General features: G+C 41.0%; 1 protein-coding gene and 1 long non-coding RNA gene across 2 annotated transcripts; both read left to right on the forward strand.

Moving 5' to 3' along the window:
• The first annotated feature begins 43,212 nt into the window (after positions 1 to 43,212).
• LOC133390728 (uncharacterized) lies at positions 43,213 to 107,891 on the forward strand. Its single transcript, XR_009764461.1, has 3 exons — positions 43,213 to 43,466; positions 103,391 to 103,545; positions 107,412 to 107,891. It is a non-coding gene; the product is annotated as an uncharacterized LOC133390728 (long non-coding RNA).
• A 13,293-nt stretch (positions 107,892 to 121,184) lies between these two features.
• On the forward strand, positions 121,185 to 139,318 carry SLC38A2 (solute carrier family 38 member 2). Its single transcript, XM_061639882.1, has 16 exons — positions 121,185 to 121,681; positions 122,615 to 122,853; positions 123,191 to 123,272; positions 123,388 to 123,503; positions 127,202 to 127,275; positions 127,388 to 127,480; positions 127,626 to 127,707; positions 128,695 to 128,777; positions 129,734 to 129,792; positions 129,933 to 130,103; positions 131,110 to 131,189; positions 131,278 to 131,378; positions 133,108 to 133,232; positions 133,972 to 134,116; positions 134,217 to 134,314; positions 135,129 to 139,318. Exons 2-16 carry the CDS (start codon positions 122,735 to 122,737, stop codon positions 135,225 to 135,227), a joined length of 1,527 nt encoding a protein of 508 aa, XP_061495866.1. The 5' UTR covers positions 121,185 to 121,681; positions 122,615 to 122,734; the 3' UTR covers positions 135,228 to 139,318.
• Positions 139,319 to 144,179: the final 4,861 nt, after the last annotated feature.

Consider the following 144,179-nt stretch of genomic DNA (forward strand, 5'->3'; position numbering starts at 1 on the left):
AGTAAGCCCCACTGAATATATTGGGACTTGCTCTGAGTAAACATACATAGGATTGCACTGTAAATATATTTACAGGTTGTGTACATAATAAACATTTTTGAAAGTCATGCTTATATAAATATTGCTTTGTACTATGTCTCGATAAGTATCTGATTTCACACTACAGTTGTACATTATTATTTCCTCTACAATTTAAGTGTGCCCTCCTTCCTTGGGGTGGTCATGGTCCCCCTCTGTTGTTTTCACCTTAAGGAGCAGATTAGGCTGAGAGATGGTGGGTATCCCATGGTCACCCAGGAAACTTTATAGCTCATTTCCACTTTAAAAAATAAATTAAAACAATTTATATATAGGCAAAGCTTATGAACTAATGCAGATCTACACAATACATTAAAAGCACATCCAACTTTCATTTAAAGCACTTGACTTCCCCCAAAGAACTGGGAAGTGTAGTTTCCCTCTCACAGTTATAGTTCCCACCACCCTTAACAAATACAGATCCCATGATGGGATTCATGTGCTTCAAATGTGTGTTGAATGTACTTTAAATGCATGGTGTGGATATACCCTAGGTATGCTGTGCATTCATTAGTGAATTGAAAAGAACAATTTTAAAATATACTTTTTTAAAACAGGGGAAGGGTTATAGCTCAGTGGTAGGGCACATGCTTTGCATGCAAAAGTCCAAAATTCAAAACTCTGGAAAAGACTATCGCCTGGAATCCAGGAGAGCCAATGCTAGTCCATTCATCAGTATTGAGCTAGACGGTACCAAATGGCCTGAGTCAGTATAAGGCAGATTCCTTTGTGCCTAAAAGAAGAAAGAGACCCAAGCGCCACAGTGACTCCGAAATTTATTTATGCATTTTATTTACAAAATTTATAAAGTGCTTTATTGTAAAAAAAACTTCAATGCATTTTACAGAAGGAATTAAAACAATAAAATTATTGGCAAAAGCAGTTAATGACAGGTATTTAAAAACATTCAAGACAATAAAACCAACAATGAGTTAAAAACAGATTTAAAAACATAATAGCTTCTACATGCCTGGGGAAGCTTGCCTAAACAAATTGTTTTCAGCAGGTGCCGAAAAGAGTACAATGAAGCAGTCTGCTGAATGTCAATAGGCAGGGAGTTCCAAAGCATAGGTGCTGCCACACTAAAGAATTGATTTCTTACAAGAGCAAAACCACCTGTAACATGGAAACCACACCTTGAACTTGGCCTGGTAACAAATCGGCAATCAGTGCAGATTTTAGAGCACAGATATTATGTGCTGACACGGTCTCACATATGGACTCCTGCTGGGCGGGATATACCTACATACATACATAAATGTCAGCAATCGTGCTGCAGCATCCTGCACTAACTAAAGCCCCTGGGTCAAGTTGTGCTACATTAGGATTTCGGTGACCTTGGCTGGGTGGCTGTCAGGATTCTTTTAGTTTTGATTTTTGGTTAGGAACCCTGACTGATTGTGGGATGCTGAGTTTTCTGCCTTCTTGTGGTTGGTGTGATATTGCATTTAGGAAATCATTACTGTCTTTTGTTTTTCTATTTGCACAGAAATATGCAAATTCATTCACCTCTGACCTCACTCCCTTACATCCATAGAAACAACAACAATGGTTCTGTGTGCTCAGCTCCCCCCCTTCAACCCACTGATGATGCACTTTGTTGGTTGCATGACAGTTGTTTCTTGAGCAATAGTGGAAAAGAGAATTCACATACTGGGAAGTATGATTATAATTGCTGTTGTTCCCAAGCGATTGCCTGTGAAGGTAGACTGAACCATGCATGTTTTCTGTCTGTCAATTATTACTCACTGGAATTGGGTTGGCTGTCAACATGAGTTTACAGCTGCCCACAGGATAGGTAGGAAAGGGCAAAGAATCTTCTTACTTACTCTTACACTCACTTACTTACTCTTACTTCTTACTTATTTCTCAAATCTCTCTCTGCAGTGAAGGGTCAAGTCTGTAAAGAAGTTTGGAACAGCCATGTTAAAAGGCAGGCAGAGCATTCGAGGCAGGGGGTTGCCATTCCTGGTTGGATATGGATATCATTGCAGAGGATCCCTAGTCAAGCCTTACCAACAACACAATCCTAACCATAACTACTCAGAGGTAAGTCCTATTGAGTTCTATGGGGCTTAGTAAGTGTGTTTAGAATTGCAAACTTCAAGGGCATCCATCTTTACTCCGGAGTGTTCCCATCTGACATCTTCATAACACTAGGTTCCCTTCTTCCTACAATGGCCTTCTGGCAACTGGCCTGGCTTGAGGGCACTTAAACCCTTCTTGCCAGAAGCAAGTAGGCTAGATTAAATGTTCCCTACCCAGACTCCCTAAGCAGGTGAGAAAGAATGATTCCATCACTTCAGTTGGACCTGGGAACACCCTCTTTTGGCTAAAATGTCTATCTTAATTTCCAATCAGAGATTTTGTTTCTTTGTTGGAATGGTATGCTCCAAGCAACTGTGGTTGATGCTTAATATATCATGCTTTAATGACATCACTAGGCCCATCCCTGAAACCTCAGGGTTTGGGATGCTTCTGACCTGGTAACCCTATGCACACTAGCCACAATCTAATATCTTGTATTTATGCCCCACTGAAATAAAGAGAAGTTCTGCCATTCATGGCTGACTTAAGGGTAGAACTCAGGCACAACCTGGTCTGAGAAAATGACATTTATTTTCAATGCATCTTGCATAGGAAAATGCATGGCAACCATTGTGGCAATTCATTGTTTTCCACTGATACTTTCTTTCCCAGTGTAGTTTGGTACTATAATAGTACAACTAATTCAATAACAAGCATGGATGTTTTAAAATATTCATTAATTTCAGGGGTGGCCTACAGGAAGGTGATGGTTGGGCAGGTCTGACCTCCCTAGTCCTTATTATCTTGGAATCTCCGCTTTTAATCTTTTACTCATGTTATGTTCAGTTCTTAGCCTTTCCCACCCTTATGTTCACAAAAAATAGACATATTTAGAAAATTAACTTTCTAAATATTTTTTAAAAATTATTTAAGGAGATTAGATAGATAGATAGATAGATAGATAGATAGATAGATAGATAGATAGATAGATAGATAGATAGATAGATAGATAGATAGATAGATAGATAGATAGATAGATAGATGTACACAGGCACGCATGCACACGCACGCACACACACCATTAAATAGGCTCCAGCTGGCTCCAGAATGCCTCAGATAATTTATCAAATGTTTGTCTAGCTTCTTGGCCAGGTTGCTGAACAATAAGTGACAGTCTGTGAGGAGCCACGATTTCCTATAACGTGTTGGCTACCTCATATCATCTGTGGTCATCTACCTTCTTGTCAAGAAGGTAGAATTCCATCATGATGTAACTTGCCTCAAATTAGCCCTGAGGAAAAAATACACAGCTTCTCATACTGCCCCCTCATATAATTCCATGGAACTACTAGGCACACACAGATTACCTTCCTGACCCAGGCAACACAGGAAACCTTTAAAAGAATCAGGAATTGACTCATTTCCATGATACTTTGACACCACACTTGTTTTTCTCCCCTTCTGCCCTCTGTTGCCTCATTCCAGAATTCTGGAATGATCAACAGCCAGTGATTTAACGGCTAGGCAGCTCAAACAATGACTAATTCCTACAGAGGAATTGCCATAGTTTCTGCAACATCCTCTGCCAGATCTGAGCCTTCCCATATCAAAGGCAACTAGCCTCAGAGAAGAAAAGCAAGGATCTCCTGTTAAGCATGCTGCCAATTCCCATCCTTTCCCAGGAGAAGCAATGAAGAGGAATGCAGGCTTCATGGGATCTTTCATGAAAGGAGAGTCTCTGTACCTAAACTGTCAGTAGGAAGAACTGAGACAGGCAAAGAGACAGCCACAACATGCCAGTGAAAAGGGCGGGACCCACCATTGTGAAGCTGCATAGGAAGACAGGATACTACGTTATACTATCTAGCTCAGTGTTGTCTACACTGATTGGCAGCACCTCTCCAGGATTCAGGCAGGGGGATTTCCCAGCCCTATCTAGGGATGCTGGGGACTGAAGCGGCATACAAAGTGTGTGCCCTACTGCCAACCCTGGTAACTGTATTGTGTTGTTTTTACAATGTTTTATGTTTTATTGCATTTGTATGCATTGTAGTGCACTGCCTTGATATTTTATACATGTTGGCGATATATAATTTTTTTTATGAAACAAATAAACATCCAAGCATATACAGGCAGGGCCCATGAGAGTATTTGAGCTTCCGACTACAAAGCTTTGTTCTTTGAATCTGTCTTCCATCCAATCTGCTCCCTTAAGCCAAGGAATCGACCCTTCATTCAGTTGCGCCCACAGCTGCCATGCAGTTGGCCTGAAGACATTGCTCCTGTACATGTTTCTCTCCAGACTCTCAGGTCCTTATGCAAATACCTGCACACAAAGACATGTTCAAGCCTAATTGTCACACCTGTCCCAAAGGCTCTTCAGTAAGTAAGCTTTAAATATATTCACTAACAGGCAAAAAAAACCCTCTTGCGGTTTAAGAATGGACCTATAGCCCACAGATACTTCTATCAAAGTTCAAAAAGCAGGGAAAGTAGGCAGCTATAGTGAATGCACCAGGGGAGCAGGAGAACTGACCTTCTCTCTGAGGTATTGAACTGCCCTACAAATTTGTCAAATGCAAACACGATTTGAGTTGGTCTTTCACAGCCTGATCCACTTCCTGTGTAGCTTGGAAGTATTTGGTAACATGTGCCTCTGAGCATATGGTGTGTGGGGGCAACACCTACCATCTCCAAAGATGGAGAATTACATTTTTTGTATGTTTGTTGGTGTTCTTATTTTGCTTCTTTCCTGTGGTGCTACTGTTTCTACAGAGAAACTAACCTAGAAAAGTATATCTAACTCATTATTCATCCTAGAAATGGTGTCAAATTTATTTTTATTAATTCCAAAGTCTTTTTATTGGTCAATGTTTGTGTTTGTGTTTCAAACTGGAGGTTATGTTCTGTCACTATTTTGAGTGCATTAACAGTTGAATCCGAAACTGCACTTTGATGTAAAATCAAACTGATTACAATATGTTGCCACTTAAGCAATGAATCTAGCTGGAAAAAACAAACTTGACCTTCTCAGGATGCATGTTTTCAGCCTGCTACGGTTAAACCACTCCACTTTAGGAAAGGTGGGATGGTCAATTAAAAACATAGAGCACACCTAGAAATTTGCTAGAATATATTTCACCTCCCATTGTTTTATCTTGTGCAAACTGAGACACTCCTCATGTCCATTGGAGTAAATTCTGAAGAACAGTCAGTGAATTATTTCACAATTGTTTTTGGAGGTTTTTTTAGTGTAAATTTTGCAAAGAGTTGCTGTAACGGTTGCGAGGCTCCGGGCCTGAGACTGATCCTGTATCTTTAAGACAAGAGAAAATTCAGCCAAGTGCAGGTTTTCTTGCAACACTGTAATGGGAAAAACCACAAGGTGAAATTCTCCCTTCCCCCTGCACAACTTTTAAAGATACAGAAGACCTCTTGGAGGCTCCAAGTTGTGCAGGGAGAAGGGAGAATTTCACCTTGCGGTTTTTCCCATTACAGTGTTGCAAGAAAACCTGCACTTGGCTGAATTTTCTCTTCTCTTAAAGATACAGAATCATTCTCAGGCCCTGAGCCTGGCAACCCTAGTTGCTATACTTCACATATTCACAGAAACAGAAACAAAAGAAAATGCTTCACTAAAATTGCAAATCAAAACAAACATATTTAAAGGGACTGGGTGAACAATATCAACTATCTTAATACAGTTGCGTACTCCCTGCTAAAACAAGATCAGCATAGCATATGTCTTCTTTCTGTCATTTGGGCTGATTGCAGGTGTTGCCCCCACTCACCATATGCTCAGAGGCACATGTTACCAAATTATTCCAAGCTACACAGGAAGTGGACTGGACTGTGAAAGACCAACCCAAATCGTATTTGCATTTTGACAATTTTGTAGGGCAGTACAATATCTCAGAGAGGAGGTCAGGTCTCCTGCTCCCCTGGTGCATTCACTATAGCTGCCCAATTTCCCTGCTTTTTAAAGTTTGATAGAAATATCTGTTGGCTATAGGTAAATTCTTAAACCACAAAGGGGTTTTTTTTTGCCTATAAGTGAATTTCTCTGCTTTTTAATCTGGGAGGTAAGAAATGGGATCCTGTGTGAGTTTGCTGAGAATGGATTGATCATTTGTAGGTTTATTGAGTTCAATGGGATTTACTTCCCTGCAATCATGTTTAGGATAGCTTAAACTGACCATGGAGGGGGAGGTGGGGGAGGAGACAGAGAAAGTAAGAGGAAGGGAGGGAAAGGAGGAAGGAGGGGGAGAGTATTGGAAGGGGATGGGGAGGGAGGAGAAAAGGAAGGGGGAGGGAGAGGAAAAGGAAGGGTATAGGAGGGAGAAGGAGGGGAGGAAAAGGTTGATGGGGGTTGGGGAGGGCAAGCAGAAGAAGGGCAGGGATAGAGGAAGAGAAAGGGCAGAGGGGAGAAGGGGGAGGGGAGCAGAAAGGAAGGGACGGGGAGAGGACGGCAGGTTTGATCATTTGCATGCTTATTGAATTCCATGGAATTTACCTCCATGCAATCATGCTTAGAATAGGTAAAACTGACCATGGAGGGGGAGGGGGGAAGGAGACAGGAGAGGAAAGGAGGAAGGGAGGTGAAGGAGGAAGGAGGGGGAGAGGATTGGAAGGGGATGGAGAGGGAGGGGCAAAGGAAGGGGAGGGAGGGGCAAAGGAAGAGGATAGGAGGGAGGAGGAGGGGAGGGCAGGTTTGATCATTTGCATGCTTTTTGAGTTCAGTGGGATTTACTCCTGTACAATCATGCTTAAGACTGGTAAAACTGACCTGAGGGAGGGGCAGGGAGGGGGGAGAGCGATGGGAGAGGGAGGGGGAGGGGGAGGGGGAAGGAGATTGGGTTGGTGGACATTGAGCAGAGGAAAATCCCCTTTCCTTTCCAAAAGGAAAACATTGTGAACAGTATTGTTTTTCAGTGTTTCCCCCACCTTTTTATTTGCACTCACATATAGCCTCCCACCCAAATTTAAACCAAAGCTGTCCCTGGCCACATCTACACCAGACCTTTATTTCACTTTAAACAGTCATGGCTTTCCCAAAGATTCCTGGGAAGTGTGGTTTGTAAATGGTGCTGAGAATTGCTAGGAGAAGCCTTATTCCCCACAGAGCTACAATCCCTAGAAGAGGGGCTGACTGTTAAACCACTCTGGCCACTGGAGCTCTGTCAGGGGAATAGGAGTCTCCTAACTCTCAGCACCCTTCACAAACTATACTTCCCAGGATTCTTTGGGGAAAGCCATGACTGTCTAAAGTGAAATACATGTCTGGCATGGGTGTGGCCCCCTGATTAGCCAAGCAGCGGTGAGTCTGGCTTTTAGAACACTGACAGTTGATTCTTACTCAGCATGCCCAACTCTATAATAGATTTCGATGTTCAATTTCTTTAATTAAAAATCAGCCAGGCATTTTTTAAACTTTTAAACTGCAGAAGATGTAGGTCAGAGTATGGGGCAAGGTCAGTAATAGGATTACAGGTACTCTGTGAACATGGCTGATTTTTAATTAATTTCAACAAGTTATGAGACCACTGACAGAAAAAAGTCCAACAGGATTTTTTTCTCTTGTTTTACACTCTGAACTCTCGATTCTCTCTGACTGTTTTGTGTATCACCATGAAAATTTAGAATGTTGTTAAGCAAGCATTTCTGAGTTCAGGACTATAAGTTTTATAACGTTTTTTTTTTTTAATGAATTTATGGGAAGCAGCAGAATGGCATAGAGGGTATTTTCAATTTAATATTGCGGAATGCAAAAAATCCATGCTGGCTATAGTATACAGCCACTCCTGTGGCTGTATATTTCGGGGTTTTCTGAAACTTCCCCCAACCACAAATAAAGAGAAGACATCCTTCTTAAAATAAAAGTCTATGACCTCAGAAACATTGCCTGGGAACACCGTCAGTTTCATTTCCAGGATCCTAAAGAGGATCCTTCTCTCTTGTTCTCCCATGGGTAAAAAACATTGTTCTCTGCCAGATCAAATATACGCAATATTACCAGGTAAAAGTCCTTCTTCAGAATGTGCTAGCTGATGTAATATTCAGTGTCGTCATCCTTTGGTGCTTGCAGCAACTCTGGAAAACTGCCATATCTATCTACACTTTATTCTTCCTGTAACCATTAACTCTGGATTGGCAAAATGCTGTTTGTCTTGGCCAGGTGACTATCACAGGCAGGAAAGTAAATCAGTTAAAATCAGATCTTCAGCAAACAGATAAGCAAATAGTGTGATGAAAGTAAATGGAGCAATTAAATCATAGAATTATTGGACAAGATTCCCCTGAACATCACCCACCTCATTCTCTCTCCCTAATCCGTCCATCATCCACCCATATTATAGCATGCTATAAATTGAAAGCCAGAGGTCCTCAGGTATGCAACACTGAATGTGCTTATAGAACAAATAATGCATTAAGCATATCATATGCAGATGACTCAAGTAAGTAAAGGATTATGACACATACTTAAGAGGAAAGTGTGTGTGTGCGGGGTATCCATAGCCAGATTGTCAGTTTGGAAGACATGGTTCATGTTCATTGTTGTTATCTACAACAATGGAGGAGAACCAGTAACCTTCCAGATGTTGTCAAGCTCCAACTTCCATCAGTCCCAACGAGCATGACCAATACTCTGGTATGAGAACTATAGTCCAGGAGAATCAGGAAGACCACAGGTTATCCTTCAAGTATTGTGGACTACAGCTCTCACCAGCCCCAACCAGCATGGCCAACAGTGAGGTATAATGGGAGTTCTAGTCTAACAATATCTGGCAGGCACCAGGTTGGCTATCCCTGCCTTATACTATTGGTTCATCTAGCTCAGTATTGTCTATACTGCCTGGCAGTGCTTTTCCTGGGTTTTGGACAGGAGTCTTCCCTAGCCCTACTTGGATATGTGAAGGATCGAACTTAGGACCTTTTGCAAGCAAAGTATGTGCTCTACCACTGAGCTATGGCCTTTGTCCAATCTTTTTTTCTTTCTTTTTTAAAGGAGGGGAGCAGAGGATAGAAATCACTGGTGGGACTTGCTGGATTGCTAAAGCCCTAGCAGCTGACCAAGGTTGCAAAGTGCTGATACTGGCCCTGGATGCCCAAGTGGTGGCAATGACCAGGAACACTTTCCATCAGTTTAGACTGGTAGACACTCTCCTGAGTAGAAAGAGCCATTCATGATCTGATAGTTTTCAGCACGAACGATGACAATGCATTCTATGTGGGCCTGCCTTTTAAAAAAATGTTCAGAAACTGTGACTGATCCAGTAAGGACCAGAAGGTAGTTTGACTGGTGCTTGATAAGATCATAAGAAGAGACAGGCTAGATCAGGCCAAAGACCCTGTGGCGTCTCCACCCACCTATCCCTGCCTTCCTACAGCAGATGAGGGGGATATCTGCCTCTATACACAATACAATCTGCCCTTTACACATGTACAGAGGCTGTTCAACACCTCCCAACCTTTATGTGTAATATTTTCACTCACAGCCTGATAATTTCACAGTATCCCACCCTTATCTCTGGGTGATCCTGGATACCACAAACCCACTGTGGATATATTTATTGCTAGATTGTATTTGAGCAAACCTTTCCTTCAAGGGATACCTTTATGGTATAAAGCTGCCATCAGTTTCAGAATCCAAAACCTTTAAAGTATTTACCAAAAGACACTGAAGACTGTGTGTGTTAGATTCAGTTCCATTCAGTAGTATACCACCTCCCTGACTGATAGTTATTTGGTATACAGTAACCAAGCTTAGGCATGAGTATGGAACAAGATAAACAAAATGATGCGTTATTATTACATATTCACTAATAGGCAAAAAACCTTTGTGGTCTAAGAACATACCTATAGCCAACAGATATTTCTATCAAACTTTAAAAAGCAGGGAAATTGGGCAGCTATAGTGAATGCACCAGGGGAGCAGGAGACCTGACCTCCTCTCTGAGATACTGGACTGCCCTACACATTTGTCAAAATGCAAACACATTTTGGGAGGAGGAAGAAGGAAGTGGGGAGGGGAGGAGGAAGGGAGAGGAAAGGGGAAGGAGGGGAAAAGCAGGTCATCATTTGCATGTTTATTGAGTTCAATGGGATTTACTCCTATGCAATCATGGTTAGGATAGGTAAAACTGACTATGGAGGAGGAGGGGGGAAGGGGAAGGAGATGATTGGAGGGGGGCAAAGGAAGGGGGAGGGGAGTGCAGGTTTGATCATTTGCATGCTTATAGAGTCCAATGGTATTGATCCCATGCAATCATGCTTAGGTAAAGCTGACCGTGGGGAGGGGATGGGGGGAGGGGATGGGGGGAGGGGGAAAGGAAGGGGGAGGGGATGGAGCAAGAGGCAGGGGATAGGAGGGAGGAGAAGGGAGGGTAGGTTTGATCAGTTGCATACTTTTTGAGTTCAATGGGATTTATTTCTGTGCAATCATGTTTGAAAATGGAAATGGACTGCATTCAAGTCAATCCTGACATATGGAGACCCTATGAATAGGGTTTTCATGGTAAATGGTATTCAGAGGTGGTTTTACCATTGCCTTCCTCTGAGGCTGAGAGGCAGTGACTGGCCCAAGGGCATGGCTGCGTGGGGATTCGTACCCTGGTCTACCAGGTCGTAGTCCAACACTAACCTGGGGGAGGGGCACAGAGGGTTGGAGGAGCGGGAGGGGAGATTGGGTGGGTGGGCACTGGGCAGAGGGGAAGCCCCTTTCCTTTCCAAAAGGAAAACATTGTGAACAGTATCATTGCTTTTCAGGATTTCCCCCATCTTTTTATTCTACAGCAGGCACATGTAGCCTCCCACCCAAATTTAAACCAAAGCTGTTCCTGGCCACATCCACACCAGACCTTTATTTCACTTTGGACAGTCATGGCTTCTTTCAAAGAATCCTGGGAAGTGTAGTTAGTGAAGGATGCTGAGAATTGCAAGGAGATGCCCTGTTCTCCTCACAGAGCTTCAATCAGAGCAGCTGACTATTAAAATAGTTTGGCCACTGAAGCTCTGTCAGGGGAATAGGAGTCTCCTCTCAGCCCCCTTCACAAATTACACTTCCCAGGCTTCTCTGAGGGAAGCCATGACAGTTTCATGTGATTAGGCAAGCCAAGCAGCTGTGAGTCTGGCTTTTAGAACACTGACAGTTGATTCTTACTGAGCATGCCCGACATTATCATTCAGTTCAATGCAATGTTTCTTAAATTAATTAAAAATTAGTCAGGCATTTTTTTAACTTTTAAACTGCAGAAGATTAAGCTCAGAGTATGGGGCAAGGTCAGTAATAGGATTACAGGTACTCTGTGAACATGGCTGTTTTTAATGAATTTCAACAGATTATAAGAACTCTCAGAGAAAAAAGTCTAAAAGGGGATTTCTCTCTCTCTCTTTAGACTTTGAACTCTCAATTCTTTCTGACTGTTTCGTTTATTGCCATGAAAATTGAGAAGGTTGTTAAGCAAGCGTTTCTGAGTTCAGGACTATCAGTTTTGTAAGGTTTTGTTTTGAAATGAACTTATGGGAAGCATCCGAATGGCATGGGGGTATTTTCAATTTAACATTGCGGAATGTGAAAAATCCGCACTGGCTATAGTATACGGCCACTCCTGCGGCTGTATAATGAGTACTTTAAAGCATTACATATGGAGTTAAGCTCTGTATATATCACTACACTACACTAACTAAATCTCTATATCCCTCAGACCAATCTCCACCCACCACCCCAATTTCTAATCTATCTAAACCCCAGAATAAAACCAAATGACTAACTGACACAAGGTCTGTATATCTATTCACTAATATACAAAAAAAGTTGCCATTTAAGAATTTACCTATAGCCAACAGATACTTCCATCAAACTTTAAAAAGCAGGGAAATTGGGCAGCTATAGTGAATGCACCAGGGGAGCAGGAGACCTGACCTCCTCTCTGAGATATTGTATTCCCCTACCCATTTGTAAAAATGCAGACATAATTTGGGTTCAACTTTAACAGTCCAATCCACTTCCTGCGTAGCTTGGAAGAATTTGGTAACATGTACCTCTGAGCATATGGTGAATGGTGGCAATGCCTGCAATCAGGACTGCATCTCCAAAGATGGAGAATTACATTTTGGTATGTTTGTTTGTGTTTTTCTTACTTTGTTTCTTTCCTGTGTTACTACCGTTTCTCCAGAATCTAACCTAGAAAATTATATTTCACTCATTATTTATCCTAGAAATCTATATCATTTATTTTTCTTAATTCCAAAGCCTTTTTATTGGTTAATGTCATATGATGGTGAAGACAGTCTTTTGTGTTTCATACTGGGGGTTACATTCTATTTCAATTTTGGGTGCATTAATAGTTGAATCTGAAACTTCAGCTTTGATGTCAAATTAGACTGATTACACTATATTGTTATTTAAGCAATGAATCCAGCTGCTGGAAAAAACAAACGTGGCCTGCCCAAGAAGCATGTTTTCAGTCTGCTATGCTTAAATCACTCCACTTAAGGAAGGGTGAACGTGGTCAATTAAAAACATAGAGCACACCTAGAAATTTGCTAGAATATATTTCACCTCCCATTGTTATATCTAGTGCAAAATGAGACACTCCTCATGTCCACTGGAGACCATTCTGCAGAATAGTCAGTGCCATTATTCCATAATTGTTTTGGAGGTTTTTTAGTGTAAATTATGCAAAGTATTGCTGTAGTTCATATATTCACAGAAACAGAAGCAAAAGAAAATAATTTACCATAGAAAACTTCACTAAAATTGCAAAGTAAATCAAACATATTTAAAGTGAAAATCTGAACTATATCAACTGCCTTAATATTGTTGTTTCCTCCCTGCTATAACAAGATCATCATAGCACACGTTTTGTTTCAGTTATTTGGGCTGATTGCAGGTGTTGCCACCACTCACCACGTGGCTGTATAAAAATCAACCCCCCACTCCCTCCTCCCAACCAGATAATCCCACATCAAATCAGAAATATTCATGCCAAAAACTCACTCCCTAACTTTCCATTTTCCCCTCCCCTCTCTGCTTATCAAATAAGGTTCTATCTTAACAAATAAACATCAGCAGAACCTGGATAACATATTTACATAGACTTGTGATGTCACAGGCCCATTTAGTCCACCATCCTCTTCTCACATTGTCTGATCAGATGTCTATGGACAGCTCACAAGCAGGAATTGAGTGCAATAGCACTCTCCCCACTTGAAATTCCCGAGAATGATGTTGGGAGTGCATTACTGTAATATTGTTCCAACATTCCTGGCTTTATATCAGCATCTGGACCTAATTAAAATGGTTGATATTGACCTTTAAATCCATGGTCCAAAGCCTATCAAGAGCTGCCTACTCCCAACTGATTCTCCAAAGGTCATATTCAGAGGCCTTCTCTGGGTGCTCTCACCATCTGAGGTTAAAAGGATGATCCCAAAAGACATGGCCTTCTCACAGGGGTGAGTCATCTAGGATCTTGGGGGGTCTTAGACCCTTTACATTTTTGGGAGCAGGGTCTCTATGTCTTCAGCATCCTATGAGACAATCAGCATGAAGGGGAGTGTGTTAGCCACCGAGAAGAGTCTTCTAACATGCTTCCTTGTCTTTTCCTGCTGATTGGAGCCAATCAGAGTAAAAGGAGGTGAGTCGGCATTTGAGAGGGCTCTTCTCAGCAGCTAACACTCTTCTCTTTCATCCTTATTTGCTCCTAGGGATATCTGTTGTTGTGGGAGAAGGCATTAACAAGGATCTCATTTTCAACCCAGCAGCAAAATAAGGGAGGGCATGGCTGTGACTAACATGAAGGACCCTGCATTTCTGAATTTGCCACCATACTACTTCCGTCTCATAAAACATGCCTAGATTGTGGGTTTTCCTTCTATGCGAAACTGTCAGTTTTTCTATTCAGGCAGCAGATTAAAACTTAGTTCTCTGCTATAGTGTTTTTGTCCTAGTCTTCATCTCTTCTATTCTCTGTAAGCTTCCTATGGATCACTGTGATGGAAAGGTGGCATGTAAATATTTTAAATAAATAAAGGGTGCAGTTGATTTCAGTTAGATTTCTTTCCAAGTAAGCACTCTTACAATTTCAGTGCCATAACAACTCTTTCACATCAGTTAAACTGAGAGATTAATGTTCACATAACTAAGCTTCCCAGAGAACATGTGTTACGGAGTAGCAATATAAAAATAGTAAAGTAAATAAACAAATAAGGCCCATTGCCACAGCTCTACCATTAGATAGAATGAAGCATTTGCATAGGCAGCCAATTTGGCATATCATGAAAGAGCAGCACATTTTTGGATATTGAATTTATTTTTAAATGTAATTTTACTACCACTGTCTCAGTGCCAAAATAACTTGACCAGCTTCAGGTACTATACACCTTGATCTGTGGGGCAAGGGAGCTCCATTTGCTGCTCCACCTCAGACAGAAAATGCCAACCTTGAGTATACACAACTGCCAGATAGATAATAATAATTTGTTCTTCAGCCTGTTGAAGCTACCAAATGCAGTACAGTAGTGTAGTGGCAAATTCAGAAGTGCAGAGCCCCTTCACAGCCATGCCACCTTTTTTTTGCTGGGTTGAGAATGAGATGCTTGTTAATGCCATTCCCAACAACAGATGTCCCTAGGAGCCAATAAGCATGAAAGAAGAGAGTGTTAGCTACTGAGAAGAGTCTTCTCAGTGGCTGACACACCGCCTTTCACTCTGATTGGCTCCAATCAGCAAGAAAGGACAAGGACGCATAGTAGAAGATCCCTTTCATGCTAATTGGCTCACAGGGTGCTAGAGACATAGGGACCCTGCTGGGACCCTGCTCCCCAAACAATAAGGGGTCTAAGACCCACCCCAAGACCCTGGACAACTACATCCCTGATGTCAAAGCCTAACGATCCTGTAGATCTGCCCTGAATTGCAATATGGACTTTGGTCTGAATGCAACAGTACTACTGACCTGGGATTGGAAGTTCAACCTATATTGGAAGGGGTAGCACTCCCTTTGAAACTCCTGCTTGGAAGTTACTTTAAAACCCTACATTTCTTAAGTTGAGGTTGTCTTAAAGACTGACGTCTCCTATATGAACTTCCCACACCTTAAGATCTGCTGTGGGTACAGCATAACCAGAATGGGGAAGCCATCTCAGATTGCCTGAGTGTCATGAAAGCCTGCAAATCAGCAGAGCTTGGAAAAGTTACTTTTTTGAACTACAACTCCCATCAGCCCCAGCCAGCATGGCCACTGGATTGGGCTGATGGGAGTTGTAGTTCAAAAAGTAACTTTTCCAAGCTCTATGTTATTGTTGCCTTTTTATTCACAAAAAAAGGTACTTGTGGAATTTTCTGTCTCAGTTGCCAGAATAGCTTGGCCAGCCTTGACTGCTGTGCATCTTGACAGGGGGGGGGGGGTTGCTGTTCCACCTGGAGCAGCAAAATGCCTTGGGCTGGCCCTCACTCCCAGCAGCAGAGCTATGTTTGGCTGAGACAAGGGAGAGAGCCTTCTCAGTGGTCACATCCAGATTGTGTCATTCCCTCCTTGATGATTTATCATCATCTTCTTCTTCTTCACCATCCCATGAAGACCTTTTTATCCCAGCGAGAATATAAACTTTCAAGCTGCTGGTCTTTTCTCAGATTTTCATCAAACCACATTAGCTTTTTTGCCTGCTGACCCTATTTTCCACTTCAAATTCTGTTTTCACTGTTTTTGTCCTTTCACTGTCTGTTTTATTTGTGTATGCTTTACGGTTCTTTTGCCTGATGTTAGCCACCTTGAGTCTCTCTACTGAGGCAGGATATAAACAAAGGTCTGCTCTTCCACACAGAAACCTGCTTCATCCTTTACCTCTCTATATTTTGCATAGATACAAAAGTAAGCAACCGGGTACTTTTCCACTACAGTTGTTTTACCAATTGCAACTAGAAACCCTGAGTTACTTGATATCTGCATTCCTTTGAGATGACTACAAAAAGCGCCACCCTGGAGGAAAAGAAACATTCACACACCACACTGAAAGCATTGTTCCCTGGACCATTCTGAACAATGCAGCAAACATTGCGTTGTGGCTGGAGTCTTGTGAACAATGAGCTTTTAAAAATGCACATCAGCCTCAGATTCTCACTAGCAGATCCCGGTCTGTAAAATATTGCTGCTTTTTTCTTCCATTTTTTTCTCTCTCTTTTTTTTTAAATATTGAGACCATTAACTCTAGGTCTGTGCAACTTTTTTAAAAAAAAAAATAGGTCAACAGTGCAATCCTATACATGTTTACGCAAAAGCAGTGATAGACAAAATCTCTCCATTTTGGTTTCTCTCCGGAACTAATTTGTGAGTTTTTTAAGTAAAAAAAACTTGTCAGAATTTTAATGCACATTTCTCCTAATATACACATTTCTGAAAGCAATTTTACTTAATATAAGGCAAATACTACAAAAAATGTGCACATAGCTCCGATTCCAGAATAAGATCCTGTCTAGAATCACCCTGACCCTCTCTAGTGCTATTTGCCCAAAGGTGAATGTTCTTCATTAGAGTTCAAATGCAGAAAAGAAGTGAGTATATCCACTCACTCCAATGCATTTTGCATTCACGTTGCAGCCCGATTTATGGAAGCCAACAATTTAACCTTTGAGGGTAAAAATGGCCTTAGACTTGTAGAGCAGGGTGGGAAATATTTTGCAGACAAAGGACACATTCCCATCTGGGCAACTTTCCAGGGGCCCCATGAGAGTGGTGAGAGGGGCCAAAAGGAAAAGTGGGCAGAACAATGCGTGAAAATTCTTCCCATAGGGAAAATTACTCTGGTGGTTTTAGAAATAACTTTCCTGCTCTTCCTCATATATAACAAATTCAGTTTGAAAGTGCCTCCCCTCCAGCCCTCACATGCCATCATGAGATTTATGTCTTTATTTATTTATTTATTATTTGATTTATATCCCACCCTTCCTCCAGCAGCAGCCCAGGGCGCCTCTTGCAATCTCTTGTTCACGATTACCAATGGCAGGGGTGGAGAACCTTTCTTGCCAAACATATACATTGGGGAAGGGCCACAGCTCAGTGGTAGAGCACCTGCTTTGCATGCAGAAGGTCCCACGTTCAATCCCTGGCATCTCTGGAGAGGGCTGGGAAAGACTCCATTCTGAAACCCTCATGAGTCGCTGCCAGTCGGTGTAGACAAAACTGAGCTAGATGGACCGATGGTTTGACTCAATATAAGGCAGTTTCCTATGTTGCAGAAGCCCCTCTCAAAGTGCTGTCTTGCGTCATGCTTTGAAAGGGGCTTTGCAGGCTTAGTGGTGCCTGCGAACACCCTTCTGGCCAAGTCCTGCCCTTACCTGACCATCAGATGTAGGGCCAAATGGGGAGGCCTGCCAGGCTTAGTTAGAGCATGGGCCAGAGATTCCTCACTCTTGACATATGGTGAGAGTCTGCCCTGATTAGGCACATTTTAATATTGTCATGTCCTGTTAATGAAATCCCCCTTAGCAACATTATAACTTCTGCTGTCGAGCATGATGCATTCATTTTTACTAATGGCTACATAGATAAAGTAACATTTGTTGTCTACATGGGGTAGGCTGAGAGAACAACTGAAAGACAGCGTGCTATGATGGAGCTGCTAATGCAGTAGCTTATAGGTGAATTTATGTTTGTGGTGTCTTCTTGCAGAGGAGGTATGCAGATTTGATTATCTGTCTGTCTGTCTGTCTATCTACCTGTATCTATGTATTAAAGCAGTGTTTATTTCAAATATTATGAAACGGCCAATGAGTAAAACTGAATATCAGCTTTCAGATAAAAAGTATGTAAATATATTGGGCTGAATCCAAACTAAATTAGCTGAAAGTTCCCATTGAAAGCATTGGGACTCAAGCCATGACTAATTTTCCCATTGGTTTCAATGGGCACTAAATCCAACTTACTCCAAACTAACACAATGATTTTTATCATTTCAGAAGCTCAGAGCTATCAGATACAAAATATGCAGTATGAAGATGATTCCAGTCATCCAATACTACATTCTTTGGGATACCAAATAATATATAATGTTATGAGATTGAGGGTTGATTTGATTAGGTCCCCTCTCCAACCCTTGATTTGGAGTCCGGTATCTGGGAGCTGGGAGCTGCAGAAGAAGAAACCTGCTCCACTGGTCAAGCCAATAAGTTTGATAAGTTAATCACTATGACCTGGCACATATCTTTATTCACTAGATGGACTAATCTGCATATGTAAGGATGTGGTACAGAGAGATCCCATTGCTATGGGAACTCTTTCAGGAGAAGGAGACCTTCCTCCCCTCCTCACCTGGCTGAGGCAGGAAGTGGTCTGGGTTAGTGTGAGTGTAGGTGAGGCTGGGAAGCTGGAAAGACACACAGAGAGGTTCTCTGCCATGGCTTTCATGTGCCTCCTTGGAAGCCTGATGGGGAAGCAAGATCTGCTGGACTGTTAGTGCTGTGAACCCCTCCATCTTACACTCAGGTTGTATATATGTGTGAATAAACAGTATATCCTAAAAGACACCACAGTCTCCACTGACCTTCATTCCAAGGAGACCAAACCTGGGGTAAGTGCATGAACCCCTGGAAATCTCACACCGCTCTGAGATTGTGGTGCGTGCAAAAATATTGTTGAGTATCTACGAAACAGTCATTAATACACTTAAATATACTTCCAAGTGTGCATGCAACATTACCATGCCAGCTATCAGCGACTTGGATGGAGGTGCTGATTTATTTATTTATTATTTAATTTGTATCTCGCCCTTCCTCCCAGCAGGAGCCCAACATCAGTGCTTGATATTCAGTAGTATTTAATATTTTACATCTTCTTTGACAGCACTTGCTCTTTGAGACGTGGTTTAAATGCATTCCCTTTGCATGCCATCCCATTTGCATGTAACATAAGCACACTGCTAGCACATCCATCCAAGCTGCTGATGGCTGGCATGGTAATGTTGCAGGCAATTGGACCAGCACACTTGTGTGACATAGCCTGTAGTCAGACTATTGCTCCATTCAGCTTAGTATTGTCTATATCGACTGGCAACATGTCTCTGGGGTTTCAGACAGGAGGCCCTCCCAGCCCTACCTGGAGATGTTGGGGGAAACTGGGACCTTCTGCATGCAAAGCAGATGCTCTGCCACTGAGTTACAGCCCTTCCTCAAGGAAGTGTACATTGAAAACAAGGTCTTCACTCTTGACCCACTTCCAGAATAAATCAGGCCTATGCTGAAGGTGGGGGCAGGGGGAGAGTTGTGTGTCTTGGAAATTACCAGCCAAGTTGTTGACTACAAGCCTCTAGTTTAAGAGACTGAGACAAGGTTATGAAGAAGGTGACATTTTCCTGAGCTAGCTAGCACCATAGGGAAAAGACAGACTGTGCTTCTTAGTTTGTCTGCTGCAGGAATTCTGCCAACCAGCCTGTGGCTCCTTTCATTAGGCCAGAGGTAAAGGAGCACACTTTGTTAAAGCTCTAAATAGCAGCACTGTGTGCGTGCCCCTAGATGGCCCTTTATGTGAACCACAGCATATACGCTTCTTGGCTCAGAGGCTGGGTGCATGTCATAAGTTGGCATGCCTTGTCCACGAAGGGCCCTCATGCCTGATCCTTCCCTCCCTTTCTTATTCCTCTGAGAGCTCTGGCACGCTCCTGCTTCTTTTTAGAGGAGGAAGGGGCTCTGTGTTTCTTTTTTTTGCATGTATCCAGAGGGAAGGGCAAATGACTGTACCAGGTTTTACAGGCCAATTACTGAAAAAAGAATTTTAAAAGCAGCGAAAGGGGATAAGCTGAAAGTCCACTACATGTTGAGACAGAGAGTAAAACTCTATTCTGATTGTACTGTAGATGGGGGGTTTCATGTCACATGTGCTATATGCAAGGAACTGATGATAACCACTGTGTTTCTTGTTCATTTGCCCAGAAAATATGAACAGTCCCTATGCAGATCCATCATTAAAGTCATTAAAGGGCACTTCTTACGCTGGCATCCTTCACTATTGTGGTAGGGAATTATCAATGAGATCACATAAGAGGAGTCAATGGTGTGATGGCTCCACATGTTGGCATTGTCCTTCCCAGAACTTGGGTGATACTACCATGGGTGGGGCATGTTGTTGACTTCTCTCTCACATGATCTCATTGTATCTTATGTAATGGGCGCATTAACCACACTTATCTTGTAACTGGATCTAAGGGTGCTTCCAGACTGTTGTTATTTTCAGGTGGGATTCCAGGGTTGGCACTAGGCATGTCTGGACCCTTGTGTCCTTTTTTTCATTTTGTAAATAATCCCTGGTGGCCTGCTCTCTGCAGCCTTCCTGGGTGCTCGTGCTTCAATTAAAGCCCAGGGGAAAGACATTATAAGGTACCTCTTCCCCTGGGGCTGTTTCAGATCAGGAAGCACAAGAAGCCAGGGAGGCTGCAGAGTGCTGGAGAAAGATTTCCCAGAAAGAAAAAAACATAGCCCACTCACAATGCTAAGGTAAACTCAAGACCCCTCACTCAGAGAAATTCAGAAGAAATTGTAAAATGCCTTGAGATTGAGGCAGAAAAATGGAACCCCTTTTCACAGGGAAAGCAAATGTTTTGAGAAACTGGAGGGTCAATTTTGGCCTAGCAGTAGTGTCCCCTCTTCCTCATCCACCTCTTCACCACATTGTTGCCACTTGCTTGCTTTTCTCTCTGGGCCAAATCTGCACCACCTCCAGAGGGACATAAAAGGTTCCTCTCATGGCTTCTTTGCTCAGAGGACAGAGGAACTGCAAGTTCAGTGAGTAGGGGCAGCAGGATCAAAACCTTCCAGGGACTGAGAGGGGACTCTTACCTAGGACATGAGCCACAGCAGGTGCCCAACAGCTCTGATTCCTGATGCCAACCTTGATTGAAATAATAATCATGATGATGATACATTTATATTCCGCCTTTCTTCCAAAGCATTCAAGGTGGTGTACGTGTTTCTCCCCCTCCGCACAACATCCCTGGGAGGTAGGATAGTGACTGGCCAAAGGTCACCCAGTGAACTTCATAGTTGAGTGAGGATTTAAACCCTGGTCTCCCAGTCCTACTCTAACACTCTTACTGCTACACCACACTAGCTCTCTCTTACACCCCACTGTAACAGTGGGGGAACCCACTTTTTAACCACCTTGACTGTAAGTATCATAGAGTGGCTGAAGTGCATTAAGGGAAAATGAATCTCCCTGAAGTGCTCAAATGCAAGTATGCTGCGGCTGAATTTCTCCCTCTCTTCTGCCTACATGATACATTTAATCATTCAGACCCACTGAATATCTTCAGTGGGCTTCCAGAATAGTCATCTCCAAAGAATGTTGATAATGACTAACTCAAGGGGCCTGATAACAATAGTTAAAAATAGCGGGCAATTGCTGTGGGTGTCAAAAATTGTTCTTTCAGCCCATCATGTTCCTGTTCTTCTTTCCCAGAAATTTAACCTTGCCAAACTATTTCAAATGGTGGGGTGAAAAGAGTATCTTTGGAGGAATGTGTGAACCTTGGCATACAGCCATGGATAATGGGCATTTGCAAGAAGGACCAATTTGTGCAATTGCAAATTAAGGTTGATTTTAAACCAAATGGGATTTTATTTTTCCTGCCTGGACTGAACACACAATGTGACAGATGGATGAGCCACACTCTCCTTCAAACAGCTAGACTATGTCCTTTCTGCTATCATTCAAATGTATTTCTTGTGAAATGCATAAATATAAAAGCCCTACAATCATGAATAAACACTATTTTTGAGTATATATATATATGAACACCAAAAAAGTATATATGAATTTAATGTTTGAAATACAGAGGAAGAGGCTTGAGGATCCTTAATAAAATTCCTCCCAGTTGTAGCTAAATTGTGGCCCCCACGAGAGTGGCTGTATACTATAGCCAGTGTGGATTTTTCACATTCCACAATGTTAAATTGAAAATACCTCCCCATGCCATCTAAAGCTTCCCATAAGCTCATTTCAAAACAAAACCTTACAAAATTTATAGTCCTGAATTCAGAAACACTTGCTTAACAACCCTCTCAATTTTCATGGCGATACACAAAACAGTCAGAGAGAATAGAGAGTTCAAAGTCTAAAAAGAGAGGAAAAAACCCGAGAGCCGTTTTGGACTTTTTTCTCTGAGAGTTCTCATAATCTGTTGAAATTCATTAAAAAATCATCCATGTTCACAGAGTACCTGTAATCCTATTACTGACCTTGCCGCATGCTCTGACCTTCATCTTCTGCAGTTTAAAAGTTAAAAAAATGCGTGGCTGATTTTTAATTAATTTAATAAATTTTGGCTTCAACTCAATGATAGTGTCAGGCATGCTCAGTAAGAACCAGCTGTCAGTGTTCTAAAAGCCAGACTCAAAGCTGCTGGGTTTGCCTAATCAGGGGGCCACACCCACACCAGACCTTTATTTCACTTTAGACAGTCATGGCTTCCCCCAAAGAATCCTGGGAAGTGTAATTTGTGAAGGATGCCGACAGGAGACTCCTATTCCACTGACAGACCTCCAGTGGCCAGACTGGTTTCACACTCTGATTGAAGCTCTGTGAGGGGAACACAGCGTCTCCTAGCAAGTCTCAGCACCCTTCACTAACTACACTTCCCAGGATTCTTTGAGAGAATCCATGACTGTCCAAAGTGAAATAAAGGCTGGTGTGGATGTGGCCAGGGACAGCTTTGGTTTAAATTTGGGTGGGAGGCTACATGTGCCTGTTGTAGAATAAAAACATGGGGGAAACCCTGAAAAGCAATGATACTGTTCACAATGTTTTCCTTTTGGAAAGGAAAGTGGCTTCCCGTCTGCCTAGTACCACATCCACAGCCCCGTAACTCACACCATCCAGGACAGAAGGTGGTAGCACATAGCTGGAGTCAATGCTATCAAATGACATCAGTGGGGCTGGCTCAATATCCAGCAAATCCCAAGTCATCTCAGCCCCTCCCATTTTCTTACCCTCAGAACAACATGTTTTGGGGCTTCCTAGGGATACTACCAGCAGGACCCCCATCAGCAGGCAGACACATCTGACCACATAATCATAGAATTATAGAATAATAGAATTGGAAAGGGCCTATAAGGCCATAGATTCCAACCCCATGCTCAGTATAGGAATCCAACTTAAAGCATACTCAACAGGTGGCTGTCCAGATGCATCTTGAATGCCTCCAGTGTTGGAGAGCCCACCACCCCTTAGGTAATTAGTTCCATTGTCATACTACTCTAACAGTTAAAAAGTGTTTCCTGCAATTTGAGCCCATTATTCCGTGTCCTGCACTCTGGAACGATTGAGAAGAGATCCTGGCCCTCCTCTGTGTGACAACCTTTCAGGTACTTGAAGCATGCTATCATATATCCCCTCAGTCTTCTCTTCTCAAGGCTAAACATGCCCAGTTCTTTCAGTCTTTCCTCATGGGGCTTTGTTTCCAGTCCCTTGATCATTCTTGTTGCCCTCTTCTGAACCCAGTTTGTCTGCATCCTTCTTAAAGTACAGTGTCCAGAACCGGACGCAGCACTCAAGATGAGACCTAATCAGTGCCGAATGGAGGGGAACTAGTATTTCATACAATTTGGAAACTATACTTCTGTTAATGCAGTCTAAACCAGCATTTGCCTTTTTTGCAGTCACATCACAGTTTTGGCTGGATATTTGATTAACAACAATTCCAAGATCCTTCTCACATGTAGTGTTGCTGAGCCAAGAACCCCCATCTTATAACTGTGCATTTGGTTTCTTTTTCCTAGGTGCAGAACTTTGCACTTATCCCAGTTAAATTTCATTCTGTAGTGTTCAGCCCAATGCTCCAGCCTATCAAGATCCCTTTGAATTTTGTTTCTCTCTTCCAAGGTATTACCTATACCTCCCAATTTTGTATCATCTGCAAATTTGATAAGCATTCCCTGTACCTCCTCCTCCAAGTCATGAATAAAAGTGTTGAAGAGCCTTGGGCCCAGGACTGAGCCCTGCAGTGGCCCTCTCATTCCCTCCCTCCCGGTTTGAGATGGAATCATTGATAAGCACTCTTTGAGTGCGATTTTATAGCCAACTGTAGATCCACCTGATAGTTGTTCCATCTAGCCCACATTTAGCTAGCTTGCTAATCAGAATATCATGGATCACTTTGTCAATAGCTTTGCTGAAGTGGAGATATATTATGTCCACAGCATTCCCACAGTCTACCAGGGAGATAAGATTAGTCTGGCAGGATTTGGTCTTGATAAATCCATGTTGGATTCTAGTAATCACTGTGCTGTTTTCAAGGTGCTTACAGATTGACCATTTTATAATCTGTTCCAGAATTTTCCCAAGGATTGATGTCAGGTTGACTGGTCTGTAGTTCCCAGGTTCCTTCTTTTTGCTCTTTTTGAAGATAGGAACAACATTAGCCCTCCTGCAGTCATCCAGTACTTCACCCATCCACCACAATTTCACAAAGAACAGACAGTGATTCTGAGAGTTCTTCAGCCTGTTTCTTCAATACTCTAGGATGCAGTTCATCAGGCCCTGGAGATTTGAACTCATTCCTGGACAGTTTATCTATCAATCTCAAGCTGCAATCCTGCCCATTCAACTTCACGTTTGCTGGGAAAGTCATAGACGGCCTTTTGGGAGAAGTCTGAGCCAAAGTAGGAATTGAGTACTTCTGCCTTTTCTTTGTCATCTGTTATCATTTTGCCATCCTCACTGAGTAGCTGTGCCACCATTTCTTTTCTCTGTCTTTTACGATGGATGTACCTGAAGAAAGCTTTTTTGTTGCTTTTAGCATCCCTCGCAGACCTCTTCTCATTCTCATCTTTAGCCTTCCTGACGTCATCCCTGGAATTCCATGCTACCTGTCTTATTCCTTTGTGATCTAGCCTTCCTTCCATTTCCTGTATGTGTCCTTTTTTGTTTTCAGGTCATCTCTAAGCTTTTTGTGAAGCTTCTGCTGTCTTCCTCCCTTTTTCCTTGTTGGAAAGTGTTGGAAGTGTTTGCACTTGTGCCTTTAGAACTTCCTTTTTTGGAAACTCCCACCTGTTTTGGATTCCTTTTCTCATTAGGGATGCTTGCCATGGAACCTTACTTATTATTGTTCTGAGTTTATTAAAATTAGTTTTCCGGAAGTCCAGGATATGCATATGGCTACTGTCAGCTTTTGCTTCCTTTATGATCGAGAACTCAAGTATAACATGTTCACTTTTCCCCAGTGTTCCAGTAACTACCACTTCATCCACCAAGTCATCTCTATTGCTTAGAATTAAGTCAAGGATAGCTGATTCTCTAGTTCCTTCCTCCACTTTCTGCAGGAGAAAGTTGTCTCTAACACAAGTCAGGAATTTATTGGAGGGGCCATGTTTGGCATAATTTATCTCCAACAGATATCAGGATAACTGAAGGCCTTCATTACTACCACATCATGCCTCCTCAAAACATTGGCAATTTGCTTTTCAAAAGTTTCATCCTCGTCTTGTCCTTGATCGTGTGGTTGGTAGTAGATTCCAACCACCATGTTCCTTTTATTCGTTGCCCCATCTATTTTAATCCAGATACTTTCAGTGGGGCTGCCATGCTCATCCCTCCCAATCCAATCCAACCCCCTCCCAGCATGACACAAGGGGGGGATGGATTGCAGCCAATATTGAAATTAAATAATTAATTTATGGCAGCTGTAGACCAATGTTGTCTGGGTGGCTTACAATGAATAAGTTTTTTTTTAAAAAAAGAATCAAACTTTCTAATGGGGTGGACGGCGCCTGAGCGGAAGAATGTGTAACTGGAACAAATGTTCTTATCTGTTAATGTTTTTATTTGCAACTGTTTTTAGAATGCATTTAATTGTTTTCAGAATGCTTTTTTGTTGTTAAATTGTTTTGTTTACCACCCTGGACTACTTTGGAAGTAAAGGCAGGATATAAATCTAATTTATTATTAGATTTATTTAATAATAACAATAACAACAACAACATCTACATAAATATCACCAAAATACCCTCATCATATCCCCAAAGTTAAAACACACATTTAAAAATGGAGAGGCCCAAATTACTTATTTAAAAGGCCTGGATGAACAGAAAGGTCTTCATCTGGCTCAGAAAAGACCACAAAGATGGCGCTAGGCAAGCCTCTTGTGCAAGACTGTTCCCTAACTGGGGTGCCACTACCAAAAAGGCCCTCCCCTACCTCATTTCTGCTTAATGAGGAGCAGCAGAGGCCGCGGGAGCTGGAGGAGGACGAGCAGGAGACCAAAGGCTATGCTAGAACAAGTCCAGAGCAGGAAGTTGCTGCAAGACTCTGATTCAGATGAGGACTCTCCTCCTGGTCCTGCTAAGTCATTTGCAAAAGCAAAGCCAACAGACATCCTGCGAGAGGACTCAGAGCCGCAAGCAAAGAAGATGAAGGTGGAAAGCTGGGAGAGGAGTGTTGGGAAACTCTCCAACAAGGCCAAACTCTCCAGGCTGGTGACTGCCAAGAGGAAGCCGGATTTGAGCGTGGCAAATGGGGCGGACAGTTGGAACATGCCGCCGGGCCCAGGTGCCGGGAGTGCAGACAAGACCTCTGTGGATACCTCTCTGGCTTCCCGCTCAAAGGCAGGCGCCTCTTCCCTCAGCCTCCTGGGAGCATATTCTGACAGCGAGGACAGTAAAAGTGACTGACCACCCCTGGTTCAGGGAGTGAGTAGCCTGCGGCTATTTATTATTATTATTTATATGCTGTATTGTACGTCGCTCAGAGTGGCTGGGTAACCAGCCAGATGAGCGTCTAACAAATTGAATAAATAAATAAATGACGCAGCAACATCAGACACAGGGCCACCATCACATAACAATGCTGTATTACTACTGTGCTGTTCAACAATTACTTTTAGAATGTTACTTCTTGTATATATTTGTATTTTTAAAAGGTGTCTGACCTCCAAGAAATAATGATTATTTTTTTAAAAAGATTGCTCCACACTTTGCCAATATAAGCAACTGATACTTAAAGCAGACACTCTCTAAGAATACATCACATTTTTTAAAGCTATCCCATCTTCCCCACTGACTTTTTTGTAGTTTGATATGTCCCTTCTGCCCTGCTCCTCAGTATGGAGGGAGGGGGCAATGCTTTCAAGATCATAGCTCACAGGGAGGAGAGTTTAAGCCTCATCATGAGGATTCCTAAGATTGTGGTTGGAGAGGGAAGGCTTAAATCTCCCCTTCCCATGGGGTGCCATCTTGAATTACACCCACTCCTGTGCCTGGTGTTCAGTTTTTTTTAAAATGCAACATGATTGCTAATCACATCATTAACACCACATGCAGGTAAGCCTTCGTCGTTCATACAGAATGTGGAATATGGGAAAAGCCATTACACACCAGCTTTTCACATATACCTTGTCACAGCGAAATGCACGTTCTATGTGCCCTGGCCCATTTGGGTACAGCATGAGCATGTCAGTGGTGAACCTGCCTGAGTCTTCAATAGGGATGGAAAGGTCTGTCAGTTTTGTTTCTCTCCGTTTCTCATTTTTCCAATCTTAAATTCAGTTCTACAGTAATTTGTGGATTTTTAAAAAAAAGTCCTCGTGAAAATTCTTCAGCTGCTTAGCGCCTATTTCTCCTTCTAAACATATTTTTGTTTGCAGTTTTGACCAATGTACACATTTTTGCATGCAATTCCTCCTAATATAATGCATGTTGGATGTTATTTTCACTAATATATTCCTTTTTATGAACATTTTCTCCTAATATATGCATTTTTGTAAACCTCATTTGGTTGGAAAACTGCATGACAACATTTGGAAAGTACAGACTATGAAGGATGACTGTGTTTCAGTTTTCATATTGTTTCGGAAGTGAGATTTTGATCAATTCAGCTTTAAATGCAAACCGAATTGAATTTCTCCCCCATCCCTAGTCTTCAATAGTTGGCACATGAATGTTAAGATGCCTATAAGGGCAGCACGCATTGTTAGTGTACTTAAACATAGCAATGTATATGTGAAGCTCTTATATGGGTAAGGGTTTCCCTGCAGTCTATATTCTGTATAAGGGCTCATCCAGAGAGCCTCAGCATTCATCCTGATTTGCTTGTCCAAAGCTTATGTGGAGGTTAGACTATGTCCAGTCCTTATTGGGCATTCAATCTGATTTGTTTATGGGGCAGTTATATGCCAATGAGCATGCATCCTGCATTAATCCTGATTTGCTTACAGGATATTATACAAGTCTTCTCATTAATCTTTCATTCATCCCACATTTTTCAACGCATTTCTCCATCGCTTTCAAAACCACAAAACGCCTGTGTTGTTGTTTTTCTAAAGTGGATTTGCTGTGCTAGGGTGACAGAGTGCGTTAATCCCATTTAATTGTGCAAACCTAGTTCCTATATGTCCTTGAATCCTTCCTGCAAAATTACTGACAGTCCCTGGAGGCACCCTAAATCAGGGTTTTAGAAAACAAACGGGCTTTGACAACTACTCACAACTATAGGTCATTCATTTTCATTCATATGAGGTTGTTGACTGAGTAGCTGATCAGAAGCCCATACGTATGCAACAAGAGGGTCCCAAGTCAACAACTGCATCCTTCCACAAATGAGGCATCTCTCCTGCTTCCACTTCCACCTCTTGAGGGTTTTTGGTAAGGATAGGGATTCCTTTCCCGCTCACAATAGTGGCCCAAAGTTCCTACTAGTAAACACTTCACCAGCCGCTGTGGATGATAGGTGCTGCAGTCCACCAAGTGACGGCACTGCATGATCTTTCCTTTCCATCCAGGTGTGGGTTTCTGCAAGGCTACAGAGATACAGCTGAGCATCCTTTTCCCCAGATCAGGAAAGCAGCAGCTTGAAAGAGAGATGATGCTTTAGCAGTAAAGCAGCTCAGATTGAGAGCTTACAATATATAGGAGCTGGAGGTTCCACTCCTTCTTGGCTCTCAGCCAGACCTTGATCTGGGCAGGTGCCTCCATGCACTTTCCCCTCCTCCTGAGTAGCCTCATGTGCAGCTAACCGGGTACTTCAGCAGTGGCTCTGAAACTCCTGCTTGGCTCACTGACTCCTCTGCTCCTTTGGCCCAGGGAGTAGATGAGAAGAGGTCTGACAGCCATCTGAGAATGCAGGAAGCAAGTGTTTGGACCTCGTCCTGTAGCAGACATATCCAGATTGAAAGGTTCTTGATGGTCATTGGTAAAATGGAGATATGCTAGCAGGTCCTGCTCCTCCTGCTCCTGCTCTGAGGATTCAAGATCTGGGCAGGGCTGAACCCTGACACTGGGCTGATTCACACGGAGGTTTAGTGTGTGTCTGGTGCTACTCACAGCACCTTTTAATCCTCATGGTTCACATGACATTACTGGCAAACAGAAGATAGCACACCGTTTCCCTCCTGTAAATCCGTACTAACTCAATCCTCTTATAATCCGAAAAGGGAAGGAAAAAATGTCTCCATTTCACATCTCTAGTGCTTGCAGATGCTTTGCTCTGAAGCTTTTAGGTGGGTGTGTCAATCGTTCCCCTCTCCACGCCCAATCCCTCCTCCTCTCTTCTTTGGCTGCTGACTCAAATTCTGCAAGCCTCCTGCAAACAGTGCTTTATTTTTCTTTTCCCCCTAACTTGTGCAAAAAAGCATAACACTGTTCAAACAAATATTTGTATTTCAGCTGGATTGTGAAAATACAAATAATTGCACTTCAGGGTTTTTTCTTTTTTTAATGAAACACTCTGGAACATGCTCGGTTGCCATGGTAACCAGAGGAAGTGGAATTTTGACCTTAAGGGAGCATGGTCATTAGGAAGCTGCTTGATTGATCCTTTCCCTTCAGTGTGAAAGGAAAACAGCGGATTGGAAGGTAGGAAGTGTGAACCTTGCAAATCTATCGCAATGGCAAAAGCTTTGTCTTTACTAGGAAGTTCAGCTCCCACGTGAATGAGCCTACTAAGACAGACAGGACCCAATCAGATATTACTATTCCAGAAAGAATATAGCAATAGCAGAAACAAGTATTAGAGGATCTCATGATCAGAAAGTTATTCTTTTTTTAAAAAAAATGTTCAATATTTTAGACATGTTGAATCCTGCTTCAGTTAGTTAGATAGCCTGTTTGTATCCTGTAAAATATGGTGTGGTGTGATTTATATGACAAAGATGGGGAACCTACAAATGCCATCAGCTCCAGATGGCATGGGTGATGGTCAGGGATGGTGGGACTTGTAGTCCAACAACATCTAGAGTGTCAGCTCTTCACTGAGACAGCAGTGTCGGTGGGGGTGCAGGCAGGGCTGGAGATTCCTTGGTAATTGCCAGGCCGTAAGTCCTCAGCCGGCAGCTTGGCTATAAATCTGCCAGGCTAGCAAGGAGGAAGCAAGATAAGGGCAGAGGCCGTTCAAAGCTTACGTGCCAAGCCAGAAATCCAGAAGAGACATCAGTGAAGGTCCGGGTCTAGTTTGCCGAGTGATCAGTCCAAGTCAAGGTTCAGGGGATAGGAAGACACACAGTTGTCACGCCTGATGTTGTAGTCAGCAACAAGCTGAAGCCAAGGTTTGACTTTTAAGGAGCAGGTTTGTCAGCAGGTGTGAGCCATCAGCGTTTTGGCCTTAAGTGGACAGGCCTGCCCCTCTTCTGCCTGACCTTCTGTTGTCTACGTTCTGCAGGTGAGGGGGGAGTATCCTGTTCACTGGCTGCGTCTGGCTGAAGGGCTTCAGCTGTGTCTGGGGTACTCTGCAGCTGAGGGGGAGAAGGAGCTGGGTTCTCAGGAGTTTCCTCCATTTCTCCTCCTGGGTCTGCTGCTTCTGGGTCTGCTGCTGTTACTCCCGAGTCATCCTCGTCTGATGAGTCCTCTGATGGGGCCATGACATAGAGGCCCACAGGTTCCCCTTCCCCTCTTTCCTGGATGCCAATAAAGCTGAATCACCCAGACAGGCCCCAGCAGTACAACAAACATTCACAGAAGGCTGATTTCGTAGAGCTCACTGATGAGTAATCCAAGAACATTGCACTATCATAAATCAAATCAAACACAGAGGAATAGCACACCCTTGTGATTCCAGCTATGGTGAAGTGGCAGAACAGTGATGCCAACAAGAGCCTGGCTAAATATTAACTCTTGGAGAAAAAAAGCTCAGAATATAATCAGGAAGGAAATATATCCAGAGTAAAGACCAAGAAGATCTGGGGTTATAAAGTCTAAAGTGGGCCTAATGCAACATTAGCACCCAACACCTCTGGAGAGCTGTAGGGCCACAGAGCCACCTGCCTGCCTCCTACCCTGTCTGACCATGTACTACTGAGCCCTACTCATTGCTTGCTCATACAATGCTACCTGCCTTTTGACTGCTTAGCTGAGCATTTGAGTTTGGCTTTCTTCATGATCACACCCATTGTTGGACTGCTTCACCATGCTTGATCTCAGCTTCTCCTTAAGACCCTGCATTTCTGGATTGCTCTCTGACTGCTACCAGGCCCAGTAAAATTATTCTGCCACAAAACAATTTGGCTGCAGGTCTGATAGGGAACATATCTGGTCTACTGCTTCTACTGTCCCTCTCTTATGTGGGAGAGAGGGGGGATTGGGGATGCCTTAATTCCAATAGTTATGCCTTAATTCCAATAGTTATGAGCAGGGGAAAATATGGTACTGGGGTGTGATTGGTCAAATAAGGGGAGAGGACAGGAATTGGTTGGAAGTTGGCCAGTCCTACCTCCTCTCACTCTGGTCTGCTGGTCCTACTAGTTAATTCCAGGTTGGTTCAGAACAAAACATTTACCATCCATTATTTGGTGTTATGCTAGTTCCACTCTTACACCCACGGCCATTTCCAAAACACAGCATCAAAAGACTATAACTCAGCCTCATGGCAGTTATGCTAAGGGATACCATAGGGTTCCATGCTGTCCCCAATATTATCCAACATCTATATGGGAGCAGTCATGAAGAGATTTGGAGTGAAGTGTACCCAGTATGCTGCTGGCATCCATCTCTATTTCTCTGCATCATCTGCATCAGGAGAGGCTGTACAGGTTCTAGACTGATGCCTACATATAGTGGTGGGCTGGATGAGAGCCAGTAAACTGAGGCTTAATCCTGATAAGACAGAGGCACTTTGGGAGAGCAATTCCCAAGTTCAGCAATTAGGCAAATATCTCATTCTGGATAGGGTGCAATTCCACTAAAGGAACAGGTGCCTAGTTTGGAGGTGCTCCTGGAACCAGCTACAAGAGCGCTCCACAGTGAGAAGCATCTTTTGCCAACTTGATTAGTACACTAATCCTCCAGGAATTTGTATAATCCTTTTTTTAAAGCCATTCAAAAATCTCTGTCTTGTGTGAGTGAATTCCATAGTTCCACTATGTGGATAAGTACTTTCTTTTGTCTGTTCTGAATCTTTCAACATTCAGTTTCATTGGATGGCTTTTGAGTTCTAGTGTTAGAAATCGACTAATACTGGTGGCCAATATGCTAATGAGCAAAGTTCACCATGTTTGTATTGACATACAAAGTCTTATACAGCTTTGGACCTAAATATTTGGTAGAGGGTCTGTGCTGTATTTTAAGATCTGTGACAAATGGTGTTGTATCAGCCAGAGAGTCAGTATGCAATAACACAGGAGAGAGCATTCTCAGTACAGGCACCCCAGTTGTGAAATTCCCTCCTTTCCCAGATAAGGCTCATGCCAACTCTTAGAAATTTCCTGCGCCTTTGGGTGAACAGTTGGCCACTGCATCTATTATTATGAGGTGTTATTGTTTTACTGATGTTTACAGGAAGGACCATAGCTCAATGGACCATAGCTCAAACATCTGCTTTGCATGGAGAAGGTCCCAGATCAATGCCTACCATTTTGAGGGAGGCCTTTGAGAAACAGCTGCCTGATCACCTGGAAATCCACTGCCAGTCCATGCAGACAATACTGCGCTAGATAGACTGATGGTCTGATTCGGTATAAGGCAGCTCTCTATCTTCCTATATTTATTCTGAAGGTTTTCTTATCTACAATGCTTCAATATATCAGCACTGTAACCCACTCTTGGGTTCTTCTAGCAAGGAAGAGTGCGCTAGAAATATTTAAATAAGTAAATAGAACAGAGCAGCTAAACAGAGAGAGCACACAGAGGGAAGAAGAGATGGGCATTATTTTAAAGCAGGGGTGTGGAACCTGTAGCCTTCTAGACTACAGCTCCATCATCCTTGACCATTGGCCATGCTAGCTGGGAACAATGGGAGTTGGAGTCCAACAAGATCTGGCCACATCCCTCTTCTAGAGGGCCTGACCTGTAAATATATATTTTCTGTTATAAATGATATTACCAAGCTTGGTATTTTATTTAATGCTTCCAACTGTGTTTTAGTTCTGATCGCTTTTTTCCAGGGAAGAAAAAAAGGAACAAAGAGGTTGCTATCCTGTGCAGTTAGTTGCACCTAAATCCACTGATTTTAATGGATTTAGGAATGGCTAACTGCAGATCTGGCTCCACCTGTCCTACCTCATTTCAAGTGCCATAAATGAGTTTTATCAGCAATTGAGAAACTAGGCAAGATCAGAGCTTGTGAAAGCCAAACTTATAGAAAGGCTCAGGCTTGCCTGCAAGTAGTTTATGGAGATAGGCAAGTGGAGAGGGTGGGATAACTAGGAAGAAAGATGTGAGAGATTGTTTGGGCTGCAGAGTACTGTTGATGTATAAATGTCCTGTAATTGTTACATTTTGTAAAGAAAACATCATTGACATTTTCAATAACCAAAGGAAAAATGATACTATCTTCCCAAAATGAGAGCAGTTCTGATAGCAAGAAAAGCAAGAGAAACTTTGCCACGATCAGTTAAGATTAAAATGTGCAAACAGATCAAAACAATAAAAGGTAAAGGTAAAGGTGTCCCCGCACATATAGTGCAAGTCATTTCCAACTCTTAGGGTGACGTCTTGCGACGTTTACTAGGCAGACCGTATATATGGGGTGGGATTGCCAGTTCCTTCCCCGGCCTTTCTTAAACCCCCAGCATATGCCAGGTACTCATTTTACCGACCACAGATGGATGGAAGGCTGAATGGACCCCGACCCCTTTTACCGGAGATTCGGCTTCCTCCTTCCGTTGGAATCGAACTCCAGCCGTGAGCAGAGCTTCGGTTGCGTTACCGCCGCTTACCACTCTGCGCCACGGAGGGTCTTGATCAAAACTCTTTTTTTTTAATCAAAACAATAAACAGAGGGAAACCTACCGTTCAGCCCTAAGGGGATATCATCCGTAGGTCACAATTACCTAGCAGAAGCACATCATGGACACTAGCCATTGTCCCCACTAAACTGCAGCTCTGAAGGAGCCTAAATTTATTGTTTTCATTTGCATCAGATAAACAGACAAAGATCCGAAGAAGCATTATGTGCATGCGGGACAGAGCCATGCACAGAAGCTGTGTAAATACCATACATTTAAAGCACATTTAAAGCATATTGCTTCCCCCAAGGAATCCTGGGAACTGTAATTTATCCCCAACAGAGCTATGATCCCCAGTACCCTTAACCAACTACGGTTCCCAGGAATCTTTGGGGGAAGTCATGTGCTTGAAATGGATGATGTGTGCACAGCCAGGGACTTCAAGAGCAAGTAATGGGCAATACCTTTCCATGAGACCATGGAGAGCAGCTGAATACACAACAGTGAGTTACGTTACTCTGACAACTGCTTGCGTTCCTGTGGTGTTTGTTTATTAACATATTACTGAATACTGCCATGCAGCAGTTTGCTTTTTCTTTTGCTACTATGCATAAATGTGATTCATTCCCCATGTACTTTCCATGCTTGGCAGCATAGTCTTTTAAACAGTAATGGCGTGCTGTGACATGCAGTGTGACGTCGCTATACCAAGTGTATTTTAATTGTGCACTGTACCAAAAAAAGGAGTGGCAGCCCAAGTGATCATTCAGTTCTTCATGACGCTGAGTGAGTTCTTAAGCCTCTTTTCAAAGCATTACTACTATGTCTAACCCAATAGGGAGCCATTGTTTCCTGACGATAAAAAAGGACGCATCGTCTGCTCATACATAAGCAAATTAACCAAACATTTTCTAATTGCCTCACTTTTACTTGGACTAAAGTAAATATCCTGTTCAGGCAGTTTTCAGAAATACATTCTAAGGGATCGAGCAACAATCCCTCTCACTCAATCTTAGCAATGGCTAAGAGAGAGATGTAAACAATGTGGGCATTTCAAACATATCCACATCTGAAGAAAAGTTCATCCAGCATCGCTGCTTTCTACAAAACAACAAAAATGTTGCCACATACAGGGAAAATACTCTCCTGATCCTCCTGATCAGGGACTTTTAAGGCTGAAATTATGCTTCAAAAAAAGCAATCTTGTTTTTGCCCCATGCATGCCAGTAACTTATAGCACACTACACACTCCTGATAATGTTTACTCAGAAGTAAATCTCATTGAGCTCATCTCCGTCATAAGTGTGCCCCAGATTACAGCCTAATAGTACAATCCTGGAGACATTTACCCAGAGCAAGTCCCCCTGAATCTAATGGTACTTACTAGGCAAGTGTGCAACCTTAAACTTTTAAGCTGCCATTGTGTGCACACTTACTTGAGTGTAAGCTCCACTAACACAGTGAATAGTAAACATCCACAGGATTTCACTATTAGGCTGCAATTCTAGGCACGCGTGCTAGGGAGTGATATTCTGATTTTGGGTAACATTCTTAGGAGTGCATAGTCATAAAGGAGATCAGATTTAAATGGCTCAATATCAGGAAAAGGATATAAATTTTTACAATATCTGAAACACCATTTCACTCTGTGAAATACACATGAGCACTGTGACCCAGTGTGGAGGAAGTACCCCACCTTGGGAAGCAAAAGGGTGTGCATTCAATTCCATGGAGAAGAAAGTTCCATGTGCCCAAAGGAATGCACATCTGGAACTGCCCACTGAAATTAACGGAGAAGCCCTAAGGTGCAAAGCTCCGTGTGTGCATAAAATGAAACATGGAGCTCTAGATCATGGCTGACAACTTCTAAAGTTTCAGCTATATATGTTTTAAAAGATCAAAGTCTTTTCTTCAGTATTAGTCACAGTGTTGGTCAAACCATCACAAAAAAAAGATTTAATAGAAGTAGAAAAAGTATTTAAAAGGGGGAGGAAGCCATGTAGGGTGTATAAAATGACTTTTATATCAATCATTAAATACATCTCATTCAATCATTGAGATATGCCAAATAGCAATTCCTGAAAGATTGTACCCTTGGCTTATAATTCTAACCACACTTATTAGAGTGTAGCCCCACTGAACACAAATATTTCTGAGTAAAAACATTTAGGATTGTGCTGTTAGTTATGGAAGAGAATGGGTTAATTAGGAGCCTATGCATTCACCTTAGAAATAAGAATCCTTCTGTTCTGCCTTTACATGTCTGATGCTAAAAGGTGTTTTAGATGTTACAGTAATGAAACATATAATGCAATACTCTCAGTTGTCAGATGTTTGTGAGTCATATTATTTCTGATCTTTTTTTAAAATCCCAGTGGTCTTTCAGTTATGCAATATCAATATTCCAGATTTCTTTTGAAATCTCTGTAGTCAGCTTGAAAATATTAACAGAGGAGGTGCTGCAGCAGTTTATCTGCCAGAAGCAAATGCAATACTTCATAGGCTTAAAAAAATCATTGCTTTATGTCACCGAATTAATGGCTTTTTGTTCTAAACCATTAGAGGCTTTCAACAGTTGTCAGGAGAAAATATTTATATCTATTTTCTTTTTTAAAAAATAGGGCAAATAGAGAGGGTTTTTTGTTTGTTTTTTAACTAAACATATTAGAGGAGCCACTCATCTTTTGGGAGCATTTCAAAGCTATTTTGGTCTATCTCTTTCTTTGTTTAGCCAAATTGAATTACTATCTAATTTCAACTTTTTAAGGGTCTCTCTCTCTCTCTCTCTGTCTTGCATAAAATATTTTGATTCAAGGCAAATTAATGTATGTGTTTTTTAAAATTTAAAATGGAACAGTAATAACTCTAAAGGTCTCTAAACTTTAATGGTAAGCATGATGTAACACTTAATTTATACGCCAAGTTGATCTTGCCTTGTATATATAAAAAGTTGAGTGAGTTCCACTGAGATAATGTCATCAACACCAGTATAAATAGCCTGGGTTGTATGTTGTAATATGATAATGTAAAAGCCCAAAAGAAATAATTCCCAGGCTACATCTGAAGAGGTACTTAATCAACAACTTGACAGACAATAACAGTGTGAATTAAGCAAAGAGGGCTTTAAAGTGTGTTGCTTAATATAGCACTGCTTTAAAGATTTTTAAAAAACCATTTGTGTTTTACTGCCATGTGAATTGATCCAGGATTATGGTTTAGGAGTGTCCATGTGCACTAGGGAGTGGCAGTTCCTCACATCACATAGATAAGCCCAAACCATTTAGGAGGCAATTTAGGAGGGGGAAGGCAATGCCTGCAGGGGAAATTGAAAGGCCCATGTAAGAGTGGAAGTAATCTCATACTTATTGATATTGTTATAAAAAATGTTAACTGGTATATAAATCCTCTAAATAAATGAATCCTTTAAATAAATAAAATAAATACTCCTATGGATCAAAGTATTGGCCCACTTTGGATATACACATCTCAGCTTATTAAGCCTTCTAGGAATGCCACAATTCAACACTTACTGCATTAATTAACCATTATTTCCTGTTAACTCCAAACCAAAACAGACACTTGATACCAGGATAAAACCAGGCCAAACTCTTAAACCACCATTTGCAGGTGATTTAAAATACTGGTAGCAATAGGGCTCATTCACACTCTGGTTTAATGTGAATACAAAGTTTCTTGTATTTCCATGGATTCCCCATTGTCCATATGACGTTCTCCTCCAATCACTGCCTTCCCACACTTTCCCCTGCCTTAGTCAGGATTTTCTCATACCAGGGATACTCTGAAGAGGAGAGAAAGAGAGATTACAGACCATTGCTAAGGAGGGATCAGCGGTTGCTTTGCCCCAGTGTTCCCTATGTGGGTGGTTCTAACTCTGTCTCCTTCCATGCCTCTTCTGTTGGGTTTCCATTGGATCACTTAGCCTCGCCCCTCCCCCTTTGTCCTCTGTTATCTGATCTGAGACAAAAAACACAATTAGATGAGAAGAAAGCAATATCTCAGATGCAGAAAAACAATAAAAGGAGATGAGGGGGGACAGTGTCAGAAGAGGCAGGTTCTCAGAAAATGAATGGCATCAACCAAAATGGAAGTGAAAGGCTTCTGAAGCTTTAAATATATGCTGTGGATCTGCCATTGTGGAGCTCCCACAGGCATAGTGGGGAGGGGAATGGGACTCCTTTCGTCTTGGCTTCTCTCATCTCTGTTTCCCCCCCCCGCCTCATTTTTTGCCAATGTGTGTGATGGTCAGCTCTGTGCTGGGAGGGGAGGAAGAAGGGAGGGGGAGTTTGTAAACAAACTAAACACACTTGTGGAGTCATGTATCCTCACATGATAACAGAAGAAGGGGTGGTGGCTGCAAAGGCAAAGGCAGGCAAATAGCAGAACAAAAAGAAATAAAAGGGCATGCCTACAAGTACGGATGGGGGGAAAGTTTAATCTGAGTATGACGGAAGTGCAAAGTGCCCAGGTTTGAACTATCTGGGGCCAATTCAAATAATGAAAATGTGGATTTTTAGCCATTTTACACAACAGTATGGATGAACCCATAGTTTCCTAGCTCAACCATAATGGGAAATTAACTCAGGAAGTGTTGAATTGTGGTGTGTTGAAAAGGGAAGAGGAAACAGGCAATGACATATGTATGCCAAACCTGGACTATGTCTCTATCGTGGCTGAACTCATTTGATGATTACAAATTAAATCCTATGCCTATTTATTTAGAAGTAAACCTCACTATATTCTATGAAGATTACTTGTGTGGTAGGAGCATGTTGCGCCCCCTTTAGCAACGGGAATAACACAGCCAGACACAGATTTATGGGTGAAGTAAGGCCGCAACTCTATTGATAAGAGCAAGTAAAGCTGGGTTGGCATGGCAGTAGGGCCAGGATTCGCTTCATTCCGGCAGCCCATGCTGAAGGAATGCTGAATCAACCAACAAGCAGTTGGGAACTACCCTTGGGAGTTGGCTCGCTTTAGACCCAAGGCACCTGTGGTCCCACTGACCAACCAGTGGGAGGGGTTGTGAGCTGGATGAGGTGGCGCCCCTCCTGAGCTAGGGGCGTGGCCATTGTGTACCCCCACTGGACTCCTTATGAGAGTCCCCCTTATGATTGATCCTGCCCAATGCCATTTCCACCTAAAGTTGTGACAGAAGTGAGTGAACGCCTAACAATTGCACAGCGAACCACTGAGGGATAGGCGAAAAAACCTGCTCAACCATGGGGCCAGATTCGTTGAGAGGAAAAATTCCTATCCGGCCCTGTCTACCAGCAACCCAGATAAACACAGCTCAGTGACACCCTAAGACCAAGGGAGGGTGCGTAGGAAAGCCGGCACACGAAGAAAGAGGCCGGTTCTCAGGAGACTGGGGCCTCTAAAGGTCCGGGTCTGGCTCCACCCCTTGGCTGCTCTCGCGAGACTGCCCAGGATTGTGGGTGATCTTGTGAGAGCCAGGTCATAAATGGAAGGGTTCTAACTCCTCCCTCCCATCGCTGCCTGGGGTGCGTTCCACCCCACAATTAGCGCCCCGTGCGGAGGCTCAAGGCTTGTCTTCCCAGGATTAGCTTTCTGCTTGACCCTTCCTTTTTTTTTTAAAGGATTTCACTTCAAGGCTGCAATTCTATGCGCATTTAAACTCAATGGGACTTACTTCTGACTAAATATCTATTGGGTTGTCCTGTTAATGAATAGTTTTAACTGGTTGGTTGCAGTTTACTTTCAGTGTTTGTGATTATTTATCTTCCAATAGTCTTTTCTAGGGTGCAAAATGTTTTATCCCATTTGCCCTTCCAACTACATTTTCATTTCAATCATTAATATTGAAAATATCTTGTGATGCATCTTCCCTGACACAAGCTCAACATTCTCTCTATTACTTCACATTGGCTGATTTCAACATTATTTTCTTTATCACCTCTAAGGGGTTGGTCCTGATGAAATCAGAGATGGGGAACTGCAGGCTCAGGAGCCATGCCTATCTTGTCCTCTGAACTCTTCCCAGGCCAAGTTTGTCCTGCAGACCATATGCCTCTACTCCATGCCCTCCTCAAGTGCTTCTGTCTGGAATGTGTCCTTGACCTGTAATAATGCCCCTTTGCTTACCTGGATGGAAGATGTGTGTGTAAGATGAAACCTTATTTTTTGCATAGCCGGAATGTATGCAAGAGTCACATCCACTGCCTCCCACATTTTTGCCTTTGGCCAAACACACCACTGGCATGCCCTCCTAGAAGGTTGCTCACAAGGGAATGCAGCTCTTGGGCTGAGAAAGGTTCCCCACCCTTCCCCTAAGTTTTCACCCCACCCTTTCTGTGCTATACTGTCTTCCATTTCTCCTTAGCAGTATACTCTAACAATGTTGCTTCTCCTTACCTTTGTGGGCTGCTTCAGGGCTCTGTTTGTCCCGTCTTTCCCCCACTACATCTGTGAAGAAATAAGATGGACACATTTCTCCAGGCTCCGCACCTGCTTTTGAGCAATGCAGAACTGCTAGGGGAGTTACACTGACTTTCTTTGAACAATTCTAATGACAGATCTCAAAATGAAATCAAGCTTCATTGAGGAGGGAAGTGGCACAACTATGTGACCGCTGCTGCCTAGCAAAACAAGCTGATTTCTCAAGGTATGTATGCCACACTTGTTTTGTCAAGTTTTTCCACATAGAGCTGGAACCTCAGCAAAAAAGGGTTGGCAGATGGCCATAGAACTTAATGGGCATTCTACATTTTGAAAGACCACGGCTGTGATCAGATAAATGTTTAATTCAGCTTTCTGGCTCTTCTTTTCTGGTTTTCTCACAGAGCTGTCAGTCAACATGACAAAAAGTTCCCACAAAGTTTTTGGTAGATTCTTAGTTTTGTGTCTCCCAGAAAAAAATTGGTTGTGACTATTCATAATGCAATAAACATGCAATTTTATTGCATGTTTTCTGGTTTAAGCTTTCCATGAGTCTGCCCACTGTTTACCATCTGATCAGTTACATTTATAGTGGGTGTGGTTCATGCTGGAAGGCTCTTTCAGCAGGACATAGCTAACCGCACAGACACAATGTGCATGTGCAGGATGGGAAGTGGGGTGGAGGAGAGGTACAGCCAAGGACAAAAGAAGCAAACAGCACTCTGATCCATTACCATCAAGCCATGCGCACTAGTGCGATTGCCTAGAAATGTGATTTTTGCAGGGCGTTCAAATAGAAAAGCCAGCTTAATAAGGCATGGTGTAAATACTTCATTGGAAACTGCTAACAAGAAAATGTGCCAACTCGTACACAACAGCTTGTGTTCCTCTGAACACACCTATGCATTTGCTGAAGACAATAGTATAGACTCCAGCACCCTTACTGGTCATTTCTCAAAAGCCCTTGAAATCCAGTCAGTTTGCATCAACATTTTGCATAGGCAAGATATGTCAGTCATTATGTAAAAAAAACAATGTTTCATTTAAAAGATATACATTCATTTAAAATATTTTAATTCACTAGCATTAAAGGTCAAAACAAATATATACAGCAATCCTATGCACACTTACCTGGGAGTAAGTCCCATTGAAGTCAATTGGTCTTCAGATGTGAGTAGACATGCAAAGGACTGCACTGTTAGCAAAGTTTTATGATGGAGAAATTATATGAAGATTTCAGGAATTCATATATTTTGTGGACTTATGCAGTAATGTGATATTTTGTTGTTGCACTTTTAACTACACATGCTACCATATATTATAATGTACAACTTTAAAATCAATGGCTTCAGTATCACAAGCGGAACTGATTTTACTCACTCTACAGATTTTTTTTCTCATTAACAATCCCATATTGACTCTCAATTTGACCCTTAACATGTGATCTGTGATCCTGCACCTATTAATTAAAAGGGGATAATGCAATTAATAGACACATCTTTGCTCTCTCTCTAACCTACAAAGTATATTCTAAAAGAGTAGCTGTGTTCATCTGTAGCGACAAAAGGCAGAGAAATGCTATGACATCTGACAGATGTGGCAGGCATTATCATGGACAATATAACCTAAATATTTATATTACCTCAAGCATGTATATCATATAAAACCAAACAGAAAACAATTATGTTTTCAGTACTTAAGTAGGATTTAATCTGAGCCATGGGGCCAGCCTCAGAAGCTTTTTAGAACTATGTTTGATCACTGAAGCATGTGCTATGGTAATAATATATAATAATTAATATAATTGCTTTATATGTATTGATGACTGTCCAGTATTTTACCTATTGTTATTAATGTGATTACATCTGTTATTATTGTATTTTATCTCTTTTAATGTACGTCGCCTAGAGTGGCTAATTGCCAGATAGGTGTCAAACAAATTAAATATTATTATTATAATAATTGAATTGCCTCTCAAGTGTGCATTTCTGCAACCATAAGAAACTCCCATATGTGATCTGAGTCCTGATGTTTCTCTTTTTCAAAATTAACTTAGGGAGAGAAAATTGGGAAGTCACTTTTCAAAGATTGCTCTAACATTCAAAGAATCATCCAAAAAGCTAGAAATGCCATTTTAATAGGAGACACTTCCCTATTTAGGGCCAGCCCTGCCATTAGGAAGCTGACTCAGGTGGCAGCTGTTGGAAGTGAGTGGGGGCGATGCCAGGTTGTTAAGAGGAGAGAGTTGTGTCTGCCATATGGCCTGCCCTGCATTCTCTGCACTTGCCTGTTGCCCCACTACCCACGTTGAAGAAAGATTCCGTTTCTAGCCTGGTCAGCTTCTGTACATGGGATGAGAAGGCAACGTGTCCTTCATCTCAAGCAGTAATATGCGTTGGGCCAGCTAACTCATGTTTCAGATCACATGTGCTTGTTTCTCAGGAGAACCTGTCTCTCTGGTTCTATACACTTGAGTCTGTGGTATAGTTCTGCTCTCCTCAGCCTCTCCTTTAAAGCTTGTTCAGTCTCCCCACTCCACCATAATCTGTAAATGGAGGAGTCATGTCCAAGAACTGAGGAAAGGCTGCTGTTCTGTACCCTGATTGCACCTGGATGGCCCATCTCCTGCCACATTGATTGTTTCAGCCCCTGGGCATTCTCCTGCCTACAATGCCAGCTTTCAGTCAAGACCCACCTGGGTCAAAACTCTTTAAAGTGGACTGTTGCCATACAGTCCTTTGTCCCTCAAAGCCCCTGAACATCCTTCAGTGGACCATCTACACTACTGAAAGTGAGGACACCAGAAGACTGTAAGTAGCTATAATAAGACTTGAATGAAATGGTGCTTTTTGTTATTTTCTTGAAGCAGCATTCTGTGTCTTCCATTTATTATCTTCCTTTCTTTGTTATTCTTAATACAATTTAGCTGTTGGGGTCTCAGATGCATTTATGCCAAAACTCTCAGGTTTATTCGAACCGCTCATGTGCCTAGTCACTTTGTTCATGATCTGTGTGTGTGTGAGTGGGGTTTGACAGAAAAAAGCAAACTGCTTTGGTTTCCGGGGAGGAAGAAGTAATCTGGATGCTATCTCTGCTTTCCCTTGTAAGTATGGAAAACACTCCCAGCATACGGGGTGTGGTGATTGCCCACTTATCCTTTGGCACAACTGGCCTACCTAGACTGGCAGGCATGAAAGGGGTCTTTACCCCCTTCTGTTGCAGGGTCTCCTCACAAACAGCAATTTGGTCTTAAAGCTAGGGTTCAGATTGTGGGGAGGCTTACATGATTTCATGCTAAATAAAGTAATAAATCCCTGAACATTGAAATGGGAGAAGGCTACTCTAGAATGTTTGTCCCAGACATCTACTTTGCGAAGTGCAATATTTTTATTTTATTTTGCTATGAAAGCACAATCAGTATTTGAGCCCCTGCTAGGTGTGCTAAAAGTCGTGAGTGACCTGTGTTGGTAGTGCTGATATAATTATGAGGCTGCAAAGAGTAGCCATAGCAAATGTTAATAAAATATACTAGATTTTAAAATACAACAATAATAATAAAACCTCAAATCAGGCCATTTATACTTTGATGGGAGTCTTGTTCCCCCCAATTGCAATCCCCCTCCTTCTCGACCCCATGAAATCTGGCACCCGTGCAAAAAGTCCTGAACCATGCAATCCTATACATGTCTACTCAGAAGTATATTGCACTGATGTCGTTGGGGCTTACTCCCAGGTATTATTTATTTATTGAATTTATATCCAGCCTTCTTCCTGAATGAGCCCAGGGTAGCAGGTATAGGATTGTAGCCTAAGAGAGTCACAGAAGCCAAACCTTCCTAGCTCATCTCGCAGTGAGATTTACAGAAGAGTTATGAATTGTAGCAAAATGTTTTTGGTAGCTTTATTCATTCTGGTTGGTTTTCTATTTTACTTTTGTACTAGGTATAAAGGTAAAACAGGAGAGCTTAGTTTATGCAACCTCCTCTGTGCCACTTACAGCTCTGTTATATTGTTCCTCCTCAGTCACTTTCCCTCTAGTCTTGAACAATCCCAGTCCTTCCACATTCCACTCTAAAGTGACTTCCTATGCTTCAAATCTCTATGTTATGGAGAGGGGGTTGGGATGCTTAATCCGAATTGAAATAGTGGATTATTTCTTGGCTGCCTTCTGTGTCATTAATCTTTGCAATGTTTTTCTACATGATGGCTTGTAGATCTCGATACTACAACCTATTTTTAAACTTGCAAATAAGTAATAAAGGCATAAAGTGTTTCTCCGGGGCGGAAAGAACTTATTATTGTTAAAATTGTTATTGTTATAAACATCTTTTTAAAAAGCTTTAAATATGTCTATAAAAAGTAATTCCAATACAGATACAGACTGGGAAAAGTTCTCTACTTAAAAGGCTTGTTGCTGGAGCCATTGCAGGACCAGTGCATGCCATGCAGTTTATCTAGTTGGCTTGGTAGTGTCAGCATCAGCAATGCAACCTGGAAAAAAAAGTCTGTCTTTCCCCAAATGCTTAAATACCAAATGAAGGCATAGTTCTCAATAAGGTGATAAACCTGTGTCTGTACTCTTCCATACTTCCAGCGGAGGCTTACATGATGAAAAAATTATCTACCATACAAAAAATTATTTACCTAGAAAGCTATGTATTTATTACTATGATTTTTATATCCTGTCTTTCAGGACAGGGAATGGCTAAGCTAGAATCCTCCTTCCTATGAACCCTCTTTGTCTTTGCCTGTAAAACCAACATGAAAGTGGCGACAAGCACACTACGCTCTGCCAAAATACACGCACACAGAAGCCACATTCACACCATACACATACAATATTCCACTATTATTCCACTTTTAGCAGTCCTGGCTTCCCCCAAAGAAACCTGGAACTGCAGTTTGTTAAGGGTGCTAAGAGGTGTTAGAAAACCCCTATTCCCCTCACAGAGCTACAATTCTCAGAGTTCCCGGGGAAGAGGGATTTACTGCTAAACCACTCTGATCCCGATTGCCCACCTGATTGCCCACCCCAATCAGGGTAACCAGCATGAATTAGGGCACTGATCTTCCAGGGTTCGAAATTGTATGGGAAGCCTCCACAAATGTAGGAGGCTCCCATTTCAAATGCCTGCCCTCCAACTTGCAGAGGGTGATGGGGAGAGCAGGTGGGTGGAGCTTAGTGTGCTCATCCAGGTAGGGCTGAGGAAAACTTCTGTCTGAAATCCTGGAGAGCCACCGTCAGTCAACATAGACAATACTGAGGTAGATGGACCAATGATCCGACTCAGCAGAAATGTTCACACATTACATTCACTGAGTATACCATCTGTGTATCTGTGTACACAAATAGTTGAGCTATATATTCTGTTGTTCGCATGTAATGTTCAACGAGTGTATTGTATGTGTACCTGTGTACATTATAGTTGAGCTGCAGAAATTAGCAAGTGAACACTTTTTCATATAAGCTTGTGTATATGTGCAGAGAGACAGCCTGTATCTGTGTTCAGTGAAACATGTGAACTCTTCTATAAGGTAGCTTCCTATGTTCTCTGCTTATGTGGTGCTTTATGCATGAGCAGAACACCTGAAGAGGGTGATAGGTTTCCATGGGTAGGTATTTATTTACTTATTGTATGGACAGGCATTCAATCACCAGCAGTGCAAAGTGATCCACCTCAGTGATAATTAGGCCTGAGAGACAGGTCAACTGCTGTGCAAATTTTGCAAGGATTTAACAGTGGAAGGCTCCCAAGAAATTAAAAGAGGAAGTTAAAGTGCATTCAACAATTACATTTCCACAAGGTCACTGGAAATCTGAGGAATCATTTATTACACCAAAACAGCCTTTCAAAACCTCCTCCCACTTTTAAAGTTATTATTATTTTTGCCATATTGTTGACACTGCTGTACCACATTTTAGTTTGGCAGAGGCGTAATTGTTTGAACACAGGTGTACCATGATGTTGCAAACTTTTCTGTTGAAATCTTTCTGCTTCCCAAGTTGTTTTCCATGCCTTAAGAATGTTTCAAGGTTAGGAGAGTTTTAAGCAATTCAAAACACAACAGTCAGCTGAAAGGGATAGGTTTATTCTTTTTAAAAAAAAAGTCAAAGCTTTGGTTTTCAACTCCATGTTAAAAAGCAGTAATGAAATCATTCTTTGAAAGATTTCTTGTGCAGTGCTGAACAGGATGTGGAGTGCAGCTCTTGAATAGACTTCTACTTCTGAGGGTTTGTGCTTCCTAAAATAGGTACTAAACTTTCAGATGGGAAAGAAAGAAAAAGACACCAATAGCAGGGATTTAACAGGACACAACTTCATTGAAGAAACATGGCATACAAGTATCAGCCAATACCAGCAAAGGTGAGAAAGTCTTCTGAGATAGGTAGAAGGCGATTTGCGAGGATCCTTGCAAGGATTTTACCTGCGGTAGCAAGAAGAGAGATGCCTCGGTAATTTGTGACCATCTTCCATCTGGAAACCTATGTCCTCACTGTGGGAGGCTGTGTGGATCCAGAATTGGCCTCCACAGTCACTTACGGACCCACCGTTAAAGACCTTATCTTGGAAGACAATCTTGCTCGGCCACGAGTGATTGCCAATGACCAATGAATGACCAGGTGAGAAAGTTCTAAGCCCTTCCCAAGAGATCCTCAGGGAGATAGTCAGCTGTACTCCCCCCTCCCAGCCTGACTAAGCTCAAGTCTGAGGTGCATCTGATGGGGTGTAACCTGTTTCCCTTGTGGAGAGAAGTACATGTGAGATAGAGTCCCCTTTTGAGTCATTTAAAAACTCTGCAGGCCATGTCATATCTTCAGAATCCCAGAGAACAGACCCACTCCATGTGACACAATGTAGTGAGAAGCTATCCTCCATGTTAACAGGGATGGACCTCCAAGGCATCTTTCTGCATTAAACATATAGGTGACTTATTCCAAATCCATGTTGGTCATTGTGACAAAGTTGTTGTTGTTAAATGGATTTCTTGCCTGACCTTCAGCATGAGGTCCCAGGGTGGGTTACAGACTTATAACAATATAAAAACAGAAGATTAAAATAAATCACAATCACAAGAATAGAGTGGGTCCTCAAATTTATATCTATCTCAAGTGTCAAAGGCCAGGATAAAAAGGCAATTCCCCAGTATACAATAAAAGCTATACAATAAAGATGTCAGATGCACCTGTGTGGGAGTGGGGAAAACATTTTTTAAAAGGAAAAGGAAATAGAAAAAGTCAAATTGAACCAAACAAGGCCAACTGCCCAAGCTTCACCAGGGAACAGGAGCACCTATAGATGATGGGTGACTGTCAATTTTGGGTCCTTTCAGTTTCGCATTTTTCCAGCTTTGAGTTTAGTTCTCTACATTTCTGCATCAGTTTGCAATTAAAAAAAAGTATTTGTGAAAATTTGTCAGCATTTTAGTGCAAATTTCTCCTAATGTATACATTTTGTATGTAATTTTACTTATTATACATATTTTTCCAACCAATGTCCCCTAATATAATGCAACTGAATGTTTTGTTTTCACAAATATGTGCATTTTTGCACACATTTGGTTGGAGAATTGCATCACCAAAGTTAGAGAAGTGCAAATTTCCAAGGATGGCTGTGTTTCACTTCATATTATTTGGGGAAGTGCAATTTAGGTAGATTTGCCTTTAAATGTGAACTGAACCAAATTTCTCCGCCGTGCTGATACTTTAGGGAATACAAAACAGCAGCAGCAGCAGCTGCACACCAGCCCTCCCTAAGGAGTAGCCTTTGTCCTGCGTAATGTGCATCACTGCCCAACTGAGTTACATTATTTACCTTGTCCCAGCTTACAGTTCATGTGGGAGCAAGACATTATGAAAGCCCAGTTACTGCCGTTTGCTAGCAATCCCAGGACTCCTCAGTTTTGCGAGACCTCAAACTACCCAGGCCCAGAGCCTTATCAAGCAAAGCCAAAGCAGGCCACTTCTTCCTCCAGCTCCCAGCAACATTCCCTGCTTAGACAAATATGTTAGAATAGCATTCATCCCAGCAATAACCTTGCCTTTCATTTTCTTCCTTTAGCAGGGATTTATTTATTATTTTGTAATTCCTTGCACAGATTGCCAATGGTTCACGTCAACATCTTGGTGAACACTGGAGGAAAGGCTGTAGCTCAGTGGCAGAGCATCTGCTTTGCATGTAGAAGGTTCCTGGTTCAATCTCTGGCATCTCCAGGTAGGATTAGGAGATTCCAGTCTGAAACCCTGGAGAGCCATCACCGGTTAGTGTAGATACTACTAAGCACGGAAGACCAATAGTCTGACTCAGTCTAAGTGGCTTCTTATGTTCCTAACTATTAATCAAGGCATATCTAAGCTATTCAGAGTGGGTAGAAGAGGAGTCTTATTGCCAGGTCTCCAGTTTTCACCGAGAGACTCCGGTTTTTGGGGATCCTCTCTGGGTCTCTGGATGTGTCACCCCAATCTCCAGACTCTTAGCTTTCATTTAAAAAAAATTAGATGCGGTTTTTAACTAATACATGCCTTTTATTTATTTATTTATTACATTTATACCCTGCCTTTCTTTTCATGGCAGAACCCCAAGGTGGCTTACATACGGTTCCTAGGCGGTCTCCCATCCAGGCACTGACCAGACTGACCCTGCTTAGTTTTAGCAAGCAGCTGGCCTTATGTGCCTTCAGACCATAGCCTGGGGCATTTTATGCACATTTCCTGCCAATATATGCATTTTTGTACACATTGTTTGGCTGGAGAACTGCATTGCAAAATTCAGAGAAACTGCAAATCTCAAGGGAGGGCTGTGTTTCGGCTTGTGGATTGTTTTGGAAACTGTGAATTAGGTTGGTTTGCATTTAAATGCAAAATAGAGCAAATCCTACCCCCCATCCCTAGCCACAACATGAGTGCCATGAGTCAACATTCTTTTTCTTCCTTTTTGCACTATGCAGCAGCAATCTGCACATACTTTTGGTATTGTTTTTTAAAAAATTAAAAAATGAAGCCGATCCCAATTTGCTTTATCCATGCTAAAGGTAAACACTATTATTTTGCTTGAAAGCTAGGCTTTCTAATAAAAATCCCTATGCCCTAATCCCACATGGAACCGTTGTGACAAGTACAATAACACCAGGAAAACAAAACAAAACAAAACTCTAGAGACAACAGTAACTTCTCTTCACTCTGAAACGGGATAATTAATCAAAATGTTTTTCAAAACCAGATAAAATTTTACTTTAAAATTACATTTTTGGTTTTAAAAATACTTGTAAGCATTTTATACTGATTTGCCTGTGAATGGTTGAAGGCAAAAGTAACAGGAAATCCTGTCAGTAAGATTTATCGCTTGCTTTAAATTAGTATTCATGCCGTCTTTACAAAGCACACATTCATATCTCAGTTTTTCAGCTTTACTGCATAACAATAACAAACATACACAGAGAGAAATGTTAAACAAAGCACTCCTACAACAGCAGACACCCTAACCAAACATTGCAGCTATTAGCAACTATGAAGGATTTTCTCTCTCTCTCACTCTGGCTGCTTTCACACTGCACTTTATTTCATAATTTCAATGATTTCTTACCTGATAATTTGTGCATTTTATTTGATCTTTCATATGACATAAAAGCTAGTTCTGGAAATCTAATGGAATAAAGTGGAAGTTTAGCACTCATTTCCATGATAAATGATTCCAGAAACAATCTGTTTGCAAGCTTGGAAACCTGGAAAAGCATGGGACTTTTGCACTAGCTGCAGCCACACATGTGATAGCCATCCCAGCATGCAATGTGTTCCTACCCTTTAGGCTCATGTCATTTGTTATTTTTCTTTGCTTGACAAAAATTGGACCAGTATTCCAGCATAGGAACAGGTAGCAGCTTCCTCTTCCTCCTTTTCTCCCCTTCCCCCCCCGTGTCTGGACACTAACTCATGCAGTGAATTATGGGAGAATTACAGTGCACATGTGTATAATGGGTGAGGGATGAAAATTACACATTCATTGCAGCAATGTGAAAGACTTGCGCGAAATGCTGGTATATCAGCCAAAAAAGCCACAGTTCCTTAACTCCACGGGTACAGCAGTGTGAAAGAAATTTTACAAATCGGATCAGAAGTGCTACCCTTTTAATCCACAAAACTGATGCAGTAAGCCTCATATGTGAAAGCAATCTCTCTCTCTCTCTCTCTCTCTCTCTCTCTCACACACACACACACACACACACACACACACAAGTATAATCACTACAAATTCTAGGAACATACAGTCAGTGACCTGTTGACTGCATTGCTTAAACCAAAGATGGGGAACCTGTAGTCCTCCAGATGTTGTGCAACTACAACTCCTATGATCCCTGACCATTGAGCATGGTGGAGGGATATAAGTTTCCCATCCCTGGTTTAAAACAGTATCCCCATACTGTAGCTGAATTGTGCTGAAATGGTTGCATTCTATCTATCGCACTCATATTGGTTGTGTTAAATTATCAGTCTTCCTAAATAGGAGAGAATTCCTGTCAAGAGTGGTCTAGCCCTCCTGCTAACCAGCTGATCCATTGACAGACAAGAAGGTTGAAGGTCAGTGCACAAGATTTCATCTGAGTGGTGGTTGCATACTGAACTTTATTTAAAAAAGGCCCCACAGCAGCAGGGCTGAATTCTGGCAAGCAGCTCTGATTCACAGATCATGTTATTGCGGTGGGATAAGAACATAAAATGAATAGCCAGACTCTGAGAATCACAATTTTATTCTGACTGTAGGAGTGTTGCCCATATAATAAACCAGCTGGTAGTTAAACTGTTATTTACCAATGTGTGCACTCTTGTATGGTAAGGCCATTTCAGTTTTCCTAGCAGGAATTTTACTAATATCTCAGCCCACCATCAGGGCTTTCACTGTCATCCAGCTCGCTCCATTACTTGCAACAAGCAAACATGGCATACTAAGGAACCATGATCGCTTTTCATGACCCCAGGGCAGAGCAGTCAGTGAAACATTCAGCAGCCCAGCATGCAGGTCATGGAACAGGAGTTACTATTTCGGTATCTGTTTGAGAAAGGTATGTTGTGGAGATGCATCTGTTTGTGATTTTCACTACAAAAATCAGCAGACGGTTATTCACTCTGCATCAGGGGTGGGGAATATTTTTCAGCCCATGAACCTCATTCACTTCTGGGCAAACTTGGGGGGGGCACATGACAATTGTGGGCAGGGGCAAAGGCAAAAGTGGATGAAGCATCAAATGTAAATTTTCCTTTTGTGCGGTAGGCCAGTTTCTTCACACACCCACACGTCCCTATATCCTACATTAGACATTAGTGTTTAAGGACACATTCTAGCCAGGCAAAAACGATCAGGGTGTGAAGCAAGGCCAGCAAGGAGCATGGCCTGGAGAGAGGGGTTATGGCCCTTGGGCCATATAGAAATGCCTGAGGTCCCCACTCCTGTTCTGCATGGACTAATCCAGATGAAAAGGAGATGTAAGGCCAAAGTACAAGATCGTGAGTTCGTCACCAATATTTACGAAATGTAATTTTTCAGCACTGCCTTAGGAGCAGTAGTTGCAAAGCACAGCATTTAAGGCAATATTAGATCATTTACACATTAATTATAATATAATAATTACATTCACACAATGGAAGAACAGAAGTGGACTCCTCGTTGAAGAGCAAGCATGTCTTGCCAAAACATCAGAATGTTTTAAGGGTGGAATTTTCCATGGCTAATCCCTGTCGTTATCCTTACCTTTAAGGAAACTGCTAGCAGAACTTGCATTACTGTGTAAATAGACCAAAATCCAGGAAGTTTTAAATAATGTCAATAGTTACCTTACTGACTGCATTCAGTTTCATGGGCAGCAAATTTATAGGAAGGCAAAAATACCCAGGCTGGAAATGCTTTAAAAATCCACTGTATGAAAATGCAGGTTTGATAATCAGCAGATTGAACAGGCTATTTCTCCACTGTAGGTAGAGAGATTTTCTCAGCCTTACAATTCAACATCCAGTCCCTTTTGAATGTTTATTTTCAAATATTGATTTTCCCCCTGTTAGTATCTACTTTCTACTTGTCACTCATAATAATATTATTGAACAATTGTGCCAGTACTTTCTATTGTGTTTTGGTAAAATTTCAAGTGCATTTGAGGACACAACGTCCCTTTTATTTTCATCTGAAATACAGCATGATACAAAACATTGCTCTCTGAATTAGCCTTTTGTTTTACAAGTATTATTATTAGGAGGTGCTGAAAGTTAACAACAAAGTATGAACAGGAAACCTTATGATTTCTTCTCTAGAGGGGCTGGCAGATATTTGATCCATTTTAGTCAGAGGAAAACCATGGATGGCTGCAAAAGATGGGGAAATAATACAGTGTACTAGGTTCACACTCAGTATATATTAACTAAAACAATGCTTAATCACCTGTCACTGCTTAGAAGTTCTGATGATTAAGTAGTATATAAATTCTGTTAAATAAATAGAAATTTACTGAGAATTATTTAACAGTTTGGTGGGATAAAATTAAACCCAACCACAGGGGTGTAGTCATCCAGGGTCTTGGGGGGTCTTAAAACCCTTAATTTTGGGGGAGTAGGATCCCAGCAGGGTCCCTATGTCTCCAACATCCTATGAGCCAATCAGTATGAGTGTGCTAGCCACTAACAAGCTTCCTTCTCCTTTCCTGCTGATTGGAGCCAATCAGAAGAAAAGCAGGTGAGACAGCCACTGAGAAGACTCTTTTCAGTAGCTAACTCTCTCCTCTTTCACACTTATTGGCTGCTTGGGAAGTCTGTTGTTGTGAGAGAAGGCATTAACAAGGATCTCATTCTCAACCCAGCAGCAAAAAAGGGTGTTAGTGGCTATGATAATAATGAAGGGACCCTGCACTTCTGAATTTGCCACTGTACTACTGCCCAACCATCTGGATGGGTACTAGAAGCCTAAATGGCATTGCTAATTGTATATACAGCTTTAGTTCTATTTGAGGCTGCATACACCCCATATATTTAAAGCATATTTAAAGCACATGACTTCCCCCAAAGAATCTTTGGAACTCTAGTCTGTTAAGAGTGCTGGGAATTATAGCTCTGTGAGGGATAAACTACAGCTCCTAGGAATCTTTGTGGGTAGTCATGTGCTTTAAAGGTATGGTGTTGACACAGCCTTTGACTTATACTAAGTTACTGTAGGGCTGGCCCTATCATTAAGCACCCCGTGTTGTGAAAGGCTAGCAAATTGTTCACTTTATTATTACTGTATTTTTACTTCCAGAGAGCTGCACCATCTTGGGTGCAAAAAAACCTTGGCCAGCCTTGGGTACAGTGTATATTGACATGGGGAGGGGTACGCCTACTTATCTCCTCCCAAGCCCAAGGTTAAAACTTCACCATGTGTCGTGGCCTTACCCAAGGAGAGGTCTGCATCTGTCCACAATGAGATAGAAGCCCCTATCAATGCGGAGTATGATCAAGTCGCAACTTTCGTTCCACATCTTTTAGAACCGCTAAATACAGTACTGGCAAATGAGTCATTTGTTGTGGAAGAAAATGATCTTTTTGAGTCTTTGGGGGCCCTACCTGTTCAAGCTCAAGAGAATATAATTTTGAGACTGGACTCCCTCAGATCTCGGCTCTTTACTTTATTCCAACCTACCAAAGACTCTAAGTTGGTTATCCAGGTGGAAATCAACCCCGTAGCTGATAAGCATCTTACACTGAACTTTCTGGGTTCTTCTGCCCATGATACAGTGAAGGGAAGTTTCTCTCTCGATCTTGAACAGTTCCAGGAGACTATAGGTCTCCCATTAGGAGCCAGGACAAAATGAGGGCTTATGGTGGCCCTACTTCGCAAAGCCCTCTCATCATTTCCCCTAATGCCTCCAGTTGGGAGAGATCTAAGTTGGATTGAATACTTCAATCCAACTTAGATCTCTCCCAACTTCCATCGGCCATATTGATGGCACTCTTGCTTCCCTTGATAATGCAAAGAATTCCACAATCTGACGTAAAGTTCCCCAGTCATAGCAAAGGAAGGGATCCATGGGGTGAAGGAGGGAATCCAAGGGGTTGCCATTAATGTTGTTGAAGGCAGAGGGAGATACGAAGTTGGGAGACAGCCATGCTATCATGGGAGGGTAAAGTGTAACCGGCTGTTGATAACCCCCAAGCTGTCTTCCCATTCAAACAATCTGGATGCCCTTGGTGACAGTGCCCCTGGGTTAAAACTACTGCTGGTGAATGCCAGGTCGGTGAATGGAAAATCGATGCTCATTCAGGATTTGATCCTCGATGAGCATGCTGACCTGGCTTGTATCACGGAAACCTGGTTGGATGAACCTGGGGGGGTTAATCTCTCCCAGCTTTGTCCTCCTGGTTTCTCAGTACAACACCAGCTGAGACCTGGGGGACGGGGAGGTGGGGTCGCAGTGGTCTATCGTGATACTATCCCCCTGACCAGGTGTCCTCTCCCGCAGTTCTCAGGTTTTGAGTGTGTGTACCTGAAGTTAGGTGGCCTGGACAGAATAGGGATTCTGTTGGTGTACTGTCCACCCCGCTGCTCCACAGTCTCCCTACCTGAGCTAGCCGGGGTAGTCTCGGGTTGGTATTGGAGTCCCCTCGGCTTGTGGTACTGGGTGACTTCAATATCCATGCTGAGACTGCTCTGTTGGGAGTGGCTCAGGACTTCATGGCCTCCATGACAACCATGGGTCTGTCCCAAGTAGTATCTGGCCCCACTCATATTGCTGGTCACACCCTCGACCTTGTTTTCTGTGCTGGTCGGGATGACGGTGATCTGGGTGTGGAAGAACTTGTGGTGGTTCTGTTGTCATGGACAGATTGCTACCTGGTTGGGTTTAGACTCACTGGGACTCAGAGCCTCTGCAGGGGTGGGGGACCGATTAGAATGGTCCGTCCCAAGAGGCTGATGGATCCGGATGGCTTCCTGATGGCTCTTGGAGATTTCCCTGTTGCCTTGGCAGGCGATCCTGTCGAAGCCCTGGTTGATCTTTGGAATAGAGAAATGACCAGGGCGGTGGACACGATCGCTCCCGAGCGTCCCCTCTTTCGGAGTGGAGCCAAACCGGCTCCATGGTTCTCCAAGGAGCTGGTGGTGATGAAACGTGTCAGACGGGGACTAGAGCGACGTTGGCAGAAAACTTGGAGCGAATCTGACCGATCTCGGGCTAGAGCCTACTTGAAGGCCTACTCCAAGGCAGTACAGGCTAAGAAGAAATCTTTCTTTTCGGCCTCCATTGCATCTGCTGGGAGCCGTCCAGCGGAACTGTTTCAAGTGGTTAGGGGGCTTTTAACTACTAGCCCCCATGAAGGTAATTCTGACCACTCAGCAGTCCGCTGTCAAGAATTTGCACGGCACTTTGCGGACAAAGTCGCTCAGATTTGCTGTGATTTGGACGCTAAAATTGATACAGTCTCTGAGGATGTAACTTTGGCACCTGTTTGTCCAATTAAAATGGATTCTTTTCAACTTGTTTTACCCAAGGATGTGGACAAGATCCTTGGAGTGGCGCGCGCCACTACATGTGTATTGGACCCTTGCCCTTCCTGGCTCATTAGAAGTACCAGATGAGGACTGGTCGATTGGATCACGGGAATAGTTAATGCCTCTCTACAACGAGGCAGAATTCCATCATGCTTAAAGGAGGCAGTTATAAGACCACTACTGAAAAAGCCCTCCTTTGATCCCTCGTTATTGGGCAACTACTGGCCAGTCTCCAATATTCCATTTTTAAGTAAGATAATAGAACGTGTGGTGGTCGCCCAACTCCAGAGATTCCTGGATGATACGGATTATCTAGATCCATTTCAATCTGGTTTCAGACCTGGCTATGGGACAGAGACGGCTTTGGTCGCCTTGGTGGATGACCTACGCAGAGAACTGGATGGGGGGAGTGTGTCTCTGCTGGTTCTACAGGACCTCTCAGCGGCTTTCGATACCATCGATCATGGTATCCTTCTGGGCCGCCTTGCCGAGATGGGACTTGGGGGCACTGTTTTACAGTGGCTCCAATCCTTCCTGGAGGATCGAACCCAGAAGGTGGTACTGGGGGACTCCTGTTCGACCCCTTGGCCATTGTCCTATGGGGTCCCTCAGGGTTCTGTTTTGTCCCCCATGTTATTTAACATCTACATGAAACCGCTGGGAGAGGTTGTCCAGGGTTTTGGTGTTCGGTGCCATCAGTATGCTGATCACACTCAACTCTATTTCTCTTTTCCACCTGAAGCCAAGGAAGCCGTACAGACCCTAAACCAGTGTCTGGCATCAGTGATGGACTGGATGAGGGTAAACAAGTTGAGATTAAATCCTGACAAGTCAGAGGGCAGATCTGGGAATAGGGGTTCAACCGGTACTGGATGGGGTCGCACTCCCCCTGAAGTCTCAGGTTCGCAGTTTGGGTGTACTCCTGGACTCAGCTTTGAATTTGGAGGCCCAGATTGCTGCAGTATCCAGGAGCGCATTTGCCCAATTAAAACTGGTGCGCCAGCTGCGCCCGTTCCTGGACCTGCCTGATCTGACTAGGGTGATGCATGCCTTGGTCACATCCCGCTTAGACTATTGTAATGCGCTCTACGTGGGGCTGCCTTTGAAGACTGTTCGGAAACTTAAATTGGTACAAAGAGCTGCAGCCAGAGTACTAACTGGGGCTGGTTACAGGGACCATACAACTCCCCTGTTACAACAGCTCCACTGGCTGCCAATTTGTTTCCGGTCACAATTCAAAGTGCTGGTTTTGACCTACAAAGCCCTATACGGCTCAGGTCCAGACTATTTGACAGATCACATCTCCCTACATGAACCTGCCTGGGACTTGAGATCTTTAGGTGAGGCCCTTCTTGTGTTCCCTACACCTTCGCAAGCGCATCTGACGCGGACACGAGATAGGGCCTTTTCAGTGGTCGCCCCTAGGTTGTGGAACTCTCTCCCGAGTGAGGTACGATCAGCTCCCTCCTTGCCGTCTTTTCGGCGACAAGTAAAGACTGTTTTATTTCAGCAGGCATTTGGGACAGAGAATGACCAGGATTAATGCCTTATAGGCTTGGTGATCATATTATATGATTATTATTTTAAATTGTTCACTGTTTTAACTTTTATCTTATAGTTTTTAATTTTCCCTTATAGTTTAATTCTTTTTTAATAATATACTCTGTATGTTTTAATGATGTTGTTTTTAGTTGTAAGCCACTCTGAGTCCTATTGGAAAAGGGCGGGGCAAAAATAAAGTTTTATTATTATTATTATTATTATTATTATTATTATTATTATTACTATTTGCTGTTCTACCCCAGGCAGCAAAATATCTTGGACCAACACTGGGTTACTGATTCACTAGATTACTGCACATGTGAATCTTACATTGGCTTTGGTTTAAATTGGTCCGTTGTTGTTGTTTATTTCTGTGCTGCCTTTTTGCCCAAAGGCCCTCAAGACGGCTTACAAAAAATAAACACATATATAGAAATACATATCAATAAAAACAGTACAATTTACAAAAATTAAATAACAAGATAATAACATTATTAAAAAGCAACAATAACAACTTTCAATGAAAATACAATAACAAATCACACGGTAATCACATAATGTGATTGTAATGGTGGGAATGTCCATTCAATATCACATCTGTGTCCTAATCTAGTGCATTTAACGTCATTCTTGGATATAACTAACAGCAAGGCACTTTTTAGCCTCATATATGACAATGGCCTCAGTGTGACTTCTATTGTAATTCCTAGGAACAGAGGTGTATATGTTTGATTTTGCCTCATTAAATGAAATCCAGATCATTCTTTCCAGCCCAGTAATCTGCAGGAAACCAAAATGTTACATTCAGGAAGACCAAAGATAACTGCTCATGGAGAGCAATGATGTTGTTTGTGATAACAATTGACCAGACATCTACGCAGCGAAAAATTCAGGGCCAAAGTATGCATTATAGGGGAGATCCACAATGGAAATCCCTGCTCCTAGCAGCAGATTGAACAAGATCATCTCCATGTTTCTCTTCCAATTTTAAAATTCTAGGATTCTATTTTTACTTTTATTTTTACTATAAACATTTTACTTAAATGCAGCCACAGGTGATGTAGGTGTCACATTTGATCATAGCAGTGGCACTGGAGAGGAGATATGTTACATTTTTTTCCCTTGTCACTTTTCTTGGTCTAAATTGCCTGTGGTCAGTGCTGACACTAAATTTCTGTCCTCCCACCATTTTTTTAAAAAAAATCCAACAATTTTTTGAAAATTTTCTTTCTTTTTTTTTAAGTTCCTCCTGAACTGTTGGAAATGTTAAGTGCTTCCCTAGAGAACATTTGGCAAAATAGTCCCCAGTTTCACCATCTATGGATTTAGGATGCACTGTCGATCTAGTTTCATATTGAATAAAGCAATGGGCTTGGCCCCTACTCTTTACAGTGTGCCGCTCTTAGACCATTGTTTATTTTATCCATCAATATGAACTAACAATGGAGTTTCATTCAATATTAAGTGAACTGTTGAATAATTTTACCCCCTACCCCACAAAAATATTAAACAAAACATATTATCCCATTTTTACCACCCACAAATAGTGTAAAAAATTTTCTGAGGCCAATTTTGGTCAGCCCTGTTATTCCCACAGGAAGAAGAGTGCAAGTACCTCCTCCAATGAAATTTGGAGCCCTCCACCCAAGTGATTGCATTCAAAGAAATTGGAAGATCCAGCATTTCCCACATAACATGTACTTTGGTCCTTAAGCAACAATTTCGGATAGGTAAGGTGAAGGCTACAGCTTTTGTAACACAGTAACAATCCTTTCAGGCAGAGGCCCAGTCTACGGTTGTAAATTCATTGTGACTATCCTCAAAATGCTTTTTGTTGTTCAAAATCACTATGTTTTTCTGATTTTAAAACTGAAGAAATAACACTTCTGTACAAATATGTTATCACTATCAGCAAGACAACCATGCACACATTTTGAAAAACCAAATCTATCATTTTGGCTATGCCCATATGTTATATCCTATATATCACAACTTTATCACCACCACCTCATGGTCATTATGCTGTTTTAGGGAGGGTGCCCTCTTAGATTTTGATTTGTTTGTACTCCTGCAAACCTTGGGGTTCTCTCTAGCATGCCAATGCATCCTTCTTGTTGCACAGCTACCCTATTTTGGTGTCACTGTCAGGACTCACCACTACCTGAGTCACTATTCAAATGAATGATTTTGGCAATATCCCTTAAAAAATATAGGATTGTATTCCACTCAGTCTTCCTCAGAGTACACTCAGTGAAATTAATGTACCTAAGTTAGTTGTGTCCATTAACTTCAATGGGTCTACCACTCTGAGTAGGACTAACATTGAATACCACCCACAGTCTGAACACTCACAGCACAATTTCAGGAGAACTGCTTGGGAACTAGTTGGGGTTTTGTCTTTATGCAAGCTTTTTAGAGATACCTTAAATGAGAGTGGCCTCAAATTAATAAATGTAAATCGACTGAAAGGGAACATGCCATAGGTCATCTATGGATCTGTACTGACTGGTATTTTCTTTTTCCTTTTAATCCCACCTCCACATGTACATTCTTGCTAAAATAAAAACATAAAAATGATTGGCACAGTAAACTTTTAATTCCCAAAGATTGTGTGTGTTATGTGCCTTCAAGTCGATTACGACTTATGGTGACCCTATGAATCAGTGACCTCCAAGAGCATCTGTCATGAACCACCCTGTTCAGATCTTGTAAGTTCAGGTCTGTGGCTTCCTTTATGGAATCAATCCATCTCTTCTTTGGTCTTCCTCTTTTTCTACTCCCTTCTGTTTTTCCCAGCATTATTGTCTTTTATAGTGAATTATGTCTTTTCATAAGGTGTCCAAAGTATGATAACCTCACTTTCATCATCCAATAGAAATTTGGAAAGGCTGGCTCAGAGTACAAAATGAATGCAAGATGGGTAGGAACAACAAAGAAATCATTTCATATTTTAAATCCTTTTGACCATAGCAGTATTTGTTATCTTTGCCAAATGTTTTATTTATAGCTTGTACTTCCATATTATAATATAGACAAGGCAGGCTAAATCATGTTAAACTAAAACAGTGAGCTCTCGTGGACAGGTTTTATCCTCTTTCACTGAATACCTGCCCAATAGTCAACATACTGTGGCACTAATTCTGTATGTTAGCATTCAACATAAACTACTACCCTAACTCTGGCAAATCATTTACAGAGGAATCCTATATATACCTACTCAGTGGTAAGTCCCATTGAGCTCAATGTGGCTTATTCCCATGAAAGAAGATACAGAATAAACTATGATAGGGCCCATCCATCCCTAACCTCAAAATCCACATTTTCCATATTAGGTTGGTGCCCTCAAGATCCATATATGTCCTGTTTGTGTTCAGATTTATTTTTTAAAACCCAAAATTTCAGACATCATGTGGGTGTTTTTGTTTTGTTTGATTGGTTTACTTCCTTTTTGCATTTTGTCATGCCTCACAGTCCACCCCTTTAAGATTATTGGTCCTTAAAGGTCCTTTAAGGAGCTTTTAAGGACATGGATTTTTCTGCTCTGGCACACCCCTGGAAGACGTATATCTGATTTCGTATATCTGATTTTTTTTAAAATTGATGTGTATGCACAGGTTTGTATTTATGTAGGAAAAAAAGATCCAGAACCTGAGTAGATAATTAAAGATACAGAGTCAGACAGATGAGGGAGGGTCTGCAAGAATGATTTTAGGAGAACTGAGAGCCTGCCCAGAAATAGGAGGAGCAGATATTTTCCATCCTACTGTGACAATGGGCTGCAGAAAATAGTTAATTGCAAAGACAGGAAAGCAGGACCTAGAAAGAAAGTTGTCTGCAGACTGGAAGTTAATTGACCCTTTGCTGAAAGGCATCAAAACGTAAATAGGAAATGGATGTGCAAAATGGCAAAGTTAACAGTACCCCTCCCAGTACAAGCTAAATAAATGTCATTCCTAAGCCTTGAAAATCCACAAATCTTATATCAAAATGTACATTTGTATGAAAATGCAAAAATCTGTGTTTGTAAATAATTTGATTTTTTTTTTTTCAATAATTTTTATTCAGATTTTCATAAAACATACAAGACAAAATCATAAAACATTCAAAGACAAAAAACAAAATCAAAAATAGTTAAACAAAAAGAAAAAAAGAAAAAAAAAAAACAAAAATAAAAAAAATAAAGAGTAAAATATTGACTTCCCATTTGTCAAAGATCAAATCAGTTATAAGTCTATAATATATAACAATCCTGTCTCTTAAGTCATATTATAAAATCACTTTCCTCCAGTAGTTATCTTACTTAATCATCAAATCTCATAAACATTACTTTATTCTTTCCACAAAAAGTCAAAGAGAGGTTTCAATTCTTTAAGAAATATATCTATCAATTTTTTTTTCCAGATAAGCATATCGATTAATCCATCTCATTACTAATTATGATAATCTTATTGTCATAACCATAGTCAAAATAAACATTTCAATTAATCCATCACATCAGAATCTGTTAGGTTCAGTAATTTCAGTAGCCATTGTTCTATTATCTCTAGTAATTCCATTTTCCATCTTCCATCTTCAGTAGTCTTGTTAAGTCCAGTAATTTCAATATCCAATCTTCCATTATCAGTATTCCATAATAATCTTGCTGTCAAAGCCATAGTCATATAGTAAGAGTCTGATGGGAATTACCTCTATCCCAAATATTTTCTTGCCATCCATTCTGAATAGGTTGCTGAAATACTGCTGTAAAATCATATCTCTGTTCTTTTTTTCAAAATACACTGGGTCATCTCTTAAAAGTTTTTCCATTGTCACATGGCTGCAGTTAAGTCCATAGATTTTCTCTATATTGGGCTCCATCACATCATTCCAGTCCAGAAGATAGTCCATGCCATTGATAACTTTATCTCTAGAATCTTCATTAATTTCTTCAGAGATAACATTGAGTTCCAAACAATAGATTTTATTTCTAAAGTCCATAGACTCCAAATCTTGTTCCTGTTCCACGTTTGTTCCAATCTCCGGGATCTCCTCTCTCACAGGGACCCCTATTCCAGTCTCCAGGGTCTCCTCTCTCACAGGGACCCCTGTTCCAATCTCCGGGGTCTCCTCTCTCACAGGGACCCCTTCCAGGGTCACCTCTCTCACAGGGACCCTTATATCTTTAATCTCCTGCTTCATTTTACTCAATTCAATTTTCATTATCTCAATCTCATCCATTATTTTCTGAAACATAGTTATTTCCAGATTCTCAGCCACTTTCTTAATTGCCATTTTAAAAGAAAAATATAGGAAAACCACTTCTTATTTCAGCAACAATTGGGTTAATACTCCAAACTTGGTGACATCACAGTATAAACAGAGCAGACAGCCTTATCTCTCCAATAGTTAAGTAAACAAAATGCAGTTCCCAGGATCGAAACAATTAATGGCAATCGTCAAGAAACAGATTCGTCAAAATAAAATAGACCAAAAAGAGAGTAGTCTCAAAACAGTATAATATTTTTCAAAATAAAAATCTGGAATAGAAATCCCTCTTCTGTGTATATCTTTAGAATGCAAATCCAGGACAGCTTTTTGCAACAAAAACAGAGATAAGCTATTAATTAGTGCGTAGCAGAGAGAAGTTACGGCTCCCCAGTGAGATGTCAAAAACCGATCAATCTGGCAAATCTCTTTTAAACAGCAACAATTTAAGTCAAGTAAAAGAAAAATATAGAAAGAAGGGTGCTTGCCTGTTAGTGCGTTCTCTCTTAGAAGATAAGATGAACGTTCGCTTTAACAGATAGAGCTTGCTGTTGAAAATCCGTCCCACCTTCGTCGGCTGGACCTCGTCCCATAAATTAATGAGATCTGGTCGTCCCAACAAAAATAGGCTTTGAGGTTAATCTCTTCGTTTCTCCCTACCCGGGAGAAGTTTAATCAGTCAAAAAAAAAAGAAAAAACTGACTGATATATCTGAATAAGCTTCTTTTGAGGCAGGAGCCCGTCTCAAAAGCAGGCACAGGCTAAGTCACCCTTCCCGGAAGTCAAATAATTTGATTTTTTTGACTGAGTGCAAATTTCTCAAGCAAAAACAACAAAAAGGTTTTTTTACTCAAAAACCCTTCCATGGAATGTTACATACAGCACACAGTACTTTAAAAATGTATTAATCTAAACCTTTGTAGTAAAGGAAAAAGATGAATTCCATGTTTTAAAGGAATAGCCAATTTTTCGATTGTTGGGAGAATACAGCAAAATGGCTTTTAAAAAGAAAAGTGATACTGTGTTTGACTAAATAATTCCTTTTACATTTGGTTGCAAAATATAGATAAAAAAACAAATGGGAAAACAATGAGCAATGTGATATAGCTACAGAAGCGAGAAGGAAGTGCCCAGGTTCAATACGGGAAGTACGAATGAGCTGTAAGGAAGAAAAAGCTGTAAGGAGGAGGCATGGAAAGAGTATGGAACCTACCTCTGTGATCTGCCCATAATGCAAAAAAAAAAAAAAAAAAATGGCAAGATGTACTCACTACTGATAGGGATAGCAATATTAATCAGTTTATAGCAAGGTAGGGGAAACGTAGATTTAAGTACAAGAAAGTCCAAAATGGTGGAGAATGTCATATGGATGCCAGCGAATTAATGGAAACACAAGGGGTTTTGATCGCAGATTAAAAGGAGGTATGGATGGGCCCATATCCATAGCTATCTTATACTGAGCCAGTCCTTGACTGGCACCAGCTCTCCAGGGTTACAAACAGGAGTGCTTCTCAGTCCTAACTGGAGGTGCTGGGGATAGATGCTAGGTTGCTGGGATCTTCTCCATGCAAAGCATGTGCCGTGCTACTGAACTATAGCCCCATCCCATGCTCTCATCAAAAGCCTTTGTCTGAATGATGTATGCACCAATGTTTCCTACATAAGAACTGCCTTGCCAAATCAGGTTGATGCCTATTTAGTTCAGCGTTGTTTCCAGAAGTAGCAAAATAAAAACCTGTAAAAGGGTGATAAGCAGGCATGAAGGCAATGTGAAACTACCTTTCCTAATGTTGGTCATCTCTGTTACTCAGAGATACACTGCTTCTACATTTAGCTTCTACAGTAGCCGTTCATAGATCTACCCTCCATTAATTTTGATAGTCCTTCTTTAAAACCATCTGAACTAGTAACTATCAATATATTTGTGTCTCGTCCACATTTTATGGAGGGAGCAGAAAAACGTGCATCATCAAATATTGTACATGTAGATCTGCTCCCACTGAAATCTGTAAGACTCCTCTAAGAAACCACTTGACTGGGATACATCTGAATAATCCACTAGCTTCAACTTTTCACAATTTCCCACATCCTCTCTCTGTCAACAAGTCCAAAGACTCAATCAGGGCCATTGCTATGGGCCCACCTAATCTCCTCTCCTCCCCTTCAAGAGCCAATCAGATTCCAAGGGCTCTGCTCAATCCTGTAGCAAAAGTGACTGATCAAACTGACTAAAATGTTCACGAAACATGTGATGAATAACAAAACAGGGAATCTTGCCTCTATTGCCTTGAGGTTTGACTGTAGAGAATGATACTGTAATAGGGCAACAATTCAGGAGAAGGAAAGGAATATGGCATACTCCAGTTATCTGCCACTATTCAGAGCACCACTGTAGCTCTGTCATCATGGATATTATAATGATAATTCCTATGCTCCTGGAAGACTCCTGATCAATCGATAGTCTGGGATTCAAGTACTGCATTATTCAAGTGGAACCCTCAAAAGATATGATGTGGAATTTTCCAGGGGAGCATTTTCAGTTACTATACTGGACTTCATTTAAGTTGGTTCAAAGTGAACAGTAATATATTAGAAGGTTCCATTATGGTGAGTTGTAATTACAAGTCAACTATGACATGGGGCGGCCACTGAAAACAGAATCATTCACACACATACACATCATAAAATGTTGTATCATTTACCCCATCTCCTGACATCATCACATTCTGCATTTGACCTGCCCAACTCTACATCATTTGCTGTTGGAAAATTGCCCATCCCTGCCTTAGAGGTAGTCTACACTGGCATGCCATTTTCAGAGTAGTCTAAAACTATATTAAATTATCTTGTTTCCTGTCCTCCCACACTGTCAATCTCTTGAAACAATCCAAAATAATGTAGACAATGCTTAGTCAAAAATAAACCAAACAATATATTTTTCCTATTCTCCCACTCTGTCAATCCCTTGAAACAATCCAAAATAATGTAGACAATAATGTTTAGTCAAAAATAAACCAAACAATATATTTTTATGGGTTGGGGGAAGGTGAAGGTGAAGCGGGAATCAGTGCTCTGATTACATAGCAGAAACCCAAAACCATGCATATGGACACACACGTGTGCCTATGCCTCAAACACTGCCGAATCAAAGGAGAGAAACAATCCAGTTTTGTTAGAAATGAGTCCACCAAATCCTTTTTCCAGTTGCATGATGAATCCTGTTCCCATGGAGTATAGCTTGGCTCCTACTGACTGATGCAAATTAAGGGAGATCAAACAAACATTGTCGTTGCCTATGAAAATTAAATGTCTATTTCCATGGCCTAAGAGTTATGGATATCTCAGAGGCATGCAACTGTTGTCACAGTACATATTCTGCAGGCAAAGAATGGGAGATGAGGCCAAAACTAGCTTCATCAGGACTCCAGAAATATGCCAAGAGCCAAACATCACAGTCCTTCAAGGGTGTTGTTCATGAAGGATTTAAGCAAGCTTTCCAATACATTTATTGAGCATGAAAGAAAATGTAAGTGGGGCCAGTTCTTCCAAGATATGTGACTCTTGATTAGGGATGGGGGAGAAATTCAATTCAGTTCACATCTAAAGCCAAGCCTATCAAATTTGCACTTTCCAAAACAATATGGGAACCAAAATACAGCCATCCTTTGAAATTCACACTTATCTGAAATTTGCAATGGAGTTCTCCAACCAGTGTTTACAAAAATGCATATATTAGGGGAAAGTGAACATAATAACATACAAAAATGCATTATATTAGGAGAAATGGCTTGCAAAAATGTGTGCATTAGTCAAAACTGCATACAAAAATGTGTTTATCAGGAGGTATTTGCACTAAAATGTTAAAGAATTTTTATGGGGAATTGCTGCAGACATGTGGAGAACTGAATTTAAGACTACAAAAATAAAACCTAGAGAACTGAAATTGGCAGATCCACACGTACTCTTGATCTGTAAATGCATTTATTGAGACATCAGCAATCTCATGAAAACATAGATCTCCTTATCAACATGTCTAGGCTGAAGCATGTACAAATGTTTGTAGGAATGAGGCCAGATACTGCCCACTTTCTATCTATATACAAAAATTAAATATGGCATTCTCTGGAACATGCACTAGGCACTTTTGGCATACACATTAAGGAATGCTGAGCCTTACCCTTCTCTTGTCGCCACATTTCAGTATCTATCCAATGGAAGGATAGACAGACAGAAAGACAGATATAGATAGCCAACAGTAGTTATACTCAGAGCAACCCTATGAATCAGCGACCACAAAAAGCATCTGTCATGAACCACCCTGTTCAGGTCTTGTGAGTTCAGGTCCGTGGCTTCCTTGATGAAATTGATCCATCTCTTGTGTGGTCTTCCTCTTTTTCTACCCCCTTCTGTTTTTCCCAGCATTATTGTCTTTTCTAGTGAAATATGTCTTCTCATTATGTGTCCAAAGTATGATAACCTCAATTTCATCATTTTAGCTTCTAGTGATAGTTCTGGTTTAATTTGTTCTAACACCCAATTATTTGTCTTTTTCACAGTCCATCATATCTGCAAAACTTTCCTCCAACACCACATTTCAAATGAGTTTTTCTCTTACCCGCTTTTTTCACTGTCCAATTTTCACATCCATACATAGAGATCAGGAATACCATGGTCTGAATGATCCTGACTTTAGTGTTCAGTGATACATCTTTGCATTTGAGGACCCTTTCTAGTTCTCTCATAGCTGTCCTCCCCAGTCCTAGCCTTCTTCTGATTTTTTTGACAATGTTCAATGTCCTCATTGTCAGCTTTAAAGTTACATATATCTACTGTTGTCATTACTTTAGTCTTCTTGACATTCAGCCGTAGTCCTGCTTTTGTGCTTTCCTCTTTAACTTTCATCAGCATTTGTTTCAAATCATTACTGGGTTCTGCTAATTATGAAAATTGGAGGGAGAAATATCAATAATTTAAGATATGCAGACATACCAATTTTCACACCTCCTTCATCTTGGTCCAATCCCACTTTCCATATGGTATGTTCAGTGTATAGATTAAACAAGTAGGGTGATAAAATACACCCCTGTCTCACACCCTTTCCGATGGGGAACCAATCGGTTTCTCCATATTCTGTCCAGAGTATAGGTTGCGCAACAGGACAATCAGATGCTGTGGCACCCCCATTTCTTTTAAACTTTCCATAGTTTTTCATGATCTACACAATCAAAGGCTTCGCTGTAATCTATAAAGCACAGGGTGATTTCCTTCTGAAATTCCTTGGTCCGTTCCGTTATCCAACGTATGTTTGCGAGATGATACTCTTGTGTAGCACTATTGAAATAATTGTTTCTATGGATCTACTCTAAATATCACTAACTTTGTATATTACCCATATATTTTTTAAGAAATTCAGTTAAATCTATGTGCCCCCCCAGCCACCATTCTTTCCTAACAAGATTTGCTTTGACCTTTCCCACCCTTTAATAACAGGATTTATTTACATATTCATTTATTCATATGCTTATATTCTGCCTTTCTTCCATCGTGGAACTGAAGGCATCATACACAGGTTTCCCAGATGGACTCTCATCCAGGCACTGATTTATTTTCAAAACCTCTGAGATTTAAAAAGAATAAGCTCTCAAGTAGCTAACAGTTTTTTTAAAAAAATATTACAAAAATATAAACACTCTAAAACAACCAATTATTAAAACAAGCAGCCCAAGAAATGCAATGCAGAACCATGTTATATAGGTTACTCAGTTAAGTGAGTGAAACTCTCTTATTTCCCTGGGCACTCACCACAGTCTGAACCCTTATATTATATTTTCCATTAGCAATGTAAGATGCTGAGCTGAATTTCAAAGGCTGCAATTAAAGGATGGGGCATTTTTAAACAATATTATTTATCATTTATTTTCATAGTATCTTATATTGGTGGTGGCTTTATGGAATTATGCTACATTACACACACTTACCTCTTGATATGGAGCATGTTAGAATTTTAAAATTAAAGTGAGGAGCAATTGAAAATATCACAACTGATGTTGGGGGGAGATTGTTTTCAAAGGAAATGCATCCTTCAAGACCAGTCTCCCTTCCACAGTCCTTTAAATGGCATGGGGTCAATCCTCATCATTGTATGGGGCCATACGTTTGGCTCAGAGAGCAAGGACTCTTAAATGTTAAGATAACATGCATTATCTTAAATGTTGCACTGGCTTTGTAGTGTAGATGAGAGTCTCTTCATCTGACAGTTGAAAGTGGCTGCAGAGAAAGAGAGAAAGGTTGTTGTATATACATAAGTCTGCTATACAGTAGTGTGGGTGATACATATACCCTTCAAGGTAGGTGCATATAAGTAGAATCTGAGATACTATAGGGCCTCAGTTGGACCTGTAACAACTGTTGCTGTCTTCAACAAATCTAACAGCTGCCAAGTCTGCAGCTTCAAGGCTATGGCACCTTGTTCCTTCCACAGAGTCATTTCCCTTGAGACAGAGGTGGTGAATCTGTCACTTGCCAGATGCTGTTGGACTACAACTGCCATCATCCTTGGCCATGGCTATGCTGGCTGGGGCTGATGGGAGCTGGAGTCCAAAAATATCTGGAGAGCCACAGGTTCCCCATCCCTGCCTTGGGGGAAGGGCAATAACTCAACAGTAGAGCATACGTTTTTTATTCAAAAGGTCTTAGGTGTGATCCTTGGTATCTCCAGGGAGGGCTGGGAAAGATCCGTCTCTGAAACCTTGGATAGCCACTGTCAGACAGTACTGAGCTAGGTTGACCAATGGTCTGACAAGATTTAAGGCAGCTTCCACCGCACTGCTCCAATCCATAGCACAGCTGTGGCTGCTGGAGGGCCTCTGAGTTATGTGACATCCTAGCTCCTGGGTCTGCCTGGGGTTTGCTTTGGCTTAGGCTGGCTGTACTTGCATTGGAGGGAGGCTGTATGAGCAGAGCAGGGCAGTGATCGGACATATAGTAAATAGTAAAGCAGAGGGCACAGACACAGGAGTGGGAAAGTAAGCAAACAAAGGCAACAATAGATAAGCTTGTGCAGAACAAAGGAGTCTGAGGAGAAAATAAGGCATGATCAAGGCCAATGTCAGTAAGTCCTGCTTACAAAGGATAAACAAGTATCCATGTCTTCAAAACCAAGGCCATAATATACTTTGCCTTTACAATATTATAGGTATCATACAGACAAATTCAATACCAATGGGAGTTATTGATAAAATATTTGTCACAGGCTGATATTACAAGATTGACCTTTGCTTTTTAAGAGATGCTTATTAAAAGTCCTATATTTACATACCTTCTAATTCCAAATCAATCTTGTTACAGAAATACTATGGTTGCCTGCAACTCCAATGCACACTTACTTAGGAGTAAGCCCCACTGAACTCAGTGGAACTTACTCCTGAGTAAGGATGCTAGGCTTTCTTCCTTTAGCAGATCACTTCTAAAGTATATCTAAGTAATTCTTTAAATATAGCCGAAGACAAAGGTCAAGGGATAGTTAATTTTTATTTTTATTTTGTTTTATGTATATTTATTTTGGCTTTTCATGTTGTAAGTCTCTTGGAGACCTCCGGGTAACAAGCAACTAATAAATCAAATAATAATAGAGTGAGTCCTGGTACTTATGCAGTAATAATGAGTAATTTTTAGCATATACGAAATGCCTATCCCTTGTCACCAAGCAACTGCAACCAGCCCCTGTAATATGAATAGGTAGACAGGATTTATTTCTAGTTATATTTGAACCCCAACATCTATCTTTTTTGAAATTAAGCGCTGATTGTGAATGAGTAAATAAAACCCATCCTTTCTAGCTCTGTAGGCTATAGGTCTATTGCAAATACTCCCAAGGCAGTACAACTTATGTTTCATTTATAAAACATTAACTGAGCTCTCTTTTCACGTTCATTTGCGTCTATGCGGTTTCATCACCCAGACTATTGCAAAATGCAGTCCAGATGAAAGGTCTCAGTACCCTTTTACTGGCCCGTTAAACAACTTTCACGTCTCTTATACAACTGTTCAAACATACTCCAATGTTTCCTTTTGTGTGTGACAATTAACAAAGAGCTGAGTGTTAAGAGGACAATGCCACGAAGGGTACAATAGCAGACAATGGTTTCACTGTTCATAATGCAGAATCTGCTAATTCAAAATAAGCCTTCATCCTTCAGGCACTGGTCTCTGATTGCTCTGAATGTTGTCGTAATCCATTCCTTAGGCTGCAGCGTGGTACAATGTTTTGGAGTACAAGGAGGACTACGGTAAACCTCTCAAACTTTATATATGTCCTAAAACAATAGGTGCCAAAAGGTGGTTGTGTAAACTTTCAGTTATGCTGTGAACATAGGAAGGTCCCTTAAACCAGGTCACTTTTCTCCATCTTGCTCTGTGCTGTCTCCTCTGCCAAGCAGTAGCTCTCCAGGGTCTCAGATAGGGGTGGGAAAGAAATTCAATTCAGTTCATATATCTATCTAAATTGCACTTTCCAAAACAATCTGAGAACTGAAACACAGTCATCTTCCAAAATGTGCACTTCTCCAAATTTTGCACTGCAGTTCTTCAGGCAAGTAATGCATATACTGAAATAAAGTGTTCTTTAAAATGGATATAATAGTGAAAATAACACAAAAAAATGCAATATTAGGGAAAAGCGATTTGCAATTATATATGTGTGTTAGGAGAAATTTGCAGTAAGATGCTGATAAATTTTCATGAGGGCTTTTTAGAGGAAAATATCACTAACTGATGTGGAAATGTGCAGAACTGAACAAAAGTTTGGAAAAATTAGAACTTTAGAGAAACCAAAATTAACAAATTTGCCTGTGCCTAGTCTGACACACAGGTTTTCCCATAATCTTTTTAACTGAAGATGTCAGGGATTGAACCTTAGACCTTCTGCATGCAAAATATGTGCTCACTGAGCCCTTCCTCTGAAAATTTTTGTTGTTGTTATGTGCCTTCAAATCGAGTACGACTTATGGCGACCCTATGAATCAGCGACCTCCAGTAGCATCTGTTATAAACCACCCTGTTCAGATCTTGTACATTCAGGTCTGTGGCTTCCTTTCTGGAGTCAATCCATCTCTTGTTTGGCCTTCCTCTTTTTCTACCCCCTTCTGTTTTCCCCAGCATTATTGTCTTTTCCAGTGAATCATGTCTTCTCATTATGTGTCCAAAGTATGATAACCTCAGTTTCATCATTTCTAGTGATAGTTCTAGTTTAATTTGTTCTAACACCCAAGTGTCTTTTTTGCAGTCCATGGTATCCACAAAGCTCTCCTCCAACACATTTCGAATGAGTTGATTTTTCTCTCACCTGCTTTTTTTCACTGTCCGACTTTCACATCCATACACAGAGATCGGGAATAACATGGTCTGAATGATCCTGACTTTGGTGTTCAGTGATACATCTTTGCATTTGAGGACCTTTTCTAGTTATCTCATAGCGGCTCTCCCAAGTCCTAGCCTTCTTCTGATTTCTTGACTATTGTCTCCATTTCGGTTAATGACTGTGCCGAGGTATTGATAATCCTTGACAAGCTCAATGTCCTCATTGTTAACCTTTTGCTCATATTAATGCTATACAGGTAGTCCCAATCATAAAGATTAATCAACCCAGACTGCAAAGTCCATCAAGTTCAGTACTCACCAGGAATGTGTTTCTGTGGGCTGGTTCACTTCTACTTCCAGCTGTGTTTAGTTGTTGCTGAAAATCTTTTCAGCATGGCCCAGCCTCCAACTCAGATGTTACTGTAGCCTCATGGAGCCCCAGCCATGCAGAAGTGATGTGCAGTAGTAACCATGATACTATGATCCCCAATTAGTTCAGGATCACTTAAACTGTATAATATTATATATTATATTATAAACCATGGTAACAGGAGTTGTATAGACCTAGTCAAATAACATCTGTGTTATCACTCCAATGGCTTTCAGAGTTTCAAAGGCTTGAATATGAAGGTTTTGATTATATTTCCAGTAAACAGATAAATACCAAGTACATATACAACATTTAGGAATTTTCCAGAGTCACCCGGTTCTGGTAGTGGAAGAGGAGGGAGTGCTTGGGGGAAAGGCAAAGGAGTAGCCTAGTCAATGACTGAAAAAAGAGGCACAGAAAATGTTGTGCATCTCTGGGAAGCAGGCAATTGAAGGCACATGTTGCTAACTTTTGCAGATTCCAATTTTGCAATTATCTTTTGCAGAGCCCAATTTATGTCACCTAGAAAGAAATATCTATTGTGCCTTTCACTATTAAACTAACTGGCAGATCTGACCTAGATAAACCCCATCTTTCTAATCAGAATACATTTATGACTGGCATAGTGGCTTTTTTGCAATAACCACACAGAAGCTGAGGTGAACTTTTGTCCAGGCAAATATGGACTCAGGCCCTAGACCAGAGGCAGGGAACCTCAGACCCAGATTACTTAAATTGATTGTGACAGAACACCTTCTTCCTGACATCTAGAGGTTTTATTTACAATTAAGTGGTGTACAAATTATGCTCAATAAATAAAATCTTGTTTTCTGCATGTAGAAGGAGCATTTCAAACACAGCTTGAAGTTATCTTCATCTCTGTTATCTTTTCAGCACCTATTGAAGACCTTCCTTTTTCAACAAGCCTTTTAAGTTGAGACCTTATCCCAGTCTGCTTCTGTTGGAATTATTTTTTAATATGCTTTTAAAGCTTTTTTCAAAAAAACAATGTTTTTTAACCTTTTAAAAAAAAGTCTTCAAAGCTTCTCTAAAAAATGTTTTTAAAGTTGTTTTGTTTTAATATATTTTAATGTCTGTTTTTATGATGTTTTAATAGGGTTGCCATATTGCCCGGTTAGCCGGGTTTTACCCGGATTGTATGCATGCCACCCGGCGCCCGGCTAGCCCTTTAGGTGGCCCGGATTCTCAGCTTTAATTTTTTAAAAAAATTAAGTTTCTAGGTGGTCCGGTTCTCGAGATATACATAAAAATGTCAGCCGACCCCCCGACTGTTAAATCTTTCTTTAAACAGTACTGTATAGCACTTCGTAGCTTTAACCCCGCCCATTCAGGATTGCAGCCAATCAGGGATTGTGTTTCAGTTTCATTGACCTTAAGCAGTGTCTAGAAAACAAAATGGTGGTTTCACCCCCTGTTTATCTGAAAATCTCATAAATTGGGTAAGTATATATGTTTCAGGTTTTTTTCCTCTTGTGTGTAGGAGTCAGATCTTGTGCAGTGTTTTGAAAACTTTCCCAATGCTTGCTTTTTGTAAAAGCAATGCTAATCCCATATGCCCAGAGTAAATCCCATTGAATTCAATAGGACTTACTTTTGAGTAGACATGGTTATGAATGTGCTGAAAATCAATGGGACTTTGGAGTGAATGTAAAAAAGAATTGTGTTTGTGCCCTCCAATCCTATTTTAAAGCAAGTAGGCAGGGCTTACTTAGGTATTACAGTTTTTATTCTGTAGGAAAGTAACACTGATTTTTTAAAAACTAATACTGATTTTTCTGCAATGACCAACTGGTTTGACAATAAACTATTATATGGGCTGTATGTATTTGTACATCTGCAGTGTCTGAGTGTGCGTGTGCGGAATCTTTCCGACACCCCTGTGAGGTAGGGTTGGAAACCAAGGCAGCTCACAACAAGAAATAAAGCCATTTAAAATCCAATAACCATAAAAACAAGTATAAACAGTTGCAAAACAGCGTAAAGTGGCATGATTCGGAATTTTGGGTTGTGTGAATGAAGTTGCTTATCACTTGAAGTTGCATTTCTGTCCCTGTTTGAGTAAGCCCCACTGAATACGCTGGGACTTGCTTCTGAATAAATAAACCTAGGATTGCACTATAAATATCTTTACAGTTTGTGTAAATAATAAATATATTTGATAGTCATGCTTTTATATAAATATTTCTTCATTTATCATATTTTTGGTTGTGAGATGCTTAGTTTTCTGCCTTACTCATAGGAATCTTGTTGTGGTTGGTATGGTATTACACTTAGGAAAGTGTTACTGCCTTTTGTGTTGTTTTTTTCCTGTTTGCATTTCACTTATCTTTAACCTCACTCCGTTACAGCCATAGAAGCAACAGCAGCATATGCAAGATAATTAACTCCCATTAGTGATAAGAACAAGAATTTATAATTATTATTTCAATTAAAACAAGAGGCTTATCAACACTTTGAAGAGGACCAGATATTTATTTTCTTTCTGAGCCCAGGACTGGGTCTTTCATGATGCCCGGGGGGGGGAGCAGGAGAGTAGTCCATAAGACATCCTGGCATTGGTAATCTAATTAGCAAGGTATGTGTGGGGTTGTTGCACACTTCCAGGCCCAGTTTCATTTTGAGTATGGAGGTGGAACCTGTGTAGATGTGGTTGATCAAAGGGAGAAGAAATTTTGAGTTAAGCAAAGCTCTGCTTTTATAAACCTAAGAAACATACAGATACTTTGAATGTCTGAGTGCCTGCACCAGTGGAATACTGGAGGAACTTGTAAAGCTTGCTGCAACAGTATTTACAACTGAGCATGTGGTGTGAAAGACTCCTTTTCCTAACATTTTGGCTTATTGTTTTTCTCCACCCACCACATCTTTGAAATATATCGTATATGGTTAACCGTACTGTTGCCCTGACTTACTTTATGTTTGTTGCTATTTTGTGTTTTTATTATGTTTTTATATTGATTGTGTATTTTTATTGTTTTTATTATATTTGTAAGCTGTGCTGAGCTCTGTTTTTAACAGCAAAAGGGCAGGATATAAATTCTCTTAATCAATAAATACTCCATAGTGTTGGAAACTAGAGTCTAGGCATTTAAGGCTAAAAATGTTGCTTTTAAAAAAAAGATTTCTCACATCTTTCCCCAGTTTTTGGTGGTAATTCCTAGGCACAAAAACAAAACAACTGGACAATCCAAGTATTAATATGCAAATATTTGCATAATATGCAAATTAACCTGCCCGGATTTGTGGAACTGGAATATGGCAACCCTATGTTTTAAAGTGTTTTCAGTGCTTTTGTTTGCAGCCCTGGGCTCCTGCTGGGAGGAAGGGCGGGATATAAATCAAATAATAGATAATAAACAGTAAGTTGCACAGTCAAGAAATAGGTTTACCTCCTCACCACCTCGCTGGATCGTCACCTTGTAGTGGTGAGTGGGTTGTGTGTTCCAATGAACCCTATGAGCGATGCCGTCGGGAGTCATGTACCCCCAGCAGGGTCACCCATGGTAGTAAGGGCAAAGGAGAGGAACCAGACAAAGAACAATCCAAGAATGTCCTCAATGGCAGAACAGGCAGAGGATAATAATGTGTGTGTTACAACGGCTGTAAAGGCAGATGAAAGCTGCAGCAGATAAAGGACTTCCAGTCATCATGGTATCCATGCCATTGGATCAAAGCCTTTTTCTGTCAAGATTGTGTGTTGATCGTGGTGCGCTGATCTCCCCACATAAAACAAATTCACGCACAGGCATCTTCCATAACAAAAGTCCGAGTCCCATGGCGATCGGTGACGGGAGCAGGACTGTGAAATCCAGAAGTCCCAAGTCGTGAACTGGTACATCGGCGGTGGATACAGATTCAGACGGATCCTTTGTTAAAGACTTTATTTTGGAAGACAATCTTACTCGGTCACGAGTGATCGCCAAGAAGAAGAAGATTACCTCCTCACCAGGTATTTCTGAGAAATAGGTTTATGTCCCACTGAAATCCATAGAACAAATTAGCTACAACTAACTGAAAATCTATTACTTCCAATGGCCATGATTAACTTTGGCTGAATTGGGGCCACCGTTTATGGAAATTATTGTCACATGAAAGCTGCACTTTGGAGTCATGTGATCATTGGGGGAATTTATGAACTCTACTTCAGACACAACAAACTCCTCTTTATAACATCTGAAACACTCATTCATTCTCTTATATACATAATCCAGTCCCGAACTGTACAACCTACTTGTGATCCACCAAAACAAATGAATCCTGCCAGCCATTTATGCCTGTCAGCCCACTATGGCCTTGAAAAACCTCTTGGTTTTGCTGCCTGGTAAGTCAAAACACAGGGCTGGTATACTGCATTTAGCTGGTGGGTTGCAAGTTAGACAGATCTGTATTAATGCACAGTGGTGTATGGTGCCCATTGGGACTCTTAGGGTGGAAGACAAGAGAGACCAACAGTAGACAGAACAAAAGCCAATGACAGGTAGAGCCAATTAATTCTAGTTTTGCCCCTATCCTACTCCCTTCTTTATGGCAACACTGAGACTAAGAAGAAAGAAGGTGACAACTAGTGCAACCCCCTGGACTGGATGTTAATAAAAAGGCAGGTGGAGGTTGGCTGAAGGTGGACTAAGGTTGGTGGAACACTGTTCCAATTTGCCCGAATCAACGGACCAATTCCTGAGAGGTCTTCTCCAAAGCATAGTCTAGTGGACCCTTGTCAGGGGGCATGAAGGAAAGATCCCACAGGAGTTGCACAACTTTGCTGCAAGTAAAGAATGTTATGGCTGTGGGACTGCTCAATGGGGCCAGGTATAAACTGAGGAGCATATTTCAGAGGTATCTCTGTCCAGACATGACTTCTTTCCAAACCTGTCTGCTCCCAAAGTCCTGCCATATCATGAATAGGCATGTAGTTGTGATTCAGAGGAACAGGAGTCTGCACAGTTTGTCTAACAATTCCACAACAATGAGTCTAAGAAAGGTGATTTTATCATCAGATTTTTATCATCATCCCAGGTAGTTTTTAAAATGAATACTATCAGAATGCTTTTCTACACTTTCGAATATAAGGAATGGGAAGGTTCTCAAAATGCCATTTTATTCAATGCCCTGTAGTGAGACAGGATTCATTTTTGCTTTTTAAATGCCCCCCACCAGCAATGGCTAAACCATTCAATGTTAGAAGCTCAGGTGGAGGAAGTTCAAGCATGCTGTGCCTCACTGTTTCATGATGTGCTGTTATCAAAGGAAATGTCCTTCAACATTCCACATTTGATTGGTGGCTCTCTTAAGGGGCAAGGTTCTGCTCTTTTTCTGTGGCTCCCTAGAGAAAACTAATGTTCATCTGCTCAGTCGTGGGATTGCCACAAGCAGAGAAGACATCTATTAAGCTGATGTAATAGTTCCCAGCACACTGGAAGTTTTGGTGAATTCCATTTAAAGGTATCCTAGGATTAAAGAGCAGCATAGCTGAACTTGCTTCCTGCAGTTCTTGTGTATCAGTTTGAATCCACTAGACCATTTGTCTTCAAGTGATGGGTTGGAACCCACTACTGGGGTCATGGGCTGATCTAAGGTGAATCACAACAGCAGCACTACTACTAAACAAATATATGGTGAAAAACTAAGAAATGGGCCCCGAATGCATGTTTGTGTTAAAGGTGAGTCCCAGGTCAGAAAAGGCTGAGTCCAACTAGTATGCTAGACCATTACAAGGTCTCATAGGAGTTAGGGTGCTTTTGGCAAACCTGTCACATGGAATTCTGTTACACAAATGTTTTTTCCATTGGATAAAGTTTGTGGACCAATGTGTACTGTGAAATGATTGTTGGGTTCCCAAGATGTGGGTTAGATCCCTGTGTGGAACTTCTGAAATAATGGGGTGCAACATTTCAAGGGGAAAAAAGCATGCTTAGTTTTCATCACCTAGGAACTGGATAGGTTTAATATGCCAACAATGAATTCACTGTTCAGAATAATCTTAGGAGAGTCTGTGTTTTAACATTTTCAGAAATAACTAATAATTATGCATTAGTTATTTATAACTACAATGTTAAAAGGTTGAATTCCATTGTTTTGCCAGATCTCAGAGATCTAATCAAGTCAAAATGTGTCTTGTTGAAAAATGCGAGCTACTAAGGTCAATCCACATCATACATTTCAAGCACTCTTACACCACATTAACAATCATGGCTTCCCCCAAAGAATCCTGGGAACTGTAGTTTTTTGAGGGTGCTGAGAGCTGTTAGGAGACCATTCACAGAGCTACAGCTCCCAACAAACTTAACAGGATTCTTTGGGGGAAGCCATGACTGTTAAAGTGGTGTAAGAGTGCTTGAAATGTATGATGTGGGTGTGACCTTAAATTCATGTTGCATTGTTCAACAAAGGCTTATAGGCCACAATCCACAGATTAAAGAATGCTTAAGTCCACTGAAACTAATTGGCCTAAAAACGATTCCTGCTCTGTTGGATTGTGGCTAAAATGTTACAGCACATTTAAACTCCTCATCCTAACCAAGTGATGCTTGAACTGTGCTGAAATTAAAATCAATCAAACTAGGTCAATATAATATTTGGATCTGCTAAGAATGCATTCTTTTTTTAAAAGTTGTTAAACAATAAATTAAGATACCTTTGTGCTAAAGTCTGGCATTGGCAATACAAACCATGAGCTGGTTTGCTTAAGCTTGTTGTGATTTTTTAATTCCTTCTGTAAGGGCTGAACTGGAGTTCATGACATGGGAGTTGTGTGAGTGGAACTCCCAACAGCTTTTTCTCTTTTCCAAAAGCAGCCAGGGGATGTGGATCAAAACACTGATGAAGGGAAGGGTGTCCCAATTATTTCCCTTGCACTGTGGCCTTGATTCAGATCAATGTTACTCTGGATCTGCTATGAGCCATATACGTTTTCACCTCCTTGGCTAGAGGGAAGAAGAGCAAGTAGATGATTGTAATAAGGGAATTGGCATGTGGGCAAAGGGTTAACTGTTATCCTCCCACACAGCAGCTTTGATCCAAATCCCCCTCTTCCACAGCTGCCTTTTGGAAAAGAATATGATGTAAGACGTTCCATTCACAGAGCTTCCCCATCACATCTAGTTTGCCTCTAAGACTTAGCAAGTTACTTAAGTCTATTGACTTTAATGGGTTTACTCTGAGCATAACTAATGTTAGATACAGGGCCAGCACCAGCTTGCCCCGGGCCCCAGCATGTGCGCGCGCACGCCCCACCTACCTGTCTCCTGTCTTTAATGGCTATGTGGGCTGCACGTGCAGCACTAACATTAACCAAGATGGCAGCCAAGGTTTCCCTAAGGGGATGAAGCCTCCACTGCCATCTTGGCTGATGGCACTAATGCATGCTACACATGCGCGTCTCTGCCATCAACCAAGATGGTGGCAGGGGTATCAGCACCTTAGGGAAACCTCAGCCACCTTGTTGGTTAATGGTAGTGCTGCGCACGCACTGCACCCAGCTGCAAAAGAAGTCAACAGAGAAATGTAGGTGGAGCGAGGAATGGCAGGTGGCTCGGAAGCTCCACGGATCACGAAAGGGGAGTGGAGGGGCCCCTCAGGGGCCCTTGTAGCTTCAGGGGCCCTCAGCCAGGGGCCCACCTAGCCATCCTTTGGAGCCAGCTCTGGTTAGATATCACCCAATGTGCAGAGAATCTGAGGTACAGTATTGATGCTGATTTGTCTTGTGAATAACACAGTTTAACTAATCTCATTCTCTAGCCATAAATGATTCAGAATAAATTGATCAAAGGGGGGGGGGAGAGGCAAATAATGAGATGGAAGGCTTCAGTCCCAAAAGTACAGAGGAGGTATAGAAGAAGATCATGTTGAAAGTCTATCATCAATAAAAGCTATGGGGAGGAAGCATAAAAAGGTGAAAAGCAAGGAGGTAGTCTAGAACAAGAGAACTCTGATCAGTGCAATTAAAAGGATAGAAGGATAGGCAGGTCCAGTTCCAAAGGCACAACCTGTGGGTACTGTCATAAGTGTTTTCCAGCATTACTACAATAGCCCTAGCACACTTCCTACTGTACAACTGTATAACACCAGCAGCCCCATTGCGTGAGGTTGGACATCTTAAGCAGTTTATAAAGGCTTATAAATAAATAAATAAAATCATCCAAATGTGTAGTAGGGTTAACAGTTGCCTCATACACATAAGATGAATAATACAGCCAAGCTGAGTTGGTTTTGATTTGTAGGTTGCATTATTCAATTAGATGAACAATCACAACCAGAGATAGGACTATTCTCTCTAGCATTACTGTTGATTAGGTGGTAGCTGCAACCTACATACTATGTCTGAACCTTTGAAAACAAATAGTCCATGAGCAAAATTAATGTACACACTTCACATTAAAACAGGAGAGGCATGGAAGGCACAGGAAGTATGGAAGTTGCAATGTCTACAGCAGATCCATTTCTTGATACAGAAGTCTCCTCAAACTGTCTGATCCTAAAAATGATGTCTACTTTCAGAAGTATGAAAAGAAGCTCCTGAATTTTCTAGTCTTATAACCCTGCACCAAGGCTTTCATGATATGTAGACCAGAGGTCAGCAGACTGCAGCCCTAGGCTTAATGTTATGCAGCCCTTTCTCTAATGCAGCTGGCATGGAGTGGGAAGGGGGGTGTCCCACCCACTTCTGGCACCAGCTTTGCACTTTACCAGTATGCAACCCCTAACAGATTATCACAGAAGTGGCCCTCAACAGAAAAGAAGGTTGTCCATCCCTCTTGTAGACCCTGCCCACTTCTCAATGCTGTCCACTTACCTATCCCCCCAAATAGGATTTGCTTGCAAAATGATTACAGTCAGGCTTTGTTTTCAAGTGACTGTTAACTAGCTCATGCACGCATGCTTTCTGTACCCAAAGGGGAGAAGTGTGTGTATTTAATGCACGTATATTAAAAATCCATCAGCTCCTGTCATATCACAATCATCTATCTCTTTAGAAAAGAGAATTAACCTATTAGAAATTAATGTACTGCATATCAGAAACATTGGGTTACATTCCTCTTTTACAGACCTGTGCTTGGCACCTAGGGTATTAACTTTCAGACTTTGTTTCTTTTTACTGCATATTCAGTCACAGCTTTGCGAACAAACTGGATTCTCTAAGAAAACAAGCCCTACTTCCTTTCCTTTTTTTTTTTAAAGCAATGTGCAAATGTGGCTTCTCATATTATGTTCAAAATTCTAAATGAAAGACATTTGTTTACATTCCTTCCAGACAAATGTGCTGTCCTAAAGTTTCCTGTTACTAGTGGAAGATTTCTTTAGTGCTCTTGCAATAAAAATAGTCATCATTGCAAAAGCTCCTCTCTGCAGAAACAAAAAGGAAAATTGTAAATGTGTTCACCATGAGAACAGCAGGAGCTGAAAATCTCCAGTCCTTTCTAGGAAATTGATTTCTTATTTTGTACTTAACTGCTTTGGACATAACTTATAGATTAGGGATATATCTGCATTAATTATGACAACAAATTTCATGGTATGCTTCTCATTCATATAATAGCCACAGTCCCAAGGTCTACATACCTAAGACCCAAGTGTATGCTTGAACCATTTCCATCCTATTCCTCTGCAAAAGCCCCCTGTGTGGCCCACTTATACTAGCCACCACATTTTCAAAATGCATTGTAGAGAGGTGTTGAGAGCTGGTAAACCAGTTTGGTAGATTGTTGATGGAAGCAGAACCAGCCCTAACGTTAGCCTGTGAGTTAGGTGGCTTCCTCCAGCAGCAGATGCTGATAGGTGAGGAGTGATGGCAAGACGTTGGAGGACAGAGCTGTGTGAGCCTCATGGTCTCTGACCTCTAAGCTAGCCTCCTGTCCTTTATCATATATTATTTTACTATTATTCATCAATTAATGTACTACTTACATGGAGGCAGTATGCTTCTGAATACCAGTTGCTGGAAACCACAGGAGGGGAGAGTGCTGTTGCACTCAGATCCTGCTTGTGGGCTTCTCATAGGCATCTGGTTAGCCACCACAAGAACAGGATGCTGGACTAGATGGGTCACTAGCCTGATCCAGCAGGCTCTTCTTATGTTCTTATGCTCTTACAAGCATAAAATCAATTATAAAATCCATGAATAATTAAAATACACCATAAAACAATTCCATGAAAACACTGTTTAAAATATACAATAAAACAAGCCCATTAAAAAGCATAGTAATTAAAACAGTTACAAGAGCAATTAAAACAGTTGAGGAAATTCAAGTTCAGAGGAATGCTTACCTAAATAGCTGTGTCTTCAAGAGCCAGCAGAAAGCCAGTGTGGTGTAGTGGTTAAGGTGTTGGACTACGTCCTGGGGGACCAGGGTTCAAATCTCCACACAGCTATGAAGCTCACTGGGTGACCTTGGACCAGTCAGTGCCTCTCAGCCTCATGAAAACCCTATTGATAGGGTCACCATAAGTCTGAATCAACTTGTAGGCAGTATATTACAGCCATTACAGTCAAGAGCCAGCAAACCGCTAATGTGGATGGGGCCTCTCATATTTCAATAGGGAGGGCATTCCACAACACTGGTGGCACCAGTGAAAAAGCCCACCTGGTTTAGCACAAGCCAATAATCCTCAAGCTGTGGCAAAACTAGGCGGGTTCCATTTGCTGATCTTAATGCCTTTACTGGGTGGGAAGTAGAAGAGAAGACTTTTTTTCAGGTAACTTGGTCCAGAGTTGTTTAAGGTGTTATACGTAAGTAGCAGGACCTTAAAACTGGCTGAAGGCTAATATGCAGCCAGTGCAGATCCCTTAGCACTGGCGTGATATGTGCCCATTAAGAAGCACCACTCACCAACTGGGCTGCAATGTTCTGTACCAGCTGCAACCTCTAGACCAGCCACAAGGGAAGCCCCACGTACAGCATGTTACAACAGTCCAAGCATGAGGTTGCCAACACATGTGTTACAGTGGCCAAATTTTCCTTGACCAGGAAAGGATGCAGTTGACATATCAGCTTAAGCTGGTGATAGGAGCTTTTTGCCACAAAGGCCATCTGCGCATCCATGTTCCAAGAGCACCTGTAAGCGGCATACCTGTTCCTTCAGAGGGAGTGCAACCCTGTTTAGAACAGGCACACTCCCAAATTCTCAAACCTGGGAATCACTTACCTACAGTGTCTCTCTTAGCAGGATTCAGCATCAGTCAATTTAGGAAAGGACCATAGCTCAGTGGTAGAGCATCTGCTTTGTATGTAGAAAGTCTCTGGTTCAATTGCCAGCATGTCCAGACAAGGCTGGGAATGTCCCGTCTGAAACTCTGGAGAGCTTCTGCTAGTCAATGTAGACAATACTGAACTGGACAGGCCAATGGCCTGACTCAGTATAAGACAGGTTCCTATATTCCTCAGGTGTGTAGGATGATGCTGTCCTGTCACCAGTATTCAGTAAGATTGAACTGCCAGTCTGGTCAGCTTCTGCAAACAAAATAGGAGGAAGCACCATCTTGACTTTGCCTCCGGCAGCAAAATGTCTGGAAAGGAGCGAGTAAGGCCATGTGCTACTTCTAGGGGAAATTATTGGGGGAGGAGCTCTGTACACATGTGGACCTCCTATGTACAGGGATTGAAATCAGAGCTTTTCAAAGGACATTTCCCTCCACAATTCCTATGCAAATTTATTATGAAATCAGAATGGTGCAGATTGACATGGAAGCTATGCATCACCAACAGTGGCTGCAAAACTCTGCAAAGCTAAGGCAAAAAAGATTGGGCCCACAGTAGTCTTTCATTTTAGGACATGCACACTTGTTAAATGGTTTTAACAACCTGATTTTTTTTATAAAAAAAAAACTGGTTCAACAGCATGGATACAGCATGCTTGTTGGCATTTCACTTATCTAATCCTGTAATAGAAAAGTACACATGGGTTGTGTCTTTGAAAATGGACCTGTCTAACCATTCTGCCCTTTGGCATGCACTGATCAAAGTCCTCTGGCTCAAGACTACCTGCTTGCCCTTCACCTTTTTATGCCTCCCCACTGCCTTAGTATTTGAGCAAAGACTTTCCCCTCCTCCAAATGTTCAGAGGTTGTGCCCACATGATATAAACTGCTCTCTCTGTGTCTCTGCAGCATAACCACACCAGCAATTTGCTTCATGTTCCCTAATAGAGAAATCAACAAAACGAGCAAAATGTTGGTATTGATACCATCAACTCTGTCCACTGTGTGTGGAGCTGCTTGCACAAAAAAAAGAATCCTCATCCCAAAGGACAAGTGAAAGTATTTTCCTTTGACCAGCTTTTCACAATTATCTTCTGCTCAGTTTTCCACAAGCATTTATGACAGTTACTTCTCAAGTGAAGTATTGGAAACCTATAATGAACCAGTTTCAATCTGTCACCACCTACTAATAAATATTGCTCTTGTCCAGAGTAAAAAGTCAAACTCAGCTGTTAATTCATAGGGTTGAGGGGTCCCCCCCCCAAGATTTACAGAATTTGTCTTTGTCAGGCTTGTTGTAGGCATTTACAATAAATTTGGGGAAATGTTAAGAATTCTGGTGCATGTACAGATGGTGTTCATCCAAATGCCCAGCAACATTTACTGAGTTTCTAACATTTGCCATGTTTATCTACAGAGGACTATAAATAATTAAAATGAGAGCTTAGTAACAATATAAACCCATATAATGGGAATATAAACACATGCTAATCACTGTAGCATTACACATGGATGAAAACCATCTCTGGGACAAACAACTTGCTTTTTTATTCTCATGTTTTTTGAAAAACATAATCAGATTGGTGTGGAAAGTCGAGTTCTGCAGTTTTATGCTGTGGCCGCCTTACATAGAGCAGTATCAATTATACCCATATGCAAATGGAACAGCCTTTTGATTGTGTTATGAGGCTTCCCCTTCCTCTCTTCCCTCCTGCAGCTTGCCATGTACTCCACAAGTGGGGGGGGGTGAAAGGGAAGGGGAAATTCACTCAAGCAATATTGGGTACCACCTATAATTTATAGTTGAGTTTTTCAACCTTGGGTCCCTAGATTTCTTGAACTACAACTCCCATCATCCCCAACCAGCTTAGCAAATGGTCAAGGATGATGGGAGTCATAATCCAACAACATCTAGGACCCAAAGTTGAAGAACACTGGTATAGGTGGCCCTGCAACTTTGGAAAGCCAAAATGTTATTCAGAGTTGACAGTACTGGCCAAATGGACCCATTGGTCTGACTCAATATAATACATACATTATTCAAAACTGAAGGAGTTGGTGTCCTAGAATTCTCCTTTCTAAGCAATATATACTGGTCGCATTCACATGATCAATTCCTAGCTTAATAAGTCAGGATATGCATGATCTCTGTGTATCCACACACAGCCTCTCTGCTCTTCAAGTGGAGACACAAGCCATAAAACTACAGTTAACCATAACTTCCCATTGCATATAAACTGGAAAACTATGGCTAATGGCTTCCAAAAAAGACAGGATATGAAGCCATGATTTAAAGTTAACTTATGGATCCTAGTTTGTTTGGAAGCCATTAACTAGTTCACATGTAACAGGAAGTGATGGGTAATTGTGGCTTCTAGCTTATTCCCCCATTCACACAAGAGGAGGAGCAAAGGGCCTGCATGCAATGCACAGAGCTCATCCATATCCTAGCTTATCAAGTCAGGATTCAATCATACAAGGTCACTGTCTGCTGCCATTCTGGAATGTGAATAAAAATACAGACAAAACAGAATGGAGGAATATACATTTGCTACCATCTCATCTTGGGCACTAGAAATACTAAGTGTAATTCAATGCTAGTCCTACTCAGAGTAGGATTAATACACATTACTAACTTAGCTTCTTTAATTTCAATGGGTCTACACTGAGTAGGACTTAGTTAAATACAACCCACTATCTTTTTTAATGCTATCTGTAGCATTGAAATATAAAAAGAACATGTGGGACATGCAACAGAATTTTATTTATTTCAACAATTTATATACTGCTTAACATTGCTTAGAGGAAGGCAATGGTAAACCACCTCTGAATACCACTTACCATAAGTCGGAATCGACTTGAAGGCATTTCCATTCCATTCCAACACTGTAGCCTCTAGGCAGTGTACAGTAAGTTTAAAAAGATGCAATAAAGACAGAATCAGTTAAAACTCACTGTAAGATGAGAAACCTTATTTATTTAAAATGCTTGGTGAAATAAAAAGGTCTTCACTAGGCACTGAGCATTCAACAAGGAGGGGGTTTATCTTATCTCAGCTGGTTAGTACAGAGTGCTCCTCTTCAGGTTCCACCCAGCCAGACATGAATTTCTTCCAGGATATTCCATTCCAATTCCCCCTGGTTTGGGGTTCACATACACCAGTCAGACAACATTCCATGTTCACCAAACATGGTCAGTTCTCAATAAGCTGTTTTTGGGTCTCCCCCTCCCTTTACAAGTTCTAGGAGTTTTTAAACTGTGTACTTCTGTAAAAAAAAAAAAAGTATCAAGTCTGCTGATACTTCTCTTTTGAGCATGGATGGTACAGTTATGGCTACATAAGGATCCACACTTGGATAATGATCTTGCTATTAGTGTATGGAAGAGATGGAAAATCTGTGGCCCTCCAGATGTTGCTGTACTACAGCTCCCATCATCTCTGATCATTGACGATGCTGACTGGGGCTGATGGAAGGTGGAGTCCAACAACAGCTGGAGAGCCACAGGTTCCCCACACCTGGTATATAGGATATAGCTCTAATTTCTCTTCAAATAATACATTGCACCATTCGCTAAACTAAAATACCATATTTGCTTACTGCATACTAAAATACCAATCCATTCAAATTCATATATCAATGGTGATATCAAGTAAAATTGTAGCTAAAATTGTGTACTTATTGTTCATATTGTACAATATCTACAATGTTGTAAAGGGGGGTATTGTAAAGGTGCTGTGAAGAACAGAATGTTGCAAATCTTGGTTTATGAGTAATCTTATAGGTATTGACCACTGTTCCAGAAACAGGCATGCTTAAATCTCACTGAAATCAACAGACGTCAAATATAATTTACTACGTAGTCCATTGTAGCCTCTTGCTTGCATTTCTTCATCCATTCATGCATCTTTAACCACACTGACTTAATGTGACTAGATATGTGTAACTATGCCTTGTGGTGTGATCTCCTGCTGGTTTCTTATATATATATATTTCTAGATTACAGTGAGAGACTTTGATCCTCGAAAATTACCATGGCAAACACTCTATAAATTTTGACAGAGCATGCTTTGTGGGGCAGTTAGTGTCAGAGTTAGATTGGATTAACAACAGAGAAAAAAGCAACAGACCAGAGCACCCAATTCTTTACTGTGTTATGGAGCTCATTTATACAGTTTGCAAAATGAAATCCTTAAAATGTTTGCTTTTTGCAAATATATTCAGAGGTCCTGCTATCAAATAAAAAATTGCCTAGACATAAACACACACCCTCCACAATAAATGAAATCTTACAATCAAATCCATAGATTTATTAATTTTACTTGTTTTATAGATTTATATGGTACCTTTCAAAAATATACTTTTTCCCAAGGCAGGATTTTACATTTGATACAATTTTGCATTTTCTGTCTCATGAGATCTAGCTTGGCCAGTCTTTGACAAACTGGAAAAAAGGTGTGTTTGTATAGTAAACAGGATTACTTAACTGAATTCTTATATTACTACACTTCCTTTGTTTCCACTCAGTTATCAGGACCTTTTGTACTTGAAGCGCTTACTGTACAAATTCTTCACATATGAATCACTTCCTGCAATTAATAATTATTTTAAAAGAGTGTCCTGATGTTTACAACTCCGTGTGCACTGCTTTTCACACACTTTTCTCTTCCTTTTTAAACATAAATTACTTACCAATATTGGCTGCTTCCTGCTGAAAAGGAGTTTTTGAGAGTTGAAATCAAATCCCCCCAGCTAAACACTAGCCATTACATTTTTTTAATGTGTTTGCCTACTACAGTCCACACACTACGAGAAAAATAAAGAAACTTTTACTGGGTTAAAAGGCTACTATCTCATTGCAACCATTTGCTAAGAGACTTAAGGATGAAAATACTGTCAGGATTGTCTGCTGGGTCCAGGTGACCTGGTAGCAAGCCAAGGTGATTGTTGAGGTAGAATGTAAACACAATGATTCTCCTGCAAACTGGGAAACTGAATGTAGTGGGTTCTAGCTGACCTGGTTTGTGTAGCAGGTTGGAGCCCGTTCACACCTTGATGAAAACATTTTGATTTATTCTTAAGCAATATGCATAGGAACTAACATAGGAAGCTGCCTTATACTGAGGCTATGTGCACACTACTTCCATAAAAGCATCCAGACCATTTTGTCTGGGTGCAGTTTGAAATGAATTTGCAGCCAGCTGTACACATGTCTATGGTTTGATTGGAATACACCCAGCCCCGCTGCTGATGTCAGACGTTTTAGGATCCATCACAGCAAACCATTTCCATTGGATACACTTCAGAGTCACAATGGGTTGATTGACCAAACCGTTTTGAAGTCAGTGTGAAGCTGGCTTGAAGGGAAAATGCCTCCAAACTCAAAAATCCTAGATTTTGAGTAATAAGGGGTGGAGTTTGACTGACATTATGTGTCCCCAGATTCATAATACAGTGGTGGAGATGCACTGAAACCAGTATAACTACAAATGTGTCCATAGCCTAAGTCAGGCCATTGGTCCATCTAGCTTAGCATTGTCTACACTGAACATCAGCAGCTCTCCAAGCAACAGAGCAGGAAACATTCCCAGACCTACCTGGAGATGCCAGGGATGGAACCTGGGGCCTTCGGCATACAAAGCAGATGCTCTGTCACTGAACTTCAACCCTTCCCAATGCATTTGGATTATCATGCATGCAACCTAGTTTACATTACTGTAGTGCTCCAATATCCCACTTGAAACTGATGATCTCTTAACAAAAAGCAGACAGCGAGGGAAGGAAACCAGGCAGTGCTCAAGCATCTATAAGCAAGCATCTCTGCAGCAAACCATTTATGAATATTTTGCTCACACAAAACATTTAGAGATAGTTCAGTCCAGTGAAAGTTGGACTTGACAGCTGGGTTCAAAACCTAGCTTACCCCTGGGTTATATATAGCAGACTCACATTCCCATCTGTAAAATTGGCACTTCAAGCACACAGTTCAGCAATGGTATTTACATAGCTCAGAAATTGATGTATTTTTCTTGTTAGAAAATTTGAGCTACCTTGGTGCAAAACTGCAGTGCAGTTAACCCTTAAGGAACTACTAGTTGTCAATGAATAACAGAACACTTCTAAATACTGAATGCAAAAATATGGAAAGCTGAAAGGAACATTTGACCATTATAAAAGTATGGAAGCAGTATTAAGTGTTACTGGTCAGAGATCTACCTGCAAAGCAGACATGTCTTTACAATGTGAGTGCTTGCACAGTGGAATTTTTAATCTATACATGATTGTGTATATTCATTTCAATAAACTGACAGATAATTAAATGTGCTTCATTTTCTTAGATAGAGTTGTGATGTCCCCTAACCCAAGAAATAACTTACTTTAGAAAATTAAATATATTTTGTGGGGGATATTGAATGTCATACACAAAGCAGACCCACTGATTTCAGTGAGTCTACTCTAATGGCTTAGTTAGATAACAGCTTCAGATTTTGTTTCTACATTATAAAGAACAAAAGCCCAATTCTCTCCTCTTTCCTTCTACTTATGTTTATATTTAAACAACTAAATGATGTGATAAAATGCCAAGCTGGTTTGCTCTTTGGTTATCTCTTTACTTAAAATAAATTCTTCTGGAGTACGTTTTCCATACTCTGATGACCAATCCAATGAAATCCAGCCCAAACCATAAGTGAGCAATAAAGATTAATACTTACAATAATTTATAATAATAATAATTTTATAATAATAATAATAATTTTAATTTATAAGTCACCTATCTGGCCAATGGCCACTCTAGGCGACGTACAACTCAATTAAAATACATCATAATAAATACAGTACAACAATAAAACAGTAAAACAGTGACAGTTCAGAGTAGCAGGCAATTAGTCAAAAAGATTAACCCTCCCCGGAAGTCCCAAAGGCCTGTCTTAAAAGCCAGGTCTTCAAGGCCTGGCGGAATACATTCAGGGAAGGGGCATGCCGAAGATCATATGGGAGGGAGTTCCAGAGAGTGGGGGCCGCCACTGAGAAGGCCCTCTCTCTAGTCCCTACCAGCCTAGCTGTTTTAGTTGGTGGGACTGAGAGAAGGCCCTGTGTGGCCGATCTTGTCGGGCGGCATAATTGGTGGCGTTGGAGGTGCTCCATCAGATAAACTGGGCCGAGACCGTGTAGGGCTTTAAAGGTTAATACCAACACCTTGAATTGGGCCCGGAAAACAACTGGGAGCCAGTGCAGATCGAACAGCACTGGGGTGATGTGCTCCCGGCAGCGACAGTTTGTAAGTAGTCGAGCCGCCGCATTTTGTATAAGTTGTAGTTTCCAGACCGTTTTCAAGGGTAGCCCCACGTAGAGCGCATTACAGTAGTCCAAATGAGAGGTGACCAGGGCATGTACCACCAATGGGAGCTGATGAACAGGGAGGTAGGGTTGCAGTCTACGTATGAGGTGTAATTGATACCAAGCTGCCCGGCTCACTGCCGAAATCTGAGCCTCCATGGACAGCTTGGAATCAAGGACAACCCCTAGGCTGCGGACTTGGTCCTTTAGGGGCAGTTTCACCCCATCGAACATCAAGTCAATATCTCCCAACCTTCCCTTGTCCCCCACGAGTAGCACCTCGGTCTTATCAGGATTCAGCTTCAACCTGTTCCTTCCCATCCATCCACTCACGGATTCCAGGCACTTGGACATGGTCTCCACAGCCAACTCTGGTGAGGATTTAAACGAGAGATAGAGCTGAGTGTCATCTGCATACTGGTGACACTGCAGCCCAAATCTCCTAATGACAGTCCCCAGCGGCTTCATATAGATATTAAATAGCATGGGAGAGAGGATAGAGCCCTGTGGCACACCACAATTGAGAGGCCAAGGGTCTGAAACCTCCTCTCCCAATGCTACTTGTTGATGCCTATCGGAGAGAAAGGAGCGGAACCACTGCAGTACAGTGCCTCCTATTCCCAGTCCCTCCAGGCGATGTAAAAGGATACTGTGGTCAACAGTATCAAAAGCCGCTGAGAGATCGAGGAGGACAAGAAAGGTGAATTCTCCCCTATCTAACGCCCTCCTCATATCATCCACCAGAGCGACCAAGGCTGTTTCAGTTCCATGTCCAGTCCTGAAACCCGATTGGTATGGATCCAAATAATCAGTTTCATCCAAGTGTGCCGACAGCTGATTAGCCACCACTCGCTCAATGACCTTGCCTAGAAATGGTAAATTTGAAATAGGGCGAAAGTTATTCAAAACTTGGGGATCCAAGGAGGGCTTCTTTAAGATGGGCTTCACGACTGCCTCCTTGAGGGCTAATGGCATTACACCCTCCTCTAGGGATGCATTAACCACCGCCTTAATCCCCTCGCCCAATTTCTCTTTGCAGCTCACAAGGAGCCACGACGGGCAAGGATCATTTAGACATGTGGTAGGTTTTACAGTTGAGAGCACCTTGTCCACATCCTCAGAAGGGAGAGGCTGAAACAGATCCCATTTAACCGGCTTGCAACTGGCCAACTCTGGTTCATCCACGGTATCCACGGCGTACGGGATCAAGTTCCGTAAGTGTTCGATTTTATCAGCAAAGTGCTTTGCTAATTTGTCACAGGAGGCCTTTGACTGTTCCAAGAGTTCCTGAGCAACTGGACCGACCAGGCTTCGGACCACTTGGAACAACCTCCTGGGACAGCACTCTGCGGACGCAATGGAGGCAGCAAAGAACTTTTTCTTTTCTGCCTTCACTGCCACTTGATAGGTAGCTACTGCTACTCTAACCTGTGTCCGGACATCTTCGGAACATGATTTCTGCCACCGGTGTTCTAGTCGTCTCACTTCCCGTCTCAGATTACGCAACCGTGGTGTATACCATGGTGCTAACTGAGTTCTATTCAGGGGGAGAGGACGTTTCGGAGCCACCCGGTCCAATGCCCTGGTGATTCCCTCGTTCCACTCTATCACCAGGGCATCAACCGGGCGGCCTTCAGCAGGTTCCAATTCCCCAAGCGCAGTCAGGAATCCTTCTGGATCCATCAGGCGTCTGGGGCGGACCATTCTAATATGTCCTTTTCCCCTGCGGAGGGTGCGTGGCATCAAGAAGTCTATATTTACCAAGTAGTGATCTGACCATGACACAGGGGTGGAAGAAACCACCCCCAACTTCAGAGCACTTCCCTCCCCTCCCAGGACAAACATAAGGTCGAGAGCATCACCGGCTACATGGGTAGGCCCAATATTACTAAGGTGCAGTTCCCAGGAAGCCATGGTTTCCAAGAAATCCCGAGGGGCTCCAATGAGAGTGGTCTTGGCATGCACGTTGAAGTCACCCAGCACCAATAATTCTGGGGACAACGCCCGTACAGCTGAGACCACCTCCAGCACCTCGGCCAGGGAGTCTGCTGTGCAGCGGGGTGGGCGGTACACAAGCAGAATCCCCAAACTGCCCTTTGGGCCCAACCTCCAGTACATGCAGTCAACAAACTTGGTCCTATGAAGAGGAGGTCTGGTAAAAACTAAAGACTCCTGATAGATGACTGCCACTCCCCCTCCCCGCCTTCCTACCCTTGGCTGCTGTGCGTAACGGAAACCCGGCGGGCACATAGCCTCAAGAATGGGGGCTGAGGCCTCATCCAGCCAGGTCTCCGTAATACATGCCAGGTCTGTCCGCTCATCCAGGATAATATCATGGATGTGTGATGTTTTTTGTACTACAGACCTGGCATTACACAACAGCAGTCGAAGGTCGGTAGGAATCCTGCATCCCCCAGTTGTCGTCTGGTTGTGGACAGACCCGGAACATGGGATGGGTATTAAGCATCTATCCCCAGTTCCCCTAATCTGGCCTGGTCTGTATTTAACACTCACTTTTCTGCAAAGCTGAATGCATATCTGCTAATACAGATATAGATTATGATCCCAGAAAGACTATAAAGATCAAATAAGGAACAGATTTGAGGCTTTAAACATAGTTGACAGAGAACCAGAAGGACTATGGAATGAAGTCAGAGACATTATCAGGGAAGAATGAAAAAAGATAATACCTCTAGTTAAAAAGAGACAAAGACCTCAATGGATGACAGAAGAAACTCTTAAAATTGTTAAAGAGAGAAGGAAAGCAAAAGCAAAAGGAGATAGAAACATGGTCAGAACCCTAAATGCAACAATACAGTGACTAGTACATAGGGACAAAGAGAATTATTACAATAATTATTGTACAGAAATAGAAGAGGACAACAAAACGGGAAGAACAAGAGCCCTATTCCAAAAGATTAGAGAAATGAAAGGGAAATTTAAACCACGAGTAGGGATGTTCAATAATCAACAAGGGAACACACTGACTGACCAAGATGAAGTAAGAGCAAGATGGAAGCAATACACTGAAGAACTCTATAAAAGAGATGACAGATTCATTTGCGGAGAAACCATATGATGAAGAACCGGAAATCTTAGAATGTGAGGTAAAAGCTGCTCTTAAAATACTTGGAAGAAACACATCACCAGGAACAGATGGCATACCAATAGCGTTGCTACAAGCTACTGAGACTGAATCTGTCCAAATTTTGACAAAAAATTGTCAACAAATATGGAAAACAACAATGGCCCACAGACTGGAAGCGTTCAATATATATCCCAATTCCAAAGAAAGGGGATCCCAAGGAATGCAGTAATTATCGAACTATTGCCTTACTATCCCATGCAACTAAAGTAATGCTCAATATTCTACAGCAAAGGCTCTTACCATATATGGAGCAAGAAATGTCAGTTGTCAAGCTGGATTCAGTAGGAGAACAGGCACCAGAGATCATATCACAAACATATGTTGGATAATGGAACAGAGCAAGGAATTTCAGAAGGAAATCACCCTGTGCTTTATAGATTACAGCAAAGCCTTTGATTGTGTAGATCATGAAAAGCTATGGAATGCTTTAAAAGAAATGGGGGTGCCACAGCATCTGATTGTCCTGATGCACAACCTATACTCTGGACAAGAAGCTACTATAAGGACAGAATATGGAGAAATCAATTGGTTCCAAATAGAAAAGGGTGTGAGAGAGGGGTGTATTTTATCACCCCACTTGTTTAATCTGTACGCAGAACATATCATATGGAAAGAGGGATTGGACCAAGATGAAGGAGGGAGAAATATCAATAATTTAAGATATGCAAACGATACCATACTCTTAGCAGAAACCAGTAATGATTTGAAAAGAATACTGAGGAAAGTTAGAGGAAAGCACAAAAGCAGGACTACAGCTGAACGTCAAAAAGACTAAAGTAATGACAACAGAAGACTTATGTAACATTAAAGTTGACAATGAAGACTTGTCAAGAATTATCAGTACCTCGGCACAGTCATTAACCAAAATGGAGACAATAGTCAAGAAATCAGAAGAAGGACTGGGGAAGGCCGCTATGAGAGAACTATAAAAGGTCCTCAAATGCAAAGATGTATCACTGAACACTAAAGTCAGGATCATTCAGACTATGGTATTCCTGATCTCTATGTATGGATGTGAAAGTTGGACAGTGAAAAAGGTGGATAAGAGAAGAATCAATTCATTTGAAATGTGGTGCTGGAGGAGACGTTTGTGCATACCATGGACTGCAAAAAAGACAAATAATTGGGTGTTAGAACAAATTAAACCAGAACTGTCACTAGAAGCTAAAATGATGAAACTGAGGTTATCATACTTTGGACACATCATGAGAAGACATGATTCACTAGAAAAGACAATAATGCTAGGAAAAACAGAAGGGAGAAGAAAAAGAGGAAGGCCAAACAAGAGATGGATTGGTTCCATAAAGGAAGCCACAGACCTGAACTTACAAGATCTGGACAGGGTGGTTCCTGACAGATGCTCTTGGAGGTCACTGATTCATAGGGTCGCCATAAGTCATAATCGACTTGAAGGCTCATAACAACACCAACAAAACCACCTGAAAAATCAGTTTGTTAAAAAAAAATCATATATAACTGACTCATTGAGTATGGACATGCACAATGTAAAATATATACAGTATGATAATATTCACTGTATTATAGTTGAATTTTAATTAGCTGAATTGCATATCTCTCACTAATGAATTTCTGCCAGAAAGCAGCAAACACTCCCAACTTCATGGAACAGTTTTTAACAAACAAAACAAAACAGGGCCATGTGCAGGCCTAGCAGAGGGTGGGTCACAGACCAACTTCAGTGAGTACAATTCTGGAATCCAACAGCCTCCCAAAACTTTGCAGAATACCTTCTACCCCAACTATCAGGTGGGAAGCATCTGGTATAACCAGTGTGTTCTGCAGAACATGACGTTCTGGAATAAGGGCATATATGGCACATAATCAAATAAGCCTGTCCTAAATTTCCCCAAATTCCCGTAAAACCAAAGCATACAGGAAATGCCTAACCAATGGCATAACTGGGTCAGTATATTTCTTTAAGCAAACAACTACTGAATATTATGAACAGGCTTTTATAAGGCTGCAATCCAATACATGTCTGCTCAGAAGCAGCTCCATTGAGTTCATTGGGATTTACTCCCAGGTTAGTGTATATTGGATTGCAGCCTTAGTTTTCCCATTTCTAATCCACAATATTTCTTTCATCACACTTTACTATTTTCTTACATGTTGGGGGAGTCCAAGTCTTCATTCATTACTTTGGAGGAGACATACTGACACTTTCCCTTATCTGGACCACTTTTACCAACCTTTGTATTTATAAAGTTTAATCCTCAAAAAATTGCTTTTACCATGTTTTCTCACTCCCTTCACTCTCCCTTGTTCCTCTGGGATCCTTGAAAATGACAAATTTGGAGTTGATTTGCATGTTGACTTTCTATGTGGATAGCAACAGTTTTCCTTGGTATCCTTGCTAGCTCCTCCCCTGCTATCTCCTCCCCTGTCATATGGACTAGTAGTGAGAGATGGTCAAGCCTGCTTGCATGTCTAGAGATACAAAACTACCAAAAAACAGCCTCATGGTCTGCCCTACACAGAGAAGTGCTGTGCATGTAAGAAAATCATATGAAGCTGTCCTAACTAAGCCACCTATAGGGCAAATACTTATTATTATTGTTGTTGTTGTTGTTGTTACTATTACTATATATCCTGCCCTTTCTCCCAATAGGAGCCCTTAATTAAGTATTAATACTTAATAGCAGTGTGCAAAGAACAGTGTCAATCAGGGGTGGGGGTGGAGAGGCAGGAGAGCCATTTAGTCAAGAGCCTCAAATTCAATGAGTGCCTCAAATTTAGACACTTGTTAATTTTTTGGCATTAATTGATAAGTTTCAAAATGGATTTTTTGCTTAGAGTTGTAAATTTAAGCAAAATTTGATAAGTTTTCATGGTGATATACAAAACACTCAGAGAAAATCCAGAGTTCAAAGTGTAAAACAAGAGTTAAATAATCCAGACCCGTTGGACTTTTTTCTGTCACTAATATCATAATCTGTTGAAATTAATTAAAAATCAGCCATGTTCACAGAGTACCTGTAATCCTATTACCTTTTCCCATACACTGACCTTCATCTTCTGCACTTTAAAAGTTTTTAAAAAATCCCTGGCTGATTTTGAATTAATTTAAGAAAATTAACATTGGAGTCTATGATAGCATAAGCATGTTCAGTAACAACCAACTATCACTATTCTAAAATCAACACTCACAGCTGTTTGGCTTGGCATCAGGAGGCCACACCCACACAAGACTTTTATTCAACTTTCAGCAGTCATGGCATCTCCCAAACAATCCTGGGAAGTGTAGTTTGTAAAGGGTGCTGAAAGGTGTTAGGAGACTCCTATTCCCCTGACAGAGCTCCAGTGGCCAGAGTAATTTAACAGTTAGTCCCTGTTCTGGTGACTGTAGCTCTGTGAGGGGAATAGGGCATCTAGGGCATCTTCTAGCAACTCTCAGCACCCTTTACAAACCACACTTCCCAGGATTCTGTGGGGAAGCCATGACTGTCTAAAGTGGAATAAATGTCTGGTGTAGATGTGGCCAGTGATAGCTTTGGTTTAAATTTGAGTGGGAGATTATATGTATCTGCTGTAGAATAAAAAGGTGGGGGTAACTCCAAAAAACAAGGATACTGTTAACAATGTTTTCCTTTTGGAAAGGAAAAGGGGTTTCCCTCTGCCCAGTGCCCACCCAATCTTTTCCCTTCACTCTCCCTACTCACTCTCCCCTCCACCTTCCTTCCTACCCCTACCATTCCTCGCCTCCTCTCCCCCCTTCCTCCCCCTCTCTCCCCCTCCCCTACTTGCCCCTCCCCCAGGTTAGTTTCACTTAACCTAAGCATGATTGCACAGCAGTAAAACCCACTGAACTCAATAAGCATGCAAATGATCAAACCTGCCCTCCCTCTGTCTCCCCTCCCTCCCTTCTCCTCCTCCTCCCCTCCCCCTCCATTCACTACAGCTGCCCAATTTCCCTGCTTTTTAAAGTTTGATAGAAATATCTGTTGGTTATAGGTACATTCTTAAGCCACAGGGTTTTTTTGCCTATTAGAGTATATAAACAAACCACTTGCTCTTATTTTGTTTTCATGTGTTGTCATTTTTAATCTTTATTACATCCAGAGGCCTTAAAAACTAGAAGTAGCCTAGAGAAGTAGCATCTCTACGCCTATCTGGACCTCTGACAGGGCCTGGCAAAGAGAAATGTTTCTTATATAATCTCTTTTTCACCTCATGTGAAAGCTAAAGGTCACAGCCTTACACCCACCTTATCATCCCTGCATGCTACTGATAATGACCGCTCAGAGGATAGAGCTCAGTATTCCTGACACATCTTTTTCCCTATCAGCCTCTGTGGTGTTTCTGTGTGGAATCTCCACACGGTCTGCACTACAGCTTTAAAAGGTGCTATTTGAACATTGCACAAGCTCAGTGCTCTACGCTGGCCCAATACTCCATACATTGGCAATGCTTAAGTTTATGCATTGGCTACATACATTCATTGCTTGGCACATCAAACGATTAATATTTCCACTTATGGTTTCAAACTTTCTGCAGAGTATACATTGTTGACACATCGTAATTCAAACTACAGAAACATTGTAACTTTTCAGTTCTTTTTTAAAACATTTATTAGTACATTCCCATTTAATTATCCCTCTGTTCTTTCCTCTAACACAGCCTTTCCCAACCAGTGTGCCTCCAGATGTTGTTGGACCACAATTCCCATCTTTCCTGACCATTGGCAATGCTGGCTGAGGCTGATGGGAGTTGTGGTCCAACAACATCTGGAGGCACACTGGTTGGGAAAGGCTGCTCTAACATAACCCAGGATGTATGTGTGTGTTTTTGTTTGTTTTTTGCCACTTCCAACCCTTATTATTTATTTATTTATTTGTTAGATTTTTATACCGCCCGACTAGCATAGCTCTCTGGGCGGTTTACAGGAAAATACAGATACATACAATAAGAACCCATAATAATACTACAAGAGCACATATAAGAAAATGAAAAGTCTAAAATCAATTATAGCAAATTTAAAACTAAATTAAAATTAGATTAAAATGCCTTAGAAAAGAGGAAGGTTTTAACTTGGCGCCGAAAAGATAGCAAAGTCGGCGCCAAGCGCACCTCATCGGAGAGACTATTCCACAGTTCAGGGGCCACCACCGAGAAGGCCCTAGTTCTTGTTACCACCCTCCGAGCCTCTCTCTGAGTCGGAACTAGGAGGAGGGCCTTCGATGTAGAACGCAGTGTATGGGCAGGTTCATATCGGGAGAGGCGTTCCAGCAGATATTGTGGTCCTGCGCCGTGTAAGGCTTTATAAGTCAAAACCAACACTTTGAATCTGGCCCGGAAGCATATTGGCAGCCAGTGCAAGCGAGCCAGAACAGGTGTTATTTATTTATGTATTTATTTATGTATTTATTTATTTATTTATACTTGTATACCGCCCCATAGCCGAAGCTCTCTGGGCGGTTTACAGTAACTAAAAACATTAGAACAAATACAATTTAAAACAGATCTTATAAAAACAATTAAAACATTTAAACAGTATAAAACACATGCTAAAATGCCTGGGAGAAGAGGAAAGTCTTGACCTGGCGCCGAAAAGATAACAGTGTTGGTCTTCGTTATCAGTCTGGCCGCCGCGTTTTCAAAGTTACACTTAGATTTAATAGAGGTAGGGGGATTTATATTATATAAATTATTTAATTTATATTAAAGCAAAACCTTTCATTTAATAACAGGTACTTTATACAGTTCTAATACAGTTACTTATGTATTTGATAACTTTGATCAAGAAATCTACACACTGCCGTGGAATAATTTACCCCTCCTGTTAAAGAGCACTCTCTGTATAATGGTCCTGCCTACTGATCTTCTGTTCAACGAGGAGGAAATGCGGTATTATATTCCTGATATTACACTTTAAATATTCAGTAGAAATAGTGATTTATCAGACAGATATATAACCACTGGCAGTTTTGCTAGGGTACAACTAATCCCATAGCAAGTGAGGGACCACAGGCCAAACTACACATTAGAAGTAGGAGTGTGTGCACTTTTTCTGATAGTTTTTCTCTCTCTCTTTCTCTTTTAATAATGGGAAAGACCATAGCTTTGCATGCAAAAGGTCCCAAGTTCGATCCCTGGCACCTCCAGTTAGGACTGACAGAGATCCCTGCCTGAAACACTGGAGAGGCCCCGCTAGTCAGTGTAAACTTTGGTCCTTCAAGTCTGTGAATTTTAATGGAAGAATGGTGAGACAACAAGGCCTGATTCTCTTTTTCTTTGGTGATTTTTTCACACAAAACTGCTCCTCTGTAGGATGAAGAAAGTTATGGGTATATGCATATTTTCCCCAGTGGGTTAAACAGCAGTAGAGGGTGATTTTGAAGGGTGGGTTGGAAGGGAAAGGGTTAGCTGCTTTCCCACTATTTTCCACTGAAATGTGAAGTGCTGGAGGTGGCTTTCAATTTAAAAGAGACAACATTATAAAATGCACACAACTGCATGTAATTTGTTGTTTGGCTGTCTACCTGTTCAGAAGTAAGTCCTACTGAATTCAATGGGGTTCACTCACAGGTAAGTGGGGCTAGCATTGCAGCCTAAGTGAGGTTAGGATCACAATCTTAGTTACACTATAATGGCATTTAAAAATATTTTGCAGGTAACTCTTTTGCTGGCTTTCAACAGTAAAACTATGAATTTAAGACTCTACCTACAGCACCCTTACGTATATTTTGCTCTACTGTTACATTACATTTAATCAAGCTGAGAGCTCTCACCAGGTGCATTTAATCAACCAAAACTCCTCTGTGTTTAAATGTACAGAATAATTGCAAACTGCAAATTCATCACCACTGGTGGATTACTTCTTATGTGTCCATATGTATACACTGAAGAACCACGATAAAAGTGTGTTATCATTAACTTACACTTACTTGTACCCTTTTTTTTTTGCAGTTTTCTGTTTGCATTACTTATAATATTCAACCAAAGAACTATGTCATGGTTTTTGTTTTCCAAATAAGGAACGTCAGCTTGCATCTCTCGAGTTTAGTGCAGTTTATATTTTTGCTGAGTAAGGCTGTGGGTAGAGCAGAATTTATGAAGCCAAAGCATGACACAGCAACTGCAGATACAGTTGGAAGTAGTATAAACAAGACGAGAGGCCAGTTTGGATAAACAACCTATATTATATTGCTACTCTCAATGTAAAATGAGACTTCTAAAGTTTAGTTTCATATAGCCAATGACTGGAAATAAAACACTAGAGATAGGCTTCCACCTTCATCACAGTGACACAGCTGGCTCTCAAAACTGGCATTGAGAGCAAAGGTGACAGTTCTAAGAATGCTGAGGACAGTGAGACTCTGGCTAATGTGCAACAGAACTTTAAAAAACAATTAAAATTATGTGTAAAAATATTATCCTCCAGGTTAAGACTATGAGGTGTTAGGGCAGTGATTCCCAACGTGGGCGGTAGCACCCCCCTGGGGGGCGTTACAGCCTTTCAGGGGGGCATTGGCGTGACTACAAACTTCAGGGGGGCATTTGGGTTCATTAGGGGGTGTTGACATTTGGCGGTCTGATGCGACAGTTGAAGCATTTAAATTTAATTTTATTTAATACACAAATCATTAATTTTTAAACTGTTTTGTCCCCAGTTAGAATGTATTTAATAGTCTCAATTCATGGAAATAACACTTTAAATAGTGTGTACTCTATAGTAAAGAAATTCTGAATAGCGGCCAGTGTCATATCAAGGAATGAGGATATTAGCCACACCCTGGCACTAGGTAATGTTCCGATGCTGTCTTGAGGGATGTTGGAACCAATCACGAGAGAGTGTTTGATAAGCTGGGTGTATTGGTGGAGGGCGCATTCTTCCAACAGATGAGTGCCGTGTGCAAACGGGTGACGCAGACAGTCAGTTATTCGCTGGTTTTCTTCAGGAATGGGACACACTCGCTACCCGTTGTTTCTGTGATGTTTAAATGAACTTGTTTAACGAAACAATGCCAGTAAACTGAATGAGTTTGTTGTTAAGTAACACAGTGTATTCTATTGGTTCATACTGTGTGGCTTAATTAGTTTTTGAATAGGAAGCATTGGCATATACTTAATCTGAGGGGGGTCATTGGGTACAAAAAGATTTTGCAAAGGGGCATTGGGTCGAAAAACGTTGGGTAACTCTGTGTTAGGGTAGTCAGTCTGTATATCCAGAGACTTACTCTTGCTTCTAATATCACAAGTCTGGATTATTTTTCTCCTAGAAATGTTTCTACAGCTGAAAAATTGTGGTGATCTGCATTGCAACAAGTAGTATGGGCATTTTTATCTCTCTCTTCTGATTACTGACTTGTAATTCTGAAATAGGATACAGGTCTAACAGTCGGGGTGGGGGTCCCAACATACTGCATGTGGCATCTTGGGCATTTGTGTTCTGTAAGATATAGAAGAGCCAGCAGGGTATAGTGGTTAGAGTGTTGCACTAGGAATAGGGACACCCAAATTCAAATCTCCACTCAGCCATGAGGCTCAATGGGTAACCTTGGGCCAGTCACTATCTCTTAGTACAACCTATCTCACATGGTTGTTGTGAGGGTAAAATGGAATGGGGGGGAATCATGTATGCTGACTTGAGCTCCTTCAAAGAACAGCAAGACACAAATCTAATTTTAAAAAAGGCATATCACATTGCTGAAATTACAGGTGACATTCTGTTTAATGTAAGATAACTTGCTAGTCATGCTACTTAAAAAGGTGTGAGTTTCCCTAAGATAAGTGCAGGTGATACAAATAACAGGATTCACAGAGATGAGATCTACGATTGGTGGTAGTTTTTCTGATCAACTTTCACAACTATACACAAATTTGTGTAGACATGGTGGCTAGCAGAAAGCAATGGTTTGCTGATATCTTTTCCAAATCACTGTGAATTGGCTACTAATGGGTTGCTCTCCTTAATCACAAGGTGATCATTAAGAAATACTGAATGAAAGTCTACCACAAAAGGATATGATGTCCCTTGTTAATATCTTCCTCATCTCTGAATAGGAGGAATGACCAGTGGATGTTACAGTGAACAACATGAAGATGTCCTCTATGAAGACAGAAAAAATACTTTGTAGGCTCTCTTGTTTAATTGAAAGAGCAAAACTGAAGGTGCTGTTTTCATATGTGATGGAGAGCAAGATTCGAAGTTATATAAAGTAAGCATCAATGTATTTACCATACAGATCCACAATTATCTTGTTTTGCATTTACTGTACAGAGCCACAACTATCTTGTTTTGCTCAAGGGTAAGAACATCAAAGAAACTGATATATGAATTTCTGAGAGCACTGTTGTATGCTAAATTGATTATTTAGGTGATATGAGTTGACAGTGGTTCTTGAATTACTCCATACTTTCATTGCCACTGGCTCATTATGAAGCTGTCATCAAGGTATCACCACCAGGTGAGTGCTCTATAGATGGGCTGTTTTCATGTTTGTCCATTAATACATTTGCATAAGATGGAGTGCATCAAACATTTTACAGTGCTTTTATAAATGTCTAATCCAGCGTTTCCCAACTAGTGGGCCAACAGATGTTGTTGGACCACAATTCCCATCTTTCCTGACCATTGGCAATGCTGGCTGAGGCTGATGGGAGTTGTGGTCCAACAACATCTGGTGGCCCACTAGTTGGGAAAGGCTGGTCTAATCAAAACTAAGTACAACTGAGTTCAGTGAGGCTTACTACCAGGGACACGAGTATAGGATTGCAGCCTTCACAGCTTCACTGTTATACTTGTTGACTCAGAAGAAAGATCTACAATGCTCTTTCGTGTTCAGTGTGACTTATTCTCTAGTACAGGAATAGGGAACATGTGGCCCTCCAGATGTTGATGGACTATAACTCCTATCATCCCTAACCACTAGCCATGCAGGCTACAGCTAATGGGAGTTGGAGTAAAAAAACATATGGAGGGCACCAACTTGGGGAAGGCTGGTCTATGATATCATCATTGGTACAGCATCCGCTTTGCATACATAAGATCCCAGGTTCAGTCCCTGGCAACTCCTGGTAGGGCTGAGAGCGACCCCATCAGAAATCTCAGAGAGTTACCACTGGTCATTGTAGACAAGACCAAGCTAGATGGACCAAGGGTTTGACTCAGTATAAGGCAGCTTCTTATGTTGCTGTTATGAGCCATAAGCAATCTTAGCTTGGACTGTTTTTACGCCTCTGCTTGTCTACTAGTCCCCATGTCATGATTACCAAGAAATGGGACAAACGTGTAAGTGCAGAAATATAAAGCAGGACAGAGAAGGGAAAAGGCCATAAAAATAAACCAAGAAAAAATGGTAGACAGAAAGAGGAATAAAGTTAAAGTACAAGAAAAACAAGCATGAATTAAGATAAGAAAATCTGTACAATAGAAAAACGTGGTGAGGAAACCGAAGAGAGACTACAATGATTTAGAGATGATATAACAAATTCAGAAAATTAAAATTGCCACAATCTGCTTGTGGATGAGATCCAACTTTCTGCCAATGGCCGTGGTGGGACTTCACCTTCCTATTCTCCCCCCTGCAGCCCCCCATGCCCCTCCAAACTATTCTGGAGGGTTAGGGGATGACACATGGGGACTGCAAGGGGAAGGAGAGGTCAGAGAAAGCCTTTTTCCATAAATGGAAATCTGGTGTGCAAGGACACCACAATTGGGTATCACCCTCTATTTTTACCCTTGCAGCAGGTAAAATGTATGAGTAATATACTTCTTTTCTCAGAATGAATAAAGGACTTTAATGGCAAGAGAAAGATTTCAAATAAATTACAGACAAGTATTTTCTTATCCACTCTAGCACATTCCGATGCATGTCTATAGTAAACCCCACTGAATTCAATTGGACTTACTCCCATTAAAGTAGGATTGCAGTTCAAATAACAGAAACGTCTTTACCAGATTACTACTTTTCCCACAAGAGCTAACCTTGAAATATTTTCTGTTTCAACTAATGCACAGGCATGTACTTAGCTCCAGCAATCCCCAAACTGCATTATTTGACCCACCCATTCGAATCCCACAGTGAAACTGGGTATAACTTTCATTAATTTAACTGAGTAACTCATACTTTTTGCATGTGCTTGCAAAATTGTAAGAAGCAAAAGAAAGGCATGCTAAAAGACCAGTGTTCATTAATGAAGAAAGCAGCATGCTGAATGCTTTTCTCAAGGCAGAATTGAACATTTAAAAGTGCAGTGAATTTAAGTAAAGCATATAAAAAACAAACTAGTTTCTTTAATAATGCATTTCAAACACTTCAATAATGATACTTGTTGACTGATACTAAGCAAGCCTAGATACTATTTCATAGGCAAATTCACACTTCTTATGACACCAGGGTGGAAATCTAACTCAAAAAGAATGTAAGCCCCCCTCTGCCTCTTGCAACCTGAAGAGATAGCATAAGGTACCCAACACCTTATCAAATTGTGGCTCCTTGCAGACCACCATGCACAGTAAAGCATCCAGGCCAAGAGGGGAGCCAAACAAATATATAACAAAAAACCTGAGATGTTCTGGAGCTTGCTGTAGCCTGTTAATAGTACGTATGTGTGTATATAAGCTTTTGCTTAAAATAAAAATTACTGACAGTTAATTTTCTAAATATTTCTACTTGTTTTCTGACAACCTAACGGACGTAAAAGGTTAAAGATAATAATAACCCAAGATAATAACTAGGTAGACTTGTTTTATGCTTTAGGTCACATTCATACATTTAAAGCACATGGCTTCCCCCCTCCCCCCCAAAAATAAATACTGGGAACTATAGTTTATTCCTAACAGACCTATAACTCCCAATACCCTTCACAGGCCACAGTTCCCAACATTCTTGGGGGGAAGCCATATGCTCTGTAAATGTATGATGTGGGTGTGACCTAGAGAGGCTGGGGCTATGTAACAGTTGGCTTTATCTCCCTGAAACATATCCACTGCATATTTGGAGGTCTGCATCACCCTTCACACTTTCACAAATTTCAGCTTTACTTTGACATTTGATTATCTTCAAAAGCACAACAGTTGTCTTGACATAGGCAGTATCACTGCCTGTCTCTTATAAAACCACCAAGTTTATATTCTAAATGCACACTTCCAAACAACAGGGCCTTTATCCAAAAAGACAAAATTTGTGCTCAATTATGCTTATTACTAGTTCTATCATTGTACTAATGCAAATCTAAGCAAACAGGTCAGCCTGACCAGACTTAAATGAAATAGAGCAACTTGTATAAAATACAAGGGACTGATAAAAGCAAGACCACAGCTAACACCATGTTCCAAAATTAAGATTAACAACAATTTCTTATTTACAATGCCATCATAATTATGTCTACTTGAAGTAAATCCTATTAAATTCATTGGAGATTGTTCCCAGGTAAGTGGTATGAGGATTCCAGTGTGACATAATGATTTCTGTATTCTCCTGTAGTTACAAGTTATGAAACGTGGGTATGCTTTATGATTATTCATCTTTGTTTGGCTGACTTCATTAAACAGTTTTATTATTTTACTCACTTGTACTTATGCAAATCCTAAACATGAAAAACTATGCAGTCTCTACCTTCACCTCTCAATAGAGAAAAATGCTTATCTTCAGACCTAACTACATGCTAGCCTCATTTCATGGCTTGTAGCCATGCCAGGAGATTTGAAACATTTAATCCTAGGCACGGGAGGCAGAAGGGATGCATGTTTTTCTTCTCTACATAGCCTAGGGAATTTTACTGATGCGCAGCCATATTATGATTATTATTTCCACCTGGACCACAACATACAACCTTTCCTCCCCAGGCACCATCCAGATGGAATTTCCCCTGCCCCACACTGCAATTAACAATAGCAGAAAGCTCCCATTAGTCCCAATTTAAACCTATACACACATACAAACCTAGGATTAAATTGTTTAAATCTCCTGATGTGGCTGCAAGCCACACTATTAATGTAACACTGGTTATTTAGGCCCTCAGCTTATTTACTAATTTAAGAAATGTATTAGCTACCATTCAACATAAAATCTTCCCACAGCTCCAGAGACCAGACCAAAGAAGATGTTGAACTCCAGACAACCTAAGCCCTCTTCACATACAGAACATGCAGGTTAAAAGGGGAGGGGAGGGAAGAGAGCACATTTAGTCCCGCCTACAATGCCATGTCTCTCTTCCTGCCCCCACTTTTGCTGCTGTTTAGATAATCTTGATAATTAGGGATGTAGATCGTGCAGCCTGCAGGGAACCTCCAGACATAGAGAAGATCCCCTGAAGTATACATTATCCAGAGCATGATAATGGTAAATGTACGCAAGAAGATGCTCTACCAATATCAACGTGTTGACAATTTATTTATTTATTTATTTCTGCGATTTATTTATCGCCCATCTGGCTGGAAACCGAGCCACTCCGAGCGATGTACAAAGTCATAATATATAAGTATCACAACATCAAAACAGCAATAAAACTAAAACAACAGGTAAAGGTCACCACAACAAAGTTCAACAAAGCTTCTGGCCCATATAGTCCACAAGGTGCGTCATTTGCGAAATGTTTCTAGTTCCTCTTTATTCCCATAGCAGGGCTGGTCCTACCATGAGGCAGAGCTGATTTGAGGTATTATTAAGGAGTATTCAATCATTAGTTAATTTACTAGCTTTACTGCCAGAGAACAGTAGAAGTACTAGTGGGATTTTCTCCCTCAGATGTCAAAATAACTTAAGAACATAAGAAAAGCCTGCTGGATCAGGCCAGTGGACCTTCTAGTCTAGCATCCTGTTCTCACAATGGCCAATCAGATGACCAGCCTTGAGTACTTATCCTTGACTTCAGGGTGGGGGGGTGTATGCTTTTGCCTCAGGCAGCAAAATGCCTTAGGTAGCCCTGATTGCACATTTGAAGAAAACATTCGCCACCAAAAATTCTGATTTGTCAATCACTATTGTTCATTTGTAAGCCAGCCTACAAGTTATACACTACACAATCACTGGAACCCCAGTTCTGAGCTTTCCACCCTCCAAAGGTGCAATTTCGAAAAAATCATATGAATCCTGCCTGTTGTTATGTGCCTTCAAGTCGATCACGACTTATGGCAACCCTATGAATCAGCAACCTCCAATAGCATCTGTCATGAACCACCCTGTGCAGATCTTGTAAGTTCAGGTCTGTGGCTTCCTTTATAGAATCAATCCATCTCTTGTTTGGTCTTCCTCTTTTTCTACTCCCTTCTGTTTTTCCCAGCATTATTGTCTTTTCTAGTGAATCAGGTCTTCTCATTGTGTGTCCAAAGTATGATAACCTCAGTTTCATCATTTTAGCTTCTAGTGACTGTTCTGGTTTAATTTGTTCTAACACCCAATTAGTGGTCTTTTTCGCAGTCCATGGTATCCGCAAAGCTCTTCTCCAACACATTTCAAATGAATTGATTTTTCTCTTATCCGCTTTTTTCACTGTCCAACTTTCACATCCATATATAGACTGGGAATACCATAGTCTGAATGATCCTGACTTTAGTGTTCAGTGATACATCTTTGTGTTTGAGGATCTTTTCTAGTTCTCTCATAGCTGCCCTCCCCAATCCTAGCCTCCTTCTGTTTTCTTGACTATTGCTTCCATTTTGGTTAATGACTGTGCCAAGGTATTGATAATCCTTGACAAATTCAATGTCCTTGTTGCCGACTTTAACGTTACATAAATCTTCTGTTGTCATTACTTTAGTCTTCTTGACATTCAGTTCTAGTCCTGCTTTTGTGCTTTCCTCTAACTTTTATCAGCATTCGTTTCAAATCATTACTGGTTTCTGCTAGTAGTATGATATCATCTGCATAACTTAAATTATTGATATTTCCCACTCCAATTTTCACACCTCCTTCATCTTGGTCCAATCCCGCTTTCTGTATGATATGTTCTGCATATAGATTAAACAAGTGGGGTGATAAAATACACCCCTCTCTCACACACTTTCCAATTGGGAACCAATCGGTTTCTCCATATTCTGTCCTTATAGTAGCTTCTTGTCCAGAGTATAGGTTGCGCGTCAAGACAATCAGATGCTGTGGCACCCCCATTTCTTTTAAAGCATTCCATAGTTTTTCATGATCTACACAATCAAAGGCTTTGCTGTAATCTATAAAGCACAGGGTGATTTCCTTCTGAAATTCCTTGGTCCATTCCATTCTCCAACATATGTTTGTGATATGATCTCTGGTGCCTGTTCCCCTACTGAATCCAGCTTGACATCTGACATTTCTTGCTCCATATATGGTAAGAGCCTTTGTTGTAGACTCCTGAGCATTACTTTACTTGCATGGGATATTAAGGCAATAGTTCAATAATTACTGCATTCTCTAGGATCTCTTTTTTTTTGGAATTGGGATGTATGCTGAATGCTTCCAGTCTGCGGGACATTGTTTAGTTTTCCATATTTGTTGACAATTTTTTGTCAAAATTTGGACAGATTCAGTCTCAGTAGCTTGTAGCAACTCTATTGGTATGTCATCTGTTCCTGGTGATGTGTTTCTTCCAAGTATTTTAAGAGCACCTGTCACCTCACATTCTAAAATTTCTGATTCTTCATCATACAGTTTCTCCATGAATGAATCTGTCATCCTGGCGTCTCTTTATAGAGTTCTTCAGTGTATTGCTTCCATCTTCCTTTGATTTCATCTCGGTCAGTCAGTGTGTTCCCCTGTTGATTGTTCAACATCCCTACTCTTGGTTTAAATTTCCCTTTCATCTCTCTAATCTTTAGGAATAGGGCTCTTGTTCTACCCTTTTTGTTGTCCTCTTCCATTTCTATACAGTAACTGTTGTAATAGTTCTCTTTGTCCCTACGTACTAGTCGCTGTATTGTTGCATTTAGGGTTCTAACCATGTTTCTATCTGCTTTTGCTTTCCTTCTTTCTTTAACCATTTTAAGAGTTTCTTCAGACATCCATTGAGGTCTTTCTGTCTTTTTAATGAGAGTTATTGTCTTTTTGCATTCTTCCCTGATAATGTCTGACTTCGTTCTTTGTCAACTATGTTTAAAGCCTCAAATCTGTTCCTTATTTGATCTTTATATTCTTCTGGGATGTTATTTAAATTGTATTTTGGCATTATGATTGCTTTGTTGTTGTTCTTTAGCTTTACTCTGATTTTTGATATGATCAGTTCATGATCTGTACCGCAGTCTGCTCCTGGTCTTGTTTTCTCAGAAAGTATGGAACTTCTCCATCTTCTGCTACCAATTATATAATCAATCTGATTCCTATATTGACCATTTGGTGATGTCTACATGTACAGTCATCTTTTCGGTTGATCAAAAAAATGTGTTTGCGAGAAACAAATTATTGGCTTCACAGAATTCACTAAGTCTTTCTCCTACTTCATTTCTGTAGAGGAGTAAAACACAGAGAGCAGGGAGAAGAATAATTTCTCACAAAAAGAACATTGTCTGTATATGTTATCTCATATTTTAAGTGCTAGAAGCTTTTTAAAAAATGAAATATGCGAATCTGAGGGAAATATATTGACCCCCACCTTGGACCCTCATGGCCAGGAGGAAGGCAGAAAAGATTTTTAAAAATTTAAAGGTTTCAGTAATAAAACATGCCTTGCAATCGCAATGTTTTGTATTTCAGTTCCACTATCTCACAATTCCGTCACATATCCTGTGTTTTCCATATCTTGATTTGGCTGAAATCCCTCACCTACACACAGGATAAAGTTAAGGGCAATGCAGTTTTAATGTGGACAAGAGATCATTAGACGTCCTTTCAAAGGCTATCTTCCCTCATCCCCACGCTGAAAGGGACTGGATTATTTACACAGAGGTTGCCGGCGATGAGAACTAGAAATGGCAAAGGCACTCTGAAAATACATCTTCCACAAGCCTGAGCTTGCTTTTCGCCAATGTAATGTATTAATTAATTGCACGGTGTTGGGTTGCACATTCTTTCTCCATCTGGGTACACGCGCACGCTTTGAACCAACCTGCCTGGCCCTGCCTGCCCCTCCCTGGGTGAAAACAGGTGACAAAACGCCTCATGTGATCGCGGGCGGTCATTGTAACGGCGGCAGTGGAAATTTTTCAGTCTCGCTGATGCGCGCGCAGCTAAGGATACACCGCTATCTTTTCTCTATCTAGAACATTCGCGGGAGGGGGGTGCTTCCGGACTGGCGCTTCGAGCCATAGTGCAGAGTAGACTGAAAGGGGGGAGGGGAGGGGGTTCGAGTCTTGCAGTTATGGGTATCGGGTCTGCAATTCCGAGTCAACGTGCATAGGATTGGAATCATCCTTCACTTCCTACCCCCCCTTGATATATCAACGGAGGTGACTCCCAAGAGCTCTCTGCTCTGGTGGCGCGTGGCCCGAAGGGCTTGAAAACTTCCCTCCCAAGGCAAGAGAGAGTGAACTTTAATGACGACGGAGGAAGACGGCAAAGAGTGAGGCGCGCGGCAGGAGCTGCTGCTCAGCCCCTCCCCCCATACTGAGGGGAAAGCTCATCTCTCCGCCTGTGTCTCTTCCCCTGTCCCCAAAATGGAGCTGCTGCGCGCCGTGGCTTAAAAAAAAAAACACCGGAAAGACACAGCGAAAAACAGTTTACCTAAGGGATGCGTACTGCATTGTCTAGGCTACACAAAAATGAGCAATGAAAGGAAGGGGCTTTCTGCAAAGGGGCATGGGTGTCGGGTGCGTGTGCGAGAGGGGATAGTTTCACCACCACAATCCAGATTCCCAGCTTTCATTTTTTTAAAAATGTTTTCAAGCATTCAGAAGCCAAGAAAGGAAGTAACTGTACAAACACTATTCTTATTTCCAATGGGACCATCAGTCTTCTCCAGAGAAGGGAATTTCTAGAATATATTCTAGAGGAGAGAATAAGTGTAATTTTCTAAACAATTCTGGAGAGCAGCATGGTATCGTGGTTAGAGTGCTGGACTAAGACCCCTGGGAGACCAGCATTCAAATCCCCACTCAGCCATGAAACTTGCTTGGTGACCACTGGCCAGTTACAGTTTCTCAGTCTAACCTACCTCACAGGATTGTTGTCAGGATAAAATGGAGAGGGAGGAGAACCGTGTAGGCCACCTTGAGCTCCTTGGAAGAAAAGTGAGATATAAATAATATAGGTTGTAAATATTGGGGGGGGGAGGTACTACGGGGGGATTAAAGAGTAAATATGGGGATGCATAATGACTTGTACACTGAAAAGGGGCATTTGAGACATGTACACAGGATGACCTGTGGGGTACAGAATACCATGTGGTGTAGAAATGTAGTGGCAACAGAAACGCAGATAGACCTGATGGCTGTAGCATAGTGTAATAGTGTATCAGACGTGGTCTACAGAAACCTATGTTGAAATTCCCACTCAGATGTGATGCTCACTGGATGAACTTGCGCCAGTCACTCTCTCTGGGCTAATCCAAACGGAGCGGGATAATCCACGGTTTCCATTTTCGGTTTGTCATCTGATAGTCCTCACTTTGCCGTTTAGTTCCCTTTTTTCCCAATTAAAAAAAACCCCTTTTTTGCACCTGCACACGCAGCGGTAAGACCCCTACATTCTTTTCGCTTTTCCCAAGCTCCGCCTCTAAAACCTCCCCCTATCAACCAATTGGTCAGCAAAAAAATTACGTATGCTCCTCTCCCCCTTTGCAACTAAGCACAATATGGCTGTAAAGGAGTTCTGGCCTGGGAAGGAAAGGCTGCTGGTTGGTTTCACGCCTGCCTTCCCACTAGAATGAAATTGACAAAGCTTTCCTGAGCAGGCTTGAAACCGACCAGAAGCTCTTTTCTTGTTTGCATTTGGATATTACACTTAAAGGAATGTATGTTTTTCTGCCTTTATTGATATTTAAGGAGATACACACGCTGGCAATGCACTTATTTCTCCAAAAAAGCAAGAAACTGTCACCCCCCCCTTCTTCCTTTCCTTCCCACAGAGAATGAAATTGACAAAGCTGTCAGGAGCAGGCTTGAAACCGACCAGAAGCCCTGTTCTTGTTTGCATTTGCCATATTACACTTAAACGAATGTATGCTTTTCTGATTTGAAGCAAAAACCCCAGCAAGTACAATGAAATTGACAAAGCTTTCAGGAGGCAGGCTGAAACCGACCCCCCCCTTTCTCGCTTGCTGTGCATTGCAGATCTCACCCAGAGCAGCTGCCCAGTTTGCAGGCTGGCAAAAAATAAAATGCATCTGCGCAGTAGTTGCAGACACACACCCCAACACCCCACCATTGCGATGATTGGTTCAATTTTCCTGGACTTATTCTCGCACATGCGCAAAAGTGCAGATACGTGATTGGCTGGAATGAGAAGGGGCAATGGGAAACGCCCAAGAACCACCCATCAGCTGTAAAGTCCGCGGTATTGCATCCTAACTCCTGAAGGCACAGCTGATGATTCCCGATTTTAAACAGCAAATCGCATTTTTGCCGGTATTGCAAGGTTTGGATTTAACCCACGAAAATGCGTAACAGCGCGAGACGTCATTTGGACGACCGAAAAATAATGAACACACATAGCGGGCGTGTCACACATTTTGCAGTCGTCTGGATGACCCCTCAGACTAACCTACCTCATAGGGTTGTTTAATGATTTTATTTATTTATTTATTTATTTATTTATTATCATTATTTTTACCCGCCCTTTTTCCAAAACTGGAACTCATGGCGGCTTCCAGATAAAAGCACACATATAATTAAAAACATACAAAAGTCTAGATTAAAATCAAATTAAACAATTTACAGTATTAAAACCATTCATACATACAGTTAAAATAATTCAAACTCAGTTTAAAATAATACAATTAGACAATAGCAATGCAGCACCCTTCAAGTCCTGTCCTTAACAGCTTTCAGTTCCAAAGGCTTGTTGAAATAAAAAAGTCTTTGCTTGCCGTCGGAAGGACTGCAAGGAGGGGGCCATTCTTGCTTCCCTAGGAAGGGAGTTCCAAAGCCTCGGGGCAGCCACCGAAATTATAAATGTAGGAGAACTATAACTTGAGCTTCTTGGAGGGAAGGGAGGATATAAATGTAGGAAAAGGAAAAGAAAGGGGCACCTGAGAGCTGTAGACTGGGAAAACAAAAAAAGGAGATGGTACTGTAAACCTTTGATTAAAGACTTTTAATCAAAGACACAGCCTGGTTATTTTTGCTTTGTAATGGGGTAAAATAAAACTGTAAGGTAGCAAATAAACTTCCAGGAATGTGCCCTGTCTGTGCACATTAGGTTTCTATGTAAGATTGGATGTATTATAGTTAAAATGTTGACAAAAATTCTTTGTAGAAATGTTAATTTTAAAAAAAAAGTTAGTTGCCACAAGACTAAAGGTGCCACAAGACTAGTTAGTTTACCACTTCCCAGTTCCTTATTTATATGAATGTTTGAAGCAGATGAATAAGCAGCCTCAAGAAGAAACTGAAGTTTATATGCCTTGATGTCTTCAAGATCCATAAGAATTCTCTCCAATCAAAATCAACTATTTTGTGCAGCACTCTTTAATGTGTTATGACCCCAGACAACACTTACAAATAAGGAACTGAGCTTTGGACGAAAATACAAATCATACACCCACACCTCCAGGAGAGTGCCCTCTACAAAATGCCCCACCAGCATGATATCTAATGCTTCACTTTGATGCAATGTATTGTGAACCATGCCAAAATTGGTCAATACACTGATAAATTAATATATATTTATTGGAGGTGTTCACCCCAAAGCATACACCTACTGCTCTCTGAGGAACCTTAGCATTGTATCTGGCCCAATACTTTATTTTTGCTCAATTCACTGTCAAGGGCACTGGGCCCACAACAATTATTGCCAAAATATGTCAAAATGAGTAAGGAACTGGTTTTGTGCATGCCAGACTAAAATTTGGACAACTGTACATCATACACCCAGACCTTCAACATAGTGTCTTCTTCTATATGTCCTAGCATTGCATCCAGCCCAACATGTTGGTTTTTGTGCAAGACAATGTCATCCATACTTTATCCATGCCAAAAACACATTGACAATAATTTGTACGGGACAGTATGTTTCACAGTGTCTTGCACCAAAGCAAAGCATTGGACTGGAATTAATGAGAGCACTCTTCAGGGTACAATTTAAGATAGCCAAGGCCGGCACCAGGCATGACTGGGCTCTTGGGCACCAGCTTGCGCTGGGCACGTAGCTCCTGCCTGTTGCCTACCTCTCTCGTCTCCTGTTGCTGCGTACACTGCACACACAGGGCTGCCATCAACCAAGATGGCAGTGGAGGCTTCTCTAAGGGACTGATGTCCCCGCCACCATCTTAGTTGATGTCACACATGTGTGGTAAGCTACCTGCATGTGCACACACATGCCTCCCATCAACCAACATGGCAGTAGGAGCATCAGCCCCTTAAAAAAGCCTCCATCGCCATCTTGGTTGATGGTAACCCTACACACGCAATGTGTGTAGCCTCAGGAGAGAGAAGTAAGTGGAGCGAGCAAATGGGTGGGCTGCCTGAAAATTCCCTCCCTGCGATCCGCAGCAGGAAGCCTACTCCCCCACCCTAACCAGGTGCCCTTCAGGGGGCCCTGTGGGCCTCAGGGCCCTCAGCCAGGGCCCGACCTGGCTGCCCTGTGGCGCCGTCCCTGAAGATGACCCAAAGCCTATGGTGGGCTGCAGTCTCCAGTTCCTTACTCATTTTGACATATATTCGCAATTATTGCTGTGCTGTCTTGTATATTATATTGCAGTCTTTTATATAAACAAAGCATTGGCTCCTTTTTGAACCAGTGAGAATTTGGATTACAGAACTGGGTACTTGTGACCACTTTCAGGCTCATTAAGTAGACCTCAGATTGATTTGAATTGTGTCTCCCTACTCTTGCTCTACCAAGTTTTCAATTACAGAGCATATTTTATCAATTAACCTTACACAGATTGTCTATATGTAGGGTTCACACTTTATAGAAACATACTGTATCTTACTCATAATCATATTGTTATACGTTCCTACATTTGGGGTCCAGCTCAGGACTGTTCCTAACATTAGACAGAGTGAGGCAACCACCCCAGGGTGGCAGAAGCTGTAGATAGCAGCAACACTGGCCAGCTCTTCCTTCTGAGCTGTCTAGCCATTCTCTTCTGTTGCCAGAGGACTGCAAGCCCCCCTAACCTTGCTTGCTGCCTCAGGTGCAGTAGAGGACAGCACCCTACTGAATAGCCTCTCTGGTCAGCTTCTGTACATGGAGTGGGGAAGGGGCTCCATTTTGCCCTTTGCATCAGGCAGCAAAATGTTTTGGGCTATCCCATTTACAAATCCAGTTAAATAAATAATGGCTCCAGGATAGCTTTCAACATTCAAGAATCAGACTAGCTTTCACACTGTCACCAACCATAGCTGACACCGCTGTTTACAAATAAGCAGACACCACTCATAACTGCAACAAAATGTTGCAGTGTGGTATGCTCCTGTAAGGTGGTCCAGTAAGGCAGCCATGACTTTTTCTTCTCCGCTTTTTTCCTGCCCTAAGATTCCACAGAGAGAGAGAGAGAGAGAGAGAGAGAGACCTTTTTTGTACTTCTGCTAACTTTCTGGTTTCCCCAAGCCTGATGATGGCATTTCAGCTACATAAGGATCCACACTCAGAGAATCTTTTCTAGGCATGATAATAGGCAGTCATGAGGACATCGGAAATGGTGGCAGGGGTACTCAATGAGGATGGCAAAATGATAACAGATGACAAATAAAAGGCAGAAGTGCTCAATTCCTACTTTTGCTCAGTCTTCTCCCCCCCAAAAAGGGTCTATGACCCTCTCGGGAAACATGAAGTAGAAGGGGCAGGATTGGAGCTTCAGATTGATAGACAAATGGTCAAGGAATACCTAATAACATTGAACAAGTTCAAATTGGCAGGGCCTAATAAACTGCATACTAAAGTATTGAAGGAACTGGCTGAAGAACTCTCAGAACCGCTGTCTATTATCTTTGTGAAATCATGGAGGACTGGTGAAGTGCCGGATGACTGGAGGAGAGCTAATGTTGTCCCTATCTTCAGAAAGGGCAAGAAGGAGGAACCGCGGAACTACAGACCAGTCAGCCTAACATCAATCCCTGGATAAACTCTGGAGCAGATTATAAAGCAGTCATTCTGTAAGCACCTTGAAAACAATGCAGTGATTACTTGGAGCCAACATGGATTTATGAAGAACAAATCTTGCTGAACTAATCTTATCTCGTTTTTGACTGGGTAACCTCCCTTGTAGACAGTGGGAATGCTGTGGACATAATATATCTCGACTTCAACAAAGCTTTTGACAGAGTGCCCCATTATATTCTGATTAGCTTGCTAGCTAAATGTGGGCTGGATGAAAAAACTATCAGGTGGATCCACAGTTGGCTCCAGAATTGTACTCAAAGAGTGCTTCCTTCTCAAACCGGGCAGAAGTAATGAGTGGGGTACCACAGGGCTTGGTCCTGGGCCCAGTGCTCTTCAACATTTTATTAATGACTTGGATGAGGAGGTACAGAGCATGCTTATCAAACTTGCAGATGATACAAAATTGGGGGGCATAGCTAATACCGTGGAAGACAGAAACAGGCTGGAGCATTGGGCTGAAAACAACAGAATGAAATTCAAAAGGGATAAATGCAAAGTTCTACACTTAGGAAAAGGAAATAAAATGCACAGTTATAAGATGGGGGATACTTGGCTCAGCAATACATGTGAGAAGGATCTTGGAGTTGTCCTTGATCACAAGCTGAATATGAGCCAACAGTGTGATGTGGCTGCAAAAAAGGCAAATGCTATAGTAAGCTGCATTAACAGAAGTATAGTTTCCAAATCGCTGGTAAGGCCTCATCTTGAGTACTGCGTCTCCGCACTTCAAGAAGGATGCTGACAAACTGGAACAGGTTCAGAGGAGGGCAACAAGGATATCAGGAGACTGGAAACAAAGCCCTATGAGGAGAGACTACATGTACATGAAAGGTTGTCACACAGAGGAGGGCCGGGATCTCTTCTCAATTGTCCCAGACTGCAGGACACGGAATAATCGGCTCAAGTTGCAGGAAGCCAGATTTTGACTGAACATCAGGAAAAACTTCCTAACTGTTAGAGCTATACGACAATGGAACCAATTACCTAGAGAGGTAGTGGGCTCTCCGACACTGGGGGCATTCAAGAGGAAGCTGGATTGCCATCTGTCGGGAATGCTTTGATTTGGATTCCTGCATTGAGCAGGGAGTTGGACTTGATGGCCTTATAGGCCCCTTCCAACTCTACTATTCTATGACTCTATGATTCTACTGTAGTCAGCATGGATTTTTCACATTCCGCAATGTTAAATTGCAAATACCCACATGTCATTCTGATGCTTCCAACAAGCTCATTTCAAAACGAAACCTTACAAAATTTATAGTTCTGAACTCAGAAATGCTTGCTTAACAATCCTCTAAATTTTCATGGTGATACACAGAACAGTCAGAGAGACTCAGGAGTTCAAAGTGTAAAAAAAAAATAACCCAGATTCCTTTGGACTTTTTTCTGCCAGAGTTCTCATAATTTGTTGAAGTTAATTAAAAATCAGCCATGTTCACTGAGTACCTGTACTCCTGTTACTGACCTTGCCCCATATTCTGATCTTCTGTAGTTTAAAAGTTAAAAAAAATGTCTGCTGAGCGGAGACTCCTGTTCCCCTGACAGAGCTCCAGTGGCCAGAGTGGTTTAACAGTCAGCTGCTCTGATTGAAGCTCTATGAGGGGAACAGGTCATCTCCTAGCAACTCTCAGCACCCTTCACTAACTACACTTCCCAGGATTCTTTGGGGGAAGCCATGACTGTCTAAAGTGAAATAAAGGTCTGGTGTGGATGTAGCCAGGGACAGCTTTGGTTTAAATTTGGGTGGGAGACTACATGTGCCTGCTGTAGAATAAAAAGGTGGGGGAAACCCTGAAAAAGAATAATACTGTTCACAATGTTTTCCTTTTGGAAAGGGGCTTCCCCTCTGCCCAGTGCCCACCCATCCAATCTCCTTCCATCCCCCTCCCCGCCCTCTGCCTCCCCCCACCCCTCACCCAGGTCAGTTTCATTTATCCTAAGCATCCTACACAGGAAGTGGATTGGACTGTGAAAGACCAACCCAAATTGTATTTGCATTTTTACAAATTTGTAAGGCAGTACAATATTTCAGAGAGGAGGTCAGGTCTTCTGCTCCCCTGGTGCATTCACTATAGCTGCCCAATTTGCCTGCTTTTTAAAGTTTGATAGAAATATCTGTTGGCTATAGGTATGTTCTTAAACCACAAGGTTTTGTGCCTATTAGTGAATACATTTCTTATGTTTATTTTTCCTATCTCAATGGAAGGTGTTGAAAGAACTCTTGTGTGAAAAAACTGTAAAACACATCTTCAGAAAAAAGAACATAAGAAGAGCCTGCAGGATCAGGCCAGTTGCCCATCTAGTCCAGCATCCTGTTCTCACAGGGGCCAACCAATGCCCATGAGAAGCCGGCAAACAAGACCTGAGGGCAAGAGCACTCTCTCCTCCCCGCTTGTGGTTTCCAGCAACTGGTATTCAGAAGCAATACTGCCTCTGATTGTGGAGGCAGAGCATAGCCATCATAGGGCTCAAACTTTATGAATTGAAAATGAGTGTCAGGTTTTAGTAAATTCTGTTATTTTGAACATGATGTTTTGATGGAATGTTGGCAATTATTCTGAAACAGTATGAATAATCTGTATCTATAAATGCACAATATCATACTTTTAAAAAAGAATGAGCAACTCATATTAAAGGCACAAGTCAGGGCAAGTGATATTCTTTTCCTCTTGGAGATTTTATATCATTATCATGTGATATGAACAGCACCACATGTTTAACTGGTAATTGTGACTTAGATGGTTAATCATGCAGAATGACCCTGAATTTGTTCCCGATTCCTCAATACTGAAATCTAATATGCCATATGCAGAATTGTTCTTTGTATTAGACAAAAGGTTTAGTAGCCTTGATGGTACAGCAGGGCATGAATTATAGAGAGCAAATAATGTTTGATTTGTTGTAAGTGGGGGGTTTTGAGCTACACAAAATCTTCTACAGATGTAAGGTTCCCACAATGGAAAGTCTTCCATTTGGCACCATCTTCACTCACATCTGTTATCCCTGACATCACATCCAGAGTCAACATTTTTAAATCACTGGTTTTATCAGTCACTGTTGATACTTCTCAGGAGATACTGTGGTAGCATACAAATGAAAATTCAGTTATAATTATGTTTATCTAGGAAGCCAGCAGTTGATGGCGCCAGAATTGTACTATTCTAGTAAACTGTGATGGCAATTCCAGAAACCAGATTAATATATCCAGAGGATGTCCTCTGCAATTTGGTATACTGATCTGTCCATTTGTGGTGTAATTCCCCAGTAAGATTTGTCCAGACTTACAATTGCCGAGTTCAAAGCGCTGTACAATGGATCCTGTGTTATTCCTATGCTAATTTACCCATAGGAAAACGGAGGACTTGCCCAAGGCAGAAGGCACAGACTCCCAAAGCGAGATGCACAACTTGAACCCCAACCCAGTAAATACGTGGATCAAAAAATTGTCTCAGTGCGATGTAGTTTAAAGCTTCTAGTGTTTCGAAGAATATCTGTGTAAAGGGCATGGTGCAGTGTCGATTTTCGCCCGGCTGCTAAGTAACGGCCTCGTGATCTCCTTTTGTGCGGGAAAAAGGAGGTTCCTGAGAGGAGTGTCACTGTAGCATCCTCATAAGGGAGGAAGCGTCGGAAGAGTGCCGGGGGCGGAGCGATGAATCCCAGTGTTGGTATACAAAGAAAAGCCGCTGCACGTTGTCGGGTGGAAGCCTCGCCCTTTCCTGCCGCCGCTCTGACGTAGTCGCATTCCGCCCTCAAAAGCCGAGGCATCGAAAGACATTCCCCAGACCTGATCCCGGCGTTCCACGACAGCATCATCTTCTTAGCGGCTCGTGCCGGTCACAATAGAAACCTCCCAAAACCTCCAAGCCGCGTACCTCCCTCTGGTTTTCCAGACCTTTTTCTTGTTGTTTAATTTAATAAAAGAACTCTAAATTATTATTGTTAGTTTATGCCGGCCTTTTTTACAAAATAAAAAACCTCTGTAGATACCTTAATTTATTTTTTCCCGTACTGGGCCTTTTAATTGTTACTATTTGAGGAATTTTGTTTCCGTTGAAGACGCAAATTGATCCTCCTCGAAGATCTCGTGGTCCTTCGAAACACAGAAAAGAATTTTGTTTTATTTTGGGGAAGGAGGAAGAAAGCTCCGCAACGTCCAGATTTTTAGGCTTCCTTTATTGAGGTAAAGTCTTCCGTTGGCATCCTTCTGTGGCTTGGGGAGTGAGTGGAGGTTGTGTTCAATAGAGGGAGGGTCGGTTAATTTAATTCTGTTGTAACAAAGGCTTTTTTTTTTAGGTAAGATTGTAAAATGCATGTTAAAAAAAACAACAACAGCCAGTGCTGCTGCATCTATGGAGTGTTTGCCGGAGGGAGGGGTGCGGGGGGGAGGGGAGACCGACCACAAAACAGGCGCTGGTGGTGCAATCTTTTTTTTTAAGGGGGAGGGTTGAAGAAAGAAACGGAAGGTAAATGAAAGGATAACGAGGAGTCAATGTGGTTAATGTAACGAAAAAAGGGAATGTGACAATCGCTCCTCTGGGTTGCATCATATTCCGTTCCCGGCAAGGGAGGCAGAAGGGGTGGAGTTGGTTTGGTTCCAAACCTGTACACAGATACACGTGTGTGTGTGTGTGTGTGTGTGTGTGTTTATGCAAGTCTGTTTTCGTGAACTTAACTAGTCTTTACAACTTTGATTTCCTGTATCGGATTAGTCCACCCCTAAAAAGTCAACCCTTATAATTACAAAGTGTACTCTTAAATGTCTGGAGGAACTCTGAAAAAGCAGGTGATAGATAGGTCAAAATTCATTATTGGGCAGATAGAGGTGTGTGTGTGTGGCCCATCCTGGCCTTTCCCATGCAGATCTTCCCCCACCCCATCTGGGTGGTGAGGCTGCAGTGTTGTAGCTGGATATTATCTTTGTTCTACTCCCCTGTACTTTTCCTTCCCTTTCCATCTCCCTCCTCCCGCCCTTCGCTGCTGGTACTTTTCCACTGGCCTGGCTGCCTATGAATCAGCCGCGGTGAGGGGAAGCGGTGGCAGTAGCAGCAGCTGCTCACGTGACCCAGTTCGGGATACTGCTGCAGTATTGTCGTTTCCCTTTTTACCTTCACAGACAAGGCAAGTCCCGCAGCCAAGGACAAAAGATCAAGAGGACCCCAGGCTGCTACCACTAACCCAAATAATTAATTTGCCTGCTTAATCTGATTCATAAGAAGGCATCCTGGATCCCGTCATGACCAAAGCTGAAATGGGCAAGCTCAATACTATTCCTGACGACGACAGCAGCAGCTATAGCTCCAACAGCAATGACTTCAACTATCCCTACCCAACCAAACCAGCTGCTATGAAGAGGTCAGAGAGGTTTCTCTGCGTTGCTTTTTTTAAAAAAAAGTACAATCCAGTTCCTCTTCAAATAGATAATAAATCTCTCATTGATTTTAATGGAAGTGGAGTTCAACCTTGATCCCCAAATTTACCTTTCAAAATGTTTTAAGAATTGACAGTATTTTTATGTTTGCATACATCAACAAAAATAAACTATTTTTTCCAGACTTAATCCTGTTTAGAAATAACCCCCCAATTAAAATCAATGGGATCTACAACCAAAATTGTCTTCTATTGCTTTTTTTAACTTGGAAAATGGTGATAATACTTACGTTGCCTTTTTCCCCCTTTCTCCTTCTCACAGTCATTATGTAGACATGGATCCAGAAAACCAAAACTTTTTACTTGAATCCAACCCTGGAAAGAAGAAATATGAAACTGAATATGTAAGCATGCATCATCCTAACATAAGCAAAGATTTATTTTTCTGCAAATGAAAGCCATTCACAAATAATTGTTTCTGAACAAATTATTATTAACCACCACACTTCTTATTCACAGCATCCAGGTACTACTTCCTTTGGAATGTCAGTATTTAATCTGAGCAATGCTATTGTGGGCAGTGGCATCCTTGGACTATCTTATGCTATGGCAAACACTGGAATTGCTCTCTTTGTGTAAGTATTAGAACTAAGTAAGATTGAAGCATTATATTGATGGTATTTGTGCATGTCATTTCTCCAGATGTTTTCAGTTTGCCATTTTAAAGTATTCATCCTCGGGATGAAAATGTAACCATGGAAAGGAAAATAGGGCACAACAGTCAAGGGGATGAACTCATTAAAACTCCTAGTCTATTTTCATATAAATCAGTTTAATCCCGCTGAAATTGATGGGACTAGAGGTGGAAACCTATGCATGTTTATTTGGGAACAAGCTCTCTTGAGCTCAATGAAACTTGTTTCTCAGTGAGCTATACATGAGATCAGGCTATAAGTTATTACTCATAAGGCAGGATCCAGCTAAAATTACGCATCTGTGAGAGCTTCAATTGAGAATTTTGGTTAGAGAGTTAATTGTTTGTGTCCTATAAATGGACTCAGAACAGCTAATTTTAGCTGGATCATACTTGTCAATTCCTGTCTCAGCATATTTACTTACTGTCAAAATACCTTAAGAAAAAATATGCTTTCTAAAGAAGAAATTACATTTCATATGCATTTTACAGTGCTTTAGTTATCAACTTTCCCCAGTTCAAATGTCTGTATGCTTCTCCAGCTGGTATGGAACCCCACATACCCATCCTGATTCCTGGCCCATAGTGTCCTGCAACTAGACTTGCATATATAATCTCACAATCTATTTCTGTCCAAGCAGCAAAAAAAGCTTATCCATTTCACCTCTGCACTGACTTGTCAATTTATTATTATTTTAAATAAAAGTTTATTGTTTGTTCCAGCCTTGGGGCATGTGCTAATGCACCTTTCAGGTTAAAAAAAAGTTTATATTCATAGTCTGGTTGAATAGATTTCTAGACAACTAGTGAATAGATTTTTAGCTATATGTTCATTGGCATGGAAGACAAGATCTCTTGCCTGTATTTTATTTTTTAGATATATATATTTCCTTTAGGGGGCAGTGTATCCTTGCAAAGACAAAGCCAGTGAGAGATGGGCTTGATAGTTTTTATTGTAGTGGAATCCTTAAAAAAATGTAAATGTACTGCCTTTAAGTCGATTCCGACTTATGGCAACCCAGTGAATAGGGTTTTCATGAGGCTAAGAGGCAGTGACTGGCCCAAGGTCACCCAGTGAGTTTCATGGCTGTGTGGGGATTCTAACCCTGGTCTCCCAGGTCATAGTCCAACACCTTAACCACTACCCCACACTGGCTCTCCTAGGAATCCTTAGAGAGGCAAAAATACGGTGGCATAATTTTCTGATTTTTAAAATATTATGCCTTTTTAATAGAAATCAGGGAGAAAAGGTTTAAGTAAAGTTTATAAAGCTATGCCCCAGTGTGCATAACTATGTAAAAAAAATGGTGGGTGGGAGACTAAAAAGTATATTTCAGACAGAGTATTTCTAGGTGGTCCACAAATCTTAGGGATTCTTGTAATGGATTCCTGCATCACCAGAAATTAATTTTAAAATCCTATGCAAGTGCATTTAAAACTGTATTTCTGCCTTTCCCACATGCATGCCATTAGTGGGAGAGAGTCAAAGGCACTTTAAGACCACAGTCCTATGCACACTTATGTGGGACTAAGCCCCATTGAACTTGATTGGACTTTTGGATAGATATGTATAGAATTGTGCTGTAGGGCATGCTTACTCAGAAGCTAGTGTCATTGAACTTTGTCACATGTGAAATAAGTTATCATACCCTAGGATGCACATACTTTTAAGTAGATGCAGTGATATCTTTAAATATCAATTCATTAAACGTTAATATCTATAGTTACTGTAGATATTTATATTGCCAAACATATTTAGTTTAAGCACAATTTTAAGCATATTTAGCGTCTTTCAACTTACTTTTCTATCTTCTGAGATCCCTCAGAATAACTCACTGATGATTGCTCTGAAATGTCCCAATATGCAGTAAGCTGGTAGTGTTACTGGTGCCACCGAAACCAACTGAGTATGAAGCACATTTTGGTCTATGGCATTTATTCTCTTTTTTTGCTAATTATTTTAATACGGATTTAGATAAAAAATAATCTAAGCAAAAATATGCCATACATTTAAAAAGAGAAAAAATAATTTTACTTTATATGTGTCATTTCATGCTCCAGGAAAGTTTTGTAGTGGTTACAATGTCATCAGCATAATGCATGCTAGTGGTACACTCTGCAGGGCAAGATGTAATGCAAAGTCCATTTAAGTCAGTAGAGAGAGATGCTTTTTGACTGTCACTGTGTTTTTACATCAGACAAAGTTACTTTTCCATTGAAAATAAAGGAAACTTAACTTCTCTGTAATGAACTTTAAGACAACAATCCTAAGTATGGAGTTTCATGGTGCTTAATGGAATTTGCTTCTGAGTAAGCATGTTAAGGATTGTGCTGCATGTTTAATGCACATCTGCTTGTGAGTAACTCCACTTGAACATAGTGGGAGTTCTGAGTAAAGCTGTCTTGGATTGGATTATTAGTTTACAGCCTTAAATAGCTAAATTTTCTTTTGGAGGATATAATTTAGTGCTCAGTGGTATCGGAGGACCTGAATATTTATAAATGGGAAGAACAAGTTCCTAATCATACGTCTTTTTGGTATAAACCACTGTAGACTTAGATCTGATATTTAGCTGCAGATGTTAAGTTTTTGAATATATTTTGTATGTATGTTTAATAGTATGCAAATGCAGAAAATTTACAATTACAGAGGCAAGTATATTGGCTTCCATTTGAATTACCAAACATTTATCTAGTTTACCTTGACCTTAATCTAGATGTCAAGTTTTTTGTTGATTATAATGCTGAAGTTCTTGTTGATAGAAAATTTATATTTTGTAAATTACTCTGTAACAATTGGTATTAATGATAATGTCTTGTGAAGCCAAGAACTAATTGAGGGCAATTGCTCTATTTAGTTCAGTGCAATACTACTACTTAGATCAGTGGGATTTAAGTATTTGTAGCTATGTGCTGCATTGCATTCATGTATGAAAGCAAGGTCAATTAAAATTCTAGGACTATCTGTGTTATTTGTATCTAAAATAAGATTTAATATTCCCTCAAGTCAACAAGTGTTTTGGATTGAGATGCCAGTATTTTATCATTATAGCCCCAAAAGATGCCTGTGTTGAATAATCTGATTTTTTTTAAAACTGTAACCATGATTGATTGTCTAAACTTAGGAATCATGAGTTCTGTTTGTTTTTCCAAGCACTAAAATGAACAGATGAAAAGGAGAATTTCTCTTCCCTTTTCATTATTTTGATGTCTTCAGAGTGAAGAAACATTTGGTAGAAAGGGCCTGCCAGCTTAAAAGTACATGCATTTAACCCAAAATGACTCTAAACTGGCTTAAAGTCAGGTAGTCAAGTTTAAGTGGTGTGTGAGATGAATTATATGTAATCCTTGTTGGGATGTTTCTTGTAACCTGATAAAAATCACTAGTTTTTTCTTTTACATTTGTTTCATTTACTTCAGGAATTATACTACTTTTAAAGGAGATTCTCATTTTATCACATTTACACGCCATTGATTTCAATTAAAAAGTTAACCATGTGCTCAAATCTTTTCTACTGAAATCATTGGGTAGTGCTTCACTTTGGTAGGATCAAGCCTGGTATGTTTTGTTACATTTTCTTGCAGTGCTTTATATATTCGTTTCAGTCAAAGTAAAAATTATTTGTGTTTTTTTTTTAGAATTCTTCTATTCTTTGTGTCGCTGTTTTCTTTATACTCTGTTCATCTCCTCTTGAAGACTGCCAATGAAGGAGGTATGTTAACACCTACTTGTAAATAAGAAATTTGCCTCCCTACACTTTGTAAATTACACGTTTGCAACTGTAAATTACATGCTTGCAACTATTCTATTTTCTGTTGCTGTAGGGTCTCTGTTATATGAACAACTGGGAATGAAGGCATTCGGCATGGCTGGAAAGCTTGCAGCATCTGGATCAATTACAATGCAGAACATTGGAGGTAAAGATTTTCAAATAAGCATCTTTTTTTACACTGTGTGCTTTAAAACAATTTTCTTCTTTATTCTGATAAGGTGAAATGTTTTTTTGCCTCTTATGTGCCATGTTCTCTATTTGTATTGACGTACATTATTATTCATCTGCAGCTATGTCAAGCTACCTCTACATAGTGAAATATGAGTTACCGTTGGTTATCAAAGCATTCATGGACATAGAAGAGAACACAGGGTAGGTCTTAGAACCGCTTAGGAGAGAAACTGTTAGTGTGAACAAAAATGGGCATTGTAGAAACTGACTTCTGTTGAAACATGCATGTATAATCTCTTAACCAAAAGAAGAGATAATTGTTAAGCTCCAGTTATGCTGTCCTACTTTTTCAGTGGTCTGTTAGACATATGATACAGCCTTTAATAGGAAAAAGCCTGTCAGGCCCAGGATGTGACTCAGGAACCAGACCAACGGCTGTAGTTAATTCGTGTTTTATTAGGGTAATGTCCGAACAAAGACTGCGTTTTCTCATGAAGCAATACAGGGATACAGGTCCTGCGGCATTGGGAGAAAGTTGACAGAGCAAGGGACTTCTTCCCACCTGTTCTTTAAGAAGGGGCCAAACGGGCGCGCAATCTTTCGCTCCTCCTTAACTGCCCCTCAGGTACTGCCCGCCTTCCCCCCCTTCTCTCCTGTCTTTTCAGCTGTCTGCGTGTGCACGGTGAGGGGGAAAGCATCACCCCCTCCTCTTCTGAAGTTTCCGATTCCAGGATGGGGGATAGGGGAGGGGCTGATGGTAAACTGCCTCCCCGCTTTTCGGCTGTGAGCAGCCCTCCCTCTTTCCCCTCTTACTCTGAGCCTGAAAGAGGGGGAGGCGTGAGAATGTCCAGGGAGGGCTCAGGCTCCCTGTCGCTAAGTGACCTTATCACTGGCAGTTCCTCTGTTTTGTCTTCGCTCCAAAGGGGGGAAGTTCCTCCCCCTTCCCTCTGCCATCCATCCGAATACTCTTCTCCCAACTCTCCGGGATCCAGCTCCCCGGGATTGGGACCCCAGCTCTGCCTTCCGACAAAGCCCCATCATTTGACAAAATAACAGGATATGTAAACCGGAAAAGTGTTCGTTTCCCATTTCCATATTGTGCTGTGATAATAATATAAGTTTAGGCTACTTTTAAATTATGTATGTGATAACCATGCAGTGCTTTAACTAACTTTTCTTTTCTTACAGAGAATGGTATATAAATGGTGATTATTTGGTTATATTGGTATCCTTGGTGCTCATTCTTCCTTTGTCGCTGTTGAAAAATTTAGGTAAGTAGGCATTGGAGATTAAATATATATAAAACTAGGGTAAAAACTTGGAAATAATGGTTGTCCTCTTTGTGATTAACATGACACTAGTAGAACGGAAGCTAAGTCTGCATTTCTACTCCTTTGTCTTGTATATCCAGAGGTAAATGGCATAAGTGACTTTCTGAAGCTCTCCAGTTGGTGGTCAGCATATATGCCAATAAGAAAAAATATACTTGGGCTTCACTCCTATATGCATTTGCCATAAGTCGTAATTGACTTGAAGGCACATAACAACAACAAAAGTTCCATGAAAATCAGTAGGGTCTACTTCTGAGCATACATGTGTAGGACTACACTGAATTAGAAAGAGCAGGATGGCAACACATTAAAATTGTGCCCTTGTCAGATGAGTTGATTTGGGCTGATAATAGAATGGAAAGGAAAACGCAGATGATTAATGCAAAAAGGTGTGTACTCTAAAGTTGTAACATATTACAGTAGGGCCCCACTCATACAGCAGGTTAGGTTCCAGACCCCCACCGGAAAGTGAAAACCGCCAAAAAGCAGATCAGCTGTAGCATGGGGGTCTGGAACCTAACCCGTTGATCGCACCAGAGGAGGAGAAGATCAGATTTTCCCCTCCTCGGGTGTGATCAGCTCGAGCGGGAGTCTGATCGCGCCAGAATAGGAGATCAGCTTTAGTACGCTACTGCTGATCTTCCCCTCCTCCAGTGCAATCAGCTGGAGTGCGGGGAGCTCCAGCCCCCCCTCCAGCTGATTGCCCCACTGGCGCCATATTAGCGGAACGCCAAAAAGCAGGGCACCGAGAAGCGGGGCCCTACTGTACTAGTGTCAATGCCAGCAAATCTGTGTTGCCCTAGAAATCCACTTTTCAGTTGTACAAACCATGCTGTTAGATGTGTCATCTTTCAGATGAGTTACAGGGTCTAAATTGAAATAATTCTTTATTACAGGTTATCTTGGTTACACAAGTGGATTTTCCTTATTGTGCATGGTCTTCTTCCTTATTGTTGTAAGTATAGCTTTTTCTATACAGACACAAGTGAAATTCCTAACACTGTTGTAATTATTATTATCTAAAACAATCACTGTTACCTAAAACAAATTTATCCAGTGAAAGTAACCAGCTGTACTCTGGTTGTTCTTTGTCAGGTCATTTGCAAGAAATTTCAGATTCCTTGTGGACTGGATGATGATTTGATTAATGCAACTCTGAATACTACCCTAGAACATCTGTCAACCTCTTCACCTTTTCATGTAACAGAAGTTAATATAACCAGTGATGACCTATGCACACCAAAATACTTTATCTTCAATTCACAGGTAAATATTAATATAAGCCAGGGGGAAAAAGAATCTGATAAACTAATTGTTTGTGGCTATTTTAAAGCCTCATTGACTTGAAAATACCTGTTTCCCTTACAAGAGCACTATGTATCTGTACTGAGATTCAGTACTTCTTTGATTGTGCTTGAGTTAAATAGTATATAACTGAGCTGGATAATTTTTTTATCCTGGGCACAAAGCTGCCAATAACATAAGCATACTACTGATTTTAAGAATGTGAGCAATCTGATAACGAGTAAAATGCTTGTGTTTTAAGTTTCACAAGTGTAAAACTGCTAAATATCTGGCTATTGCCTGTGGGATGAACCGCAGGCATTGAAACTGTAGATAGGTTCATAACAGTGCAATCCACACGTTATTCCTTATGTAAGTTCCATTACACTCAAAGGAACTTAATTCCAGGAAGGAAGTTTCCCTAGGGCAGGGGTGGGACCTGTGGCTCTCCAAGTGTTGTTGGACTCCAGCTGCCAACAGCTCCAGCCAACATGTCCAGTAGGAATGATGAGAGTTAGTCCAGCAGATCCAGGACCAGCCCTGCTCCAGTTCTAGAACAACCTGTTGTGGGGCCTTACACTGGCTACCCTGAAGATTGGCAGAGACCAGTGGGTGGGGGTGTTCACTCAGTCTTAACCACCTCCAGCAGCATACATTGGGGACTAGAACGTCAGCCTTTCTGTGCAACCCTGTGCATGTTTACTTAGCTCTAAATCCCACTGTTTTTCAATGAGGTGAACTCCCTACTGCAAACTTCTGCAGCCTGTTGCTCTCCATATGTTGTGTGCTATAGCTCCCACCACACTCAGCCAGTATGGCCAACAGTCAGGGAACATGGGAATTTTAGTCCAAAACATCTGGTATCAGATTGGGGAAGCCTACTCTAGTAAGTGCATTTATCAGTACTGCAGCCATACTAACTGAAGAACTTTATAAGTTAATGTTGTGGAAATATTCATAAATGCATTTTTACTTTTATGCTTTCCAGACTGTCTATGCTGTACCAATCCTAACATTTTCCTTTGTCTGCCATCCTGCTATTCTTCCTATTTATGAAGAACTGAAAGGGTAAGACTTATGTATGTTACGTCTGTTGTATGTTTCATAGAAAAGGAAAATTTCAGGAATAATAAAACATTTTATTTCTTTGAAATAGCCGAAGCCGCAGAAGAATGATGAAGGTATCCAATGTTTCATTCTTTGCCATGTTCCTCATGTACCTTTTGGCTGCTCTCTTTGGCTACCTGACATTTTATGGTAAGTAGCTTCTCTTCTGTTTTTGTACTATATGTATTTTGGTCAGGCACAAGCCAACCAAAACAAAGCATGCTTACGTTATTTTGATTTCAATGGGAGAGGACTACGCATGTGCTTAACTATTCCCATTGTAACCCAAGGGACTTAAAAGTATGCAAGTGCATGTGTATAATTTGTATCTTAACCCTACAAATGTAATCTCAGATGAGAACCATGAGGAACTTTCTTCATGAATGCACTACACAGAAATAAGTCCCATTCACTTCTTTGGAACTTATTTCTGAGTAATTGATTCAAAGGCATGCTGGCTCACAGTTTGAAATGTACTTCTAATAAGAAGCAAGTCCCATTAGAATCAGTACAGCCTTCTTCTGAGTAGAGATGCTTAGGGTCATGGTGCAAGTGGAGTGAATGGTGTTAAAATGTGAGTGACAGCAAGATGGTTTTATGTGAAAACTAATAGATGTACATTAGTAGAACAAGTAAGGTTTAGATTTGGAAATGTGGATATCATCAGGCTTTTATTGTACATCTGTTACAATACAAAATCACTATAGGCCCTTAGGTTGAGTCACTTGACATGGAATGGGTAGAGAGACATATTAAGTAATTTAACTACGTTTATATCCCACATTTTGTCCAAGGATGTCAAGGCAACATACATGGTTACCATCACCCCCATACAGACCCACATTTTCCATGTACCCTCACAACAAGCCTGTGTGGTAACTTACACTGAGAGATGGTGACTGGCCTAAGGTCACTCAGGGAGGTTCATGGCTGAGTAAGGATTTGAACCCAGATCTCCCCACCTTTAGTCCAACATTCCAACCGTTACACCAAACTGGCTCTCATACACGCCTAATAGCCTACTGACAAGCATAGCCACCTGATATCACTAGTGCAGCCTGGTCTGGATCTCCCTTCCAGCCTGGCTTCTTTCAAGGAAAGTGTTGGGAGTGAGAAGCTTCTCACTTGTGAGCTCAAGTTATCTGTCTCTCCTTTCTCCTGAGCTGCTACAACAAGATTATTCTGGGAAAGATAGACAGCAGTGTTCAGTAGGCTGGTATCATCTCATAGGTCACTGGTATCTATCACTTAGTACAGGCCACAATAAAACTGCTGAGATTCATGTTGTTCCACAGGGTGTCTGAAATATATACTGTCTTGAAGCTTTAATATGCCAGCAATGCAATGTGACTGATGATATGACATAGATATTGTGGGTATTTAGATAAGGGCCCCTACCAGATGGTTGCTATTTTCAGGAGGGATTCATTCACATACCAGCAAATTCAGGTTGCACAATTAAAGCTGATTTGATGCTCTGGTGCAACAAACCCCCCATTTTTGCAGTAAAGAAAGTGATGGGAAAATGCACTAGAATGTTTGAGTTAGCAATTGCTTTATGCAGCATCATAAACATCCCTGCAAACAAATCAGGATCAATGCTTAGTAAATAGGTTGTCTGGAAGTGACTGAGGACTTTAAAAAACACTTTATATGACAAGGCTATTACTGATATGATTCAGAAACCAGATTCTGGTCCATTTATAACACTGTTAAACCGAACAGAACTTAACTCACCATGTCATATTACAATATATTAACACAATTCCGCTTAAGAATCAATTGACATCTACTTTAGCAGTGTACAGAGATTTTCCCATTGAATTTTATATCTTCTACAGTTAATTAACATTCTGTTAAAATACCGTTTTCTTTGCAGGAAATGTTGAGCCAGAGTTGCTTCATACTTACTCTGCAGTCCTGGGAACTGATGTTCTTCTCCTTATTGTGCGTCTGGCTGTTCTGATGGCAGTAACTCTTACTGTACCAGTTGTGATTTTTCCAGTAAGTGACTTTCCTTAAGAAAATAATCCCCTCCTTTTTTTTTTAGTTTGACAGTGATTTGGAAATCCAGCTAATTTAGAACTTGTCTGCTAATTTCCAGTTGTCAATTTAAAAAATCTTGCTATTTCACCTGTTTGCATCAGTTTTTCTTTCCATTGAGTGTAAAAGACAGAGACCTATTCACACTCCTGTTTATTGGAGTGTTTTCATTATAAGCTAGTGTGTGACATAATTGCATGTATTACAGCCTAAAAGTAAAAGCTTACATCCTAAAATAATTTAACTTTAGGAAGTTCAAAGAAAGGAAACTTCCTGCTCCCTCCTCCCCAATGCAGCCACCTGAGTCCTCACCTTGAAAAGCCTCTCTGAAGACTTGGAGGGCCCTCCTGAACAATCTGAGATGAAGTGGGGGCTGTTGCGGGGCAGAGGAGAGGATGGGAAACTTTCCTTCTGTGAAATTGTTTATTTTTTCTTGGGATCCAAGTTGAAGCCTTTAATGAATACATGTGTTGTACCAGAGCAAGGGGGTGCGGGAGAGTGAAACTAGCTAATTAGGGGGAAGTTACTTATAAGGACTAGCAAATTTAAAATATATTTCCTCCACATGCTATTTTCTTTCCATTGTTGCAATCTTATGAATGTTTTTTGTGAACATTTCCAGAAGTTTCAAAAATAAATTACTTTGAATGTGTCTTTAAGATATATTTGTGATTTTAATAAATATTCATTTATTTTATAGATCCGCAGTTCCATCACACAGTTATTGTGTGCCGGGAAAGAATTTAGTTGGTTGCGCCATACAGCTATTACATTTGCTCTTCTGGTATTCACCAACATTCTCGTGATCTTTGTTCCCACAATTCGAGATATATTTGGATTCATTGGCAAGTATTCTTCTGTTCTTGTTCATTTTTTAAAAAACTTTTCAAAAAATATAGAATAGTTTAATAGAAAATTAATATTTGGACAAACTGTTTAATGCAGGTGCTTCTGCTGCTGCCATGCTGATCTTTATACTGCCATCTGCTTTCTACATTAAGCTAGTGAAGAAAGAACCAATGAAATCTGTTCAGAAGATTGGGGTAAGTGGAGAAATACTTGTAATCATGCTTCTTTAGCTGACTAGCAGAAAAGAAACATTTCGAGAGCTACTGGCTGCACTAGCACAGTGACTATCAAGCTCATGGTTCACCTGAGGCAGAATTCCCATGAATCTGTATGATCTCCCTTGTGCCATTCTCATCCCCCTCCCACGTCTCTCTTTAGAGCAAGGATGGGAAAACCTGTGTCCTCCAGATATGGGTAAACTCCCAACTTCCATCAGGCCCAAGCTGGCATGGCCAGACATTAATACTGTGGATGGTACTAAATGCTAGTCTAACTTGGGGTAGACCCATTGAAGTTAGTAGACATGACTAACTTGGGTTCATTAACTTAGTTGAATACAACCCTGTGATTTTAACCTGTATACTGCCTTATATTTTATATGAAAGTGAAGTTTATAAATATTTTAAATAAATACTTGAATTGTGCTCAACCCAGTATCTGCTAAGGTTAGGACTTGATAATGGCCTTTAAACTCCTAACAGAAGACATTTAATTATGGCTTCAATCTAAAGGAAATATCTCCCCATGTGTAAACAACTGCAGAGTAAGGCTGAGCTTTCTTGGTAAGTTTTTGCAGCTACATTTCCCACAGCAAAGAAAGCAGTATGTGTTTAACATTTGTTGTCTTGGCTATGGGAGCTGCAGCACTGAAAAGAACAAAGATCCAGCTGCAAATACATTTCTCTAATGCATGTGTAGTAGGCCCTTTTTATCATTTTCTACTTATTCTACAAGTTCTACTTGTTTTATGACAAAATTCATCAATATTTTTATATACTGTCTTTGCAGGCTCTTCTTTTCCTGGTCAGTGGCATAATTGTGATGACTGGAAGTATGACCTTGATCATTCTGGACTGGACCAGTAATGCTGTTTCTAATGGTCATTAACTGTTCTAGACACCAGTGCTCATTCAACTATCTACTGAAAGAACTTCTTATCCACGTTTGCAATTCTGCTTCCTTTTGAAATGCAGATTCTTTGATGCTGGTTCTTCTGATTGGAGAATAGGTGAACTTTTTAAACAAGAAACTATTCTGCACGATGGAAATTGATACTAACATCAAACCACCTGAATTTTAGGCTGAGGGAAGTGACTATTTATTCCATTCCAGAGAATGGACAGTGCTCTCTGTAAAATGTTATCAAGCCATGTTTGGCTTTTGTCATTGTTACTTGGATATTTTATTATTTACTTGAATGTGCCTATTGGAAACAATTGATGTGAAAAATAAGTTACTTTACATCGGGGTAAGCTACCATTGAAGGTGAATGAGATAAATACTATTATTTTTGTACCAAAAATTTTATGGACCTCAAAAGCACTATTTTGACTTTAAGAAAATGTTTTTTAAATTGATGATCCAAATAAGGGTAGAAAGAAATATGTAGAACTGTTTAAGCAATGTTCTAAATTCAACATGTTTTGCCTATCTATAGAGGCATATCCTTTAAAAAGTCTATTTTTGGCCCTCAGAAATTATTTTTGAAACCAGTTATGCTAAAGGTTAACCAATTTGAAAGATTCTAAACTAGCTGAATTCTATATATAACTTAGTTATTCTAAAACTAAAACCAAACAAATATATTAAGACTCCATGATAATATATCTAATTCAACTAACATAAACCACAATGTTTTCTTACAAGTAGCTATTTATTCAAATTGTCATGTTTTAAAAACAAGATTCCATACCATCAGATTGGACAAAGTATCAAACAATTTGTATGGAGCAAACATAGCATCCGATCCAGTTAGTGCTACAACCAAACAAGGCCCTTGAAATTAATGAGGGATGCATAGGAGCAGTATTTGGCAAATGACTGATAATGCAATCTGAAGCATTTTCCTCTTGAGGTACTCAATAGTGCAATTAGATTAAACAAAGGTGATTTTTATTGTTCCTCAGTTGCAGGTACCTACCAAATCATGTTGGGTCATTTGCCATTAATGGTGAGTTGAGTTGACATGATCCAGCAACAGTGTTACATATTTTGGCTTTATTTTTTAAAAACAAGCAAAGTGAGGTCCTACTATTGTTTACTAGTAATACAGTATTCACAGACTGTACAATATTTTTTAGTGTCAAGTTTTCATCCATTGGATTTTAAATTATTTTACATTTTTGTTGCTCTGAACATGTGATATTCCTAACTGCATACAATACACCAGGCTTTGGTGTATATAACAGAAGTTCTCTTCATAAGGCAACTGGGACTCTAATGCAACTGATATTGTACAGTAGTCTTTCGTTATTATTATTAAGACCTTGGTGGGACTACATAGTCATCTCACGTATTTCTGGTATAGATGTATTTGAGCCTTAAGTAGAAAGCAGATGGTAATTCATTGGTTATTAAATGGATGATCCTTTCCCAAGTCAGAGTTCACCATAAGGGAGCCCCACACACACACCCTGCACTTCATCTGCAGACTCGAGCATTCAGCATACTAGGGACATTACAGGAAATGGAAGATGGTTGTGCACCTCCCATGTCCCTGTCCAGCCCTCCTCCATTCTGTCAGGGAATACAAGAAGGATGTGGGAGGCATGTACATACTTGTCATTCCCTGGCTTGCCTTGCAAGGATGTCTCTTTCCAACACTTGTGGTGTTGGGTTGGGGTGGACATGGTGACAAATCTGTGTATCAGTGCTGCATCTGCATAGGGAAGAATCATGTCCTGTTTTATTACTATGCATATTCAGTGCATTAAGATTTCAATCTCAGGCTGAAGAGGTGTGGTACTTTAGAGCACATTCAGCACCATTTCATATACACAGATGCTGCTGGGAAGGATATTCTATAAGAATCTAGACAGGCAGAGTTTAACAATATAGTACTCGGCGGGCCGCTTTCAGCTATGTTCTTCTGGCATAGTAGTTTAGAAGTTTATCTAATTTCAAATAGTAGTTATGTTAGAAGGATCAAATGGTGACATGTATTAGCTAAACAGCACAGGCATGTTTTTTAAAAAAAGTTATCTAGGCCCATTTTTAATATTTGGCAGATGTCTGTCATTGTGACTAGGTTTTTAAAATTTGACAATGCAAATGTTTTTGTTTGTATTTCCACATGGCATCTGCCAGCCACTAAGGCTGCGATCCTGATTCTACTGAGGTCAGTATTAATCAAAACCTGCCTTACTGAAAAGTGACTGTAGTTTTTTCCGTAACAAGTTGTGAGTGGCTTGTTTTTAATCTAAGCCATTTTCCTGGGCAGGGAAATGTGAACCATACTTGAATAACAATCCTGATAATCTGTTTTGTTCTCAGAGAATCCAGGTAACCAACAACAACACCCATACTTAAAACTTCGTTTTGCTGTGTACTTAAAACACCCAAAAGAGAACATCTTAGAGTTTTCAAATGTCATAGTTTTCTAAGCAATTGGTTGGTATAATTTGAGATACTATTTTATTAGTTTATATTTCAGAATTACCACTTGCTTCAATGGATTGGAATTACATTATGCATCTGTAGAATATATGTATAATGTAATGACACTTCTCTTTCCCTGCAAATTGGACTAGTCTAGTGGTACTTGGCTGTATCTTGCATAATGCATGTAGATGAGTCTTGGTTAAAATGTTGGCTTTTCCTCTTTAACTATTAATGTGGCTTCTTGTAAAAAGACTAGGATTCCCTCAAGATAACAGCATGGTACATGAAACAAAAGAACTTTTTTTATCCATAACTGGAGAGCGTTCATGGGTTTATCTCAACATTTGGAAGAGAGACAAAGGTGACAAAAATCACGTTAGTACTGATTGTTGTACTTCAAAGGTTATTTAGTCATTGCTGGGCCAGAGATATCTGGGCAATAACACTGAATCATGCAGCTTTCTGTCATTCAGTAACTACAGAGTTCTCCACATGCTCTTGCTGGGTACCACTAGGCTGTATTGATTTCTAGTGTCTGAATCTGTTGTGAACTTGTCTCTTGAGAGGTTTAATCTGAGCTAGCAGTTTCAGTATTAGTTAAACCACTGTTTGTCACCTACCTTCCATGTTAGTCCACTCATACAATGTAACATGTTATTTATAGAACAACCTGTTGAAGTTAAAACCTATTTTTCAGTATTTATGGGTAGCCTTTATATGTAAATTATGTGTGTATATATTGTAAGTATATTGTATATAATTAGGTTTGGGATTTTGTGTTTATGTATATAGGCTTTCATTATGATTAATGGCTAATACATTATGTCCATGATTCATTCACATTGTACATCCAGGAAAGAGCTTTCGGAAGTTTCCAAAGAAATAGTTACAGCCTCAAAACTGAAATTCTGGGCACTCAAGTTGTCTTAAGCACATGCTAACATTAAAAGACCATAGTTGGCATTGAAAGGTGTTCCCAAGGACATGTTGATAGTCCAATGTTACTTTTTCCTTTGAACTGCACACACCATGTTGCAAACTGATATGAAATGTCTCTTGGTTTCAAAAGCAGTTTGCTATATGGGATGAAAGGTGGTAGATGGTGTTTCCAAAAAAAGTCTAAATCTTTTGGGGTTCATGGAACTAGTTTCTTGATTCTTTGGAACCTGGCCTATGAAGCCTACAATGAGTTCAAAGATCCATGCACGCAAGGGTTTTGCCGTGTGAACACAGTACCCTACCCCCAATTGTAAGAGGGAATAGGAAGCCCCTGTGTGTGTGAAGATATAACTAGGCCCCTTGCTCATTACAATTGTGTACATTGCAATAAACATGAGTATCTTTTAGGTCCACAAAGACAGGAGGTCAGAGTACAGTTTGCCATAGATGTTTTTCAATACCTGATTTTAAAGTCAATATATCAAGCCTTCATGTACAGATGCGATACTATTTGTATATATTGTATATGTATATATATAGATACATTGTATTGTTAGATCAACAATTAAATGACAATTGTTGAAAAAGAGTGCTACACAGTTTCAATGAAACATTGTATGTTTTAACTACACTAAAATAAAGATATAATCTTAAGATTGTGGAAGTGTGAAACTTATTCTATAGATAACACACTTGGATTTATTTATGAAATGCCACCTTTCAAGACAGAGCCCTCATAACAGTTTACATAACAAATGGATGAAGCAAACCGTTGGATCCAACTTACAGTATGAAAGATTATGTATTTTGCAAAACCTTTTAATGTGATGATCATGTGATGTTAAATGCATGAAAGTATTTATAATTACTTGCAAATATGATCTAAATATATAACTTAGGCTCTTGAGTGATGTGTTAGTATCACCAAACTGCATAAGGCTACATTCACTGTTCCCCATTACCACTGAATTATACGGGTTCTTGTTACACAAATAAATGCAACAAAGTTATTCTACCAGGTAAATGATAAATCTTTGTATTGGGGTTTCCCTTGGAATTTAATATCTGTAGACCAGCATTCATCAACCTAGTGCCCTCCAGAAGTTTTGGAGTACAACTCACATCAACAGTTGTGCTAGATGGGGGTGATGGGAGTTGTAGTCCAAACCATATGTAAGGTGCCAGGTTGGCAAAGGCTGCTGGCCATTGCCAACCCCAAGAGCCTCCTATACCTGTTCCTCCTTGCTATATCTTCAGCTGCCCATTCTGAGCATGCAAGTGGTAATAAGAGTGAGTACATGGAGTCACATCCTCCGCTTGCCTGGTATGTTATCCATAGGAAGCTATGCAGATTGGGCCCATGAAGAGGGTGAGTGAATGGGCAGCAATTACAAGGCAAAGGAGAGGGGTCCACTCTGAGGAAGAGAGCCAACTGATGGCATCTTGTCCAAGGCTCCCCAAAATCTGGAACCAGCAGTTATAAATAGGTTTTCTATGCAGGTTTGCTAATCACTGAATCTAAGGAATCTTTTGGGCCTCTGATAGCTGCATGTCAGAGACACGTTTAGATGGTGGTGCAACTTCCTTCATTTCAGCACTATAGTAATGGAGAAGTTCTACTTTCTGAACTTTGGGTGGGGAAATCTGTTTCCACACTACTACAACAACTTTTAGAGGTGAGCAGCCTGTGCTTTATAGCAGAGGTAGCTAACCTCCCAGACGTTGCTGGACTATAACTCTCATCATCCCTGACCATTGATCATGATGGCTGGTGCTGATAGGAACTGTAACCCAACAGCAGCTGGAGAACCAGAGGTTAGCTACTCCTGCTTTAATAGCATCTCAGTTTTGGACTGTGTCGCTGAGATGACAAATCAACTGCTTTGGATACCACACAGTGATGTAGCTTTTGGTGTTTTGGATAATTCTCGTGAGTTTGAATAAGGCCACCAACCAGATGGAACAGAAAGACTTTTGTGTCACATGGCCCTGATCAACTTACTTCGTATTTTTGTCAGAAGGCTTCAAACTTTTCCATGCTGATTTGTAGATAAGGGCACTGGGTGGAAAGCTGTACTTGTATTAGTGAATTTGTTAAATTAACTGAGCATTCATCATATAATGCAACGTAACTTGACAGCAGTCTGAATTCTGGGCACTACTGCATTTTTTTTAAAGCACCCTATTTAACTTAGTAGTTACTCAGATTATTTTAGACTGAGTACCTTTCACATCCTCATTAACTTTCCACATAATTCTTCGAGTTATCCTTTTATGATTATGACCCAGTAAATATCCCTTTCCTTCCCAAGAATCAGTGAATTCTGAAGCAAAGGAATCTCCAATGACCTGAGGTGATTGAGAGGATTGTGGCACAGCAATTACAATTACTCTTGGATGAAACAGATGGTCTTGACCCATTCCAGTCTGGATTCAGACCTCCAAGAGGTCTTCTGTATCTTTAAAAGTTGTGCAGGGGAAAGGGAGAATTCCACCTTGTGGTTTTTCCCATTACCGTGTTGCAAGAACACCTGCACTTGGCTGACTTTCTCTTCTCCTAAAGATACGGGATCAGTCTCAGGCCAGGAACCTGGCAACTCTATCTGCTACAGCAAGCATTGCGAACCGTAACAATGATGAAGGCAGAATACAGATGAATCCTACATGTATAAATAAAGAAATTGAAATACTATTCCCATCAGAATATGACATCAAAGGAGAAGAAAATGGTCTCATTTAAGGGTTTTGCAGCAGACATGAGGCAGGGAAAGACTCAAGAGAACAGGCTGCACAGAACAGGAACTGAGTCTCATGTATACTTCTGATTTCGCAGCTGGGAATAAAAGATTCAGCCAGCAAGACAGGAATACAAACACTGATCCAGAGCCTGGCAGAGCCAGGGCCAAAAGTAATGAGGAAAATCCGTACAAGAATTTATTATGGGGAGCTCAAATATGGATTGGACCAGTGGTACCGGAGAAGAAGGGGTTAATTGCTTCCCATGTGCCATTTTCTGGATCTCAATCTTCCCTTCCTCACAAAGCTGCTATAAGCTCTGCACTTCCATGGAGAAAAAACCCCAACAGCTACAGTACCAGTGTGTGAGAGAGATCACACAGTGATGTTTATAAGTATTAATTTAATTTTTAAAGTGAAACTTCTTTAATTGCTTTCCTGGCATGGCAAGGGTAGTTAGTTCTGGGAAGTAGCTGCCTCAAGAGAAATGAACTCACAGTTCATGAGGTTACTAAAACATCGTATCTTTACAAGGAAGCCTTTCCACACATGGACACTTTGTATGCTTCATCAGGACTCATCTCTGGTCCATCTACAACTATGTGTGAAAATTCATTCTCAACTTTGACACTTGTGCTGACATCATCCAGGTGTTCGGTGCTTCATCAGAGAGAAGCAAACTTAGTAATCTTGACTTTTGAAAGTAACATATCTGAAGGAATTTCAAGTGAACAGTTCCTCTGCAAGTTTGTGGAGAAATCACGGTGCATTAGACTTTATTAACAGTTCAGATCATTATAGTTGGATGACATGCACAATGTACATTTACTTCCTAATCACTGTTATTTAGTTTACACAACTATTTTGGATGTGGAAAATATTGTACTTTAAATCGATTTGCTTTTTTGTAAACGTCACAAGTCGATCTTTCCTAATCAAAATGCATAAACTGGAGTTTATTTTTGCATTGCCTATGAAAACTTCCCCCCAGAAACCTGTTTTATAGTGACCGATGCCCCAACCCTTCTGCCTCCCCAATTTTTGTCTCTGCCCACTCAGTAAAAATTATCTTGCTATACTCCTGTTCAACACCCTTCACAAACTACACTTCCCAGAATTCTTTGGGGGAAGCCATGACTGTTTAAAGTGGAATAATAGTGATTAAAATATATTGTCCGAATGTGGCTGGAGTTTTCTGACAGGAGCTGATGGCAGCTTCAGAGGGTGATTGCGATCCAGAAAAATATTTGTTGTTGTTATGTGCCTTCAAGTCGATTTCGACTTATGGCGACCCTATGAATCAGTGACCTCCAACAGCATCTGTCATGAACCGCCCTGTTCAGATCTTGTAAGTTCAGGTCTGTGGCTTCCTTTATGGAATCAATCCATCTCTTGTTTGGCCTTCCTCTTTTTCTACTCCCTGATGTTTTTCCCAGCATTATTGTCTTTTCTAGTGAATCATGTCTTCTCATGATGTGTCCAAAGTATGATAACCTCCGTTTCATCATTTTAGCTTCCAGTGATAGTTCTGGCTTAATTTGTACTAACATTCAATTATTTGTCTTTTTTTGCAGTCCATGGTATGCGCAAAGCTCTCCTCCAACACCACATTTCAATTGCGTTAATTTTTCTCTAATCTGCTTTTTTTACTGTCCAACTTTCATATTCATACATAGAGATTGGGAATACCATGGTCTGAATGATTCTGACTTTAGTGTTCAGTGATACATCTTTGCATTTGAGGACCTTTTCTAGTTCTCTCATAGCTGCCCTCCTCAGTCCTAGCCGCCTTCTGATTTCTTGACTATTATCTTCATTTTGGTTAATGACTGCAGCAAGGTATTGATAATCCTTGACAAATTCAATGTCTTCATTGTCAACTGTAAAGTTACATAAATCTTCTGTTGTCATCCAGCTGTAGTCCTGCTTTTGTGCTTTCCTCTAACTTTTATCAGCATTAGTTTCAAATCATTACTGGTTTCTGCTAGTAGTATAGTATCATCTGCATATCTTAAATTATTGAAATATGGTGGGAGAAAAACATTAATCATCCCACCACTGCTGCTCCAATCCAGACTGGATCCCCTATAGTCAGTGTAAAGTTTTTTTTTAAGTTTTTTTTTAAAGTAGGGAGATCCAGTCACAGATTTGCCACATCAGATCAGTTTGGGCCCAAAGGCAAGGAGGAGACTATATTATTTAAAATTAATTAATTAAAACTGCTGAGAAATTGCTAAAGTATTTCTCCAGCTATGTGAAGAATTTTAGGAACACCCCATCTCCAACTATAGGGCCACAGACTCTGCATTAAGAGTCAGCCAGCAGAATAGTGTTCTGCCATTATGAGAAACTGGAGAATGATGTTCAGTGGCTTATAGTTCAAAAATGGTTCAACAGATTGACTTGAAAATTGGTATTGTAGGTGGGACAGATATGAATGAGGATGGTCCATGCCATATGTGAGGTAGAAAGGATTTTTAAAAAGGGCTTTTTTAAAAAGAGCCTTTGGCATGCTGTCAAATGTGGTGTGTGATTTTCTTCTGGAGACTTTGTTGGGATGTTTTTTGGAGAAAGATTTCTCTATGTGTACTGTGTCTTTTTGGAAATGATTTGTTGTGTTGTAAAGGGCAACATTTGGAATGTTTTGTAATTTTCATTGAAAGGTCATTTTTGAGCCAATGCCTGAATGGAATGATGGGTAGACAAGAATGAGTGTCAAGCAGAGAGGGTTGGTTAAAAAATTACCATTAGAATGTGGCTGTGTGAAGGACAGAAAAGTATAAT

Source organism: Rhineura floridana, chromosome 8 (assembly GCF_030035675.1).
Source record: "Rhineura floridana isolate rRhiFlo1 chromosome 8, rRhiFlo1.hap2, whole genome shotgun sequence".
Lineage (NCBI taxonomy): Eukaryota > Metazoa > Chordata > Lepidosauria > Squamata > Rhineuridae > Rhineura > Rhineura floridana.

Coding starts and splice junctions, on each gene's coding strand:
- SLC38A2 (XM_061639882.1), top strand. CDS start 122,735: ATGACCAAAGCTGAAATGGGCAAGCTCAATACTATTCCTGACGACGAC. Junction 123,273..123,387: donor AGAAATATGAAACTGAATAT/GTAAGCATGCAT, acceptor TCTTATTCACAG/CATCCAGGTACTACTTCCTT. Junction 131,379..133,107: donor TGGCTACCTGACATTTTATG/GTAAGTAGCTTC, acceptor TTTTCTTTGCAG/GAAATGTTGAGCCAGAGTTG.